A 144179-nucleotide genomic window follows, 5' to 3' on the forward strand; every position below is an offset into this window, starting at 1 on the left:
AGGGCTGGCAGAAAGTTGCTGACAAATCAAACTCGTAGGTAATTTAATAATAATAATAATAATGGATTGGATTTATATAGCGCTTTCCAAGGCACCCAAAGCGCTTTACGATACCACTATTCATTCACTCCCACATTCACACACTGGTGGAGGCAGCTACGGTTGTAGCCAGGCTGCCTTATCGCGCCATCGGCCCCTCTGGCCAACACCAGTAGGCGGTAGGGTAGATCTATCATATGACACTATATTGTCCAATATCATATGGCATTATATTATATTATAATATGTTATATTATATCCCCTTTCACATTAGAGCCACAACAGGACCCACAAGAACATGGGAACAAGTAAAAGTGGAATACAGGAGTATTCTACAGAATGGTAATATTTATCTCTTAGATTGCTTTGCGTCTCTTGGCAAGGTAATACTGGCCTGTAATACTCTGTTAGTTTGTTCATAACAGCAACCAAGAAAAGGGCAGAGGAAAAAAAGACAGGTGGTGGTCCTGCACCCCCTCGTCAACAAGTTGGTTAAGTAAATAATACCCTCACGGGAATATCGATATCTCTCTATGAGCACACTGTCGCGCTGAGCTAAAGGATCCTGTCTGTCCCGTAATATACGCTGAATTCTGAGGACTCTCCTTATCAATCTTGCACCTTCCGCAATGGGTTGGTCGCGTATACGGACAGGACATGGCTGCGACAGGCTTCCCAAATCCACCTTCGCTTTTATAGCCGTGGTCTCTCATCTTGATTACACGAAGTAATTTACAATTACTACTCTGAAATATGAATTACATCTGTAATAATCACATACATGTAATAGAATGTTAATAGTTCATTTCCCTTTTTTAGGAAATGACCTGTATGTATCTGTGTGACATCAATAAAAGGATCAAGTGCTGCATTATCTTTAGTTACATTGATAATATTTATTTATGGTGAAACAGTGGAAAAATATCGCTGTTGCTTTCGTATAAATGAAGCGGACATACCTGCGTGGCCGCGATCTAATCCTGTTTACATAAAGTAAACCTGCTCCCGAGCAGGTTTACGCTTACGGCTCTGTTGCTATGACAGCAAGTCCCGGATGAGCTTCGGGGAACCGACTGATCCAGGATCACGCGAAATCGTCAACAATCTAATCCGGCTAACCTACTTAGCGAGGTACGAAGAACGGGCCCCAGGTGAACTCCAGGAAGCTCTGATAAGTATGCACAATAATAAGGCTCCAGGTCCAGATGGCTTTCCTGCAGAATTCTACAAAGAATTCTGGTCGATTCTAGCACCAGTTTTCTACAGAACGTTGTTGGAAATTAAAGAAAAGGGCAGACTTCTATCAAATATGAATTCTGCAAACATTAATCTCCTGCTAAAACCAGGCAAAGACCCTGTATATCCCTCAAGCTATCGTCCAATATCCCTTATAAATGTAGACCTTAAAATAATCTGCAAAGCTCTCTCAAAGAGACTGGAGAAAATAACCCCCCTCTTAATTCATCCTGACCAAACTGGCTTCATAAAAGGTAGGCACTCATCAACAAATACACGTAGATTACTTAATTTGATAGACTACTCATACAGTAAAAACCTAGAAACTACAATATTCTCTTTAGAGGCAGAAAAAGCATTTGACAGAGTTAACTGGAAATTTCTATTTGCAACTTTACACAAATTTGGTTTTGGATCCTCTTTCATAAACTGGTTAAAAATATTATATAATTCCCCAACAGCTTGTGTTAGAACAAATGACCAGACATCCTCCAGCTTCTGTCTCTTGAGGGGCACCAGGCAGGGATGCCCACTCTCCCCTTCACTATTTGCAATTTTTATTGAACCACTAGCAGCAGCAATTAGACAGAATTCAGTAATTAAGGGCATAAAATGCAAGAACGTGGAACATAAAAATCAGCCTTTATGCGGATGATGTGTTACTCTTTCTCCAAAATTCACAAACCAATATCTCTGGGGTGATTGAATTGATAAACTCTTTTGCAAGAATATCAGATTACTCAATTAACTGGTCAAAATCTACAGTCCTACCGATTAATTGCTCCTTCCATAATTCCTCTTCTACACCACTGCAATCGGGAAATATAAAATATTTAGGTATTAATGTTTCTCCCAAGCTTGCAGATCTAACTAAATTAAACCATATCCCACTTTTAAAGAAGGTAGAAGATGATCTGGCTAGATGGAAATGTCTACCCATATCACTCATGGGAAGGGTTGCCGCTATAAAAATGATGGTCTTACCAAAAATAAATTATGTATTCTCAATGATCCCAACTAAACCGCCACAAGATTGGTTCAGATCTCTAGATTCATGTATGTCCAAATTCCTTTGGAAAAATAAACCCCCACGTATAAGCTTAAAAACACTACAAAAGACCAAGGATAAAGGAGGACTAGAACTGCCTAACTTTCAGCACTACTTCTTAGCCAACAGGCTTCAGTTTATCTCAGGATGGCTAAAACACACCCTCTTAGATGAACCTTGGCTAGATGTAGAACAAGCACTTTGCAATAATCTAGAGATCTCAGACCTACCATTTATCAGCTCAAACATCCAACGACATGAATGCTTTAAAAGCATCAACATCAGCTCTTCTCTGACAGCATGGTGGGAGTTTCTAAAATTGACGGCGTCTTCATTAATCCCATGCAAACGTACACCTATCTGGAACAACCCTGACATATTACAAAACAATAATATGATAAACTTTTCAGATTGGAGTGATAAAGGAATCAAATATTTAGAACATATACTAGAAGGAACAGAATTTATTTCATTTGACGGACTAGTTACACAATATGGGATCAACAAGAAAAGATTTTTAGAATATCAACAAATTAAATCCATAGTAAAAAAGAAATTTAAACCGGGTCAAGTTGAACTACAAACACCACCAAGTGTGGTTCAATTTCTTACTCTTAAACCCCCCAAATTACTATCCAAAATATACAGAATGCTTTCTAAAACAGATGAATCAATATCACTTCCTATTGCAAAATGGGAAGCGGATTTATCAGTTAACTTAGACCTAAACTTCTGGTCTCAGATTTGCTTAAAAACCTTTCATCTAATTAGAAATCCCAGTCTTCAATTAATTCAATACAAAATATTACATAGAGTGCACTATACAGGTCATCGGATGTTCAAGATGGGCTTTACGTCTACCAACAACTGCTCACACTGCCAAACCAATTCACCGGACAATTATATCCACGCTCTTTGGTTCTGTCCACCAGTTCAGAAGTTTTGGCGCGAGATATGTGAAGACTTATCGAAGTGTCTGAAATGTAACATTCCAACTTCCCCCTTAGTGTGTTTGTTGGGCAGCTTAGATAATGTCACTTCAGAAAAGAATATAGCCCATATGGTTTTCACTGCCCTATGCATAGCCAAGAAAACGGTCCTCATGAACTGGAAAAATAAAAATAATCTTAATTCTAACCAATATAGAAATTATCTATTAGATTACATTAGTCTTGATACAGCCTCTGCCACCACATCAGATCAATTGCTCTGGGCTCCTTTGATCAGCTCCATCACCTAGTGGGGGTGGGGGGTCATAGTTTGGTCCCGCCTTCACTGTTGTGATTGGTGTGGGGGTAGGGACAGGCTTAGGGCGTCGGGGGGTTCCCCGGAGGCATCTTCCTTGGGGGGCTCAACCGGGGTAGCGGTCATGTCCGGTTAGGGGCTCTGTTGGCTCTCAGGTGACTGTTTCCTCGCGGCTGCGTGCAGTGGGGCTAGGGGAGGGTCTGTGCTGACGGACGTGGGTTACTGACCTGGTAGCCTGGCTGCCCCTGGGTGGGTCTGGGATGGGCGTGAGGTTCTGGGGGCGCTCCGTCTCTGGGCTGGGACCCGGACCGGGCTTCGGGGGCTTGGGTCCTGGTTGGTGTGTTGCCGGGGTTGTGGGCGGGTGGGTGCATGGGGGCCCAGCCCTGGAGCAGGGTGCCGCCGGTGCGTCGAGCCACCTGGGGGGCTCTTCAACTGGTGGGGGAGATTGTCACATCTTGCAGGAGCTTTCCTCTCCTCAGGAGCTCCCTCTGCAGGAGGGGGAGATACAGGAGAGGTGGAGGAAGATCTCAGCCTGGGTGTTTATTGTCTTATGTAGTCTGGAAGATGAGTGGATGGTGGGGTGGGTGCAGTTTTCTCTGTGGTGGGGTTGGGTGGACTGTCCCGGGCTCTGTGGGGCCGGGCGGCGCTGCTGCACTGGGCCCCGGTCTGGATGGGCCTGGGCCCCCTTTCCCTGGCGGATCGCGGAGTATGGGGGTGCCTACTGGGGTCAGCGGGGGAGCTGGCCCCAGGGAGGGGTCACTTGCCCCTCCCTTCCTTCCCTCCCCATCTCCAGCTGCCTCCCTCTTCCCGCTCCACCACAACCACCCACACATGCAGGGCCTTGGAGTAGGGGTATGTCACCAGGGTGCAGAGGAGGCTACCCCCCCCCCCCCCTCCCCCTGTCCCCTTCTGGCTGCCTCTGCCTCAATTTTATCCCACAACTTAGACATTCACATTACTCACACTCTCATTACACATACATATAGGATCTTGGGGGTGGGCACGATACACGGAGTCCAAAGTACCATCAGGGTGTACACCCCACCCCTGGCATCGTTGCCCACCTCTCAATTTTAAATACACGTAGACATTGAGGGCTAGCAGGAGGGACCATGCGCTTACCTGCTGCTCTCTGGCAGGTAGCTCCAAGCCCTCCTGGGTTTTAAATGCACCTTAGAACACACATGCATCAACACTACAATGAGCGGGTGGAGGGAGGTTTGGAGTCTTCTCTCACCCCCATTCTCTGCGACCTGCTGGAGCAGGGGGGCTAGGACTAGGAGGAGGAGTTGGCCGTCCGACTGCGGTCTGGAGTGTGGAGCCTTCCTGCTGCTGCGGAGTCGGGGCGGTCTGCCTCCCCCCACCGCAGGGAAAAGGGAAACACCACCTGGGTCTGGGTGCAGTTCCCCCCTCCAGGGGCGGGGGCACCTAGACCCGGTTTGTAGAGTACGCTTGAGGAGTGTGATCGTGTGTACAGCGTCTCTTTATGTCTGTCTCCACGTTGGTTGAGTGTGGAGTAAGTGCATATGAGAGCATGAGGGTGGGAATGGATGTTTGTATCTGTGTGTGCCTGTATGTCTGTGTCTATATGTCAGGTTGGGTGTCAGGCGCCACCTCTCTGGGGACATCTCAGGCCCTCCAAGGTTTGGAGGCCTATCTCCCCCTACCACCACTTCCCCTGCCAGTGGCGGACCCCCTCAGACATCGGTGCGTTGGTGGTTCTTTGTGTCCGGGGATGGGCGTCCAGGTACACACCGGCTCACTCCTTGGCGGCCGCTTATCGGGGCCTGGAGCCTGGGGCTCGCTCGGGCCACTTCGGAGGTGGGGTGCCCCCGGCCTCTCTGCCTGGGGCTCGGTCACTCAGGCGCAGCTGGCTGCCGGCGGAGCTCACGGGCGTGTCACTGCAACTCCCCCTGGCTTCTGCTCCGCGGCTGCTGAGTGAGCCCTCATCTGGGACTCTCCTCAGCTCTTTCCGGGACAGTGGCGCAGCTGCCCCTCTGTTGGTCTTCCTTGGTCTCTTGTGTTCTGGGGGCCTCTGGATGTCTGGAGTTTGATCTCCTCCACACCTGCTTCATGCCCTGGAGGACGGGGCTGTGGCCCCCCCACACCCTCTAGCAGATTATTACATGAAGGAACCTTTTAAAAAACAAAAAACAAGCGCGTCCATGCTCACAGGTGTACACACGGGTGATCACACCCACAAACTACACCCTTTTTGGCTCCTACCTCAAAGCACACTGTGTTCTGTTGATCTTATGTGCTGCACAATAATGTTTAACATTTAGTATTTACTGTCATATTCCCATATATCATTGTGATGTTGTTTATTCTATTACTCTTGTTCTCTTCTGCTTGCTTTCTTTTTTCTTTCTCAGCAGGTGATCCAGGTGATTGATATATGCATTTTTTTTTCTCTGCCCGTTCTGTTGGTTTTTGTCTTTTGCCCTTCTCCCCCGTCCCTCTTCTCAGCTGTTTCTCTTTCCCTCTTTCTTTCTCCCCTTCTTTCCCCCAGTCAAGTCTGTCCCGTATTCAGTAAGTGAAAATAAAATAAACAATAAAAGGTGAATCAAATGGACCATTACGGCAAGGCTGGGATGGTCAGTTTGGTAAAGTAAATCCGTTGGGCATCTTTCTTTGCCTTTAGACAACAATTCTGATGGCAAAAGAGCCAAACGGGACAGGCCAAAAAGGAAAAAAAAAAAAAAAAAAAAAAAAAACAAACCTCTCTTTTCCCTTTTTAGGAGGCGCCTGATATCAACGTGAAACGCACTGCAGTACTTCGTGCCCTTCCTGTATGTCTATGTCTGTGTCAATTTTGGGCTCCTGAGAGGGGTTATCATCCACTTCCTGCTCCACAAAGGCTTTGTGTGGATACTGACGCTTCACTGTACCATCCTGTCTGGCAACCTCTGCTTCTTTTCGTATTTGTTTTGCAGAACAGATCCGCATGTTCCCTTCAATAAAACCGAGATGACGTGCAATGAATTTATCTATCCTTATTGGGAGATTTTCATGCTTGAACAGACCATGTTTAATGTTCTTGAACTCTGCTTCAACATTAGCTGAAGTTGCAGTGAGTTTTTCGCTCTGAAATAGGGGAACCATTTCTCCAGTCCAGAGTGGTAGGTATCCTCCCAATCTAATTAGGTGTGGGACGAGCTCAGGTAGATAGTGCATATTGTCTCGATAACCATGATCTTCAGCATGGCACCTGCTCCCCTCACAAATATCTGCCACCCACTGCCTTAAGTCGGTGTTTATTTCTGTGCATGGATCCAATCTAATGTCTTCTTCTTCCTTGTCATCAGAAACAGATATAGTCTCATCTGCAATTTTTCTTTTCAGATTTGATTTGGACACTTCTGACATAATGGGGTTTCCAAAACTGTCACAGCCTTCTGTCTCACTTAATGCCACAATAGCAAGGATTGGGACTTGACAAGTTGTGCCATTGATCGCACGTAGAAATCCCTCACCTGATGAGGCTTTTTTCTCAAACAGTCCCACTGGCAAATCATTTTGAATAAGTGTGTCACATCCACTCTAATGAAACATTCAATTCAATTCAATTTTATTTATATAGCGCCAAATCACAACAAAAGTCGCCTCAAGGCGCTTCATAGATACAGAGAAAAACCCAACAATCATATGACCCCCTATGAGCAAGCACTTTGGCGACAGTGGGAAGGAAAAACTCCCTTTTAACAGGAAGAAACCTCCGGCAGAACCAGGCTCAGGGAGGGGCGGCCATCTGCTGCGACCGGTTGGGGTAAGAGAAGGAAGACAGGATAAAAGACATGCTGTGGAAGAGAGACAGAGGTTAATAACAGATATAATTCAATGCAGAGAGGTGTGTTAATACATAGTGAGTGAGAAAGGGGACTGGAAAGGAAAAACTCAATGCATCATGGGAATCCCCCGGCAGCCTACGTCTATTGCAGCATAACTAAGGGAGGATTCAGGGTCACCTGGTCCAGCCCTAACTATATGCTTTAGCAAAAAGGAAAGTTTTAAGCCTAATCTTGAAAGTAGAGATAGTGTCCGTCTCCTGAATCCAAACTGGAAGCTGGTTCCACAGAAGAGGGGCCTGAAAACTGAAGGCTTTTATTTGATTCCATTACTGTGGGGGGGCTGGTTGACCTTTTGACCTTTACATTTTCATTAATATCTTTAAAACAGATGCAGCACAAACGACAATTTTTGCAGCACAAACACAGCACAGTTGATTGACACCAGTTTTGTTTGATTCCATTACTGTGGGGGGGCTGGTTGACCTTTTGACCTTTACATTTTCATTAATATCTTTAAAACAGATGCAGCACAAACGACAATTTTAGCAGCACAAACACAGCACAGTTGATTGACACCAGTTTTGTTTGATTCCATTACTGTGGGGGGGCTGGTTGACCTTTTGACCTTTACATTTTCATTAATATCTTTAAAACAGAGGCAGCACAAACAACAATTTTAGCAGCACAAACCAGCACAAACGCTTGACATAAATTTTGTTTGATTCCATTAATGTGGGGGGGCTGGTTGACCTTTTGACCTTTACATTTTCATTAATATCTTTAAAACAGAGGCAGCACAAACCAGCACAAACGTAGCACAGTTGATTGACACCAGTTTTGTTTGATTCCATTAATGTGGGGGGGCTGGTTGACCTCTGATGACCTCTAGAAATTTTCTTGAATATCTCTAAAATGATAGCGGCACAAACGTAAATTTTTGCAGCACAAACGTAGCACAAATGTTTGACATCAATTTTGTTCGATTCCATTAATGTGGGGGGGCTGGTTGACCTTTTGACCTTTACATTTTCATTAAGATCTTTAAAACAGAGGCAGCACAAACAACAATTTTAGCAGCACAAACCAGCACAAACGCTTGACATAAATTTTGTTCGATCCCATTAATGTGGGGGGGGGGCTGGTTGACCTTTTGACCTTTACATTTTCATTAATATCTTTAAAACAGATGCAGCACAAACGACAATTTTTGCAGCACAAACCAGCACAAACGTAGCACAGTTGATTGACACCAGTTTTGTTTGATTCCATTAATGTGGGGGGGCTGGTTGACCTCTGATGACCTCTACAAATTTTCTTGAATATCTCTAAAATGATAGCGGCACAAACGTAAATTTTTGCAGCACAAACCAGCACAAACGTAGCACAGTTGATTGACACCAGTTTTGTTTGATTCCATTAATGTGGGGGGGCTGGTTGACCTTTTGACCTTTACATTTTCATTAATATCTTTAAAACAGAGGCAGCACAAACGACAATTTTAGCAGCACAAACCAGCACAAACGCTTGACATAAATTTTGTTCGATCCCATTAATGTGGGGGGGGGGCTGGTTGACCTTTTGACCTTTACATTTTCATTAATATCTTTAAAACAGATGCAGCACAAACGACAATTTTTGCAGCACAAACCAGCACAAACTTAGCACAGTTGATTGACACCAGTTTTGTTTGATTCCATTAATGTGGGGGGGCTGGTTGACCTTTTGACCTTTACATTTTCATTAAGATCTTTAAAACAGAGGCAGCACAAACCAGCACAAACTTAGCACAGTTGATTGACACCAGTTTTGTTTGATTCCATTAATGTGGGGGGGCTGGTTGACCTTTTGACCTTTACATTTTCATTAAGATCTTTAAAACAGAGGCAGCACAAACCAGCACAAACGTAGCACAGTTGATTGACACCAGTTTTGTTTGATTCCATTAATGTGGGGGGGCTGGTTGACCTTTTGACCTTTACATTTTCATTAATATCTTTAAAACAGAGGCAGCACAAACGACAATTTTAGCAGCACAAACCAGCACAAACGTAGCACAGTTGATTGACACCAGTTTTGTTTGATTCCATTAATGTGGGGGGGCTGGTTGACCTTTTGACCATTACATTTTCATTAATATCTTTAAAACAGAGGCAGCACAAATGATAATTTTAGCAGCACAAACGTTTGATACCACTTTTGTTGGATTTGAAGAAGGTGGTGGGGCCAACTTCACTCACATGCTTAATGGCTCAAAACACCTTATGCAATTATAAACTGATACGCACCTACTGGCATGCCCCTTTTAATTTCTTCATAAATGTTATTTAATGTTATTATTACGGCAGCACGGTGGTTAGCACTGTTGCCGCACAGCAAGAAGGTCCTGAGTTCAATTCCACCATCACGCCAGGGTCTTTCTGTGTGGAGTTTGCAGGTTCACTCGCCATGTTTGCGTGGGCTCTCTCCGGGCTCTCTCCAAAGACATGCAGCTTGTGGTGATAGGTTAATTGGTTAATCCGAATTGCCCATAGGTGTGAATGTGAGTGCGAATGGTTGTCTGTCCCTGTGTGTTGGCCCTGTGACAGACTGGCAACCTGTCCAAGATGTACCCTGCCTCTTGCCCTATGACAGCTGGGATAGATTCCAGCACCCCCTGCGACCCTTAAAAGGATAAGCAAATGGATGGATGGATGGATGGATGGAATTTTATTAATATCTTTAAAATAATAGCACCACAAACAAAATTTTTTGCAGCACAAACCTGTGACATCAACTTTTGTTTGATTTGGGTGATGTGGGGGGGCTGGTTGACCTTTTGACGTTTGCATTTTCATTAATATCTTTAAAACAGAGGCAGCACAAATGACAATTTTAGCAGCACAAACCAGCACAAACACAGCACAGTTGATTGACACCAGTTTTGTTCGATTCCATTAATGTGTGTGTGTGTGTGTGTTGGGGGGGGGGGGGGGCTGGTTGACCTTTACATTTTCATTAATATCTTTAAAACAGAAGCCGCACAAACCAGCACAAACGACAATTTTAGCAGCACAAACCAGCACAAACACAGCACAGTTGATTGACACCCATTTTGTTTGATTTAATTAATTTGGGGGGGCTGGTTGACCTCTGATGACCTCTAGAAATTTTGATTAATATCTTTAAAATGATAGCAGCACAAACGACAATTTTTGCAGCACAAACCAGCACAAACGTTTGATACCACTTTTGTTGGATTTGAAGAAGGTGGGGGGGCCAACTTCACTCACATATGTCATGTCTACTGAATTCTCATTTTTCATGCCTGTGGAGTTTATTATATGGACATGGTGACAGTGTAAAGACAGCCTGCTCTTCTGATTTAACTTTTCAAGCATTCACACTAATTAGTGTTTAAACCTCCCATGGTTCTATATCTGGGGATGTGGCTTTGGTTTGCACTGATGAAAGCTTATAGTTGAAATGTGTTTGACAGTAAATGGTCAATAAAGAAGACAGCATTTTGTTTTGTTTTTACACAATGATTTTGTCATGTGCTGTGTGCAGGCAGGAACTGTGGACCCAATGTGCAGACACTTGGAGGTAAAAGTGTGAACTCAAAACAGCTTTAACGCTAAACACAAATATAACAAAAGCAAGAATACCAAAAGAAACTTACACAGGCAGCCAAACAGAACACACAGCATAGGATGAGGGAGATCGCAACAAAGACCAAAGAAAACTCAGGGCTTACATACCCAGAGAGAGCCATCAGGGAATGGGAGACAACAGAGAAACACAGCTGGGACAAATAAGGGTAGCGAGACAAGGGAAGCAAATCCAGATACATTAACATGAGACATGGACTTTCAAAGTAAAACAGGAAACATAACACAGACAACGCGGACTTGACGAGGGGATACAGCACACAGGGGGAGACAGAACAACTATGTAACACAGAGACAGAAACCAGAAGACAGAACTCTAAGAAACCAAAAGACTAGAAATGATAAATAATGGCAAAATCAAAGTTCAATAATAATGTAAAACTCAAAATTTTGGGTCAACGAACCCAGGCACCCTAACAGATTTATTTTTACAGTTAATTTTTTTCTATTTAATTATTTAGTTATAGTCCACCATACCTCTGATCCCCTGTCAAGCCATCCACCCCCTTTTTAATGGTGTATCTGATTCAGGGTCATGAAGGGCTGGAGCAGCTGTCACAGACTGAGCAAGGTACACCCTGTACAGGTCACCAGTCTATGGCAGTGTCCCACTGTGTGTATTTTAAAAAGTACCGCATCTTAAAAACCACGGCTGCAGATAGATGGCCTTGGCAACTCTTCACTACATTATGAGGGGGATTTTATTATAGCAAATGACGAAAAAAATGGACCACTCATGATCTATTCAAAATACAATCTAGAGATGTTTTAGTCCCTTAAAGAGAGCTAATTATGTTTGTTTCCAGCTCCATACTTTAATTTGTGCACTACAGCAAATTTGTGTGATTCATTGCTGAAAATATGCTTATTTATCCTATACTGAGTCTTGGTGCAGTCCTTCAATTTATCTTCCATTTGAAATATGCCAGTTTAGCTGTCCTCTCTTTGAGCCAACCTTTGTCTTATTGGCTGCTCCTCAGAAGTTTTGAATAGCAGGTGGGTGGTACTTCTGTGCTTGGAGAAGGGATTACTTGTACATATACTGACCTCATTATTTGAAACTTGGCCCATGTTCGATATGAGCATTCACCATTTATATATACACAATATCTGTTGGTGTGTGTGTGTGTGTTAGAAAATATGGAAAAGGAATATTAAGTATTGGTCGAGGAGTTTGATTTCCAAACCAAATGCAAATCTTACTTTCATTCAGCACTCCACCTTTTCTCAAAGCTCAGTTAAAGACACTTTTGACAATGTCATCTGGGTTGTAGCTTTGTTCCTGAAGATGTGCATGTCTTCAGGAATTAAAAGAAAGAAAGAAAGAAAGAAAGAAAGAAAGAAAGAAAGAAAGAAAGAAAGAAAGAAAGAAAGAAAGAAAGAAAGAAAGAAAGAAAGAAAGAAAGAAAGAAAGAAGTCCAGGAGATCTGAGTAGTTATTATGTCTGATGAAAAGAACAATCGAAAACAACCAAGGCACTTTGTCTTCAGGTATTTGTATTAGGATCAGCACAGATTTCACTCTCTGGCTTTATTTATAGCATAATAAGACATTTTACTTTTAAAAATCAAGGACACCAACAAGGCAGATAGGGCACATGCACTGGGGCCACAAATGTCCCAGGTTTAGTCCGTAATTCAATTCAATTTTATTTATATAGCGCCAAATCACAACAAAAGTCGCCTCAAGGGGCTTCATAGATACAGAGAAAAACCCAACAATCATATGACCCCCTATGAGCAAGCACTTTGGTGACAGTGGGAAGGAAAAACTCCCTTTTAACAGGAAGAAACCTCCAGCAGAATCAGGCTCAGGGAGGGGAGGGGGCCATCTGCTGCGACCGGTTGGGGTGAGAGAAGGAAGACAGGATAAAAGACATGCTGTGGAAGAGAGCCAGAGGTTAATAACAGATATGATTCAATGCAGAGAGGTCTATTAACACAGCGGTCCCTAAGCGCCACGGACCGGTTCATGCCCGACAATATTTTTACGGACCGGCCTAGTACCGGTACCGTAAAAAAGATTTATTCATAACACACGTGAAAAGACCCAGGAAAACCGAGTTAACGATAAAAACGATAACAAAATAACGATAAAAAAACGATAAAAATCCTGAGAACCATACATTTCACACCTGAGCCTCAACTCTCAACTCTCGTGGCCCGGTACCAAACGACTCACGGACTGGTACCGAGGCCCGGGGGTTGGGGACCGCTGTATTAATACATAGTGAGTGAGAAAGGTGACTGGAAAGGAAAAACTCAATGCATCATGGGAATCCCCGGCAGCCTACGTCTATCGCAGCATAACTACGGGAGGATTCAGGATCAGTGCTCTAAGTGCTCTAATGGGGTGATATGGTACTACAAGGTCATTAAGATAACATGGGGCCTGATTATTCAAGACCTTGTATGTGAGGAGCAGGATTTTGAATTCAATTCTGGGTTTGAAGGGAAGCCAAAACAGGAGAAATATGCTCTCTCTTTCTAGTCCCTGTCAGGACTCTTGCTGCAGCATTTTGGATTAGCTGAAGGCTTTTCAGCGAGTTTTTTGGACATCCTGATAATAATGAATTGCAGTAGTCCAGCCTGGAAGTAATAAAAGCATGAAGTAGTTTTTCAGCGTCACTCTGAGACAGGATATTTCTAACTTTAGAGATGTTGAGCAAATGGAAGAACGCAGTCTTACATATTTGTTTAATACGTGCGTTGAAGGACATATCCTGGTCAAAAATTACTCCAAGGTTCCTCACAGCGTTACTGGAGGCCAAGGTAATGCCATCCAGAGTAAGAATCTGGTTAGATACCATATTTCTAGGCTTTTCAGGGCCGAGTACAATAACCTCAGTTTTATCTGAATTAAGAAGCAGAAAGTTAGCGGCCATCCAGGTCTTTATGTCTTTAAGACATTCCTGCAGTTTAACTAATTGGTGTGTGTTATCTGGCTTCATGGACAGATAGAGCTGGGTGTCATCTGCATGGCAGTGAAATTGTATGCTATGTCCTTTAATGATGCTGCCTAGGGGATGCATGTATAGTGTAAACAGAATTGGTCCTAGCACTGAACCTGTGGAACTCCATAATTAACCTCAGTGTGTGAAGAGGACTCTCCATTTACATGCACAAATTGGAGTCTATTAGATAGATATGATACAAACCACTACAGTGCAGTACCTGTAATACCTACAGCATGTTCTAATCGCTCTAATAGGATATTATGGTCGACAGTATCGAATGCTGCACTAAGGTCTAGCAGGACAAGCACAGAGATGAGTCCACTGTCAGAGGCCATAAGAAGATCATTTGTAACCTTCACTAAAGCTGTTTCTGTGCTGTAGGAGCTCTGAAACCTGACTGAAACTCTTCAAATAAGCCATTCCTCTGCAGATGATCTGTTAGCTGTTTGACAGCTACTCTTTCAAGGATGTTTGATATGAAAGGAACGTTGGAGATTGGCCTATAATTAGCTAAGACTGCTGGGTCTAGAGATGCTTTTAGAGTAAAGGTTTAACTACAGCCAGCTTGAAGGCCTGTGGTACATAGCCGATTATTAGAGATAGGTTGATCATATTTAAGATTGAAGAATTAATTAATGGCAGGACTTCTTTGAGCAGTTTTGTAGGAATGGGGTCTAAAAGACACGTTGATGGTTTGGAGGAAGTAATTATTGAAGTTAACTCAGAAAGATCAATTGGAGAAAAAGAGTCTAATATAACATCAATGGTACTAAGAGTAGCTGTAGATAATATTACATCTGTGGGATGATTATTGGTAATTTTTTCTCTAATGATAAAAATTTTATTTCTGAAGAAGTTCATGAAGTCATTACTAGTTAACGTTAAAGGGATGGTTGGCTCAAAAGAGCTCTGACTTTTTTCTGATCATCGAGGCTAAATGATGATCCTCTAAATTTGTGACACGCCATTTCCTCTCCAGCTTACGAGTCATCTGCTTTAGGCTATGTGTTTGAGAATTATACCACAGAGTCAGGTACTTCTGATTTGAGACCTTAGTTTTCACAGGAGCTACAGTATCCAGAGTTGTATGTAGTGAGGAGGTGAAATTATTAACAAGATAATCGACCTCTGTTGGAGTAGTATTCAGATAGCTGCTCTGCTCTATGTTGGTACAGGGCATTGAAGATGATAATAGTGGTTGGATTATATTCTTAAACTTAATTACAGCACTTTCAGAAAGACATCTACTTTGATAAAGTCTACTTTCCACTGCTGTGTAATCAATTATTTCAACACGTTCTCACTCCCAACTCGTCAAACGTGTGACGCATGGTCAGGCCCCCTCTGCTGCACATATGGACGCGCAGGGTACCCCTCTGGCGTCGGGAATTGACGTGAAGGGTCCTCCGATTGAAGAGATTTTGTCGGTATATTTAGACATTTTCCAAATCACATTGTAACGACCTATACTGAACACAATAAATTATATAATGCAGGCAACTATCTGAGAGAAAAGTACTGCAGATAAAACTAATTACAGGCTGTTATTTGTGTATCGGTTCTTGCATTGACGGAGTGAGCGATGTATGCTGGGTAATGGCACAGCTAGCGATTGGGTGAATTTATTGCACCGGTTTTATAAACTGTTCTACAATCCTTTTGATATTTGGAAATCTGTCGATCATTCTGCTACAGCTGTAAGATATCTTCTCCAACTCCTCTGAATACATGCAGTCATTTTACCGTCTGCTTTGGCTAATCACGCTCTTACGTATTAAATTAAATTAAATGCCTAATAAAAAAGCTGTTCTTTTTTATTAGGCAAAAACATTTTCGGCAAAAAAACATTATGCAAAAACATTTTCGGTGCTGTTAAGGAATTCACAGCGACTCACTTGTTTATTTTTGAGAAAGTTTATTTTTTTATCATATCAGATGAGCGGCAGTGACGTCAACGTACTCGATCGTACCACAGGTAAGTGCGAATCTGAATCTGTAGATTTTTTAAAATTATTTTTCTTATTTAAAACCAAAAAGAAAACCCCGAAACAGTGAGCTCACAAAGCTGCTTTTAGCAGTTCCATGGGTTAAGATTAGCAATTTCGTGGAACAGCGAATGACTTAACATTTAATAGCATATATGTTACCACACCACATGTGCTGTAAGTTAGCTAAATTCATTTCTGTTAGCCAATCAAGTTAAGCTTATCATATATCATCATCCAGGGTACAGTGATAGAGAAGTGTGTGCTGACGTTTGCTGTTGTTGCCACTTTGTAAAGTTTGAGGGTTCTAATAAGGGTCAGTGTTGCCAGATTGGGTTGATGCTGAAATTGAAGATAGACGTTATCTATCAATCTAGCTCTCTCTTTATGGCTCTCTCTCTCATTCTGGCTCTCTCTCTCTCTCTCTCTCTCTCTCTCTCTCTCTCTCTCTCGATTTTAAACTTAATAACAGCATTACATAATCATTAAATAGCAGACCGATCATCTATGCTGCAAATGAAATACAAATGGACACTAAACAGGGTTTATCTAAATCGTTACAATAGGGTTTAATGTATATATTTATTTATAAGGTGCTTCTGAATTCTGAATACTTTTTTTTTTCTAAACAGGTTCTTCATCAATCAGCCTATTATTGATTGATTCCTTCCTACATCTGCTTTTTGAAAAACTCCTAAAGGCACTTTTAAGAGCCACGTCAGTCTGTTTGTATCTGTTCTTACTGCTGTCCTTATTGGTCTGTCTCTCTGTTTCTGCCTCGCTCTGTTGGTCTCTGTCTTGTTTGATTATTCTGTTTGTGTGTGTGTGTGTGTGTGCGTGCGTGCGTGCGTGTTTGTTTGTTTGTGTGTTTGTTTGTTTGTTTGTTTGTTTGTTTGTTTGTTTGTTTGTTTGTTTGTTTGTTTGTTTGTTTGTTCTTCTTTCTGCCATGAGTGACTCCGAAATTCAAGATCCTTTAAGGATCCTAGATAATCTGACTGATCAGCAGGAACAAATTGATGAGCTCCAACACCTCGATGACATGCTTGGTGAGCTGAAGCAAGAGGTAGCTCCTGTACCTGTGAAGCCACCTGAACTAACAGTAAAATGGAAAAAAAGAGACAAAGATGGAAACCAACTCTATGCGAGGCCAAGATCAATCCGGAGTCAATTACATAAGGGTCAGTACTCTTTCATACAAGATAATTTGAAGATATAGATTGTATGGACACAAAACCATAAATTTAACGTATTAATTAATTTAAATATTTGTAAAGACAAACAGGAAAGTAATTTGTTTGTTTTGACACAAAAGGACATTAAATAAACCACAGAATTATCTCTTAAAACTGAATGATCCCCCCCTAGCAAGTATGGCATTCATTACGTTATGTTAGTCCAGTAACAAAATGTGGCTGACAGTTACCTCCTCACAAGGATTTTGGTAAAAGATATTGGTACTTGGCAGCACAGTGGCACATCAAAAAATGTCCTGATTTCAATTCCACTATCAGACCAGGGTCTTTGCGTGTAGAGTTTGCGTGTTCTTCCCTTGTTTCTATGCTCGCAGGTTACCTGGTTTACTCCCACAGTCCTGAGATGTGGAGTTTGGCTAATTGGTGATTCTAAATTGTTTCTGTGTTATAAATGTGGATTTGATTTGTGTTTTTGATATACTGTTGATGTTTTATACAGCTGCCCACAGTCAGAAGACCAATTCTACCACTAATAACAGTCACTGTGAGGTGGCATTTGCCCCAGAGACTGTTGGTATGTACTCCACTGTGTCTTCACTAGATCAAAGCAGTATGTTCATGTGTTTGCAGCAATTGCTAGCATATTTATAGCCATCAAGCTTTACTCTCATAGCTACTCTGTCCATTACACTTTTATAATTTAATCAATTTTAATAGAAAATGTATTTGTTTTTTTTAACAGAGCACTTTCTACAAGAACTCCAGAGCTCACTGAATGATTCTTCAGACGATCACCATGAAGCACCACCACCAAAAGCTCCTCTTTTGGCTTCCTTGAACTGGAGCACAAGAAAAACTCTTTTTTCAGAGAGTTGGAGGGCCAAAAGACCCCATCTGGTGAATACCATGGCAGCTCAAGAAAGTGTGTCGGAACATATATGCCAACAATGTGGGAGCAATCCAGCTGTGCTTCGTTGTCGTGACTGTCTACCACGCCCCCTTTTTTGTGATAAATGTGATGTCATCACGCACACCAGATATGTCCTTCACAATAGACGTGCCATGACTGCCGGATTCTTCCAGCCATTGCCTCCAACAACTTACATTGTAAATAAGACCCTTTGCCATGATGGTAAGTTCTGTGACTAAACTTATTATGTTTACTGTTTATACATTTCCCTTACGCTCTCTCTCTCTATCTCATTTTTTAAAAAAGTTGATGCTTCCTCAGCTCTCAACTACACTGTTAGCTTTGAGCTGTTAAGTTGGTTTTTTTTATTGTTTCAAGTAAGGCTCAGTTGGTCCTACCATATCTTAGTCACATTTCAACGTTTTACTTCATAGTTAATAAACTTATTTAAATCATATGTTACGCATACATGTTGACTTCTTTAGCACGACTTGTACCTGTGGAGAGCCCAGTCACAATCTGCGGCTGTCCACCAGAGTGTTTGAGGGTCAGACCAGGAAAGGTTGTTGCTGTGGTCACAATGAATGGTAAGAAGAACTTCATTTTGTCCTGACTGACAACCATCTGTAAATAATTCACCTAAAACTAAACCCTCACAAGCATTGTTGCAGTATATTCTGAGACAAAAAGAAGACCTAACCCAAAGATAATAAACTTTTACTCTGGAGTCATGAGTTTTTCACTTTTCTAGGACGTTACAATCTCAGCATGCCAGAGCTGAGGTGTGAGACATGTGAAGCTTCTTGGACTGCTGGAGTAGATGACCTAAATCTAAGTGATTACTGGCCCGCTACCCTTCACTTTTCTACTTTGTACGCAACAGATGTCTTCTTCACATTTGAAGAAATGAAGATGGCATCACCCGGACTCTCCTGCAAAGCATTTTTAAAAATGCTTGATCAACGAACTCTCCACTTTGGCCGTGTGAGCATTTTAGTTTATGCATCCTTTACAGTATGGTTCTTCTGTGTTATTCAGGATTTAAAAGTCACTTGTAGCGTAGTTGTTTTCTGTTTATGTCTTTCATTTTAAACCAGACGGGAAAGATCTCTGCAGATGGCTTTAAGAAAAGTTTCTTTGAGTGGGAAGCCGTGAGATATGAATTAGACAAGATTTTAAAGGAGGATCCCTTCACATGTCATGCATGTGCCCCAGACATGCTTGCAATTTCAGTGGATGGAAACCGCAAGCATTACCGTTTCAAGAATGCAGCCAGGTAAGCAAATGCTTCGAGAAGCTGGTCAGGGACTTCATCTGCTCTGCACTACCCGACTCACTGGACCCTCTACAGTTTGCATACCGCCACAACAGGTCCACTGATGATGCCATAGCCCTGACACTACACACTGCCCTGTCACACCTGGAGAAGAGAGACACGTATGTGAGGATGCTGTTTGTAGATTACAGCTCAGCATTCAATACCATCGTTCCCTCGAAGCTGGACAGGAAACTGCAGGATCTAGGACTGAGCAGCTCCCTCTGCAGCTGGATCCTTAGCTTCCTGTCTGACAGACGCCAGGTGGTCAGACTGGGCAGCATCACCTCATCCCCCATCACACTGAACACTGGTGCTCCACAGGGGTGTGTACTGAGCCCTCTCCTGTACTCACTCTACACCTACGACTGCACAGCCACTAACAGCTCCAACATCATTGTGAAGTTTGCGGACGACACTACAGTGGTGGGTCTTATCACCAACGGTGATGAGACGGCTTACAGGGAGGAGGTCAGCGCCCTGACCCACTGGTGTCAAGACAACCATCTCACCCTCAACGTCGCAAAGACAAAGGAGTTGATAGTGGACTTCCGGAGGTGCAGAGAAGTACACACCCCCATCACCATCAACGGCGCTGCTGTGGAGAGAGTGAGCAGCTTCCGGTTCCTTGGAGTACATCTGGCTGAGGATCTTACGTGGTCAGTACACACAAACAAAACAGTGAAGAAGGCGCAGCAGCGCCTCTTCTTTCTCAGGAGACTGAAAAGATTCGGCATGAGCCCCCGCATCCTCAGGACCTTCTATCACTGTGCCATTGAGAGCATCCTCACTGGATGCATCACCACCTGGTATGGCAACAGCACCGCCTACAACCGCAAAGCTCTCCAGCGAGTAGTGCGGTGCTCTGAACGGATAATTGGAGGTGAGCTTCCCTCCCTCCAAGACATCTACAGGAAGCGGTGCCTGAGGAAAGCGGGGAGGATCATCAAGGACTCCAGTCACCCCAGCCATAAACTGTTCAGACTGCTTCCATCAGGAAGGAGGTTCTGCAGCATCCGGTCCCGTACCAGCAGACTGAGAGACAGCTTTTTCCATCAGGCCATCAGACTGCTGAACACGTCATAGACACCTCAGCTTCACTACTGGAACTTCAACATTATGCACTCCACACTGTATATAAATGCCACTTGTTTTGCACATATTCAACTCTGTATATTTTATATATTTTATTATTATTATTATTATTATTATTATTATTATTATTATTATTATTATTATTAATTTTTTTTTGTAATTTTTTTTTTAACTATTTAATTTGTAAAAATGTGCATACACACCACACACACACACACACACGTAGGAAAATATTTAGTATACACATCCAGAAATGCATACACTATTATATATTGTACATATATTTATTAGTTTCAGGTTGGCCATTCTTGTATTTTGCTCGTTTGTGTTGTTGTGTTTGCACATCTCTGTTGCTTGTGGGGCTCGCACACAAGAATTTCACTCGCATGTGCTGTGCCAGTGTGCCTGCACATGTGATGTGACAATAAAAGTGATTTGATTTGATTTGAGGTACAGCAAAATATGTGTAATACCAACGTTTGTTTCAGACAATGTGACTATAAGGTGCACCAATTAACTTTGGACTTACTTTGTATGACACCATAAAGTATACTGTATTGCTATTTTGTTCAGATCTGAGGAACTGGGCATCTTTGAAGACGCCTTCATAGCAAAGGATGAAGATGTGGGAAGATTTGTGGACTACATACACAGCACATCCAGACATGTAAGATTGAACGCTCTAATTACATAGACATAATTATGTTAACCTTTAACACTCTGTTGAAGAGATTGTGAAAAGACATTGTCACCAGCTATTTAATGCATTTTAGGTCTCCGGACGAGGTGTTTGTGGAGGGGAGTGGTCAGCAGCCAGAGAGACCTCCCAAAGATCCAGCAGCAAGGTGGATGAGGAGGGACTGGAGCTTGCAGTGTGTAGGCATGGAGTGCTGCTCCGTGCTCTAAATATGTACAGGGGTGAAATTTTTGCTTATCCCTTGTACCTGCAACAAAAGCTGGCCAATAGACATATCACTTTTTTTTGTATGGATGTTACCTGCAAGTATTGGCCATATCTTGAAAGAGTAACAAAAAGCTGTCCAGAGCTCCAGCACCTTCTTAGCATGAAGCCATTTCTTTCAGTCTTTCATGCTAAAGCCCACGATTTCAAATGTGAGGTATGAAATTCTGACTTTAATGACTTTATCTGAACAATTGCACATCAACATTTTGTGTAATTTGTATTTTATCTGTGTGTGTGTATGTGCATCTGTGTGTGTGTGTGTGTGTGTGTTTTTTTTTTCAGGTGAAATGGAGTGGAGCATATCAAGATGGGGCTGGTTTGACTCTAGGGGAGGAGGTAGAGCAATGTAATGCCTTTTTGTCAAGGATTGCAGTTACCACAAAACATATGTCCAAAGCAGGTGAGAAGGCAAATCCTGCACTAGTTAGATTTTAAGTGTGTAATTATGATGAAAGTGGTAACACTACGTTTTCTGTGTTTGCAGGACGGAGTGACATGCTAACTCTTATGGCCATGCGCTGGAATCAACAAAAGCTAGACCAGTTGGCCACCTCTCTGACCCATCGATATCAGAAGGTAATGATATTGTTACTTTATTTTTAGATGATTACTCCTCTGTGTTCTTATTATTTGGAGTAAACATGTGTTTAGTGTTTTTTGTTTGTTTGTTTGTTTTTTAATCTCAAATTGACAATGTAGGCCACAAAAGCTCTTCTAACCCAGCTTCAGAACCTGGAGTCCTTAAAAGTCCAATTAGCAGTGACTGACAGTCAACTGGATGAATGGGTCAGTGATGTAAAGGATTGGGCAGAAGGTGAGCAAAAACTGATTCAAAAATGTGATGCAATTGTACAATGACTTTATGTAAGTGTAGCTGTGTTATTTCTTCTAAGCAGCAACAACAAGCACAAGTGATATTGATCCCTTGGTGAGCAGAATCGAAGTGCTCGTAGCGAGCATAAAGAGACGATCCCAGCGTCTGTACAAAGACACCGATGGAAATAAAGCCCGTGCCAAGATTCGTCGCAAGATCAGAGAAGAGAAAGGAATCTTGACTTCTGCTGTGGAAAAATACAACAGAATGTTTCCAGACAAAGAAACTCTGTGCTTGGAAGAAATTCTGTCTGGTGACACAAGCTGGCCGTGGCAGCGGGCACACAGCGGTAGTTGTACATATATGTTGTCTACTTTCAGCATATCTGACATATAATGAAACCCTAAGCTTCAGGTGTTGACCTAAAATCATTTATGACTTCAGACGTTCTTTGTGAATTGATTTATAACTTTGTTATAAATGCATTTCAGACTCTGTCAGCCTTACAACAAAGAGAAGGGCATTCGATATCATCATGGCAATAAGAAGACTTGAGGAGGAAAAGAAGATTCTTGTTACAGAGATGGACCATCACTGGAAATCTCTTTCAAAATATGATGATATCCTGAAAGAGCTGTCCGGCCTGTTTTCCAGTGAGATATTTAAAAGTATGTATTTAAGTAATGCATACAAAACACTGACTGTTTCTTAAGGCATTAAAGCAGACTAAATTATATGTTCTATTTTTAAGGTTCGCATTGTGGCCTAAGTGAGGAGGGTTTGAGAGGTCTACAGAGCATCATCCTCAGAAAACGACAGAATGTGAAACAAAACAAGCTGCACGCAAGACAGTGTTACATGCAAGTTTTGTCAGGAGCAAAGAACATTAACCTTGATCATACTTCCGACGATGACTTTTACAGTGACTCTGAATATTCTGATTAAAGTCGGTAATAAATATCTGTAATATATCAGTTTGTCCTCAAAGTTATATCAACTTGCTACCTTGCAGGTTTAATGCTGGGGGCCCCAATTTTTTCAAGTTGGCCATAGACCAGTCATTGACAGTGCATTCCCAAGACTTCATCACATCAATGCATATAGTTTTTTACAAAGACAGCTGGCACATTTTTATTTAATGTCATTCGTAGAGCTAAAAACTACCCTGTTACACTGTTTTTAAACATGCATTTTGGTAATACATAATAGTACACTGTTATGTATCAGAGGGAGATTTTGTACTTTTTACATTTTTGTCATGTTAAGTTACTGTAATATATTTTTGGCTCACAGAATTTACAAGACATATTGAAATGTGATTGATAGAACTTTGTAAGCAAATTTCAAGTATGCTTGTCACAGGTGAGAGTTTTCATTCTTGAGTATTTTGATGTACATGTTAAGGATATTTTCATGGTATGTATCATTCATATCAACAGTATCAATAATGTTTGAGTGCATTACTAGTACTTGTGCTTATTTTTAAAATAATCATACTACAGTACAGTAGGCAGTTCAGCTGATTCTGTCACAACAACCCTGATCCACAAATTAACTTTTGGATATATAACTTTTTTTGTTTAGTTCCAGTTGTACAGCGATGTGCTCAACCATATTTTTTTTTTAATTTAGAGTATTAATTGATCCAGTGGTTACTAAGCCTACAGTGTCTTAGGGTGGACCAACATCATTGTCATTTTACCCCCACCAAATTTCATTAAGTTGTCTGTATCACTGTAGTTTATTTGTTTTTATATTACCAATGACCACAATCAAATAAAGTTGAAAAATAACTGTCAGTTTGATGTTTTCATGCAGTTTCAATGGATCATTTTGTCACCACAGTTAAAATTTAGCAACATTTATATTTCCATGACAAAGACATAAAACACATTTCTGTTTAATATAGTTATGACTGTAGACTTGATATGTAAAAACTGAAAATGACTGTTAGAGTTTGTATTGTTGATTGTCATTTATGCTTAGAAATATTTAACCATAGATGCTTAGAGGTGTATAATCAATTGTGTAGTGATAGGTTGTGTGATCTTTAACAGGCTACAGAGGCTTGGTGTGCATTCCACACTAGAATGCACACCTACATCCTGGGAGCATGGGAAAGTTCGTACCTTGCTTAATTGTTTTATGGTAGGATTAACGTAGCTACGTCTGTTCTAGTCTAAGTGCTTTTGTGTATAAATGAACTGCTGGACTTCCTTACTGTGTTATCTAGGATGAACCATCTAGGGTGAGGGGGAGGCTACCCTCTTCCTGACCAAGGATGTTTGACCCTTTGATCAGCAGTCCACACACATTTTGATCAGCAGTCCACACACACACACACACACACACACACACACACACACACACACACACACACATGTGTGACGTCATATGTTAATGAACCTATGCATATTCATGTAACCTCAATAAAAGGGCAGTGGTACGGGAGAACGGACGAGAGCAACTGGGGTCAAGTGAAGGAACGGCACTCTGTCCGGTCTCTCCCGTGCACGAGTAACATGAAGAACTTTGCCTACTTGTGTCTTGCTTTGCAGTGTAATTATATTGTCTTCAACGTTCCAGCGGATGGGTTCAAGCTACAAACCTATCAATGACTGCCAATCATGTAAGTAATTTGTGAAAAAGAACGTAGAAATCTATTTCACAAACAAAAACAATTTCTTATTATGCAACCCTTTCAATACTATAGCCCACACCAGATCAAATTTAGGTATTTGTGACACATACAGCACATACATTTATTCCACAAAAGGAATAGATGGATGGCCACTATGGAGAAAGGCAGTCCTGAAACTTCATCAGGAGGACAAATCGTTGTGTGCATCAACTTCACAGTGTCTTTTGGTCTTTTATCAAAAGATATTTGCCATTTTTTAGTTTCTTTTAAAGTTCTTGGTTAGGTTTAGGGATTAAAGACCAAATCCAGATTATAATATAAAAATATTGTGACACATCATCAGTAGTGGGCCTTGGATTCATTGGGTGTTTTGGCCCTTACCAGTAGACACCCTCATAAATGGAGGCCCTGCCAGGGTTGATCAGGCCCCGGGGTGTGTCACTGGTTGATGTGAAATTGCTATTTCTCTTCTACTTTTTCCTATTTAGTTTTCTACAATTTATTTTCTTCTATCACTTCACTGCAAAACGATAAGTACTATTTAGGTCTTTAGTGCTTAAAGAGCCTCACTTCTTAAAGAGATAGAAAAGGTGAAAGAGAAAAGAGATAACATAGGAGAGAGGAGAGCCGGAACTGGGGCATGTGATCTGGCATCCCATACCTCCGCGCCCAGATCGGGCTGTACCCTCTACATCTCCACTGCCTCCCACAAACAGGAAAAAGAGCTGAGGGTAGAAGCAAAACGTTTTTTCATTCCTGCCTTATGTTTCACTACCATGAGGTTAACTGCACAGCCCCAGGAGCCCTGAAACAGCTGTATCAGTCAACAAGGCTTCAGGTCTATCACAGTACAAATTATAGTGTTATGTTTTCTACCCTTTTGATGCCCCCTGCTTAGGTAGCTCCACCACAGTTTGATCAATTCTGGGCATGTGTGTTGCGGATAGCTGACTGCCCAAGTGATCTCAGCCCTCTTTAACCACAGCCAGTGATTGGCCCACTCAGCAGTGTTAGCTAATTTTCTTATAACCTGCAGCAGCACCTGTCCTCTGGCTCCAATCTCTTTAAGCAGTTTTGCTATTGTACTGGCCCCTAACCCTAAATAGTAGTTCAGGTCGTATCGCTCTACAGAAACAGCTTAATTCTCTTTCTCCTATGACGGCCAATATTTGTTAGTAATATTCTAAAGCCAAAAACGACATAGTCCCAATATACAGGGTTAAGTGCTGTTAGAGCTCAGAGGGTTGACTTAAACCTCTAATAATCAATGTAGTTAAAATACTCAAAAGAATGTTGTCAGTGGTAATGGGACAAAGCCACATTCAATGTTGATTTTAATTTGAAAATATGTGTACATAATCTAACATGCTTATTATTTGTGGGGACATCACACTTGAAATGATTACTGGTAGTGCAATTTGACATTTTCTGTGTTCTATGTATACATTATATGTGCAAAGCAGAAAAAATAATATTTGCATAGAGAATGAAGTTATATAACAGTGTAGGTGGATCAAGGCCAAGTCAATGTTGAGCATCTAAGAAAATTATGAAAGTTGATACTACTAGTAATGGAAACTTTCAGTCTCAACATCAAACAGTACTACAAGTTCTCATATCTCAATAGAGCTTTGATTTTTTATTTTACTTTTCATTGACAGTACTCAGTACAATTTCACCAGCCTTCATACTTTAAACTAAACAGAACACCTGTTTACAATAACAACTTCATATGAGAAACAAAGGGAAACAGACTGATGGGTTTTATGGATTGAGTTGCTAGCTGTGGGTCATATTCACTGTAACAATTATAACAGCCTACACTCACTTTTTAAAGAATGTAGCAAATATAAATGCTGTACAAAAACATTCAAGTTAAGAACACAGAACTACTATTGTAGTTAACAACATAATATAAAGTCTTTTTTTACGTAACACAATGCATTTTAACAAGTATAAATATTTGTCTAACATTTCTAAACAATCAAACTGCTGAAAATGAACATATCCAGTCTGTGAACAGAGAAGATCAATGTGACATCTGGATGTATGGACCTTTGGTTCCACATATTTCTGAAAGTGTTCCTTGTAGACAGTACACAACTTCAGTTTTCAGACATTATATCTTACTTGTTTGTAACATGGAAAAACAAACATCACAACATCATAAAAAGACTTCCTCAGTGGCTGAAGGAGGTGGCACATCTGGCATGGCAAAGTGGTGTTGAAATTCACTGGCTGGCTCCCACGTGTCATCCCAGATTTTCCCACTGGAAAATATAATTATTGAAAGAAACAACACCAAAAACATTAATATCGTGTTGGGGATTACTTCGTGCTTTTTATGTTTAACACCAGAGGTGGAACATGATAAAGACATTTCCTTAAGTACTGTACCAAAATGCAAATTGTCATTTTTATGGATATTTTCAACTTCTGCTACACTATTTGTAATTTAGATGGATTACAAACAAAACACTACTGTACAGTTACACTCGACACATATGAAAGACTTAGTTATTGTTTTTCAGTTGAACAGTTCATAATATCCTTTCTGTGAAGTGAAAATAAAAATTGTTCAAATGTGATAATTAGTTTCTTTTGGATTATTATAAAGGCTGTTGTTTACTCTTTAATTTGTAGAGATTCATTGCTGTCACACAATTGTAATGCTAGAAATACAGTATGCAAAACAACTGAAAGCTTTCACAGTGTGATATTAGTACTTCTTTGGAAAGTTCAGAATCTGAATACTCCCTCCACTGCTTAGGCGATTTATCCTTTGGCACACATAAATCTGTGTAAGACATGGACAAATTCTCTCCACTTTGTCAAAATCCTGATAGCTTTTATATATTTCTTACAATTAATGTGAGTGCTCTTATGGCCCCAGCACAGTCCAGCTGGAATTATTCTCAGTACTTTTGCATCTAAGTGAGACACTACGTGTGTTTTCTGAACAGTTTCAAATATATTTCTTATTAAATTTGTTATTTTATGATTCGACAAAGATGGCAAAAAACTTTGCAATAATCCTTAATTGATTAAATAATTGAGATAGGATAAGAAAAAAAGCGAGAAGTAAGACGTGACAAAACACCTGGTTTTCCATTTTCATTTGTGCTCCAAAAAGGTAATAGATGGAAACAGAACATTCTCAGAGAATGAAATATCAAGAGCTTCTTACCAAACAGAGCAAGGCAACCAACGCACTTTTACTTCTGTGTTCCCCTAGACAGAAGGAATCAGAGAGGCAATCGTTAAATAACATGGTTAATGGATAGGTGTCTTCATAAAGCTTGTGTGTAATCCAGTGTGCACACCTGAGACACACACAGACCCATGTAAACACACTTTGATAGATGTGTAGGTATGTGTATGTAAGGCATTTCTGTTTATAAAAAAAATAATAATAGGATTTTGAAAAGCATGTATCCAATTGTGGCATTCACAAAAAATTATTTTGATCACAGGTTTAGTTAACTGCGTCTATCTGTTTTTGACTCTGGCTATGTTCTTTTCTTCGGAAAGTTTGACGTACTTGATACATCATACACTGACATAATCAATATCATCCCATTATGAATTGTTTGAATTGTGTCCATTTAAACACTTCAAACTACACATGATTATCTACTATTTATAGTGAGACAGGGCTGGTCAGCATATATCAGGATCTATAAATTGTGCTTTCTATGATCCTGATTCAACAAGAACAACTGAGGATATAGGCTTACACAGAAAAAAATATGATCCTTCCTCATATACAGTCATTTCTATGTTAGCCATGTAGGTTTTTGTAGCAAGATGTAGCAGTATTCAATGTCTGTGATTAATTTTGCAGAATTGTTTAAGAACAAACACATGAAATACAATACAATCTTTTAATGTAATTCCATTAATCATTTCCCTTCACTAATCTCAAAAGTACATTTGAATTTACCCATGTAGCACAGTTCATGGCTGTAGTGCATGGATGAAAACAACTTGAGATAGGCTTACTGTAAAAAGTCTACTGAAAAGCAAATTAAAACATTTTAAGTATTACCTCATTTATCCTGCTCTCAGTGACTTCTTCAAACTGGAACACCTTCTGCCTACTACATCTTCGACAGCCTAAGAAATGAAAAATTACATTTAAAAAAAACATAAGACTCTGTATACACAAGAAATCAAATATGAGTTTTCACTCAACAAGTGAAAATCTGTAATATCCTCCTGATTGCCATACTCCATTTGTCCTCTGGGGTCAAAAAGTGAACCCACCTCAGTTGAGTTTTTTTTTTAAAGTACATACCATAAATTGTGAATCAATTCTGTGTAAAAACTTAGTTTCACTTAGGACCAACAAATTAACAAAAAAATTCACCCTTCATTTTGCAATTGAGTGCCACCAGACCTTGTTTATATAAATGCATACACTATTTGTTGAGAGAAACTAAAATGTTCTCTCAAAGTGCGTTTTAGTTTTCTCAATCCAATCAAGTTGAATTACAAAGTCCTCTTAACTAAAGTAAGGGATTGACCATATTTAATTATAGTCTTTTTATAGTGTACACCAAAATGCAGCTAAATAACTAGTGAATAATACTTTGCAATGGTTTGTTAGTTCTCTAGGACAACATATGTATCATTTTTGGGTAAGAAACTTAAAAATCTCAAGACATAACATGCAAAGCAATACTTACTCTTTCTCTTCTTATTTTCATGTTGGCCACCCTCACTTAAGGACTGGGAGATCGCGTGGCTAGCAGGTGGATGAAGAGACTGCAGAGATGGCTGGTCTGCGGGTTTAAAAGGTGGTGGAGAGGTGGGAGAGGTTGTTTGTGAGGTGCTTCTGTCTCTCTTCTTTTTTTGGAAAGACTGGGAGCATGGAACAGAAGAAGGAGATAAAGGAACAAGATTGAGAACAAAAACAGTCTCTGTCTGCTCGTCTGACAGGCTCTTTGGGTGCTCCTCGAGGAGCCTAGAAGATTGATGTTCCTGGGTGGTCATCTCAGGCTGCTCCTTGGCGAGGCTCTCTGCTTGCTTGTTGATCAGGGTCTCTGCCTGTTCTTCACTGGGGATCTCTGTGTGTTCTTTGATGTGGGTCTGTTTGTCGGCACAATGCTCCTTGGTGGCATTCTTGGACTGCACAAGCTGCTGTTCTGTGGGGGTATTGGGGTGCACTGGTGTGGAGGTTCCTATAAAACATATTTACTTTCATAAAAATATTTTTCAAAAAAGGCCTTATATTTAGCAGGAACTACACTTTGGCTATGTTCACACTGCAGGCGAAAGCGCAGCAAATCCGATTTTTTTGACCCTCTGCGACCCATATCCGATCATGGTCTGACAGTGTGAACGGCACAAATCCGATATTTTCAAATCCAATTTGGGTCACGTTCGTATGTGTTACTGAATCCGATACATAGCTGATATTTTAGAAAGCGACTGCTGTTTGAACGGTCCTGTCACATTAAATCGATCTTCCACGTCACTGACACAAGACAGACGCCAATTATCAGCGCCAGAGAAGCACCACAGAAGACATCATGAACGCTTCCTGGCCATCCAGCTAAACTGTTGGGAAGACAACGTTGGAGAAACGTGAACATTTTATTTGCAGATTCTGACAGAAGTCTGAAACTACCCTTTGAAGCACCGCTCCTCTCTAAAACAGCAATAAGGATCATTATTAGGCCATATGTAAATAACAAAATAACTTAAAGCAAAATTGGGAAACATAAAGTCTCAAACAAGTCTTTATAATAAGGGCCATCAGTCAAAAAATACTGTTTGGTCTGGGTCTAAACAGAGCGCAATGTGTGTGACGTCTTCTTTTGCGCATGCGGCCGCTTTGGGCGTTCACACTAGAGCGCGTTTGCTGTCACATTTTATTTGTAGTGTGAACGAGCAGACAAAAATTCTGAATTGAGCATTAAGACCTGCAGTGTGAACGAAGCCTTTGATAACATATCCTTCAATGGTTATTTAATGACCTTAAAATATGCTTACACAATTTGCTTAAAGATTAATGAAGTATTCTGATTGTGAAAGCAAGTTGAGACGACTTGTTGTGAAAAGTTGCTATATAAATTAGCATTAATTAACTGGACTGAAAGTATGCAACAGACTTCACTCTTACCCTTAGACAGTATAAATTCATAAGCCCTCTGCATCTTCTCCAGGAAATTTCTTGTAGTAGAAGTGGGGTCCAAATGGGTAATAACATCTGCTACCCACTTATGTGAATTCTTGTCTTTTTTACCAATGAATAAAATGGGCTTGTAGCCTATAGACTCAAGTTTCTGCACCTGAAATTAATAAAAAAAATAGTTGGCACAAATTAGTCAAACACAGCCTGTTGTTAAATGGTAAACGAAATGACTCTTATATAGCGTTTTCTCGTGGAGCACTAAAAGTGCTTTATACAACATGCAATATTAACCCATATTCACACCAGCTTCTTAGAAGTTTCCATTTAAGCATTCACACACAGCGATCGTGGCTCAAGAGTTGGCAGTTCGTTTTGTAATCGGAAGGTTGCCGGTTCGAGCCCCGGCTTGGACAGTCTCGGTCGTTGTGTCCTTGGGCAAGACACTTCACCCGTTGCCTACTGGTGGTGGTCAGAGGGCCCGGTGGCGCCAGTGTCTGGCAGCCTCGCCTCTGTCAGTGCGCCCCAGGGTGGCTGTGGCTACAATGTAGCTGCCATCACCAGTGTGTGAATGAGTGGATGACTGAATGTAGTGTAAAGTGCTTTGGGTTCCTTAGGGACTAAGTAAAGCGCTATACAAATACAGGCCATTTACACATTCATACTGATATGAATACATACAGCCACCACTGATGTATTACAGTTAAAGTAATTGTTTGTCTTTAGCAAAATGTAGATAAAATATTGTTGCATGTTCTCAAAAGCACATATGATGAGCTGTGTTAATGTGCCAGCAACATCTTATAACAACTTAATGATAATATATGAAACAAAAAAATTTTTACTTACTGCAATACGGGCAGAATCAATTATCCGGCAAACATTTCTGTTTTTCAAGACAACTTCTGCCCACTGGCTATCCAATGATTCTACTTTTTCTTTTAGCTTCTTTTTGCTGGACAGACTTCCGAAGCAGACATAGCAGGTTCTTCTGCTTGCCTGATTGGGAGTCTGGCAAAATGTACAGGGCCTGAATTTGGGGCGTGTCATGTTGAAACAAAGAATAATTACAGACAGAAAAGGCAGCAGACAGACAAAAGGCAAATTATAGGTTAACCAGCACACTGACAACAAGAAAAAAGCTGAAGAGTTAAAGAGACAGAAATGCGGATAGAAACAGAGAGACAGACCAATAAGGACAGCAGTAAGAACAGATACAAACAGACTGACGTGGCTCTTAAAAGTGCCTTTAGGAGTTTTTCAAAAAGCAGATGTAGGAAGGAATCAATCAATAATAGGCTGATTGATGAAGAACCTGTTTAGAAAAAAAAAAGTATTCAGAATTCAGAAGCACCTTATAAATAAATATATACATTAAACCCTATTGTAACGATTTAGATAAACCCTGTTTAGTGTCCATTTGTATTTCATTTGCAGCATAGATGATCGGTCTGCTATTTAATGATTATGTAATGCTGTTATTAAGTTTAAAATCGAGAGAGAGAGAGAGAGAGAGAGAGAGAGAGAGCCAGAATGAGAGAGAGAGCCATAAAGAGAGAGCTAGATTGATAGATAACGTCTATCTTCAATTTCAGCATCAACCCAATCTGGCAACACTGACCCTTATTAGAACCCTCAAACTTTACAAAGTGGCAACAACAGCAAACGTCAGCACACACTTCTCTATCACTGTACCCTGGATGATGATATATGATAAGCTTAACTTGATTGGCTAACAGAAATGAATTTAGCTAACTTACAGCACATGTGGTGTGGTAACATATATGCTATTAAATGTTAAGTCATTCGCTGTTCCACGAAATTGCTAATCTTAACCCATGGAACTGCTAAAAGCAGCTTTGTGAGCTCACTGTTTCGGGGTTTTCTTTTTGGTTTTAAATAAGAAAAATAATTTTAAAAAATCTACAGATTCAGATTCGCACTTACCTGTGGTACGATCGAGTACGTTGACGTCACTGCCGCTCATCTGATATGATAAAAAAATAAACTTTCTCAAAAATAAACAAGTGAGTCGCTGTGAATTCCTTAACAGCACCGAAAATGTTTTTGCATAATGTTTTTTTGCCGAAAATGTTTTTGCATAATGTTTTTTTGCCGAAAATGTTTTTGCCTAATAAAAAAGAACAGCTTTTTTATTAGGCATTTAATTTAATTTAATACGTAAGAGCGTGATTAGCCAAAGCAGACGGTAAAATGACTGCATGTATTCAGAGGAGTTGGAGAAGATATCTTACAGCTGTAGCAGAATGATCGACAGATTTCCAAATATCAAAAGGATTGTAGAACAGTTTATAAAACCGGTGCAATAAATTCACCCAATCGCTAGCTGTGCCATTACCCAGCATACATCGCTCACTCCGTCAATGCAAGAACCGATACACAAATAACAGCCTGTAATTAGTTTTTATCTGCAGTAACACAGTCCCTGGTGTAATGTTAATGTCCTCATCCAACCCCATGGCCCCGGTGCAATGTGGATGGCCTCAGCCAGCAGCACAGGACCTGGTGTAATGTGGATGGCATAATCTAACAACACTGGCCCTTGTGAAATATGGATGGTATGGTTAGCAACACACACCGTGGTGTAATGTGGATGGCCTTAGCTTACACCACTGTCCCTGGTGTAATGTGCATGATATCGGCCAGCATCACAGGCCCTAATGTGGATGGCATCAACGAGCATCAAAGGCCCTGGTGGGGTAAAGATGGCCTCACAGGAAGCAAAGGCCCTTGGTAAAATGTCGATGGTATTGCCCAGCACCACAGGCCCTGCTGTAATGTAGATGGCATCAGCCAGTAGAACAGGCCCTGCTGTAATGTAGATGGCATCAGCCAGTAGAACAGGCCCTTGAGTATTGTGAATGGCATCAAGCAGCAACACAGGCCCTTGGTTAATATGGACGGCTAGCAGCACAGGCCCTTGTGTAATGTGGATGGTATCAGCCAGCACCACAGGCCCTGGTGTGGTGATGATGGCCTCACAGGAAGCACTGTGTAATTTGGATGGCCTCAGCCAACAACATTGGCCCTAGTGTAATGTGGATGGTTTAGGCTAGCACCAAAGGCCCTGGTGTAATGTGAATGTCCTCAGCCATGACCACAGGCCGTGATGAAATGTAGTTGGCCTCAGACATGACCACAGGCCCTGGTGAAATGTAAATGTCCTCAGCCAGTAGCACAGGCCCTGTTGTAATGTGGATGGCCTCATCTAACAACTCTGTCGCTGGTGAAATATGGATGGGATTGGTCAGCACCACACACCCTGGTGAAATGTGCATGATATCGGTCAGCACCACAGGCCCAGGTGTAATCTGGATGGCATCAACGAGCAGCAGAGGCCCTGGTGTGGTGAAGATGGCCTCACAGGAAGCACTGTCCCTTGTGTAATGTGTATGGCCTTTGCCAAAAACAGTGGCCCTGGTGAAATGTGGATTATATTGGCAAGCACCACAGGCCCTGGTGTAATGTGAATATCCTCAGCCAGTAGTAAAGGCCCTTGTGTTTTGTGGAACGCATCAGCCAGCAACACTGGCCCTGGTGAAATGTGGATGGTATCATCGAGTAGCACAGGCCCTGGTGTAATGTGGATGGCCTCATCCAACAGTACAGTCCCTGGTGTGGTGAAGATCGCCTCACAGGAAGCAGTGTCCCTGGTGTAAAGTGTATGGCCTAAGCCAACAACAGTGGCCCTGGTGAAATATGGATGGTATTGGCCAGCACCAAAGGCCCTGGTGTAATGTGGATGGCATCAACGAGTAGCACAGGCCCTGGTGTAATGTTGATGGCATCATCGAGCACCACAGGCCCTGGTGTGGTGATGATGGCCTTACAGGAAGCACTGTCCCTTGTGTAATGTGTATGGCCTCAGCCAACAACAATGGCCCTGGTGAAATGTGGATGGTATTGGCCTGCACCACAGGCCCTGGTGTAATGTGAATATCCTCAGCCAGTAGTAAAGGCCCTTGTGTTTTGTGGAACGCATCAGCCGGCAACACAATCCCTGGTGAAATGTTTAGTTGATTCCTGTATAGTTTAGTTCTAGCTCCATTTGCCGTTTGTATTTACTTTCATGTTCAATAAACCACATTTACACCTTCACGACTGCCTGCATTTGGATCCTCCTTCATTTCCTCCACACGGCTCACCTCACTCGCCAAGACAGCAACACAATCCCTAGTGAAATGTGGATGGCCTCATCCAGCACCACAGGCCCTGGTTTGGTGATGATTGCCACACAGGAAGAACTGTACCTGGTGTAATGAGGATGGCCTCATCCAACAGTACAGGCCCTGGTGTGGTGAAGATGGCCTCACAGGAAGCACAGGCCATGGTGTAATGTGGATGGCTTCAGACAGCAGCCAGGCCCTGGTGAAATGTAGTCTGCCTCAGCCAAAAGCACAGGCCCTTGTGTGGTGAAGATGGCCTCACAGGAAGCACTGTCCCTTGTGTAATGTGTATGGCCTCAGCCATACACAGCCATACACATTACAGGGACAGGAAGCACTGTCCCTTGTGTAATGTGTATGGCCTCAGTGGCCTTGGTGAAATGTGGACTATATCAGAATCAGAATCAGAAAGGGGTTTATTGCCAAATGTTGAGCAGGTTTACAACATCAGGAAATTGCTGCGGTGCTTCAGTGCAAACATAGTGTCATAAGTTGCGCTTAAATAGACATGAAAAAAATAAAAGTAAGAATAAGAATTAAAAGTGCTATGTAGAAAGATATATGCATGAGATATACATGAGATATATACATGAGAATAAGAATTAAGAGTGCTACGTAGAAAGATATATACATGAGTGCAGGTGGTGATCAGTGCCAAACATGGAATGATGCAGTGACACAGCGTAGGGTCATGTGTTAGTGGCGGGAACAGTCATATGGTTATTGTTCATGTGTCCAACAGCAGAGGGGAAGAAACTGTTCTTATGGCGAGAGGTTCTGGTGCGAATGGACCGGAGCCTCCTGCCTGAGGGGAGCAGGTCAAACAGACTGTGTCCATGGTGAGAAGGGTCAGCTGAGATCCGAGCTGCACGCCGCAATGTCCTGGAGGTGTACAGGTCCTGCAGAGATGGGAGTCTGCAGCCAATCACCTTCTCAGCAGAGCGCACAACACGCTGCAGTCTCTGTTTGACCCTGATAGTGGCTCCAGCGTACCACACGGTGATGGAGGAGGTGAGGATGGACTCGATGATTGCAGTGTAGAACTGCGTCATCGTCCGTGTTGGCAGGTTGAATTTCTTCAGCTGCCTCAGGAAGTACATCCTCTGCTGGGCTTTCTTGATGACGGAGGTGATGGTGGGCTCCCACTTCAGGTCCTGGGTGATGGTGGTACCCAGGAAGCGGAATGAGTCCACAGAGGTGATGGGGGTGTCAGTCAGGATGATGGGGGGGAGTGGGGCTGTGTGCTTCCTGAAGTCCACAATAATCTCCACTGTCTTCTGGGCATTCAGCACCAGGTTGTTGTGGCTGCACCAGGACACCAGACCATATTGGCCAGCACCACAGGCCCTGGTGTAATGTGAATGTCCTCAGCCTGAAGCACAGGCCCTTCTGTATTGTGGATCGCTCAGCCAGCAACACAAGCCCTGGTGAAATGTCGTTGGTATCAACGAGTAGCACAGGCCCTGGTGTAATGTGGATGGCCTCAGCCAGCACCACAGGCCCTGGTTTGGTAATGATGGCATCACAGGAAGCACTGGCATTGGTGTAAGGTGGATGGCCTGAGCCAACAACACTGGCCCTGGTGAAATCTGGATGGCATCAACGAGTAGCACGGGCCCTCGTGTAATGTTGATGGCATCATCCAGCACCACATGCCCTGGTGTGGTGATGATGGCCTGACAGGAAGCACTGTCGCTGGTGTAATGCAGATGGCCTCATCCAACAACACTGGCCCTGGTGTAATGTAGATGGTATTGGCCAGCACCAAAGGACGTTGTGTAATGTGGATGGCCTCAGCCAACACCACTGGCCCTGGTGTAATGTGGATGGCATCAGCCAGTATCACAGGCCCTTCTGTGTTGTGGATGTCATCAGCCAGCAACACAAGCCCTGGTGAAATGTGGATGGTTTAGGACAGCACCAAAGGGCCTGGTGAAATGTGGATGGTATTGGCCAGCACCAAAGGCCCTGGTGTAATGTGGATGGCCTCAGCCAAAAGTAAAGGTCCTGGTGTGGTGAAGATGGCCTCACAGGAAGCACTGTCCGTGATGTAAAGTGTAGGGCCTCAGCCAACAACAGTGGCCCTGGGGAAGTGTGGATGGTATTGGCCAGCACAACAGGCCATGTTGTAATGTGAATGTCCCCAGCCAGTAGAACAGGCCCTTGTGTACTGTGGATGGCATCATCCAGCACCACAGGCCCTGGTGTGCTGATGATGGCCTTACAGGAAGCACTGTACCTGATGTAAAGTGTATGGCCTCAGCGTAATGTGTAATGTGGATGGTATTGGCTAGCACCACAGGCCCTTGTGTAACGTGAATGGCCTAATCCAACAACACTGGCTCTGGTGTACTGTGGATGGTATTGGCCAGAACCACAGGCCCTGGTGTAATGTGAATGTCCTCAGCCAGTAGCACAGGCCCTGGTGTAATCTGGATGGCCTCATCTAACAACTCTTTCGCTGGTGAAATATGGATGGTATATGTCAGCACCACACACCCTGGTGAAATGTGCATGATATCGGTCAGCACCACAGGCCCAGGTGTAATGTGGATGGCATCAACGAGCACCACAGGCCCTGGTGTGGTGAAGATGGCCTCACAGGAAGCACTGTCCCTTGTGTAATGTGTATGGCCTCAGCCAACAACAATGGCCCTGGTGAAATGTGGATGGTATTGGCCTGCACCACAGGCCCTGGTGGAATGTGAATATCCTCAGCCAGTAGTAAAGGCCCTTGTGTTTTGTGGAACGCATCAGCCGGCAACACAATCCAAGGTTAAATGTTTAGTTGATCCCTGTATAGTTTAGTTCTAGCTCCATTTGCCGTTTGTATTTACTTTCATGTTCAATAAACCACCTTTACACCTTCACGACTGCCTGCATTTGGATCTTCCTTCATTTCCTCCACACGGCTCACCTCACTCGCCAAGACAGCAACACAATCCCTGGTGAAATGTGGATGGCCTCAGCCAACACCACTGGCCCTGGTGTAATGTGGATGGCATCAGCCAGTATCACAGGCCCTTCTGTGTTGTGGGTGACATCAGCCAGCAACACAAGCCCTGGTGAAATGTGGATGGTTTAGGACAGCACCAAAGGTTCTGGTGAAATGTGGATGGTATTGGCCAGCACCAAAGGCCCTGGTGTAATGTGGATGGCCTCAGCCAAAAGTAAAGGTCCTGGTGTGGTGAAGATGGCCTCACAGGAAGCACTGTCCGTGATGTAAAGAGTAGGGCCTCAGCCAACAACAGTGGCCCTGGTGAAGTGTGGATGGTATTGGCCAGCACAACAGGCCATGTTGTAATGTGAATGTCCCCAGCCAGTGGCACAGGCCCTTGTGTACTGTGGATCGCCTCAGCCAGCAAAACAAGCCCTGGTGAAATGTGGTTGGTATCAACGAGTAGCACTGGCCCTGGTGTAATGTGGATGGCCTTAGCAAGCACCACAGGCCCTGGTTTGGTGATGATGGCATTACAGGAAGCACTGGCAGTGGTGTAATGTGGATGGCCTCAGCCAACAACACTGGCCCTGTTGAAATGTGGATGGTATTGGCCAGCACCAAAGGCCCTAGTGTAATGTGGATGGCATCAACGAGTAGCACAGGCCCTGGTGTAATGTTGATGGCATCATCCAGCACCACAGGCCCTGGTGTGCTGATGATGGCCTTACAGGAAGCACTGTCCCTAATGTAAAGTGTATGGCCTCAGCGTAATGTGTAATGTGGATGGTATTGGCTAGCACCACAGGCCCTTGTGTAACGTGAATGGCCTCATCCAACAACACTGGCTCTGGTGTAATGTGGATGGTATTGGCCAGCACCACAGGCCCTGGTGTAATGTGAATGTCCTCAGCCAGTAGCACAGGCCCTGGTGTAATGTGGATGGACTCATCTAACAACTCTGTCGCTTGTGAAATATGGATGGTATTGGTCAGCACCACACACCCTGGTGAAATGTGCATGATATCGGTCAGCACCACAGGCCCAGGTGTAATGTGGATCGCATCAACGAGCAGCAGAGGCCCTGGTGTGGTGAAGATGGCCTCACAGGAAGCACTGTCCCTTGTGCTTCTTGAAATGTGGATGGCCTCAGCCAACAACAGTGGCCCTGGTGAAATGTGGATTGTATTGGCCACCACCACAGGCCCTGGTGGAATGTGAATATCCTCAGCCAGTAGTAAAGGCCCTTGTGGTTTGTGGAACGCATCAGCCAGCAACACAATCCCTGGTGAAATGTGGATGGCGTCATCCAGCACCACAGGCCCTGGTTTGGTGATGATTGCCACACAGGAAGAAATGTACCTGGTGTAATGTGGATGGCCTCATCCAACAGTACAGGCCCTGGTGTGGTGAAGATGTCCTCAGAGGAAGCACAGGCCATGGTGTAATGTGGACGGCCTCAGACAGCAGCCAGGCCCTGGTGAAATGTAGATGGCCTCAGCTGGCAACATGCGCTCTGGTGAAAGGTAGTCTGCCTCAGCCAGTGGCACAGGCCCTGTTGTGGTGAAGATGGCCTCACAGGAAGCACTGTCCCTGGTGTAATGTGTATGTCCTCATCTACCAACACTGGCCAAGGTGAAATGTGGATTGTAATGGCAAGCACCACAGACCTATGTGTAATGTGGATGACCTTAGCCAACACCACTGGCCCTGGTGAAATGTGGATGACATCGGCAAGGACCAATTGCCCTGATGTAATGTGGATGTTTCAGGAAAACAACACTGGCCCTGGTGAAATGTCGGTGTTATTGGCCAGCACCACAGGCCCTGGTTTAATGTAGATGGCATCAGCCAGTAGCACAGGCCCTTGAGTATTGTGAATGTTATCAGCCAGCAACACCACTGGCACTTGTGAAATGTGGATGGTTTCGTGCAGCAATACAGGCCCTTGGGTAATGTGGAAGGATAGCAGCACTGACCCCTGTGTAATGCGGATGGTATCAGCCAGCACCACAGGCCCTGGTGTGGTGATAATGGCCTCACAGGAAGCACTGTCCCTGGTGTAATTTGGATGGCCTCATCCAACAACACTGGCCCTGGTGAAATGTGGATGGTATTGGCCAGCACCACAGGCCCTGGTGTAATTTGAATGTCCTCAGCCAACATCACTGGCCCTGGTGTAATGTGGATGGTATTGGCCAGCACCACAGGCCCTGGTGTAATGTGAATGGCCTCATCCAACAACACTGGCCCTGGTGAAATGTGGATCGTATTGGCCAGCACCACAGGCCCTGGTGTAATGTGCATGTCCTCATCCATGACCACAGGCCCTGATGAAATGTAGTTGTCCTCAGCCATGACCACAGGCCCTGGTGAAATGTAAATGTCCTCAGCCAGTAGCACAGGCCCTGTTGTAATGTGGATGGCCTCATCTAACAACTCTGTCCCTGGTGAAATATGGATGGTATTGGTCAGCACCACACACCCTGGTGTAATGTGAATGGCCTTAGCCAACACCACTGGCCCTGGTGAAATGTGCATGATATCGGTCAGCACCAGAGGCCCAGGTGTAATGTGGATGGCATTAACGAGCAGCAGAGGCCCTGGTGGGGTGAAGATGGCCACACGGCAATCACTGCCCCTGGTGTAATGTGGATGGTAGAAGACGGGATCACAGGCTGTGATGTAATGTGGATCGCCTCAGCCAAAATCACAGACCCTTGTGTGGTGAAGATGGCCTCACAGGAAGCACTGTCCCTTGTGTAATGTGTATGGCCTGAGCCAACAACACTGGCCCTGGTGAAATGTGGATGGTATTGGCCAGCACCACAGGCCCTGGTGTAATGTGCATGTCCTCATCCATGACCACAGGCCCTGATGAAATGTAGTTGTCCTCAGCCATGACCACAGGCCCTGGTGAAATGTAAATGTCCTCAGCCAGTAGCACAGGCCCTGTTGTAATGTGGATGGCCTCATCTAACAACTCTGTCCCTGGTGAAATATGGATGGTATTGGTCAGCACCACACACCCTGGTGTAATGTGAATGGCCTTAGCCAACACCACTGGCCCTGGTGAAATGTGCATGATATCGGTCAGCACCAGAGGCCCAGGTGTAATGTGGATGGCATTAACGAGCAGCAGAGGCCCTGGTGGGGTGAAGATGGCCACACGGCAATCACTGCCCCTGGTGTAATGTGGATGGTAGAAGACGGGATCACAGGCCGTGATGTAATGTGGATCGCCTCAGCCAAAATCACAGACCCTTGTGTGGTGAAGATGGCCTCACAGGAAGCACTGTCCCTTGTGTAATGTGTATGGCCTGAGCCAACAACACTGGCCCTGGTGAAATGTGGATGGTATTGGCCAGCACCAAAGGACGTTGTGTAATGTGGAGCCAACACCACTGGCCCTGGTGTAATGTCAATGGCATCAGCCAGTATCACAGGCCCTTCTGTGTTGTGGATGTCATCAGCCAGCAACACAAGCCCTGGTGAAATGTGGATGGTTTAGGACAGCACCAAAGGGCCTGGTGAAATGTGGATGGTATTGGCCACCACCAAAGGCCCTGGTGTAATGTGGATGGTATTGGCCATCAGCCGGTAACATGCGCTCTGGTGAAAGGTAGTCTGCCTCAGCCAGTGGCACAGGCCCTGTTGTGGTGAAGCCAGTAGTAAAAGCCCTTGTGTTTTCTGGAACGCATCAGCCGGCAACACAATCCCTGGTGAAATGTGGATGGTATCATCGAGTAGCACAGTCCCTGGTGTGGTGAAGATCGCCTCACAGGAAGCAGTGTCCCTGGTGTAAAGTGTATGGCCTAAGCCAACAACAGTGGCCCTAGTGAAATGTGGATGGTATTGGCCAGCACCACAGGCCCTGGTGTAATGTGAATGTCCTCAGCCAGAAGCACAGGCTCTTGTGTATTGTGGATCGCATCAGACAGCAAAACAAGCCCTGGTGAAATGTGGTTGGTATCAACGAGTAGCACAGGCCCTGCTGTAATGTGGATGGTATTGGCAAGCACCACAGGCCCTGGTTTGGTGATGATGGTATCACAGGAAGCACTGGCAGTGGTGTAATGTGGATGGCCTGAGCCAACAACACTGGCCCTGTTGAAATGTGGATTGTATTGGCCAGCACCAAAGGCATTGGTGTAATGTGGATGGCATCAACGAGTAGCACAGGCCCTGGTGTAACGTTGATGGCATCATCCAGCACCACAGGCCCTGGTGTGCTGATGATGGCCTTACAGGAAGCACTGTCCCTGTGTATGGCCTCAGCGTAATGTGTAATGTGGATGGTATTGGCTAGCACCACAGGCCCTTGTGTAACGTGAATGGCCTCATCCAACAACACTGGCTCTGGTGTAATGTGGATGGTATTGGCCAGCACCACAGGCCCGTTGATGCCATCCACATTAAACCATGGCCTGTGGTGCAGGCCCAAACCATCCACATTTCACCAGGGCTTGTCTTGCTGGCTGATGCGATCCACAATACACAAGGGCCTTTGCTACTGGCTGATGCCATCCCCATTACACCAGGGCCAGTGGTGTTTGCTGAGGACATACACATTACGCCAATGCCTGTGGTGTTGGCCAATAACATCCACATTTAAAGAGGGCCAGTGTTGTTGGCTGAGGAAATACACATTACACCAGGGACAGTGCTTCCTGTGAGGCCATCTTCACCACAACAGGGCCTGTGCTACTGGCTGAGGCAGACTACCTTTCACCAGAGCGCATGTTGCCGGCTGAGGCCATCTACATTTCACCAGGGCCTGGCTGCTGTCTGAGGCCATTCACATTACACCAAGGCCTGTGCTTCCTGTGAGGCCATCTTCACCACACCAGGGCCTGTACTGTTGGATGAGGCCAATCACATTACACCAGGTACAGTTCTTCCTGTGTGGCAATCATCACCAAACCAGGGCCTGTTGTGCTGGATGAGGCCATCCACATTTCACCAGGGAATGTGTTGCTGGCTGATGCGTTCCACAAAACACAAGGGCCTTGAATACGTGCTGAGGATATTCACATTACACCAGGGCCTGTGGTGCTGGCCAATATAATCCACATTTCACCAGGGCCACTTTTTTTGGCAAAGGCCATACACATTACACAAGGGACAGTGCTTCCTGTCAGGCCATCTTCACCACACCAGGGCCTCTGCTGCTCGTTGATGCCATCCAGATTACACCTGGGCCTGTGGTGCTGACCGATATCATGCACATTTCACCAGGGTGTGTGGTGCTGACCAATCCCATCCATATTTCACCAGCGACAGAGTTGTTAGATGAGGCCATCCACATTATAACAGGGCCTGTGCTACTGGCTCAGGACATTTACATTTCACCATGGCCTGTGGTCATGGCTGAGGCCAACTACATTTCATCACGGCCTGTGGTCATGGCTGAGGACATTCACATTACACAAGGGCCTGTGGTGCTAGCCAATACCATCCACATCACACAAGGGCCTGTGCTGCTTGCCTTCCATATTACCCAAGGGCCTGTGTTGCTGGCTGATGCCATTCACAATACTCAAGGGCCTGTTCTACTGGCTGATGCCATCTACATTACAGCAGGGCCTGTGGTGCTGGCAAATACCATCGACATTTTTCCAAGGCCAGTGTTGTTTGCTGACGCCATCCACATTACACCAGGGACAGTGCTTCCTGTGAGGCCATCTTCACCACACGAGGGCCTGTGCTGGTGGCCTAAGCCATTCAAATTACACCAGGGCCTCTGGTGCTGGCCACCACCATCCACATTTCACCAGGGCCACTGTTGTTGGCTTAGGCCATCAATATTACACCAGAGACTGTGATGCCGGCTTCTACCATCCACATTACACCAGGGCCTGTGCTTCCTGTGAGGCCATCTTTACCCCACCAGGGCCTTTGATGCTCGTTGATGCCATCCACATTAGGGCCTGTGATGCTGGCCGATATCATGCACATTACACCAGGGCCAGTGGTGTAAGCTAAGGCCATCCACATTACACCAGGGTGTGTGGTGCTTTACCAATACCATCCATATTTCACAAGGGCCAGTGTTGTTAGATTATGCCATCCACATTACACCAGGTCCTGTGCTGCTGTCTGAGCCCATCCACATTGCACCGGGGCTATGGGGTTGGATGAGGACATTAACATTTCACCAGGGACTGTGTTACTGGCTGAGGCCATTCACATTGCAGTAGGGCCTGTGCTGCTGGCTGAGGCCACCTATATTTCACTAGGGCCTGTGTTGATGGCTGATGCCATCCACAATACACCAGGGCCAGTGATTTCTGTGAGGCTATCTTCACTAGACCAGGGTCTGTGCTGCTTTCTGATGCCATCGAAAATACACCAGGGCCTGTGCTGCTAGCCATCCAAATTACCCAAGGGCCTGTGTTGTTGGCCGAAAACAACCACATTTCACCAGGGTTTGTGTTAGTGGATGATTCGATCCACATTTCACCAGGGCCAGTGTTGTTGGCTGAGGTCATCCACATTGCAACAGGGCCAATGCTCCCTGTGAGGCCATATTCACCACACCAGGGCCTGTGCTGCTGGCTGATACCATCCACATTTTACCAGGGCCTGTGCTTTTGGCTGATGCCATTCACATTACACCAGGGCCAGTGGTGTTGGTTGAGGACATTCACATTACACCTGGGCCTGTGGTGCTGAACCATTTCATGCACATTTCACCAGATCAAGTAGTGTTGGCTATGGCCATTCACATTACACCAGGGTGTGTGGTGCTGTCCAATACCATCCATATTTCACCAGGGACAGTGTTGTTAGATGAGGCCATCCACATTACAACAGGGCCTCTGCTACTGCCTGAGGACATTTACATTTCACCAGGGCCTGTTGTCATGGCTGAGGCCAACTACATTTCACCAGGGCCTGTGTCGGTGGCTGATCCCATCCACAACATACAAAGGCCTGTGCTACTGGCTGATGCCATCCACATTACACCAGGGCCAGTGCTCCCTGTGAAGCCATCTTCACCACACCACTGCCTGTGTTGCTGGCAGACGCCATCCACATTGCACCAGGGACAGTGCTCCCTGTGAGGCCATATTCACCACACCAGGGCCTGTACTGTTGGCTGAGGCCATCCACATTACACCAGGGCCTTTGGTGCTGGCCAATACCATCCACATTTCACCAGGGCAACTGTTGTTGGCTTCTACCATCCATATTAGTATTAGTATTTAATATTTATTTATTTATTGTCATTGTCAGAGAACAATGAAATTGCATTTGGGGCTTCCGTACAACCCGTAAATAAAATAATGAAGAAAATAATAAATACCCCTTAAAACCCAAGTGTAAAAATTTAACCCAGTGTGACTCCAGTGCAATAAGACAATCCTTAGCAACAACATGAGAACATGACAAGTAAACATGAGAACCTGACAAGTAATTTCAGTGCTATTAACCCTTTAGAGCCGATCGGAGCGGGAACGCTCTGTTATGCGTAACTATTTTTAAATCCCGGTAGCACTGCAACCACGTAAGCTAGCGCAAAAAGTTTTTTTGCATATGAAACCGGAGGAGTTGTACTTACATATTGTGCCATCAGCTTGTCCTAGGTCACGGTTTCCTTCCACATAAAGCTTTGCAAAAACTGCATAAAAAGCGCTTGCAGGAACAAAAACATAATATTCCAGAAACACGCTTTGCCGGTCCGATCAGCTGTTCAAAACACTTCCTACGTTGGAATAGACGTCAGCGCGAACTTTTGCATTTCTGCCATTACCTGGCCGAAACCGGAAGTGACGTCATTTTCGCGGAAATGTAGTCTTTTTTGCGATCAGGGCCTCAGGGCCTATACTGCTCTTTTTAAAAGTTATCTTTGACTTTATGACTTTCTGTGTCGTTTCTGGGATGCTTAGCACTCATATTGCACTGCTGGAAATAGTTTATTTTGATGCATATGCTGCTTTTTTGCAAATTTGCAGTATAATATTTATTTTCGTTTTTCCTTCAGTGTATAAAAATTGGTGTATTTCAAAAATAAAACTATGAAGACACTCAAAATAAATTTCCTGTGGTGGGAAAGTATTTTGTGCAACTTTTTTGTATTTACAGTTTTGAGGGATAAGCCTCTTAAATTTCTCTAACTACAAATATATGTTAAAAAATCAAAAACGATTTTCAATGTTTTTTGTAGTTTATTGCACTTTTTTGCAATTTATGTAATTACTATGCACTTAATGCATACATATTATTAAAATCTGGGCTATAATGGTTGTATTGATGTATAGCAACTTGAAATGCTCCCAAAAATGGCTCCACAGCATGTAAAAATATAATATAAGCTCTGGCGGACTTGGTTCTATGGTAGGTCTTAAAGGGTTAAGAAGTTGGATATGGTTATTGTCCGTGAGAGGGGGGCAGAGAGTTCAGGAGCCTCACAGCCTGTGGATACAGGCTGTTGGCCAGTCTGGATGTTCTGGCCTGTATAGACCTGTACCTTCTCCCTGAGGGCAGCAGGTGGAAAAGGTGGCGCGCAGGGTGATGTTGGTCCCGCAGAATACTGTGCACCCGTCTCAGACAGCGAGTGGGGAAGATATTACTAATCTCTGGCAGACTTATTCCAATAATTCTGCCAGCTTCTTTCACCACCCGCTGGAGTGCTTGCTGATCGGCCTTGGTGCAGCTGGGGAACCACACTAGAAATCCATACGTCAGAACGCTGCTGATGGCACAGTTGTAGAAGTTCAACATCAGAGATCTGGGAATGTGTGCGCTCCGCAGTCTCCTCAGGTAGTAGAGGCGCTGTTGGGCTTTCCGTGCAACTGAGGTGATATGGTTGCCCCAGGACAGGTCCTCGGTCACAGTTACCCCCAAGAATTTAAAACTGCTCACCCTCTCCACCGCCTCACTGCCGATGAAGAGAGGCAGATGGTTGTTATGACCCTTCCTCCGGAAATCTACAATGATCTCCTTGGTCTTTTTGGTGTTTAAGACTAAGTTATTGTCGTGGCACCATGACTCTAGTTGTTGCACCTCTGTCCTGTAGTTTGTCTCATCGTTGTTGGATATAAGTCCGAGCACTGTGGTGTCATCGGCAAACTTGACAATGGGATTGGACGCGCAGGAGGAAATACAGTCATGGGTGAAGAGAGTGTATAGCAGAGGGCTCAGGACACACCCCTGAGGGGCACCGGTGTTGACCACAAGGGTGGAAGAGGTGTTCTTACCCACTCTGACACTCTGTCTGCGATTAGTGAGGAAGTCCACAATCCAGTTGCACAGAGAGGAGTTAAGTCCCAGTTGGTGGAGTTTGGGACGGAGTTTATATGGCCGGATGGTATTAAAAGCCGAGCTGTAGTCTACAAAGAGGAGCCGTGCATAGGTGTTCCTGTGTTCCAGGTGCTCCAGTAATATTACACCACGGACAGTGTTTCCTGTGAGGCCATCTTCACCCGACCAGGGCCTCTGTTGCTCGTTGATGCCATCCACATTACACCAGGGTGTGTGGTGCTGACCAATACCATCCACATTTCACCAGGGCCACTGTTGTTGGCTTCTACCATCCACATTACACCAGGGACAGTGCTTCCTGTGAGGCCATCTTCACCACACCACTGCCTGTGTTACTGTCAGGGGCCATCCACATTACACGCCGGCCTGTGGTGTTGTCCGAAACCATCCACATTTCACCAGGGCTTGTGTTTCTGCCTGATGACATCCACAAAACACAGGGGCCTGTGGTGCTGGATTAGGCCATCCACATTACACCAGGGCCTGTGGTGCTGGCCAATACCATCCACATTTCACCAGGGCCACTGTTGTTGGGTTAGGCCATACACTTTACACCAGGGACAGTGCTTCCTGTGAGGCCATCTTCACCACACCACTGCCTGTGTTACTGTCAGGGGCCATCCACATTACACGCCGGCCTGTGGTGTTGTCCGAAACCATCCACATTTCACCAGGGCTTGTGTTTCTGCCTGATGACATCCACAAAACACAGGGGCCTGTGGTGCTGGATTAGGCCATCCACATTACACCAGGGCCTGTGGTGCTGGCCAATACCATCCACATTTCACCAGGGCCACTGTTGTTGGGTTAGGCCATACACTTTACACCAGGCACAGTGCTTCCTGTGAGGCCATCTTCACCACACCAGGGCCTGTACTGTTGGATGAGGACATCCACATTACACCAGTGACAGTTCTTCTTGTGCGGCCATCATCACCACACCAGGGCCTGTGCTACTTGCTGATGCCATCCACAATACACCTGGGCCTGTGGTGCTGACCAATATCATGCACAATTCACCAGGGCCAGTGGTGTTGGCTAAGGCTATTCACATTACACCAGGGTGTGTGGTGCTGACCAATACCATCCACATTTCACCAGGGCCAGTGTTGTTGGCTGGGGCCATCCACATTACACCAGGGACAGTGCTTCCTGTGATTCCATCATCACCACACCAGGGCCTGTGGTGCTGGCCAATACCATCCACATTTCACCAGGGCCACTGTTTTTAGCTGAGGCCTGTGACAAAGTGGCTAGGACAGAATTCATTTGCCATTTGTCACTTGCGTATATTGTTATTCTGTGTTCTGTTATTTTACAGTCAGCCATAATGCTTTAATTTAGACATTGCTGGTGTAACTTCTCTTAACACACAATATCCCGGGTTTTGTTTGTGGTAGCAGTAGTTACATTCTTTACATCCATGCATGTGTTTTAAAGCAAACACTACTAACCATCAGATCATCTGAATTCTCTTCTGTTTACAGGCACATGTCTAGTAAATTATGTTTCTTTAGAAAATCTGTGGCGGGAGTTGAAAGTCCGTGTTGCTCGGCGACAGCCCCAAAACATCACTCTTATAAACAGTACATTTGCATAATGTCTGTGAAGGTGCATAATGACTGAAACCAGCCCACTGAAGGAACAATGAGCTGGGAGGTCAGTTCCTTAATCTTAATTATGCAAATTCTCATGGCCATTGATCAACAACCACTGTCAAAGACCACTGACCTCCCAGCTCATTGTTCCCTCAGTGGGCTGGTTTCAGTCATTATACAAATGTACTGTTTATAAGATTGGGGAAACCTGCAGTCAGCTGAGACTGAAGAAGTCACTTGGATGAGTGACGAAACGTCTCTCCCACAAAACGCTACATCCAGATGAACAGAATCAACTTTTTGGAGATTTACTTTCCTGGATGATTGAGAATGCATCAAGACTTTTCTGAATCCTTTATCATCTGCAACTGAAAATAGTTGTGGATGATTACTATACCTTTCTAATGTGACGCTGTTGTCCCTGGCTTTCATTCTCTGGCTCTCCCTCCTGCTCTGTTCCTGTGCTACTGCGAGTGTAACTACCGTCCCTCCACACAAGGCTCACATGTGGAGTGAAGCGGAAAAAAGTGCGAGAGAGAGGGTGAGAGAAAGAAAAATAAAAAACCCACGGCTCGCGTCGTTCATGTCAAAGATCCGTCTCTAAGAGCCGTTTCGTTTGCGACCGACACATCACTATAGTACACTGTCATGGCATTTGGGATGTGTAATGCACCTGCAATGTTCCAGAGGTTGGTGAATCTCCTCCGTAGTCCAGCCGTTAACCAACCTACTGAGTCCTAAGGTTGATTTCCTAGTGCCTGGTGAATGCCTTTGAAAGTGCAAAAGCCCTCCTATGCCACACTCCTGTGTTAACTGCACACGACTTGACGCGTCCATTCAAGTTAGAGGTTGATGCCAGTGCTGTTGGGGCTGGGGCAGTATTATTGCAAGAAGACTTGCAGGGATTGGACCATCCCATTTGTTACTTCTCCCGCAAGTTTAACAAGCATTAGGTAAATTACTCTGTCATTGAAAAGGAGACATTGGCCTTGTTGCTAGTTCTTCAGCACTTCCATGTGTACTTGGGGTCTGGCACATTACCTGTTGTAGTGTACACTGATCATAATCCACTTGTATTTCTTGCCCGAATGTTTAACCACAATCAACGACTCATGCGATGGGCCTTGCTGCTGCAAGAGTACAACTTGGAGATTCGGCATATAAAAGGATCAGAAAATGTACGAGCTGATGGTCTCTCCCGGTTGTGAGTATGACTTGTTTTGTTGTCTGTCACGAATATTGAAATCTGTGTATACAAAACGTAGTCTTTTATTTTAAGGGGAGGGGTGTTACGGCCCTGGGCCTTGGAGGAAGTGAGACCACCCTTTTGTTTATGCAAATCCAAGTGTGCTAGGACTCGTGGATGACTGGCTGCTGGGAGTCCTGTGCCATCCTTCTTTTATGAAGATCAAAGTGTGCCAGACCATGCGGACGATTGCCTGCCTGGAGATCCCATGACACTCCAAGACCAACTGACTGGCTGATTGTCTACACCTGTGAGTATAAAAAGGCTGAAGATTCTTCACACTGCGGGGAACTGCTGCTCTGAAGTGAACATGCAGTGTCTCCCTCGTCTGCCTAGCATTTGAACTGTGTTTGTAAACCCTGATATACAGCTGACCTTAGTTTTATTAGAGTCTTGTGTTTGCTGGCTCACCTTAGTTAACCCTTAGCTTTTATTCTTGCCTGTTCTTTTCTTTGTGTATTAATTGTTTGCCCGGTGGTCTGTTGAACAGCCCCATCAGTTTTCAGTTTAACGTTTGCAATAAAACCCCTTATTTTCTCTGATTTCGTGAGAGGGCTTGTGTATGTTTCTCCCCACCTGTCGCCTAGCAGAGGGGGTTGTAACAATGGGTTCAAATTGCTTTTAATAATACTAAAAGAAAGAGTGATATTAAAAGCAAATATTTAAGTACACTTTAAATAATAATCAGTTTTCTAAAATTCAGCACATGGATTGCCCCCATAAATTACAACTCTTACTGTTTTCTGCCACTACTTGTGGCCAAAGAGAAAGAAAAAACCCACAGTGCCACAGTAACCTGATCAGTGAGAAATACAACAGGTTGAAATAAATCAGAAACATTTTATTGTTAGGGTTCATGTCTAAAAGAAACCAGATCACAGAGCTATGATCTGGTTTCTTGGCCAATATTTTAGGTTGATGAGAGATGAGGGGAAATAGCAGTGTGTGTGTGTGAGAGAGAGAGTGTGTGTATGAGTGGGTGGTTGGGGAGGGGTGTTTTAAATTGAATGCAAACCTTTCTAAATCAATGCCTTTTAAACTAAGCTGCCTTTTTCTACCCTGTAAGGTATCTGAAGGTTGCCCTGCAGATGAGTTCTTATTTTCCACTCTCTCCCTGTGGCAAATTTTTTGAATGCCTTATTCTATCATTACTCTGGAACAAAGACTTATTCTTGAGATGCCTTTTTTTTTCTTTCATCTCTGACAAGCTGGAGTAACATCAGACTTTCTTGGATTAACTGTTGAATGCTTCTTGTTGATGTCACTCACCTTGAATCCATTCCCTCATCTGTCTGGATCAGACCAGCAGTGGCTGGTTTCCTGCTCGTGACGGCGTCTTTATGGGGCAGCTGGCAACGTTTACTGCAGTGTGAAAGACTGATGAGGAGTTGGGGCCAGTAGTTGAGGACTGAGCTGCAACCTTAAGGCAAAACTCAGACGGAAATTCTCAGATTGTTTGGTGATGTTTGAAGAACTGTTAAAAAGCTAAAACAAACACCAACAAAATAAATCTGTATTTCACTTTGTTTAATTCCACCATGAACCAAATGCAAATGCTTGAAAGTGGTCAGAAAAATAGCACTATTCTAACTGGAACAAATCCTCTATAAGACACAGCCACACACACACACACACACACCGTTTTTTTTACATGCAGGCATTGCTTTCAATATGCCACTTTCTTTCGTCTTTCAGTGTCTCCTAATGGGTAGCTCAGAGTATGAAATTTTTATATTTCCCCTATAATGACTTTAAAGGTGCACTGTGGAGGAATTCTGGCCCCCTATTCTTTTCAGGACTGTTTTAACTGAAACACATTGCAGGGTTTTTGAGCAAGGTCATGCCAAATGATCCTATTGTCCTTTTGAAAAACCCAAGCGTGCTTGAGTTTCAGGGCATGAACTGACAGTTGATCTTTCTCTTTCAGGATGTTCTGGCAAGGAGCAGAATTCATGGTTACATCAATTACAAAGGAGCCCTAGCATGCTATAATCACCATGTCTGACTGTTGGTATGATGATCTTTTAATGAAACGCTGTGTTAGCTTCAAGTCAGATCTAACAGGACTCAAATCTTTCAAAAAATTTCACCTTTTGTGTCATTAGTGCATTTAGCATCTTATCTTTGTCTACTCTCAGAATTTGTTTATGCTACTAGCTTAACCAGTAGCACTTATCACTTGCCCTAAGAACAACTTTGAGAATATGTAAGCAAATTTATCGTGGATCCATAATGGTACCGTAGCGGCATCTACTGACCTAACAAGGGATTACTTCATTACAGTGTGTGCATGGGTTGTGTGTTTAAAGACACAAGCCACATTATGCTTTGACTAATTTAATCACAAAGGAAAAACATGGGGAGAAAATCCTAAATCATTCTTGTCTGTTTAGTTAAATAAAAAGAAAGCTACACATCTAAATTGATCCCACTTTAGGGCAACTAAGCTCCCCTGCCTTGATTGAATTACGCCACAGTGATGACGACATTATTAGGGTTCTTCTTGTTCCATTGCACTTTTCTAAGAAAGAATGGTGTGCCAACAGAGTATCACACAATATTTTCAGACTAACCTTGTTATCACCTCCTCCTGGCTTGGTAGTGGTTCCACAATAAAAGCTACCCTGAGGTTTGTCACCTTTTTTTTTTTTAAATGTGAAGTCTCAGCACAAGCTAATGTCTGCAATACATTAACAGTAAATACATCTATGTTATGCTGATACATATTTAAGCTAAAATTCAAAGCATTATCTTAGAATCCTATAAATCCTGTAAATCCTGTAGTCTGTGTGAAGGCAATTTTTATTCAGTGTAAGATCACTACGTAAAAGGATAGTCATGAAATACAGTGAATGACTGTTGAAGGAATATGACAATAAAGACAGGGTTTAGTTTCATGAAAATACAAGGGATGCTAACTTTGTTACTTTAGTCTAACTCTGAAAAATACAATGGAATTTAAAGCTTTAAGTGAGACTAATCAACTGTTTAAAGAAATGATGATTGCCATGAAGAAAGCTTGAAGTACACAGTTACTGTAGCAGCACTGCATGTGTTGGGTTTTACTGCTCTAAAACTAAAACTCTTCCTTTGGGGAAATACTGGAAACAGTGTCGAAGCTGGCGGTCGGGGTGGTGTCTCTGTCCACCACCATCAACCTCATACTGAGTCGTACAAGAGTTAGGCTGAGTTAAGTGCTGTGGGAGTGTTGCTGTGGTAACGGTTCTGTGGAGTGTTTGTGAGTGTTTCAAGCTCCTACGGGATTCAGGGGGCGGGCAAGTAAGAAACTGTGTGTGTGTGTGTGTGTGTGTGTGTGTGTGTGTGTGTGTGTGTGTGTGTGTGTGTGTGTGTGTGGTTATGTATGTATGTGTGTAAATGAGTGCTGGCTGGAAATGCCTGGGTGACCTAATGCACATCTGTGTTGTTGGAATGATAGACAGAGAGCGTTTAAAAGTCTAAAAGTCTCCTCCGTGCAGAGGAGCAGAACAGCAACTTTAATCGAGGCATTAAAAAAGTCTAATTTAGGACAAAACATCAAGCAAACAAACAAGCAGTGTGTTATCGGGCCCCAATGCTCTGACACTGGGGATGTGACTAAGGTTATCGTGCCCCCTCCACCAGCAGCTCATGTTCTAAGCTGCCATATCTTATTAATAAACCTGCAGAATAGTAACCAGATCCAACCAACTCATTAGTTCTTCAGCCTCATTCTCAAGCTGTTCTACAGTTTCTCAATGCCAGAAAGAGCTTTATCTCTGAGTTGAAGTTTTACTTATTTCATCTCACTTATCTAGTGTGTTTATTATTCTTATCCAGCTCTTTCCTATTATCATACTATTCATTTTACTTTCAGAAATGTAATTAAAAAGCACCAAGTCCCATTATAGGAAAAAGTAGTTCAGTATTCTTACACCTTAATCCTTCCAGGTCTTGCATTATTTTTAAATCTGTTGCTTTGAAGTTTTGAAATGGTAGTCCACAACCATTTGTTTGTTTGTTTTTACACACAGCAGGTCTATCAGTCTCACAGTCCAAAACCACCCAACCAAAGGGTCTAGGTCAGGGACACAATTTTTGACTTTGTTTTGTATCAGGATGCATTTTACCTCAAGTTGGTAAAAATAGATCTGTAGCTGGAATAGGTTCCATCTGCCCCGAGACGCTGAAACATATAAGAAGAAGAGGATGGATGGATGGCTTATTATGAATCAGTTTCATAATCTACAGACTTCCACTACAGCAAATGTGGTGGCAGAATTATGATGTCCACTAAAAGACATACATTTGTTAAAAAAAAAAAAAAAATTGTGAAAAGCCACATTAGTTATTTCAAATTCGAATGGTGATTCAGATTGCCTTATTCATGTGCTTCAAATTTAAGCAATTGACAGACCAATCTCTAAACTTTCTCTAGTTAAAAAAAATCTTGAAAGAGTAGTTTGCCATCGCCAGTGTGTGAATGTGTGTGTGAATGGGTGAATAACTGAATGTAGTGTGAAGCGCTTTGGGGTCCTTAGGGATTAGAAAAGCGCTATACAAATGCAGGCCATTTACCATTTAGTTGTAAAACAGCAAAGTGGCTGTCTGCAGAGGAATGGTTTCTTTGCAGAATTTCAGTCAGGATTAAAAATTCATTACAGAAACAGCGCTTATGACAGTTACTAATGACCTACTAATGTTTGCTGACAGTGAACTCATCTCTGTGATTATTCTCATAGACCAGCGTTTTATACTATTGACCACAATGTTTCATTACAGAGATTAGAACACATTGTACATATTATTTGTATTGGGCTGTAGAGCTTTGAATCATTTCTATCTAATAGGGTCCAATTTGTTCATGTAAATGGGGATTCTTATTCATACACTAAGGTTGATTATGGAGTCTACAGGGATCTGTGCTAGGTCTAATTCTAATTCAATTTATATTATGCATGCTTCCCCTGTGCAGTATCACTCAGTGGCTTTTAGTATAGTATACATTTTCATTGCTGCCCAAATGATACACAGCTGTATCTTTCCATGAAGCCAGATGACACATGCCAGTTCGTTAAACTGCTGAAATGTCTTGATTACATAAAGACCTGGATGACCTCTAATTTCCTGCTTGTGAATTCAGATAAAACTGAGGTTCTTGTACCCAAAAATCTTAGAAACATAGTGTCTAATCAAATATTTATCCTGGTTATCTTGACCTGCAGTAACACTGTAAGGAATTGAGTTATTTTTGACCAGGACATGTTCTTCAGTGCCCATATTAAACAAACAAACAAAAATATTGGTAAAATTGTCCTGTCTCAGAATGATACTGAAAAACTAGTTCATACATTTATTACTTCTATGCTTAACTATTGTAATTTATTATTTTATTTTCAGGTTGTTCTAAAGGTCACTGAAAAGCCTTCAGCTAGAGCAAGAGTATTGACAGAGTCTAGAAACAGAGAGCATAGTCCGCCAATACTGGCCTCTCCCTGTTAAATCTGAATTGGATTTAAAATCCTTCCCATCACATACAAGCTCATGAATAATCAGGCCCCACATTATCTTAAAGACCTCATATTCCCATTTCATTCAAATAGTATATGTTTCACTTCACTCTCAGACTGGTTTACTTGGCTCCAAGGGTATATAAAAGTACAATTGGAGGCAGAGTTGGGATTTCCAGTTAGGATTCCAGAGACAGACACCTTCTCTACTTTTAAGATTTGGCCTAAAACTTTCCTTCTTGACAAACTATATAGTTAGTTCTGGATCAGGGGATCTTGATTCCTCCCTTAGTTAAGCTACAATAGGTTTAAGGCTGCTGGAGACTTCCCATGATACATTAAGTGTTTCTTCTTCACTCAGATTTTTATCACTATGTGTTTACACACCACTTTGCACTTAGTTACTATTAATCTCTGGCTCTCTTCCACAGCATATCTGTTGTTCTGTCTCCCTCACTCCCTTATTGTATGAACTACCTATACTATAAAGTGCCTTTAGGTGACTGTTGTTGTAATTTCGGAACTAAACTGAACTGAATAGAAAATCACTGTCCAGATAAATCCTTAGCTGTCGAGTGGTAAGGGTTGCTTTGAGAAAACTCAGTGAAAGCCAAGCAGTGACGTTGATGTGTTGCTTTGATTTACAACAGCTGGTTTTGTAATGGCCCTCCTAATCATCCATTAAACATGAACATTTTCAGTATGCACTTATGCTTCTTTTTGTTACAAGTCAGGGAAGGTTTTTGTTTTGCTTTTTTATTTTTTTATTTTATTTTTTTTTGAGACTTTGACCTTTGAACTAAGATTACTTTGACAGCCCTACCCTCCTGTCTATGCTTTCTACCAATGAGAGATTAGACATGACAGCCAGCAGTGCCAGTGGTGCAAAAACATCATTATAGTCCCTAGCAAATTCTTAACTCACATATATTTTTATATACTGCATTTAAACTGAGAACTTAAAATGTAATTGATAAATAAAACAACAATTCAATCTTATCAAATCCAAAATATACACAAACTTCCTTAAAACTGACAAGTTCCGAGCTCTGACTGAGCTACTCTCACTGGTGTTAAGCAGTTCCAGGCAGGACTGTGAGCACTAAAGATCACAGAGACATTTCCAGTTGTTTTTGCTGTGCTACATGAAAGAGAACAGAAAAGTGACAGCTCATCAATTACCAAAAGTCAACATGACCTTTAACCTTTAGAGCACATGCTGAAGGAATCTGTTAAAAAGTGTGATACCAGTGCTTTTTAGTCTGTTTCACTTGCAGTGGCTGACATAAATGACTTAGCAGCTCAGGCTCTGTGGATTTTGAATGAGAGATATTGACTGGTAACGAGTGTTTGAATATTCTCAGGTAATGTAAAGAAAATGTACTTTTTCATTAGAAAACAACATAGGAAGTATAAATTTGTGCATTATTAACAGTCTGAAGTGTTACTAAATGAATATAAGTAATAATTAAATGAAAGAAAACACAGAGTTACATGCATATAGTATTGTTACCAGTTCAGTGTTATGATATCATCTCACTTTCCCCCTTGGGAAAGTCACATGACATTTGTTAGGGCAAGAGGAGGTGGAGGGGGTTAAAGTGCCTCAATGAAAACCACATGGGGGGAGGAGAGACCTGAGACCAGAAAGAGAGGGGAGGGGGGAGACCGAAATAGAGAGAGGCCCACTTGAGCTAGTAAGATAAAAGAAAAAAGCTGTAAAGAAGGTCTAAGAGTACACCAAACTCAGAAGCAGGACTGAATCCAGGACCACGACCAGGAGCGGCCCAGTTCACCATGTCAGACTCCATCAGAAGAAGAAGCTCCAGCAGGCAGCTTCTGCAGAACCTCATCAGGTCAGTGGGAAATGTTTTTTGGTCACAGATTCTTCACCTGCACAATAAAATGAGTAGATACATAATGACACATCAGCCAAAACAGTAGAAGAATGCAAATGCATATTTAAATGCTAGCGATAAACTTAAGATAAGTGCATATCTAGCAGATATTAAAAACCTATGAGTACAGCTAAAATTTCGATCAGCCATACTTTGAAGCAAGATACATTTTTGAACGTGCAATATTTGTAATACATCTTATATTATGATCATATGACCATATTGTTTGTAGCCAAGCGTCATCTATATTGGCTGTAATGTACAAATTGAAAAACTGTAAAAATGAAGAGATGAACTGATTACAGCAGAAAAGCAGCATGGCTTTTTTATGTTTCGATTTCAACTTAGTCCTTTCTACTTTATCTTTAATATGCAATTGTATGCATGCAGGTCTCATGGTTTAAATTATGTCCTTGAAGATGGGTGATGTGGGTTTTTTGAAAATCAAGACATTTCATCCTCATGACTTCAGCATTACAATGGAGTACTTGGCAAATAACATGAAGCTGTGACTGTTTTTTCAAATGATGTGAGTGAAAAGCTTATAACAAAGCAGTCCAGTATCTCTGTTTTGTACTTACATGTCACCTCACCCCTGTTTAGGTTTATTGCAACCAGTTTGCACCACATTTATCTGAATCGTATTTCACATCCTACTGAAATTGTGTATACTTCTAAACCAGAAATGTGGTAACGGAGAAATTTAAATGTATAGTTTAGTAGTTTTAGTGTTAAACAAAATAAGACAAAAAATAAGTATTTTTCTAAAGAAAACGTAAAGAAGTGTCTTCTGCTGACTAGTTGTTAACCACTGTTTTGGAGCATGACCTGACAAGTTACCAAGAATTAAATAGAAGTTTGTAAAATGAGTTCTAAACAGTTTCTGCAGCTCCTCCTTTAAAACAATGGAGGTAATTGCTCAATTTAAGTTACTTTTATCATCACAATGATTTTTAATTCAACCAGCCATTTGTTGCTTTCTGTTCTCTATTTGCCTAATTTGGCCATTTACAGCAATCTGCTCTAATTTTTCACCTCTAATAGGCACAGGACCCTGAATCAGTGATACAATCATTGTCTCTGTATTTCTTGTATTTCTTGTTTCCTCCATGAGTGCTGGAGCATTGCTATGTGACTATACTCAAAATGACATTAGGCTGAGTTCAGTGGCTTCCTTTATAGCTGAAACTTTCTTAATGTCTATGACATCATCTGGCTGACTCCTGAACCCCCTCCTGCTCTACTACGTACACACATACAGGCACACACACACACAAAGAAAATCCTGTTCTGCAGGCCTGCATTGCCTCATTGTGTAAATGGTGGAAAAAATTATGCTAATCAGACAGACATCCTCTGTAATTTTATGGTTATTAACATTGTGTTAAATACCCCAGCAGACCCCAAGGATACCGTGTAGTTCAGACCACTCTGCAGAGACAATACATTGTCTGAGCATGTGAAGAAAATGCAACAATACAAAACTGTGCTTTTTGGCAGATCACACAAACAGTTTCACACTGCCAGACTGATTTGTTATTGCATCTAAAAGCAGTCGTGTAGAATGCAACAAGTCAGCAGACAAGCCAGCTGTTGGTCAGTTCTTTGTCCACTGTTTTGTGTGCATAGATTAAGTGCTGCTGATGTTATACCACACGTTGCATGGATTGATTGTGTAGGTCATCCACCAGTCAAAACATTGGTGAATCCATCCCTGACTCCGCCAGTATCCTCCAACAACAGTTGCCCCAACAGTTACCCCAGTGGACCATATGGGACTATGTGTGTGCGTGAATGTTATAAAGCACCGTATGAATGTGTGTGATTGGTGAATGAGATTTCTAGTAAGAAAATACTTTGAGTGCTCAAATAAGTACAAAGGCATGACATTTGCCAGTATTAACATTTGACAGAAACCATAAAGTTCAACTCACCTTAAACAAAGTGATGTGACTCTATAAACCTCACCACACAAATATGCAGTTTATACAGCCGCAATACTGCCTAATCAACTTCCAGAGAGGTACATAATTATTATTTACTCAAAGGAAGCAATTACTTAAGGACATAGTGTCAGTGGGATGTCATCTAATTTTAGATCACATCACAAACCATAAAAATGAAAGACTATGTGAGAGTACTATATTTACAGTTTGGCCAACATATGTAAAATTGCAATTATTTCATGCGTTAATTTAAATTTTAACAGGAATTGATAAGACTACATTTGCCTTTGCACAGAAATAATAATTCAGCAAGCATGATCAACTAATTCTGAAATTTAACCTGACACAGTTTTTTATACCACTTCCTAAACATAGCTTTTAGATAAGCAAACAGTGTGTGTGTTAGGAAGCAGGTAGGCTGTCCTTGAGGCAACAAATTATGCTAAATAGATAACAGGCTATCATTTTCCAAAAGGCTCCAAAACATTTGCATAGCCCACTCAAAAAGTTGACTCTGTTCTTCTGGATGTTGCGTTTCCAGTGTGAGAAACATTAGGTCACTTCATTTAGTGACTTCTTCTGGAGAAGAGTTCTAGACTCCTACATGTTTAATCTGTTCAGGTTAGCAGTTCAGCTGCCATTTTTGTTTTTGGAGCCAGAAGTTTATGTAACAAATCTGGATGAGAGGTTAACAGTTGTCAGAAAATGCTAGTTAGCTTGTTGCCATCGTGTATTCAAAAACCGCATAGGTGCTAATTAGTTATAAGCAACATCCAATCAAAAATACTTTAGTTTCTGAGTGCATTGTACCTCACAATAGGTCATATTATTTGTCAGATAATTTCATTCAAAATGCTCCAAAAGACACCAACAGAAACATCAAACATCAGCGAGCAAATAGCCAACACATATGGACATATAAAGATTTCATGCTTCTTCCCCTTGTTACATTTCATGCAGTAGTGATGAGGTCCAGACAATCAAACCTGATCTCCAATTGACCCATCACCACCCACTCTCTCTCTCCCCATAGCCTGACTGCGAAGCCAAAACAGCCCTGTCACACATCAAATCAGATTACAGCAAACTTAAGACAGACTTGACAACATGACTCCTACTACATCTCTAGTGAGTACAATCTTATGTAGGTCACTTTCCCACATAACAACCACAGCATGTTTGACTTAGAACTTATGGTCAGCGTCCTCACTAAAAGTCTTAAGCAATGAGATTTTCTTCAGTTGCTTATTAAAAACTTTCACAAAGATTTTATCCACAGATGAGCTGATTTATATTTAAGCCTTTTGCATTGCATTGCACTGGCAAATTTTCTGCATGTTTTATGTATTCCTTCAGTTAGAACCAACAAGATCACACTTTTGCCTTTCTTTTTTCCTGCTGTTCTTGTACAGTTTTATGAAACGTCAGAAAAAAATATTTCAAAATGAGACACTAAAAATAAAGTAATGTATTTTGAAGCTTTTTGACTGCTGGCATGGGCCAGCAGTGATTATATGTGGACAAGAGTCAAGAATGATAAGTTAGCAGCTAATGCTAGCTTTAATAGCAAACTAAATCCATAAACTAGATAATATCCCTTTTTAAAAAAAATAATAATAAAAATCTGACAAACAAACGAAACCAATTATTTGCACCAGGATGTAAATGTGATATTTAATGTTATGTAGTCATATTTTAACATAGCGTTGAATCGACTACCTCACTATTAAACTTACACCCATCATTTATTTTGATGCTTTTTTCCTTTGGTGCAGTTTTCTACCAATGCATACGGTTCAAACAGATTGATCACAGACTAACAATTTCCAAAACAAGTTAGTGTGGAATAAATTCGATGTGATATATAGGTGATATGTATCATTCATCAAGCTAATCATGTAATGATGTGTATACTATACTACAACATGGACATTAGCATTACCATCCCATTCCAGAGAAAGAAATCAAAGCTGAATAGTTGAATGTTTACACACAGTGCTAAAACTTAATCATTTATTGTCTTTTTTTTTTTTTTTAATGCTTCCAGGGTGTTTATTTTAAGCCCAACGTCTCTTGTTGCATGCCAGAAATAAAGAATATGCAACAATGTTGTTATGTTTCCAAACAGAAGCAATTAAAGTGATGAATTCACTGCCATTGTGGCTGTTAAAACTGTATCCAAATTGTAATGAGCTGACATTTTCCTTCAAAACAATGACATCACACTCCAAAGACCCTTTCTGTACACAATAGAAAGTCCAGAGATTTAGGTGATGTCAAACTCCCAGCCAATCAGATGAATAAATATTTCTGAGGTTTTGCTCATTCCAATTTCCAGACAAGACTTTATCCAGACCTCGAGTTGTATGACAAGATGGAGCATTAAGGTCTCTCTCTGTCCTTCTCCTCCATATCTTGACCTCCTCCTCCACCTCCTCACTCTCCTTCTCTCTGTTTTTCTCTCGAGATTGAAATTAAGTGAAAAAGCATGGCAGCTGGCTCAAACTCCACCAGATGTTCTTGGACAATAAAAGGAGTTATTGTTATCAGGTCACACCCACTGGAAGCTAAAACCAATCGGGCAAATGAACTAATGCGCTTTTGATGGGAAAGAACTCGTTCTTTCCAGTGAATTTTAAATTATGTGTGAAAAACTCATCATGCATAGACTTTTCCATAGGTTCATTTCAACATTGTACCAGATAAATAGCAAATGTGCATAACATAGATCTGGGTGCCAGCGTGGCTGCTCGATGCTAATAAGGTCAGTTCAGTTTTTCATTTCTTACAACTTTCAATCCTCACTATATCATCCTGGGTTTGGCCTCTTAGACTAAATTAAAGGAAATTTTAGTTCAGTGACATCTTTGTAGCACCCTGTGTACAAAGCAAGTTCCCAAAAGATTTTTTTCCCCGAGTTCTAAGAGCATCCACAGAGCCCCAACCTCATTTCAATTCAACAGCTTTGGGATGAGTTGGAGCAATGCAGGCATTATTGCTCAACATCAGCGCTCTCATGGAAATACTGAATCAAAACACTGGCTTTCAGAGCAGCATATTTCCTGGCAGAGTAACCTTCTAAATAATCACATGTTGTTCTAATATTCACAGTAGGTGTCCACAAACTCAGAACAATGTAGCAAATCTGGAAGGTTGGGGAGCCTTGGGCAGTTACATGGGCACACACTGAGGGGAAGCCAACTTTACCATCTCTTCAACAGCTTAAAAGTCCACCAACAGTAATTACATGAAAACTATGAGAAGAATTTTACAACTACTTATGGCTTTTTTTTTTTCAAATACACTTTTTTGGAAATGTATGTATGTATGTATGTAAAAATTAATGAAGAATTGATTTCCATTTAGAGTTAATATATCCATCCATCCATGTCCTTGCGCTTATCCAGTAAGGGCTGGATAAGCTACATATAGCCTCTTAAAAGGTCTTTTCTAAAATGTATAACATTGCATTTGCAGTATACACTGTGTGTCCTGTAAGTGTAATGATATTTGTGCGAACTGCAGGGTGACAGCACAGCGGAGCCAGGAGGATGCTGAAGAGATTGAGCGGGAGAGAAGGAGAAGGGCCAGGGAAAAGCAGAGAGGAGAGAAGAGCCCGTCCTGGCTCGAGCCCACCCAACAGAACCACTACACACAAAACACAGAGTAAGTAATGTTGTAGCACACATTGTTTGTCAGGCCTTCCAGCTTCTTATTCAGCTTCTTACAGCTTTTGCTACGTAAATATCAACAAGTCTGTCTAGAAACAGAAAATATAAAAGTATGTAATTTTTCTCGTCACATAACAAATAACCTTTTATCTTAGGCTTAAGCTGAGTTTTTTATAGTCTTCCACCCAAAGAAATGTTACAGAGCTGTAAAAGGATATGTATCCATCCATCCACTTACATCACTTTTAAAAAATATGTTTTATTGCTTAGAGAGGCTGTACTTTCATTAAACACAAGGACAGCTTGTGCTCTGTGAATACTTCACAGTAATAAATTGATAAACTTAAAACAACAAGAATTCACATCACAAACTTTGCAAAATGTCCAAGTTAAAGACTCTTCTAATGAGTTGCATGCATGTTTAGTCTTTATGCAGCAGTTTATAAAACTTAGGAATGTTAATCAAGTGAAGCTGGGATTAGTACACCAATAAGACAACCAAGAAGAATATTTAATTTGCTTGGATTGCTTTCTAGCAAGACTTCTCAGCTGATACTATCTGTTCCAACAAGGCTTGGTTTCTCTCAGTAACCCAACCATTGCATTTACAGCAAACACTGAAGACGGGCTGCTCTTCATGTTTACAGCTCAGCCTGTCTGTGCTGATTGTTGTGGAAAAGCGTGTGTTGGTGTCATCAGTACATTCAGCCCAGTTACCTAGCCCAGTGATGCTGCAGGTAAAGGAGCTGAAAAAGCTGCTGCACCATCAGCTTCCGGTTGTATGGGCAGATGTCAGAAAGGGAATCTCTGGAGGAAATATTCCCATCGCTTGAGTTTATGATACTCAGCAAAAACTGCACAACTCACTCATCCTCTTATCAGAAAATGTCTGTATTAACAACTGTAAGTTCTTTTCCTGACCCATTGCCTTAACTACCACCCAGTCACATATAATTAGTTTGTGAGACACCTGTTATTATAGATTGCTAAAAGGACAAGATTTGAATTAGATGAATCTAAATAGAATTCCAGTTGCTAAAATCTGAAATGCTGAATATAATATGAACCTTTATAGAGAAATCTAGGGTACTCTGGAATTTCCAGTGGTGTAATGGTTAACACATATGCTTGGCAAGTATGAGGGTGACAGTTTGATTCCAGTGAGAGACACAAATCCCCTCTGAGTTTGCATCAGGAAGAAGATCCAGTGTAAGACATTCTGCCAAAGGACATCCAGTGCCTCCTGCTCTAGCAAGGGACAATCTGAAAATGGCTTTTTTTAAGAGAAACATTTGTGTAAAAACAAATTCTACTTGGAGTTATTTAGAGACATCAGTAGCTTTTAATCTGTTGCTGCTTATAAGGTTGGTTTGCTGACTTGAGGTTTTCTGAAACTGGAGGCAGCAGTGCCTCTGTTTGGTGTTTCCACAGTTATTGTCTCTGTTTCCATGGAGCTTGAAACCTAAGATCCCATATGCCACCTGCCAGCCATCTTTCAACAGTTTTGCCCCCATGAATATATTTTCTTTGTTTGCTCCGAAGCAAGCTCACTTGCTGCCTAACAAATTTAACTAAACAGAATCTAAACTTGACTATCAAGTTCTGAAAATGTGAATAGCAGAATTAACTGAAAATAAGAAAACTGACTGGCTTTCCTTTTATATTTTCCTACCTTATGTGGTCAGTTTGGAAAAAAAAATCAGTTCAGCATGGTTGGTACATACAGGTCATCAGATGTTGTGCATAAGACTTCAAGTCGTGGAGGGGGTGTAATCATAAGAGGGAATCATTTAAACTTGTGTAAGGGTGTTCCCAATGTGAGAGAAAACCGTATTAATTATTGATAACTATTCTTCTCTTGACTGGGATGGGCTCACTCAGGATAGTAGATTAAAAGCTCTACCTTTCTACACCTCAGACAGGTGAGCTCTCACACACAGAGTCAGAAAATTTCAAATGATCAGATTGGGTCCTGAACTCCATGTCTGCTGTCAAGATTTTATTTTATTAAAGTTAGTAAGATTCTGACCATTTTTGCCAGATTTACTGATTAGTTATTTTCCATCTTCTGCCTAACTTCACATTGACCTTTTGCACCACTGATAGTGATTATTGTAGTGATATTATAAACCTGGATGTCTGCCATATGGACTATGAATGTCATTAAGATTAGCAATAATGAAAACATGGTTAAATTACAATACATAAATTAAGTATTAAAGCTATTTTCTGACAATTATTTACACATTGTTTTTGGTTATACTATGTTGTGAGACTTTCAGGCTTTCCCATAAAGGCATGTGATACTTCTCCTTCCTCTGTTTAAAGGACCAATTACTTATGAGTACTGTGAAAATGTCCAAATCTCCCTAACACAGTCAAAGACTACATGTCAAAGACTACATGACTAAAAACACTGCACCCAAGGCCAAGGCTTCGGTTTCTGAGATCAGGTAAGTGATACATTTTCTGTGCTCTATTCTTAGGTCAGATGAGGAGCTGAAGCCCAGTTGCTCCGTGGGCCTGGATGAAGATGAAGGTTTCAGTGACTGGAGCCACAGGCTAGAAACCCGTAATGAGCAAGAGATGCAGAATGGCTGCAGGGCAAAGGAGCAGAGACCTTCAGCATCACCACCAAACCCTCAGAGTGACCAACATCAGGTGGATGAAGAGGGACAGGAGGAGGCAGGAGGACTAGAACCAAGGAGTAGGACCCAGGACACTTCAACAGAAGCTCCAGTGAAGGTCAAATAGATTTGTACCTTCAATGGCATACTAACATAGTGTTAAACCTACATCTTCAGTGCAGATTTACCTCACTATAGTGATCTGAGGTTCATTCAGACACAAGAGTTCTGGTTTACAGTTGTAGTAAGATGTTTACATACACTCATCATGGGCATGATTGCCATGTCATTTTGTTATTTTTTTCAGAGTGGAATGATTATACAGCGTACGCCTTTAATGACTTTAAAAACAAGAATTGCGTGCATAGTGTTGAAGCATTCATATAGGCTCAAATTGTCATGTCTGCAGTGGCAGACGGTGAAGAGTGTAGAGAGAGAGTAGACCCAAATTCAGACTACCAAGACACAATTTAATATTAACAAAAAGTGAGCCTTTATTTCTGGCTGCATGAAATGCAAACAAAGCAAAGGGAGACTAATATTCAACTAACTAAACACTAAGTACATGGATCGAAATTACCTGGAACAAGAAAAACATGGGACTAGGAAACAAAGGGCAGACAGTCCAACAACAGGCAAAGGAAGACAGAGGGCTAAATACACAAAGGATAATGAGGGGATGAGAATCAGGAGGGAAACATAGCTGGAACTCATCTGACACAATGAGACAGGGAGGAAGCAAAACAGAACACTTTGAACACATCTCAAGGGACTATCAAAATAAAACAGGAAACATGAGCCACACACTTTGACACAGGGACTGGGGAAGAATCAGACATGGGAACATAACTGACACAAAACAGACACAGGCGATAAACAAACATGAAGACAAGGGAGACTAGACATGAAACGTGTAATACAGGGGAGGCACAGTGACAAAACCTAAAGACTTGAAACGAATAGTTATGTCTATAACTTCTGTTCCCTGAAGGAGAGGAACGAGGTACAACACATAAGTAAGGGATATCACGCCCTCGCATGTCCTGGCTGAAGAAACCTTTATTCACGTCTTTAAGGCAGATGAGGGCTGTATCCCAATTCAGGACTGCAGCCTTAAAGGCCGCATTTTAAGGCCGATTACGTCACAGCGACGCGACGAAGGCTGTCCCAATTCGAAGGATGCTCGAAATGCGGCCCTCAAATGCGTCCTTCATTTCCCTGAATTTTAAGGACGTGGCGGTGTAGACTTCGTGGCCCAACATATCCCAGAATGCATAGCGCGGCGGTGGGTGTGGATAATTTTGCCGAAAAAAAACTGCGGATGAGGGGCGCCCGAAGAGTAAACTTTAAGTAAGTACTGAATATTATGTCACTTATTTATGTGCAAATGTTTAATAACGAAGAACATTAAAACATTACTGTTGGCCACATGTCGGCAAAGTTATGTGACATTAGTGACGTTTGTACTAACTTGGTTTTAAAGCCTGTACTTTAAAATATACGCCGTTCAATAGCTGACCTTAATCTTACAGAGAATGATCAAAGCTCATGTAGAAACAAAAAAAACAAATGAACAAAAGATTTTCTCCTTCAATTCTGTCAAACAATGCTGTATGAAACGTTTCCAGCTGTTAGTATTATGGTTGCTAGGCAACCTGGGCAGCGCAACGGAGGCTGGACCGTCCCATTTCACAAGCCTCGCACTTCCGGCCTTAGCGGTCTTTAAGTACGTGGCCCTTGAGGATTGTTGAGGCCGCGTACTTTAAGGCTGCAGATCCTGAATTGGGATACAGCCCACCTGCACATATAACCGCTGTCATCACAGTCATCCCTCAGTTCAATAGCCGCTCTTCACCGAGCCAAAATGCTCAGTGGGTCCACCTCGCCACCGATTGTGCAAGTTCCCCCACTTAAAATGATGACAGAGGTCAGTAATTTGCACCAGAGGTACACTTCAACTGTGAGAGACAGAATGTGAAAAAAAAATCCATGAATTCACATGGTAGGATTTGTAAAGAATTTATTGGTAAATCAGGGTGGAAAATAAGTATTTGATCACCTCAAACAAGGAAAATCTCTGGCTCTCACAGACCTGTAACGTCTTCTGTAAGAAGCTTTTCTGTCCCCCACTCGTTACCTGTATGAATGGCACCTGTTTGAACTCATCATCTGTATAAAAGACACCTGTCCACAGCCTCAAACAGTCAGACTCCAAACTCCGCCATGGCCAAGACCAAAGAGCTTTCGAAGGACACCAGGAAAAGTATTGTAGACCTGCACCAGACTGGGAAGAGTGAATCTACAATAGGCAAGCAGCTTGGTGTGAAAAAATCAACTGTGGGAGCAATCATCAGAAAATGGAAGACATACAAGACCACTGATAATCTCCCTCGATCTGGGGCTCCACGCAAGATCTCATCCCGTGGGGTCAAAATGATCATGAGAACGGTGAGCAAAGATCCCAGAACCACACGGGGGGACCTGGTGAATGACCTGCAGAGAGCTAGGACCAAAGTAACAAAGGTCACCATCAGTAACACACTACAACGGCAGGGAATCAAATCCCGCAGTGCCAGACATGTTCCGCTGCTGAAGCCAGTGCATGTCCAGGCCCGTCTGAAGTTTGCCAGAGAGCACATGGATGATACAGCAGAGGATTGGGAGAATGTCATGTGGTCAGATGAAACCAAAGTAGAACTTTTTGGTATAAACTCAACTCGTCGTGTTTGGAGGAAGAAGAATACTGAGTTGCATCCCAAGAACACCATACCTACTGTGAAGCATGGGGGTGGAAACATCATGCTATGGGGCTGTTTTTCTGCCAAGGGGACAGGACGACTGATCCGTGTTAAGGACAGAATGAATGGGGCCATGTATCGTGAGATTTTGAGCCAAAACCTCCTTCCATCAGTGAGAACTTTGAAGATGAAACGAGGCTGGGTCTTCCAACATGACAATGATCCAAAACACACGGCCCGGGCAACAAAGGAGTGGCTCCGTAAGAAGCATTTGAAAGTCCTGGAGTGGCCTAGCCAGTCTCCAGACCTCAACCCCATAGAAAATCTGTGGCGGGAGTTGAAAGTCCGTGTTGCTCGGCGACAGCTCCAAAACATCACTGCTCTCGAGAAGATCTGCATGGAGGAATGGGACAAAATACCAGCTACTGTGTGTGCAAACCTGGTAAAGACCTATAGTAAACGTTTGACCTCTGTTATTGCCAACAAAGGTTATGTTACAAAGTATTGAGTTGTATTTTTGTTATTGACCAAATACTTATTTTCCACCCTGATTTACGAATAAATTCTTTACAAATCCTACCATGTGGATTCATGGATTTTTTTTCACATTCTGTCTCTCACAGTTGAAGTGTACCTCTGGTGCAAATTACTGACCTCTGTCATCATTTTAGGTGGGGGAACTTGCACAATCGGTGGCTAACTAAATACTTTTTTGCCCCACTTACAGTGGGGCAAAGCAAGGCCTTTGGTGCTGTACACCAGTGAGATAGCTTCTATAATCCTGTGGGACAGCCTCTGTTTAGACAGAGCTCTACCTTTAGTTGGATTAGCGAAGCAGAAAAACAGCTGGTCACACAAATGCACATTCTAAGCGCGCTCAATGTAGGTGTGTAGCACACGCACTGGACAAAGAGAATGCATCTTCCTCTGCTCCTCAGATGCCAAAGGAGGGGAGCAAAAGCTCAGCACCTCAAACTCCATTGAGCTATAAAATGCAGGCATGATCTTGGGAAAATAGGCAGCATTTGGACGCATTATGACTTTGTGGCCATCAGGAGAGAACTATGTGCAGGAGGGATGCACAGACAGCACATGAGGACACCCACCCGCTTTGCCGAAGCCAAAGCAAGAAGGAATGGAGTCTTATTTGAAAGAAATTTCATATCCACAGATTCAATGGGTTTAAACAGCACCAAAGACAAGTCCCAAGCAGGGACACTGGACTTAAGCATGGCTCTCAGCCAGCGAACCCCTTTCAGAAAATGTATAGCAAGGGGATGTGCACCTGGTGTCAGCCTGTCAAAGCCAACATGACAAGCAGATATAGGTGCTAAATAAACCGTAATTGTTGAAAATGAAAGGCCCTTATTGAGCAGCTCCTGCAGGAATGTCAAAACATCCACAATAGCCCTTCGGTTATTTTTATTCATTTACTCAACCTTCTTTAGCTCTGAACAATGTCTCAAAGTAGTGTTTAACATGAATAAATAGAATTAGACATAAAATAACTGCATTGAAAATACAAATACGCACTGGAAATGTATTACAAAATACAGAAGCAAAATACAGAAGCCGTGTGTGTGTGTGTGTGTGTGTGTGTGTGTGTGTGTGTGTGTGTGTGTGTGTGTGTGTGTGTGTGTGTTTTTTTCCTGGTTTGTTGGAATGTACACCTTGAAGAAACAGCAACCTCTGAGAGGTACCAGGTGCTCATCAACTGTCACCTCAGGGCCTGCATTGTACATAGCTGGTATGTCTGTGAAGGTTCTCAGTCATAACATAACTGGTAGGCGCTCCACCCACCTGTTCAGTGGCCAATTCAGTGGGTCATTCAATGGGTGTCGTTCAGCAGCCCATTCAATGGGTCGTTTAGAGACCCATTCTGTGGTGTTGTTCAGTGGGTGTCGTTCAGTGGCCCACTCAATGGGTCGTTCAGTGGACTATTCAGTGGGATTCCCATTCATTTCCTATGGCGATCACCTTTGACCGGGAACACCACAGATGTAATCAAACACTCAAAATTCAACAAAAGAGGCGATAATCACTGTGAAATGTTCTAGTGCATGGTGTGGAGGATGCATAAGGCCTTGAGGCAATCGGATGTAAAACACAATATTTATGAGTGCTTTAAGTTGTAAATCGGTCAAATTTGACCTGAACACAACAGAGCACTGAAATGGGAGAGTGTGGCGGTCCTGGCACCATTGCTCGAAGGCTCGCCATTTGTAAGCATACAAGCCTCTAGTAGATGGGGCCCTAGCGCTCTGAATCGTTGCTACTAGGTGGCAGAACCTTAGCAATCAAGTTTGACCTCTCAGGAGGTAAGCATGAAGGTGCACAGATCACGCCACAGGCGTGGATGAACCACTTCTCCTCCTGCCTGAGCGAGGAGGTCCCTGCGGATTGGAATCTGCCAAGGACTCGCTGCTGCTAGCAGGCTGGTTATCTCTTCATACCATGACCTTGTGGACACCAAGGGGCCACTAGAATCAGAGAGAGAGACTGCCGACACACTGTCTCTAGAACTGGAGATATCATTTCCACTGGGGGGAAATGCATACAGGAGCATGTCTGGCCATTGGTACAACAATGAAAAACAGCGGCGACACTTAATGTGGTCACCTGAACATTTAACACACCTGAACAGGGAGTTACAACCTGAGGCATTTTGTGTGCAGGGGGTTTGTGCTTGGAGAGAACTTAAGTGGCACCTTTTGGGCGGCAACAGAGGGGTTAAAGTAGCGTCTTCCTGCTGCTGGACCCCTTCTCCACTCGGAACCACAGCTAGGAGGGCTGAGGCTTCTTCCTTCTGGGCGTTGGGTTCCACCGGGGGCTCCAGACCGATTGGCGTGGAGCTCGGACTGGAGGATGTGCTCCTGCTGGCAGCACACCCACTGCGGCAGTAGGTGCTGGTCTCTTGCCAGTCGGCAAAGGAGTGGCGGGCCTGTGAGGGGTAGCTGCAGGCTTGGGCCTCGCCTGACGTCAGGGGATGATGTCGCGCAGAGCTTAAATGTCCGAATAACCCAGCCGCAGACACAGATATAAAACCCTGTCCATATCCAGGACGTCAGAGAGGGTCAGCCACACCTCTGTGCCACTACTGTTGAAGCCCAGGGAGAGCGCTGCACAGCAGGATGCACGGAGGATGTAATCCGTGGCGACTCTGACCTTGTTAAGAAAAGGTGCCAGCGGGCTGTCATCAGGAACCAGAGATCCGAGCTCCGCCAGGCACATCGCCTGGCATGTCTGGAGCATAGTGACGGAGCTCATGGCACAGTGCCGGCCTGAGGGATTTTGGCCATTGCGGGCTCCGTTCGGAGGAAAAATCGGTCTGCAGCTTCTCAGCAGCACGGTGAAAAAGGGAAAAAAGAGAGGCGTCATCGTGGCCAACCGGTGCAGCAGTAGCGGCACACTGGGCAGACAATGAGCTCTCCTGCTCATCCTCCGACAAACCATGGATGTCCAGGCCGATGTCCAGCATGTCATCATCTTCCTGGGAAGCGCTGGAGGGCTTCAACCCAAGCTGAAGTCCATTAGCGCTCCTCCATGGTTCCGGCTCATCATCGGCTAACCCAGACCTTCCCAAAGTGTCCGGTTATCCACCACTGAGGAAGCATTGCAAATCAAAAGGGAGGAGTAATCAGTATCATGATCCAAAGGAGCCGTTTTACGGACAGTGGACCCCTGCATGCCAGAAAGCATTTGAGGCTATCATTGACAAGCTAACATCGCCTCCAGTCCTGGCCTTTGCTGACCCAAAGCTGCCTTACATCCTTCATACTGATGCGAGCACTAGGGGCCTTGGAGCAGCCTTATACCAGGAGCAGGAGGGACAGCTGCGGGTTATCGCCTACGCGAGTTGAGGTTCATCGTGTAGTGAGTCCCGCTATCCAGCACATAAGCTCGAGTTTTTGACTTTAAAGTGGGCTGTAACAGAGAAGCTGAGTGACTACCTCTATGGCAATCAGTTCACCGTTGTCACAGTTTCAAACCCTCTGACCTACATCCTCACCTCAGCAAAACTCGATGCAACCAGCTACAGGTGGTTGGCGGCCCTCTCTACATTCAATTTCAGACTCCAGTATCGTTCTGGAAAACAAAATGGAGATGCCGATGGACTCTCGCGTCGTCCTCATGGCAAGCTACCTGATGACCTTACATCTCAAAAAGAGAGTTCGCAAAATAACATCTGTCAGATCCAGACAATATTGACTCAGTCCATCAGGATGTTGTTCATGCTATCTGTGAGAAACAGTTTGTTTATCATTCAACCACCTCTGAAGCTTTGGGTGATGATGCAGGTATATCCCTTGTCAAAAGTCTTGCCATTTCTGAAGATGCTGTACCTGACAGTTTTGAGCACGAAGAGACGTTGGGAGGCCTATAAGTCATTCCCAAACTCTCACAGGCAGATCTCAGAGACAGCCAGAGATCTGATCGGTGCATCAGACATATTATCACCCAGATGGAGAGTGGGAAGAAACCCCCTCCCACATTGAGGAAAGAACTTCCAGACGTAGTCCTATTGCTGAGAGAGTTGAACAGGTTCGAGCTGTGCAATGACATTCTCTACAGAACACGCCATGAAGGTGGTAGTAAACATTATCAGTTGGTCTTACCTGAAGACCTGCGAGAGTCTGTGTTGACAAGCCTACATGACAACATGGGTCATATGGGAATAGAGTGCACACTCGATCTGGTCAGAGCAAGGTTCTATTGGCCGAGAATGTCCTCAGATGTGGAGAAAAAGATAAAGACCTACCACAGGTGTGTGCGCAGGAAAACGTTACCTGAGAAGGCTGCACCTTTGGTGAATATCAAGACCCCTTGAGTTAGTCTGCATGGATTTCCTATCCATTGAACCAGACAGCAGTAATGTGAAAGATGTTCTTGTCATCACAGATCATTTTACTAAATATGCAGTCGCTATCCCAACATCGAACCAAAAAGCTCAGACTGTCGCAAAGTGTCTGTGGGACCATTTCATAGTACACTATGGCATTCCTGAAAAATTATACAGCGATCAAGGGCCTGATTTTGAGTCTCAGCTGATCAAGGGGCTGTGTGAAGTAATAGGCGTACAGGCGTACCACCCCAGGGGCAACCCGGTGGAGCGTTTTAACCGAACACTCTTAAGTATGCTTGGAACTCTGGAGAACAAAGACAAGTCACGTTGGAAGGATTTTGTAAAGCCTTTAGTTCATGCATACCAAGAACGAGGTGACTGGATTCACACCGTATGAGCTGATGTTTGGGCGTCAGCCACGGTTGCCTGTCGACTTAGCATTTGGTTTACCTGTGAGAGAACAATGAAAAAAGTCACACTTCCAATATGTTAAGGACCTCAAATTCCATCTCGAGGAGAGCTATAAAATAGCTACACGGAGTGCTGCAAAGGTAGCCGAAATGAACAAAACCAGATTTGACAAACATGTGACCACATCTACCTTGGAAATTGGGGACCGAGTGCTGGTCAGGAATCATAGCTGGACTGGCCATCGGGCATACCGGGCATTTGCCCAGTGGGCCGCTGGCGATTTTTTGTTTTTATGGGCCGATGGATTTTTTGTTTTTTTTCAGGGTATATATAATGAAAGGTGTTGGATTGGCCAATTGGTCATGATCGACTCTGGGCTGGACCAATTACAGCCGAGGAGGCCGGATGCACCCGCCCCCTTGTTTAGCAATCACGTGATTTTCGCACATTGCATGCCAGGAACTCGTGGCAAAACAATCCAAGTACCGCATCAAATGCAAGCATTTGCAGCACCGCAAAACATTCATTCTCCGGTTTCAATACCTTCTTGTTTTTCTTGGAGTGAGTGCATACACTCATGAAGTTTAGTAACTTCAGGTCACTGCAACAAGCCCAGGTACAGTTTACCGACGGATGGGTGCAGGACCTTGAAATGCACCGTGTAGAACGAAAGACCATCGTACGAACAAAGGTAAGTTTACCAGTCTCACAAATCGTCGTCATAAATACACATTCGTTAACCGTTTATTAATATAACCTTTGAGCTCAACCGTAATTAATTAGCAGTGGAAATAATTTCTGGTAGCATTACAGAAATGTAGCAGTGACAATAATATTGTATGCTGTAATCGTACTGGACAATTAGTGATACAAAACAACTGTTTTATCCTGTGAATAAAAGTATATGTTTTTGTCAATGTACCATGGTAACAACAGAAGCGAAACGCAATATTGTGTCAGGACAATTCACTATTTATGCACAATAAATAAAGGAGCATAGCGCGACAATTTCTGTTCAGCGCCAGACTTGCTTGTAACCTATATCACCAATTATGTTAAGAAAAATGACGTATTAACTACTACAAAACTCTGACCTTTGTGGGAATGCTTGGAGCAGACTAACATGTGAGCTGGAGTGTTCTGAGACATTATATTTGGCATATCCAGACCATCCGTCGGCTCTTACTTCGGAAACATGGCTTAAAAAAATTTCTCTTCAAGGACGTAATCCGATAAAAAAAAAAAAACGATCTCTTTACCCGTCGGCTTCCCGTGGCTGTCATGCGACCGGCTATTGCAGTTAATAATACAACAGCTTCTTGCCATTTTTTGGGTTTCTTATTATCGCTGTGTAACTGAGCTCAATTGAAAGCCTGCGTGCGCTAGTACCTCTTGCCACAAGTTCCCAGAATCCTTTGCGGTTTTACCCCTGAATGACGTCACATTTTCAATCTTTATCCTGGTGGGCCGGTCTCTAGTCAAAATGCCCGGGCCGATTTTTTGTCCCAGTCCAGCCTTGTCAGGAACATATGCATTCGAGGGAAGCACAAACTCGCCGATAAATGGGAGCAGACCGTCTACGTGGTGGTGAAACGAGCTGGAGACCTCCCCGTCTACACCGTTATACCAGAGGGCGGGGATGGCCCCTTACGCACCCTACACAGAGACCTCTTACTCCCTTGTGGGTTCCTCTCTGCAGCCAAGGAAGTGAAACCTGAAGAACCAAAACCAAAGAAAAGGCCCAGAACGCAACAGACCACTCACAAAGACAATGAAAGAGCAGATCACCCCTCGGACGAGGATGATACTGTTTCAATCCACTGGTTTGCAGATAGATCAGTGCCAAATGACTCGGCGTACATTGTCAAGCGAGATGTTCTGCTGACTCATAAATCAAGTCTTGGTCAAGATAATGTGACTGCAGATCAAGACAAGTTGGCTGGTAATACTCCAGCTTGTGCAGACACCATATCCGATGTTGTTCCAGCCAGTCATGCTGACCACAACCAACCTTATGACAATCAGATCACAAGTTATAGAGAAGCCTCATATGAAGAAGACTTACCTGAAACGGAAAGAGACTTACCTGGAAATGATGAATCTGAAAAGGAAAAAGACTTACCTTCTACGGATTGCCCTGACATGAGGGATGAACAAATCCTACTTCCCCCAGACATGTTAGGGAGTGATGAGGAAGGAGGGGACTTGATATTTGACAGAGAAACAGTAAACAAGGAGAGAGATGAACAAACAAGCAAAGAAATTCCTGTCCGACGATCTGAAAGAAGTTGCCAGCCACCAAAAAGGCTAGACTACCCTGAATTGGGAAATCCCCTTGTCACTGTGGTCAAATCATTATTTCAGGGCTTAACCACAGCTTTCATTGAATCTTTAAATGCTAAAGTGGAATTATTGTTCTTAGATGATGCAGTTCGCAGTAGGCATGCAAAGGGACTTGCATGAATTCAAGAGGGGAGGGTGTAACCCAGGGGAGGGTGTAACCCAGTTCCTAAAGGCTACTCAAGTATTGAGAAACCGCTGAACGATCTAACGTCCGGTGTAAACGTCCGGTGGCAGTGTAAACGCTGGAGAGAGCTCTTACATGGTATTTTACACCGGGCTTCCCTTCAACTTCATGGCAAAAGATCAGTTAAGGCATCAATGGAGTTACCACTTCGGTACTCAACGATCAGATTTTTGAAAAATTCGGAGTTTGGAGTCTACAACTGGGACGGCTCTAAAGGTACCATACTGCTTCAAAAAGTCAAGAACCTCTTCATCATCCGATGAATTGAGTATACCACTAACAATTACTGCATTGGGGACTTTGATACCTGAGCTCAATACAAAATCCATCTTGTGGCAATAGCAAAAGATGTTTAAATGAAAATACACACTTTAAGGAGGTTTCACTGCTGATATTCATGCACCAAAGAGCTCCTGGCTGGCTCGCCACTTTTGTAGCACGTGGAGTTATATAAAGTACCAATGGATAATTACCAAGGTAATAAGTAATTTGGGTTAGCATCAGAAGATTAAGAACGACTCTTAGAGCTCTGGTACACGAATGGCAGAGAAACCAGACAAACACAGTTGTGTGGCTTCAAAAGTACTTTAGTGATGTTAAGCCTTGTAAAATAAATTTGTAAACAACACAGTATTTCAACAGGTTTTAACAGAATGTCAAGTATAAAATTTCCCCCAAAGTAGCAAAAAAAATAGAATAAAATAAAATTGTGCACAAGTAAAAGAATTAGTCTTTTTTTAAGTCCAAATGGTACCGGTGGGGCCCATGACAAACGGGTGTATTCCAATAGAATTCGTCCGACAAGGAGTGTGTGTGTGATTGTCTGTCCTACCGTAGTACTTGTACAGTAGAGGATTGTAGTCCATCAATGTGCAAATGAGTGTGCATGTATATGTATATCGTCTCCTAGGATCTTGGGTTGGCTCGCCATTCAGTGAACAGTGGAACACTCTGGGTTCTGGAATCGCTGACCTGGTCTTTGGATTCGTCCCATATAAAAACCTGATCGCCGTCGAGTGGATGCTCAGCGTTTACGTGAAGCCACAGCTCAGTAAACCTTCCGGTTTCGCTCTGCCCGATAACAAAGTTTTAGTCCGCCTGCTCTGTTCGGCTTTACGATCAAGAGAGTGAAAACTTGGGAGCTGGTACTAAGGAGGGACAAGAGCTGCCTAGAGCTTCACCGATTGGCTGACATGCGAGGAGTGGAGTAAAACAATAGGCTCTCATCAGAGCTCATCAACCCTCTGAGAAAACTTAACCCTTGTTTGACCAGAGCATATCATATATAATCTGCGTCCCATCTACACTCAACAAAAATATAAACGCAACACCTTTGTTACTGCTCCCATTCCCCATGGGATGGACGTAGAGACCTAAAATTCATTCCAGATACACAATATAACCATCCCTCCCAAACAGTGGTCACAAATCAGTCCAAATGTGTGGTAGTGGGCACATCTGCTATATTGAGATAATCCATCCCACCTCACAGGTGTGCCACATCAGGATGTTGATCTGACATCATGAGTAGTGCACAGGTGTACCTCAGACTGCCCACAACAAAAGGCCACCCTGGAATGTGCAGTTTTGTCTCACAGCAAAATGCCACAGATGCCACAAGCAATGAGGGAGCGTGCAATTGGCATGCTGACAGCAGGAATGTCAACCAGATCTGTCGCCCGTGCATTGAATGTTCATTTCTCAACCATAAGCCGTCTCCACAGGCGTTTCAGAGAATATGGCAGCACATCCAACCGGCCTAACAACCGCAGACCTCGTGTAACCACACCAGCCCAGGACCTCCACATCCAGCAGGTTCACCTCCAAGATCGTCTGAGACCAGCCACCCAGACAGCTGCTGGAACAATTGGTTTGCACAACCAAACAATTTCTGCACAAACTGTCAGAAACCGTCTCAGGGACGCTCAACTGCATGCACGTCGTCCTCATCGGGGTCTTGACCTGACTCCAGCTCGTCGCCGTAACAGACTTGTGTGGGCAAATGCTCACATTCGATGGCGTCTGGCACGTTGGAGAGGTGTGCGCTTCACGGATGAATCATGGTTCACATTGTTCAGGGCAGATGGCAGCTGAGAATGTCCCAGTTCTTGCATGGCCAGCATACTCACCGGACATGTCACCCATTGAGCATGTTCGGGATGTGCTTGACCGGCGTATACGACAGCGTGTACCAGTTCCCACGAATATCCAACAACCTCGCACAGCCATTGAAGTGGAGTGGACCAACATTCCACAGGCCACAATTGACAATCTGATAGACTCCATGCGACGATGTGTTGCACTGCATGAGGCAAATGGTGGTCACACCAGATACTGACTGGTTCTGGGTCCCCAGACCCCCAATAGCGCAAAAAACTGCACATTCCAGGGTGGCCTTTTGTTGTGGGCAGTCTGAGGTACACCTGTGCACTACTCATGATGTCAGATCAGCATTCTGATGTGGCACACCTGTGAGGTGGGATGGATTATCTCAATATAGCAGAGGTGCCCACTACCACACATTTGGACTGATTTGTGACCACTGTTTGGGAGGGATGGTTATATTGTGTATCTGGAATGAATTTTAGGTCTCTACGTCCATCCCATGGGGAATGGGAGCAGTAACAAAGGTGTTGCGTTTATATTTTTGTTGAGTGTATGTTTAAATAAATATTTTGATCTCGTTTCACTTTCATTAAACAAGGACAGTAAGAACAGAAACAATGAACATTAAATGTTTTGCTTTTTCTTCTCTTTTGTTTGAGATGATTTTAGGAACTGGGTTACATTAAGCTGCTGAAATTGCCCACTCAAAGCTCTGAGCTCAACCGTATTGAAAGTTTGTTTTAAAAGCCAGATCAGTGCCAAGAAATCAACAATTTTAAATGAGCTCTACCAGTTCTGCCAGGCCCTGGTAGAGTTTAAATATTGAGACAAATATATAGCAAGAAGTATGACAACCACTTGGATCTAATGACTTCTAAAACCACCCCGGCAAGATGTGAGTTATTGAGGGAGATTTAACCAAAAAATAGTGGGGGTATATAATTATTTGATCTCGTCTGTATACCTTTGACCCTTTGTAGAACTTGTGCACCAATTCTTGTTTAGTGAAGTCATTAAATGCTTAAATGCTTTGCAAAGTGGAAAAAGTTCAAGGAAATCATTAAAAGCTCAAATTACCATGACATTCATATCTACACTCTGTTATGGTTCCCAAATCTGCACTTTGGTTGCCCAATCATTTACACTAATAATGCTCTACATAATGATTGTTAGGGAAATTGCTCTGCAAGCACAGGAGGAATTTAAGTATGTTTATTATTACCTGTAGTGATTTTTAATCATAACTTGTAACCTAGGGGTTTATGTGGGGAAACAGTAAATAATTCTAATAAATAATTATTGCAATGCTAAGAAAAAATGCATGGTCTGATGTAAACATCTTTTGCACACTCTTGGTATATAGCATTAATTTATTAAAGATGTTGTGTTCCCTTCTCTGCATTTGACTTCTTATAGACCTCGAATGACAAAAAGGAAGTCAGGACATCTTACAGCTCATCGGTCTTCTTGGCACACGACACAAGGTTGCAGCACACAACCTGCCGGCCAGCAGATATGACATCGTATTTGGCAGCAGGAACAATGAAGCCACGATATGCTCCCTACTCACTGTTAGTTTTTTTTTCCTTGTTCTTTTTTTTTAATGTCTTGCTGTGCCCAATCTAGGTAATAGACACACAGCATTACTCATCTTCTCTAATTCTTAAACACAAAAAGCTACAAATAAAATATAACATAGCATGTTGCTATATTGTATTTGGGTTGACAAAATAATTAAATAATAATAATGAAAAAAGAATTAGAAGTGAGCTTGCTTAACAAAAGGAATGAAATAAAACTTTATTTGATGAAAATATAGGAAAATAAATAAGTCACAGTCATGAAAATTGTGGGTTATCTTGTTGCAATAATACAAAATTATATTTTGGTGGTGATATTTTGCAAATGCCTGCTTTAAAAAAGTGTTGCGTAGTTTCTGTAGGAAGCCAGGCAGATGTTTTAGGAAAAGTAATATGTTTTTTTTACTTTTCTTCAACATTTTCTTTTCTTTTTTCCTGCAGTTGTAAAATGTAACATAATTGCTATATTTTTAAGAAAACGTTAGGGAAAGATGATATCATGTGAGGTGAAATCATACAGTATGACTGTCAGCCTCTACTACACCCTGCTCATTTTGCTCAAGTACAGTACTTAAGTGATTTTACATTTTGAAATGCAGTCATTTGTGTAGGTTATGTAGAGTTTTTTTCTTTGTTGTTTTCCCCAAGGTTTTTACTTGTGGTAATGTGTCTGGATCACAACATTTTGGTCAGTTCAATGTAATTATCTTTTCCACAGTGAAGAAGCCTGCAGGGTGAAGGGGGAGGTGGAGGTGCAAAAGGAAAAGGAGGAGAAGAATGAGAATAACAAGCATGAGCAGGAGAGAGAAGAAGAAGAGGTGCAGCCAACTCTGCAGAAAGAGAGGAGGCCGACAGAAAGCAGACAGACTCCAAGAGATGATGAACAGGAGGAAGAGGTGGACTTCACACATGAAGTGAAGGAAGACCTCCACCACATAAGGGTGTGGCGACACAGGGATGACAAGAATGAGGCGAGGGAGGACAATGAAGAAGAAAGAACACTGCAAAACAAGGTTTGCTTTGTACAGATTGTAAGGAAATCTATGGATTTACACACACACACACACACACACACACACACACACATGTATATATATTATATATAGAGAGAATTAATTAAAAATATATTTATTATATATTACATATAAAATATATTTAAAATATATATATTTAAATTTACTTAGGTAACTGTCCTTTTTGCACAATAAGATCAATGTAGAGCAATCTTGAGAATAAGATCATACTTTCATGTAAGATTTGCAAAATGCTACCTCAGAAAATGTCAGGAGGTTTGTGAGTCTATCAATAAAGGCAGACTGAAGATCCATTTTCAATAAAACACTGTTGACATAGATGTCATGCAGCAAGCACACAGGTTCCAAATCAACTAGAATTACACTCTTCTGGAAACAATTTTGAAATTTTATATTTGGCTATGTCATTTATAATCCATCGTGTGCACATAAAAACAATGAATCTCATGAAATCTTCATGAGATAATAACATCAAGGACAAACTAACTTCAGTTTTGCCTCCATGATTCAATCTCTCACACAATTTGTCAAATGTGTCCAACAGTTTCACATGTTAAGAAGTTGGGATTTAGGCATTTCATTTTGTTATTCAGACATCTACAAAGCAGCTATGTCAGTAAAGTACTGACATAGCTCCAGAAAAATGTCCTGTTTCCCCTAGTGTTTCATAAAAAGTGTTTCATGAAGTACACGCAAGCTTTTTAAACAACTCCAATTTCATAGAATTTGGCTCCAGATCTGAAGCAATAAAGTGAAAGAATGCTGCTTTGGCTTAGAGGGTGTCAAAATGAAGCACCAATGATGTAAGGCGCTGTGGAAATTCCAGTTTTTATCACCAGCAGTGGGCTAGGTATTCATTAGGCTTTTGCCACCAACTAATGCAGTTTGAGCGAACAGTGAAAACAAGTTTTAAAAGTTTCACACTTTAAAATTGGGCGATATTGGGGAAAAGTGTCAAAATTATGCATCAACACCCAGCCCCGCCAACATTTGAAAGGGGTGCACTCTAAAAGTACCAAACGCCAGCTACACTTTCAGAGAGGTATATTGTTGTACCATTAATCCTACGACAGCTTATGTCTGGAGTGTTATTGTTTAAGATGCTGTCATTGTGTCTTTGATGGGGGGTAGTTATTTGTTACAATTGTGGTTTGTGCTTTATGGAAACAAACCTTGATCCTCTTAGGAAAATTTTCTGCCATAATGTACAAAGGCTGCGATACCAAAACTAGCAACATCTGGTTTTATTTTACTTTTCCCCACCCAAGGGTGAAGTGGATACTAATGTGCCTTAAAGAAATAAGAAAGCTTATTAATTTAAATCATCTTAAACTCGAAAAGAAACAATGCAAATATGTGCTTTATACTGCTTTGAGGCATATATTTACCTTGCCTTCAGTGTACACAAATTAAGGACAGAAAGTACTTTTACTGCACATCTGTCTATCAAATACAAATGTTCTGTTTTTCTTTTTTTTTTCCTAGCGACTGACAGACAGCAGAGACCAGTGGAGCGAGCTGGAAAACAGAAGCTCTGCCATTTCTCTCTGCAACAGCAGTGAAGGCGAAGAGTCATTAAACTGCTACGGTCCCATGAGTCCAACATTCAAGGTAACTTGTAAAACCGAGGGTGATCTGTAGGACTTCTTTTGGTATTTACTGGGTCTCCATAATCATATGGTGTCTAGTGTAAACCTCCTTACAGAAAAGGTAACATCTACTATGCTCCGGTACAAAATTTGATGTATTGTACTCAATGTTCCCTCTAAGCTGCGCACGTGCGCAATTGCGCACTGCTGGCATGGTCTCTGCGCACAAAAAAAAAAATCTAACCTGAAGTGAAATTAAAATTAAAACTTTAACAATTCTGTTTTGCAGTGCTAGTCAGTAATGTTGTGTTGGGCTCTTTTAATAAAACTCCTCGTTTAGGCAATAATGTGGAACCCCACCATGTTTATTCCAGCTCACTCTATATCCATCACATAGCATCCTTCCTGTCTAGAAGGGTAAGTACTGCCGCCTAGTGGCGCATGATATTCACCAATATAGATTACACCACATCCCCCTTACTGAAGTCAGACTGGTACATTCTTTTGTTCTTCAAACAAAACATAACTGCATATAGTTTTTTTCAATACAGGCATACCCCAACATTTCAGGAAACATAAAGTCAGTATTGTCATAAACACTTTCTATTATCCTCCTGTAACAGAATAATCACTTTCTCTTTTCTTTTCCACCCGTAACAGAATAAACACTTTTTTTCTTTTCAACCTGTAACAGAATAAACACATTTTTTTCTTTTCAACATGCTACCCTCAAAACCACAACTCAGCATTTGAAACACACTTTTCCGTTTTCAAACAATCAGCTTCACAGATCAAGTCTTTTGGGTTTAATCACCTCCCTACCAGACCGGGTTCTAACCACACCTGGTGTATGGGGTGCGCTTGGCTCAGAAACTTTCTCTGTAGGAGTAGCTTGGATCTGTGTGGCTTCGGTTTGAGCCTCTGTTTGCGGGATCGGCACAAGATGACTGCGGTTTCTTCTAATTGTCCCTTGGGGCCCACTGATGACGTACGATCGTGGAGTCGGGTGGACTGCTGTCACTGTGCCCTGTGCTCTTGCATCCGTGATCCAGACTGGTTGTCCTGGCACCAATTTATCCAGTTCTCTCGTTCTATGTCTCTTGTTAAAACTTTCGGTTTGTCTCAGCCGTTTCTCTCTCTCCGAACAACTAACCTGCTGAAAATCAGGCAGACAGGACTGTAAGGTTTCAGGAAGCATTGGCAAGGTAGTACGAAGCCTGCGCCCCATGAGAAGTTGAGCCGGGCTGTAGCCATTTGCCAGTGCTGTTGTTCTGTATGCCAGCAACGCCTTGTATGGATCGCTAGCCTTTTTGAGGAGATTCTTGACGGTCTGGACGCCTCTCTCCGCTTCGCCGTTGCTCTGCGGGTATCTGGGACTACTGGTGACATGCTCAAAACAGTAGTCCTTTGCAAAGTCTCTCATTTCTTGACATGCAAATTGTGGCCCATTATCGGTGAGCAATACTTCAGGGATTCCATGGCGTGCAAATATTGACTTTAAATGCACAATCACATTGGCTGAACGAGTTGGACTGAGTTGAGCAATCTTGACATATCTCGAGAAGTAATCCACTACTAACAGATAGTTTTTGTCTTTTAGTGTGAACAGATCAGCTCCTAAGTTCTGCCATGGCCTCTCAGGTAAACGTGTGGGCATAAGAGGTTCCCTCACATTAACTCTCTCCTGAATGCACAGCCTGCACTTAAGGACAAGTTCACCGATCTGGTTACTCAGGCCTGGCCACCACACTGCTTGTCACGCACGTTCTCTACACTTGACTACTCCTTGGTGTCCCTCGTGTATTTTGTCCAGAACTGCGTTTCGCATGTTTGCAGGTATGACCAACCTTGTACCTCTCAGTAGTAGTCCATTGTGTACACTCAAAACTGCTCTTTCAGACCAGTAGTGCTTCACCACTCCCTGCAGCTGGTTCCTGTCCGGCCAGCCCTCTGCACAGTACTTCATGACTTGCGAACAGACGCTGTCAGACTGCAGCTGCTCACGGAGATCTGAAAGGTATTTGCTGCTAGTAGGAAGGCCCTCCAGCACTGTGTCAACGTAGATATCAGTGTCCTCCATAAGGTCATTGTCTCTGGGAATCACGTTGCCTGCCAACGGCAACCGTGACAGCGTGTCGGCTGTGGTGAGGCTTTTGCCTGGAATGTGCCTTATAGTGTAAGAATACCTCATCAGGCGCATGCGGAATCTCTGTATCCGTGGTGGAAGCAAATCCAGGGCTTGTCCTCCGAGTAGGCTCACTAGTGGCTTATGGTCGGTCTCAAGCTCAAAGTGTAGCCCTAGAATAAAGTCACTGAATCTTTCGCTGGCCCAGGTGAGCGCTAGCGCTTCTTTTTCCAGCTGAGCGTAGCGCTGCTCTGTGGCTGTCAATGATCGCGAGGCATACGCGACAGGTGACCACACATCATTGTCTTTCTGTAGTAAGACTGCCCCCAACCCGTATGAAGAGGCATCTGCTGAGATCTTCTGGGGTTTGTTTGAGTTGTAGAGCTGTAGCACTGGTGCAGATGACAGTTCTTGTTTTAAACTGTTAAAGGCGTTTTGTTGCTCATGCCCCCAGTACCACATGTTTTTAGTTGAAAGCAAGTCTCTCAGTGGTTTGTCTTTCTCAGAAAGGTTTGGGATGAATTTCCCCAGCTGGTTCACCATTCCTAAGAAGCTCCTAAGCTCACTCACAGTGCTTGGCTCTTTCATCTTCTGCACCGCGCTAGTTTTGTCAGGGTCGGGACTCATGCCTTCAGATGACACAATGAATCCTAAGAATTTCACCGCTCATCTGCCAAACTCACATTTTGACATGTTCAGGGTGACGCCTGCCTTCTCTGCACGGTCGAGGACAGCGTGGAGTCTCATGTCGTGCTCCTCTCTCGTAGATCCCCAGACCAGGATGTCGTCCATGTGGCATACGACTCCCGCGAGGCCGGCTGCCACTTCTGTCACCATCATGTTTTGGAAATGCTCTGGTGCACTGGAAATACCAAATGGCAGACGGTTGAAATGGTACCTACCAAATGGCGTAATAAACATGGTGAGGAGAGCAGATTCTTTGGATAGCGGCATTTGCCAAAAGCCCATGTTAGCATCGAGCTTGGAGAAATACTGCGCCCCTGTGAGCATGTCTAGTGTTTGGTCGACAAGAGGGAAGGATATATCTTTCGTGGCACACCGACCCATTTAAAGGTGTCATGTCCACGCAGATGCGGACTGTCTCTTTGTCCTTTTTAGGGGCTACGACCATGCCGCAACACCAGTCTGTGGGCCCCTCCAACTGTTCCATCCTCTGTAGCTCTGCTTTGACTTTGCCCAGTAGTGGGAGCGGAACACGCCTGGGCACTTTCAGTGAATAAGGTTTAGCGTCGGGCTTCAGCTTAATCGTGTACGGTTTTTGAACAAGCCCGAGCCCATCCCATAGCTTCGGGTACGCTTTCTTCACTGTCTCAAGGTCAACATTGTCCATTCGGGCAATTAATTTCAGTCTCACAGAAGCTGTCCTGCTTAAGAGAGCTACACGCAGATTTCTGACTACATAGATTGTCTCTGCAGTGCTCCTGTCACTGTAGGAAATGTCCTCCTTTGTGGACCCAAGCATGGTCAGTGCTGCACCTCCTGGTCCATACAGTGGCTTTTCAGCTTTTTGCAGATGCTCATTTGGCTGCTTAATGTCTTTGAATGTCTCTTCTGAGATAGCTGTGACATCTGCCCCCGAGTCTAATTTGAAGGTCATGCTTTTGCCTCTCACGCAGATGTTAGCAAGCCACGGGTCTTCTCCTGAATCCAGTTCACCTAGGAGGAGTCCATCTGCACAGTCTGCCACCACATGCACAGCTGTAGACCTACAAACTCTCCCGTAGTGTCCACGTTTCCCGCAGTTGTGGCATTCTGCATTTTTAGCTGGGCACTGTGCTGCCGGGTGCATCTGTGTTTTTCCACATTTAAAACACGTTTTATTCTCTTGTTTTGTTATTTGTGGTTTTCGTGGCTTGAACTGCGTTTGCTCTCTGCTTCTGAATTTATTGGGCTGTGACTTTCTGACATGCACGGCATCCATGGCTGTTTTGCCTGTGCTGCTGTCGCCTCTGAGGTCAGTTTGCTGTCTTTTTATTTCCTCAGATTGTCTCGCCATTGTGATAGCTTTGGTTAGCGTCAAATCTTTGTTGAGCTGCATTCTCTCCGACAGTGATGAATCTTTAAGACCCACAACGAGCCTATCCCTCAAAAGTTCATCGTGGAGTTCACCATATTCACAGTTTTCGGCGAGAGCATATAGAGCTGTTATGAAGGAGTCAACTGTTTCCGCTGGCTGTTGTACTCGCTTATTAAACTTTGCTCTTTCATAAATCACATTCTTTCTGGGGACAAAATGTCTGTCAAATGCGTTTCTGACCGCATCGTACTGCTGGCGCTGCCCGTCTGTTAGGTCTAGTCCCCTTAGCACGTCGTCAGCCTCGTCTCCCATGCAGTATACTAATGTGTTCACTTGGTTAGCATCAGTTGAACCATTCAGATTACTTGCCATTCTGAAACGCTCTAAACGTCTGATCCACTTCTCCCATTCTTGGGGCTTTGCGAAGTCGAACGGTTCCGGTGGCTTGATGGTGAAAGTAGCCGCTCGTGGAGCTGCCGTAACCGGGCCAGGAGTCGCCGGTAACGCTGCTGCTTGCGCCGTCATTTTCGTCACTAGCCGTTCGCCAAGCTGACGGTTATTTTTTCCACTGTCTCTCTTCGCCGCCTAGAGCGAGTGCACTTCTGACACCATGTTGTGTTGGGCTCTTTTAATAAAACTCCTCGTTTAGGCGATAACGTGGAATCCCACCATGTTTATTCCAGCTCACTCTATATCCATCACATAGCATCCTTCCTGTCTAGAAGGGTAAGTACTGCCGCCTAGTGGCGCATGATATTCACCAATATAGATTACACCACAAGTAAGTGACTGGCTGCTCCCGTATGGGATTAGAACGATGCCACCTTATCCCATAGTCCAGCCAATAATGGGATTCACATTCGTATATACGCAGCTAATCCACGTCGTCGGCAGGCTATGACAGCGTCCTTATGTGCCGACACCGGTGTTTTAGTTAGCAAAGCGGCGTGGCTGATGTGGAGTGAAGCCACGTTAATGACAACGTGTACAACCATTGGAGATGTGAGCAGGACAGACGGAACAATTGACGGAAAAAGTGTGGACTTTATACCAGTTTTTAAATTGTGTTGATAGGCCACATTAAACCAGAGTTATGATTAAAAAATATGTGCAATGTTTGGTTTTCTTCCTGAATACTATCGTTGTTTATATTTACTGCGGGAAGAAACGTTCTATAAGAAAAAACGCTCGAAAGCACTCTCCGCCTGTGAGCAAAAACAAAACCAAAAACACCCCCACCCTTTCCTATTGGTCGAAAAAAGTACCATGTCGACCAATCAAAAAATGATATGGCAAGTTGTTAAGAAACTTTACTTTACTCGTTACTTGAAAAAAGTAATCAGATTACATATACGTATATGTCTCGCTTTAAAAAAATAATAATCTGAATCTTACAATCTTACAATCTTACAACAAACGTTTTCATCTAATGTAAAATGTATAGAAATCCATTATGGTACATAGTAATTTTTTTTAGGGTCCCATCATAATTTCTTCAGAAGTAGCCAAGTGATGATGCCAAGTGATATGATGCCAGTATTTACCCACATTTTCTAGATACTGTACCAGTACTGTGTGTAAAATGCCATCAAAAAGTCAATTAAGTTTTATTCTTTCTCACCTGTCTTTCTATCTCCTATCGCTTTTTAAAGGTTGCCATGTTAGAAAAAATGTTTTGCCCTGCCATGCTGTTTATTGATGTGGCAAATGAATGGTTTATGAAAATATATCTAAATCTGTCATCAGTAATCAGTAATGATCATGTCTCCCCTCTAGTCTTCTCAGTCTTAATTTCAGGTTTTCACCATGGGTTGTAGATAGTTCAGGAGGTTAACTCGACCAAGCAGTCTACTTTCGGGTACTGTTTAGAATACCGGAATAGGGAGGATGATGTATTAGACTGATACATATATACCAACAAGACAGTGTACATCACTGTGACAACAGCATTTGTTTTCATTCAAAGGCTTTATGGTTTTTCCTCTGGTGGGCCGGTCTCTAGTCAAAATGCCCGGGCCGATTTTTTGTCCCAGTCCAGCCCTGGTGTTCACTCAGACACATGGAAAATTAGAGGGAACATTGATTGTACTGTTCCTGCATTGACATATTGTTCAATCAGAATACAGAAAACAACTAAAGCTAAAGTTCAATGCAAAGTTTTCATGTGATATGTTATGTGCAAGTGAATTTTGATTACTTTACAGATTTTATAAGTGTTTCCTTCAAAAATTAAATTTCTTGTAAAATTCCCTTGGTTCTGTTTGAGGATGTTGCAACTCATCTGAGATGGACTAGTTCCTTCTTCATTTTTTAACAATGAAGCAGGTGTGTACCACGTGGATCGGTCTGGGTCAGCTTCAGTTGCACCCAGCACTTTTTACCTATGATGATGTTAAATTGCTCAGATATAATGTAATGAACTTCTGATGATAAAGTCTTATTGTATGAGGTGCCGTAAGGGACATTATTACTGAAACGCTCTCACACACACTACTGAAATTTTACCTCTCACACACACTACTGAAACGCTCTCACACACACTACTGAAATTTTACCTCACACACACTACTGAAACGCTCTCTCACACACACTACTGAAACGCTCTCACACACACTACTGAAATTTTACCTCTCACACACTACTGAAACGCTCTCGCACACACTATTGAAATTTTTAGCTCTCACACACACAACTGAAATGCTCTCACACACACTACTGAAACGCTCTCACACACACTACTGAAAGGTACTCACACACTCCACTGAAACCAGAGGCATTTCCGCTGAACAGGAAGTTGTTTCCTGACAAGGAAACTGATGGAAAAAGCGATATATTTCAAAACACTACAAGGATGTCTACTCAGCGTCCTGCTAATACAGCGGTCCCCAACCTTTTTTGCGCCACGTATCATTTATGGCCGACAATAATTTCACGGACCGGCCTTTAAGTTGTCTTGGATAAATACAATAAAATAAAACCAGTACCGCTACCAAAAAAAGAAGATTTATTCATAACACACGGGAAAAGACCCAGGGAAACCGAGTTAACAATATAAACGATATAAAAAATTAAAAAAAAAACTATAAATACCCTGAAAACCATAAATTTCAAACTCAAGCCTCAACTCTTGCGACCTGGTACCAAACGACTCACAGACCGGTACTGGTCCAGGACCTGGGGGTTGGGGATGGCTGTGCTTGTAGCCTAAGTGAAGCAGCCGCATTACTTAACAATATTTTAGCTTCCTTGAATCCAGGAATGGATTCAAGGTGCAACAGGGAATTCGGCAAGTATGTCCTATTTCCCCTAAGCTTTTTATATTGGTATATATACAGTTGTTAACACTATTAATCAAAAATTCTAAAGACATACAAGGAATATCAATTTTTAATAAAGACTTCAAAATAAGTCACTTCGCAGATGATACATCTATTTTTTTGAAAGATAAATACGTGGTAGAGAAAACTAAATTTTTTCTAAAGCATCTCGTTTATCTCTCAGTATCAAAAAATGTGAACTACTACCGATTCATACAAGCTCTGACTCCTCAATAGCTTTGGTTAGAGTTGAATCTAAAGTTAAATATATAGTGCTGATAATTATGGAAGCGTAGAGCTGCCACCCAGGCAAAAGAAAAATACAAGTGTATCACGTTATAACGTGAAAAGTTTATTGTTCTAACAAGATACTTTTCCTGTTTGTACAATATATTTTTCACGTTTGAACAACATAATATCACGTTATTACAATATACATAATTATCACGTTCGTACAATATAATTATCACATTCGTACAATATAAATATCATATTGTACGAATGTGATCATATATTGTACAAACGTTAAAAAAAATACCATTACAATAACATTTTTTATTGTAAGAACGTAAAACGTGTTGCATTCGGAAACCCAAATCCATGGTAGTTGTGGAGAGCTCACGCTCTTCAGAACTGGCACTTAACTTTGAATGCCCTGCTTTCAACATGGACACAAACACTGATAGCCCACTTCTGAGATTTCTTTGGAATCGTGGTGTACCTGAGGACTGTCTCTTACGAATGCTACAAGAACACGTAAGTGCTCTCTTGAGGGGGAAACTTGTAAAACTCGCTTTTTACGAAGTTACAGCGTCTAAAAATGTGACATATTGCTTAGTTAACAACCACAGCGGTTTTCGCTTCTCTCGCTTTGACTGCGTAAGGACGTAACGGTAGGCTGCATTGGTGTGGATCTTTAATATGGAATGGAGAATGTAAAACAAATTAACCCGCTGTATAAAACTGGGTCGTTGTATGACCACATGTTACTACTTAACCCGTATGCAGATTCCAGGTTTCTTAAATATATCGCTATATTATGTGATGCACAATGTTTCCTTGTTTATCTAAAAACAAATGAATTAAACTGTGTTTATATTGATATTTGGCTTCAATTTAAAAAAAAACACTGAGTTCAACCCTTTGTGCTCTGTGCAACTGAAAGATACGTGAATACTAATTTACTTTTTCAAAGGTGGGCGTTGTATATACTGTAATATTTCTATTAATAACATGTTAGAGAATCTCATTAATGTTGCTGGCATAGAGAGAGGAAAAGAATAAATGCTAAATATTGATGGCTGCCACTAAAATAATAACAGACAATTATCAAAACACATGTGAAATGTACATACATTTTTTTAGTGAGGTACCTCATGTGGTGTGGCAGCAGGCATACCTTGTACTTCTGTATAGTAATAAATATCTCTGTTATTACAGATTGATGCCACAGTGATAGATTTCATGGATGACAAGACCCTGTCTTGTTACATCCCAACATATGGTGACCGGATAGCTGCCAGACGGTTCTGCTTGGAAAACAGTGGTGCAAGTACTAAGGAATCAAGAAAAAACTCATTGCTCGAAAAATTGAAGGAAAAGATGGGAATCAATGAAAATGAGAAGAAATCTGATCATGAGGAGGCATTTGTTTCTAAGAGAAAAAGAACATATGCAAAAAACAACAAATGAGCTGAGAAAAAGACTCGAAAAATTGAGTTAGGGTGGATCCATGAAGGTAAGCAAGTGAGAAAGCACAGAGGAGGAGGAACAAGGACCTTTGATGTGCCCAAAGACTCCAAAAAAGCTGACATATTACAGTATGCAAAAGATCTTTTCTTTCCAAGTGGAAAAAGCAAATTTGGAAGATGGGAGGTGTTCAGTCATGACATATTAGACTATCAGGAAGAGGCCGTATTTGATGAAGATGTCACAGTTGGAGAACTCTATTCAGCACTTAAAATGGGAATGTTGAAATTTTACTTGTGCACAAGAAGATTTTCCAATGATGAAGATGATGAAGAAGTTTATGATAGAGGGAAAACACATGTAAACAATGTTACACAACTGACTGACTCACATCAAGGAGATGAAGAAGCTTCTCACACTGTTGTGATCTCATCATCAGAATCTAGGAATGCTGATGAAGATGTATTATTAGACACATCTGAGGTAATGATTGGACCCTACCTTGGAGAGCCTCTGCCTTGTCAACTTGATGACACTGTAATAGATGAACCATTCCTGCAGTTTGAGGAAGATGATCTGGTCATCACATCCATTACACTTCCTCCAACAAACACAGCAGTCAGTAGTCCAGATACATCTATAAGCAATGAAGCAATAAGCTCTGCAGGATCATATGATGTTGTCTGTGTTACCATCAAACTTCACAGGATTACTATTCTGGAGGAGATGATCAGCCAGTTCAAAGATCCAGCACTCCTCATACACCCTCTAAAATACACCTACATTGATGAAAAAGGAGCTGATGCAGATGGCATATCAAGAGATGTGTATGCTGCATTTTGGTCAGAGTTTGTGGACAACACAGCTGAAGGAGAGGAGTTCAGAGTGCCATCACTGTCTCCGAAATGGCAGGAAGAAGAGTGGAAATCCATGGGTAGAATTTTACTGAAGGGATTTCAAGACCATGGATATTTCCCTTGTCGCCTTGCTCCTGTTTTCACAGTGGCACTCATCTTCGGTGAGAATCAAGTATCAGATGATCTGCTGTTTGAAAGTCTTCTCTTTTACCTAAGTCAATCAGATAGGGATCTGATAACAAGGGCACTAAAAGAAGATCTTACAGATGAAGACAGGGATGAAGTGCTGGATCTCATGGATCGCCTGGATGTATCAGTGCTTCCAACCAAAGAGAACTTAAAAGGCCTTCTTCTGAAAGTCGCACACAAACAATTAATCCAAAAACCAGCATATGCCGCAGAGAAAATGTCCTTAGTTGCAAGCTACTTCCTAAAAGAAGCTTTTCAAAGCCCACAAGATGCCCTACAAATGTATGAGGATAAAAAGCCAACAACGAGAAAGCTTTTGAAGTTGCTTACTGTCTCTCCCACCACTCAAGCAGAGAAGCAGAGCTTCAGATTTCTGCACCAGTACATCAGAGGACTTGACGATACAGGGCTCAGAAGGATGTTCAGGTTTCTTACTGGGTCAGATGTCATCTGTGTTGACAAGGTTGAGGTACTGTTCACGCCTGTGGATGGACTGGCACGACGACCTGTGGCACACACATGTGGCCCTCTTCTGGAACTACCATGGACATACACGTCCTACCCAGAACTACCAAATGAACTGGACAATGTTTTGGCTGCTAAAAGCTCTTATGAGTTCAGCATAGCTTGATTAAAGTCCATCATGTTTAAACCAAAGAATGAAAGGTTTGCACTAACAATGACTGGCTATGAAGCTCTAAAGTTTGTTAAACCCACAAACAGGGAACACATCATTGTATAAAAAAAGAAAGAGCTTAAATTTCAGGGAAGTGTTTTATTTCATATTTGAATTTATTTTCAAAAATTGTGGACAACATCAATTTGTTTCCACCATGAAAAATTTAAATTTCAGTTTAAGTTTTCATACTTAAAAGTTTTACTAGTTTAAATGTTAACTAATTATGTTTAATAAGTTCATATGGTTAGCAGCAAGAGGTGAACTATGCTTATTATTAGTTCTTATCATGTGTCAAGGTACTTTTCCACAGGTCTGTGGTGCAGTTTTGTAGGATACAAAATGTCTGCTATAGAGGGGATGTTTTGTTTAGTAATAATTCAAAAGACTTAATATTAATTATTTTCAAGTATATTTTTTTTACCTTTCCACCAGTCATTTGTTTAGAACATAGGCAATAGGAAGGCAATGTGTTTGATGCAATAGTTGACTGGAATAAAAGACAGAAAATTGGCACATAAGTTAAGTTTTGTAGTGTTTATCAAGAGTCCGTGTTTTCTTCTCCTTGAACACAAATAAAAGGGAGGTTAACATCTAACACTGTTTGTTAATTATTACATAATGCAGAATTTGTACATTTACCAGTTTACAAGAAACTGTTCGTGGATGAATAGCAGTTGCACAATGTGTTCAGTAAAATTGAAAACAATATTTCATGAATAATAATGTATAGGATCAGCAGTTTAAAAAATGTTTTTTCGACAGTCTTAAAACAGAAATCAGATATAATAGAAATTCAGTTAAAAAATAATTGGAAATGCCAAAAGGTTGGAGTACGCAGATTTGGTTAAATATATTTAGACATGCTTGCTTGCTACTATCTTGAACCGAAAATCCAAACAAAATAATAATGAATGTCTTTTCTATTGTTTATTGCACAAATAAAACATTGTACCCAAAAATATATGCGTAAAAACTCCCAAAGCCCAATTATATTTAGGTTTATAAGTCCTTCAGTATATAGGCTCTCAGGAAGAAATACAGTTCAATGGATTCATCTGCTGTGCTTGGTGGAAGTAAGAAGTTCTCTGACATTATAAGGCAACACAAGCTGAAAACGGTTTCATCACAGGTATAAGGTCCTCCTCTCTGTTGACATTCTTTCTTACAAGCATCCACTGCCTCCCGAGAAACCTCTTTCAGATGATCCTGTCCTCCAAAGAGATGAGGGATGGTGTACATGAGAATCGGACGTCCACTTGGAGCAACTGCATTTCTGCTTCTGCGTATTATGTGGGTGTTCCACATATGTGCAACTTGCTGCAGCTCTTCCTATTAAATATTAAAAATTTAAAAATCTCATATCAGTAAAAGAACACGCTGGCACGGCTGGCAGCCTTAACCCAATTTCCCTTGGATGAATAAAGTACGATCAATCAATCAATCAATCAAAAGCAGTCGGAAAAACAGAGTTTATCAAAAATACTCAACAACAAGAATAACAGTGGTAGACACGTGATACTGTGGAAAATTTTAAGTAATTATTAAACGTGAATTGTTTTAGACAGTGCGATTTTATGTTTCTGGCCAGTGAAATATGCATTTTTTTCATATCCTGAACGGAGTGATAATAGGGATGGTGCGTGGGTGTTAAAGCAAACTTTTTATTCTCTCTCCGTGTCTCTCTTTCTCTCTAACACACGCACACACACACACACACACACACACATACACACACACACACACACACACACACACAATGACTCATTAAAAGAATATAAACATGGTTACATACCTCGATGACATTCAGGCACGTAAACAATATGAGCTGCTTGTCCAAAAAACATCCAGAAAAGCAGTCATGGTCTTTTAGTTCCTGGAGACGATTTATCCAGTGCTGAGCATGATGTCGTCTCAGAAAGGCCCACCAGCCTTCAATACGCTGATTGTGATTGCTGGATCCAGTAATAAAACAGTTTCTGACGTTCGGATCCATAGTTCAGCGCAAGAATCGTTGCATCTCAGCCATTATGACATTTTCTGTTCCCAAATCAGAGCGAATCCTAGCAGGTGTTCCCATCCTCTTTTCAACTTCTGCTATGAAATATCCAGCAATGACTTTGGGATCATTGTTTGTTGAATAGGCATAAAGCCAAATCATAACTCTCGAAAAGCCATCAATAGCTCCGTTTATACAGATTCCAAAAGGCTTCAGTTTGTCATAGGAGTCAACATGCCACATAAAATTTGGTCCAGGATTTACATGCGTGCGTCGCATTAGGCGATTTCTGCGTCGTTGCTCAACACCGTAAGGGTCAAGATATTTCAGTAAATGTCTCACAGTACTCTGCGTGACAACATAACCTGCCTGAATGCAGTTCAGGTGGTGTAGTTTGTATCCATGGAGCCTCCCATGTCCCTCCAGTTGATCAATAAGAAATCGTGCCACCTCAATCGGATCGGACTCATTCTTTCTCCTGTACAGTCCCATGTGTTTTAGGTTTCTTCTAAGTGTCCGCATGCTTATCACAATACTGTCCAAACTGCTCAATAACAGCAAAATCTCCCCATGCCTCAATCCAAGCATAAAATAGAACTTAATTAATTCCAATAAACGAGCCATTTTCTCGCACTCTGATCTGCACTGTCACCCACTTCACTATGTTTTACACTTCCGTATCTTTACGGCAATATATCATGCTCGACCAATAAAATATATGTTATAACGTGAAAACGTTATTGTTCAAACAATATAATTATCACGTTCGTACAATATGATATTTATATTGTACGAACGTGATAATTATGTATATTGTAATAACGTGATATTATGTTGTTCAAACGTGAAAAGTATATTGTACAAACAGGAAAAGTATCTTGTTAGAACAATAAACTTGTCACGTTATAACGTGATACACTTGTATTTTTCTTTTGCCTGGGTGGCAGCTCTACGCTTCCGTAGATAATATCTAAAAAAAAAAAAAAAAAAAACAATTAGCAGAGAAGACACTAATATTTCTAACTGTATCATGGAGATGAAGAAATCACTTAGCCATTGGTTAACCAGAGACCTCACTATTTTTGGCAGAAACATCCTATCTAAAGCTGAAGGCATCTCCAAATTGATTTATCCTTGTCATTCTCTATATATCTCCTCTAAAAGCATTAATAAGGCTAATACAGTTATTTTCGAATTTTTGTGGAGGAATAAAACCCTTTACATTGAAAATCTCAGCTTGTGAAGGAATACAATAAAGGTGGTATCAAAACTCCAGAATTAGAATTTATGGTTGGCACCCTTAGAATTAAATGGTTAAAATCTGAGATAATGAGTTATACCCACAACTTCTCCCCATAATTAAACCTTATGAAATCATAGGGTAATAACACTTAATCAAAAATCAATTTTCGAGAGCGACTGGTTTAAACAAGCTTATATTCATAACAGATTTGTTGGATGATAACGGTGTCATTCTAAGTTACACAGACTTTTCAGAAAAATATTGTCTAAACTGTTCTCAAAGAGAATATAACAAATTGTGTGAACTGGTCCCACTGCCTCTGCTTCATTTGATTAAAAATGTTATAATATACAATAATTTCTCATCAGTGCTCCCAAATTTATTGCTAGGGCAATGTCAGCTGTTTGATAAAAATGCAATAATAAATTTATTAGTAGTTTCTTCAAAGACAAAATATTTCATAGTTACAACAGAATGGTTACATTGCATGGTTCTAATTTAGTTATTTCATATACACTGGATAAAGCCTACTAAAAATGTATGAAATAGCCTATACCTAAAGTTAAAGAAACACACTTTAAAGTAATAAACAAAATTAATCCTGTGGCAGAATTTCTAAAAAAAAGAGATTTGGCTTTGAGGTGGATCAGTGTTCTTTTTGTACTGATGAAAATGAAACCCTAGAACATCTTTTTTTTCTATGCCCTATCACACAATGCATTTGGTGCAACTTAAAAAATTGGATTTCCCTAAATATTAATGACGTGCCACTATTTGAATTACATCATAAATTTTTTACATGGATCATCTAGCATTGGGTGTCTCAGACATCATTAACATCATCATACTTTTGAGTAAATATCATATCCATTGTGCTAAATGGAGGAACACTAAGCCTTCTCTCCCTGGTTTTATTAATAATTTTAAGATATTTTTTTCTTTGCTAAAAAAGACAAAAAGCACATATGCCAAAAAAAATTAACCAGGATAATGCGTGTCTGCTATTCAAAATTTTGACTTATGCTGAGGCTTATATATTAAGTAATGCAGCTGCTTCTCTTAGGCTACTAGCAGGTTGCTGAGTAGACATCTGTGTAGTGGTTTGTTTGAAATCTACCACTTTTTTCAGTTTCCTTGTCAAGAAACAACTTCCTGTTTAACTGAAACGCCTTCCTGTTTAACTGAAATGACTTCTTGTTCAACTTAAATGCCTTCCTTTTTAACTGAAATGCCTTCCTGTTTAACTGAAACACCTTCCTGTTCAAGTGAAATGCCTTGGTTTTTCAGTAGTGTGTGTGAGAGCGTTTCAGTTGTGTGTGAGAGAGCGTTTCAGTAATAATGTTCCTTATGGCACCTCATATTATTATGTTACATTGTATTAATCATGTCTAAACCCATTGTCTCTTTAATGCCTCCTGATGTCCCAAAAGAAACTCCTCATACAGTTTTACCCAGTAAGTAACCTGCATGTGTCAGCTGACCTATTGTGCAGCAATGGAAGAGAGTCATTTGTCAAACTTAAGGTTTGATTGCACTGATTAAAGAGCAGCCATGAACTGCATGACACAGTTTTATTGGTAGGATTTTTAAATGGTGAGAAAACCTGTTATTGTTGGTTAAAAAAACCTCTTTGAAATTTGAAGTTTATACCACCCTAACATTAACCCTCAGTGGTTTGGTGACCTGATGGATGTTAAAAAGTTCAGAACAGGGAAAGGGTAAAATGAACTCTGAACCACAGAGATATATATTTTTTTATTTTGCAGTGTCTTTTGGTGCAGTGTCACTGACTTCTATAGGAATTTGTGTCTCAGCTTACTCTGTCTCTTTACAGGATGAAGTGAGCAGCCGCATCACAGCAGATGGTAAATTCAAGGTGAGTCAGGATGAAAAACAGCAGACCTACTCTCAAGCAAACTCAAGCAAACACACCCTGATACACCCCGAATCTGGCAGCACTGCTATTAGAAAGACTGCAAAACTACTGATAATTTGACCTGCTACAAGAGGAAAAACCTACAGCTGCAAAGTGAAATCTGTCTCGGTAATAAAAGTATTAGGTAACTTAACCCCCTGAAGTCATGACATATGACTAACCCGATATTTTGAAGAATGTCAAAAGAGACGTTTTTCTAAACAAATGTAAATAGGAGTCATGCGTGTCAATTAGAATAATCCTTGTTCCCTGATAGTCAAGACTTGGAAAAACAATTCAATAAAAACAAAAATGACATATAAGGCTAGGGCTAGGGTTAAAGTTAGGGTTGGGTTTGGGAGTTGTTAAAGATGACTTTGGCCTCAGAAAGTTAAGGATTTCTATCAGAGGGTAAAAACAAGGCATAAAACACCTTTGTTTTCTGATAACAAATTGCCTGCAGTGTTTTGCAAAAGGTCTAACAGGTCAAGTATTGAACAACTCTTATTAGAAACATTATAGGATCAAGGTTTATCCTGTTAAACTGAACCTGGTTGAAGAGGGAACATTTACTATCTTTGTTGTATGGACCTGAGATGAGGACTTGAGAAGGAAGACAGAGAATTTATCAGAGTAATGTTTTGGACTGTCATGAAGACAGGAATTATGTAATTGTTAGTAGAATATTATTTGACAGCTGATTTCCTTTGTGAAAGAACATTGAAGTTTTTGTGTCTCCTTTTTGTTTGGTTTTTTACTCCTGTTTAAATTGTTGATCTGCGAAATGCAAATTAATAAACAGAAAATTTCCATTCCTCAGATCACAGAGCGAACAGAGTCTCTGAGGAGAAGGTAGGCCTACCAATAAAAAGCACACACAAGAATGATCAAAATCTAACACGTGCAGGAAGCTTTCTTTCAGTGTGATATGATGTCCATCACCATTTACACGTAGAAACACCAAACTTTCCTCTGGAAGGACATAAAGAGTTTGTACCACATGCTAAAATCAGACAGAATTACACTTTTGCCATGACTGATTCACTTGTTTATGCATTCTTCTAAAGCACCAGCAACATAAAGAAGACACTGCCACCTCTTCCTGTTTCCAAGATCGACAAGAGACTGGAACAATATACACACGCCCTGGAGGTAAAACTGCAGAGTGTTTTTCTTCTCAACCAGTAAGAGGATATTCGTGGGATAATTTTTTGTAATCATTAACAGATTCCGCAGACTAATCACTTGAAATCTCAGAGGATACTTTAGACCAGCGGTTCCCAACCCCCGGGCCTCGGACCGGTACCGGTCCGTGAGTCGTTTGGTACCGGGCCGCGAGAGTTGAGCCTCAGGTGTGAAATGTATGGTTTTCAGGGTTTTTATCGGTTTTCAGGTTATTTTGTTATCGCTTTTATCGTTAACTCAGTTTTCCTGGGTCTTTTCAGGTGTGTTATGAATAAATCTTCTTTTTTCGGTACCGGTACTAGATTTATTTTGATGTATTTATCCGCGACATCTTAAAGGCCGGTCCGTGAAAATATTGTCGGGCATAAACTGGTCCGCGGCGCAAAAAAGGTTGGGGACCGCTGCTTTAGACTGCTATAATTTTTTTTTTAGTAGCAGCGGTTGGTTGATCCTCCCTGAGGATCCCTCCCTCCCTCCCTGATCCTCCTTCCTTCTGCTGGAGGTTTCTTCCTGTAAAAATGCAGTTCTTCCTTGTTCTTCTTTTTAACATTGTGAGGTCTTTGTTAAAATAAACATATTTTAACCTGAGTGTGAAAAAGATGGTGTGGTCTTGGCTCGTTTGAAAATACGGCTATCATTGATCACAGGGAAAAAGTGTTTCTGGGTATTTATCCAAATAAAAAGAATTCTAAAATTAACGAAAAGGTGATGGTGTTTAATAAAACATAAAGAAAGTGGAGAAAAAACAGTTACATCTATTCAATTTGCCTGTGACTGGCAACAATTATTGCATTAAAAACATTTTTTAAATAAACTGGTTTACATTGTCTTGTGAATCACACATCATTATTGCTATATATATAAAAAAAAAAAAAAAAAAAAAAAAACACCCAGCACGCCCCTGCGGGCGGTTTATCCTTCAAGCTCGGGTCCTCTACCAGAGGCCTGGGAGCTTGAGGGTCCTGCGCAGTATCTTAGCTGTTCCCAGGACTGCGCTCTTCTGGACAGAGATCTCCGATGTTGTTCCCGGGATCTGCTGGAGCCACTCGCCTATCTTGGGAGTCACCGCACCTAGTGCTCCGATTACCACGGGGACCACCGTTACCTTCACCCTCCACATCCTCTCCAGCTCTTCTCTGAGCCCTTGGTATTTCTCCAGCTTCTCGTGTTCCTTCTTCCTGATATTGCTGTCATTCGGAACCGCTACATCGATCACTACGGCCGTCTTCTTCTGTTTGTCTACCACCACTATGTCCGGTTGGTTAGCCACCACCATTTTGTCCGTCTGTATCTGGAAGTCCCACAGGATCTTAGCTCGGAGCAGCTGGATAGCGTAGGAGCAGCTGGATAGCGTAGTGGTTAGACTACACGCCTTTGGAACAGAGGATCGCAAGTTCGATTCCTGCCTGGGGCGTCTGTATCCAGTAAGGGTCCTAAGGCTAGACCCCCTATGCTAAGCGAGCCTACCGCAGACATGAGCGAGACAAATAAATATGAAGGCATGCCGGCTCGGACGTCTCCCGGATCAACAAGGTCCGCGTCAGGTGTTGAGGAACCAGGGCACCCTGACGAAAAGTGGGCTACTGGAACAAGAAGGCATCGGTGGGCAAGAGACGAAAACAGGGCGTTGTTGGAATGCTACTACGCAACCCCGGCGGAAGGGGCTACATGAATAGGATGAGGGACCTATGGATATATATATATATATATATATATAGCAATAATAGGTAAAGTATTAAAGTGAAGGATGTAAAATCAAGAATTCAAATTTTATTTGTCATGTACACAGTCATACACAGTACAATATGTAGTGAAATGCTTGGACAACTGCTCGTGACCTAAAGAAAACAAAAAAGGAAAAGGCTATGAATAAGATAGGAAATAAATATGAAAAATTAAAAAGGGTAAATTTAACTAGGAAGGAATAAAATATAAATTAAGGTTAAAAATGAAATAACTGTACAACACAAATTAGAATGAAGGGTAAATTTAACTGGGAAAGAATAAGATAAAATATATAAAATAACTGTATAAAATAACTGTACAACAAAATACACAATATAGAACTATATAAGAATGTATGAAGAAATATAAATAAATATATACACAATAACAGCAGCTGTACAAGTGATTTAAGTGATGAAGTGAAAACAATGTCCAGAATGTCCAGTGTGTGTGTAAGAACTATATGTGTGGGTCAGTACTGTGTGGTGGTGTGATTGAGAGACCGTATCGCCTGCGGGAAGAAGCTCCTCCTCAGTCTCTCTGTGTTGGTCTTCAGGGAGCGGAATCGCTTTCCTGACCTCAACAGAGAGAACAGTCTGTTGTTGGGATGGCTGAGGTCCTTCACAATCTTCCTGGCCTTGGTCCAGCACCGCCTGCTGTAGATTGAGTCAGGGAGCTCGGAGCGGATGGTGCGCTCAGCTGACCGCACAACCCTCTGTAGAGCTCGTCTGTCCTGCATGGTGCTGTTCCCGAACCAGGTTAAGATGTTTCTCGTCAGGATGCTCTCTATGGTGCACGAGTAAAAGTTCCTGAGCACCTTGGAGGGCAGTTGGAAGTCTCTCAAGCGTCTGAGGTGGTAGAGATGCTGTCGGGCCTTTTTCACCACGGTGTTGATGTGACAGGACCATGACAGGTCCTGCGTGATGTGAACTCCGAGGTATTTGAAGCTGTCCACTCTCTCCACTGGGCACTCGTTGATGACGGGGGTCTGGTAGTTCCTCTCCTGCTTAGTGCTGAAGTCCACTATCAGCTCCTTTGTCTTACTGACGTTTAGAAGGAGGTTGTTCCTCTGGCACCAGTTCTCCAGATTCCTAATCTCCTTCAGGTAGGCTGTCTCGTTGTTATCAGAGATCAGGCCCACCACGACGGTGTCGTCAGCAAACTTGATGATGGTGGTGGAGCTGGTAGTGGCCACACAGTCATGTGTACAAAGAGTACAGCAGGGGGCTCAGAACACACCCCTGGGGGGCTCCAGTGCTGAGAGTGGTGGAGGCTGAGCCCATCCTTACTACCTGTGGTCTGCCAGTTAGGAAGTTGGAGATCCACTGACACATAGATGAGCTGAGTCCCAGATGCTCCAGCTTGGTGGTGAGTGTGGAGGGAATTATGGTGTTAAATGCAGAGCTGTAGTCTATGAAGAGCATTTTAACATAATTACCCCTTCTAGTGTCCAAGTGAGTGAGTGATGTTTGGAGGAGATGAGAGATGGCATCGTCTGTGGAACGATTTGGACGGTAAGCGAACTGTAGTGGGTCCAGTGTGTCTGGTAGTGAAGAAATGATGAAGTCTCTGACCAGGCGTTCAAAGCACTTCATCACTACTGAGGTGAGGGCTACAGGGCGATAGTCATTGAGAGGAGCAGGGTGGGGTTTCTTCGGGACAGGAACAATGATGGACTCTTTGAAGCATGTGGGGATCGCCGACTGAGATAAAGAGATGTTGAATATCTCAGTGAACACAGGAGCTAGCTGGTATGCGCAGTCTCTTAGGATACGATCTGGGATGCCGTCTGGTCCTGCTGCTTTCCTGGTGTTTCACTCTTTTGAAGGCTCTCCTTACTTCATGCTTGGAGATGACGAGCACGTTTCCGGTGCTGGCAGTATCTTCCTGTCTGCAGCCGTTAGCGCCGCTAGCACTAGCATTGTTGGAGTCCTTAGCTGCAGCCTCGAAGCGAGCATAGAAAGTGTTCAGCTCGTCTGCCAGAGTCACGGCCGCGTTCGTCATACCGGTTGTTGGTGCTTTATAGTCGGTTATTGTCCTTAGTCCCCACCACAGGCTCCTAGAGTCACTCTGTTGGAGTTGTGACTCTAGTTTCCTCCCGTAGCGCTGCTTCGCCTCTTTCACCGCCCTCCGCACGCTTTGTACGGGTCCATGTCCCCCGTCGTGAGTCCCGTGTTGTAGAAGAAATTGGTCTGTTGTGCAAATGAGTTTTCATTTTTGTGTATGTGTAGAGTATCATCGTTTCACAATGAAGGCAAAAAAAATTCCACTAATATTTGGTTGCTTTACAAACTAGCACTCCTTTACTCGCTCACACAGTGACTCTCTCACTAGATTCTCAGAACTGACCTAAACCTTTCTACTTTTCTTTCTGTCATCTTATTTTTCTCAGCTCTCCTCAAAGGAAGGCAGATCAGGCTGCCAGACAGTGACTGATCTCACTGCTCCCACTGAACCAGTTGCATCCAAGAAGAACCTGTTTGAGGCCGGAGACGCCTGGAACCAAAATGCCACCTCGATCACAGCATCTAAGGTTTATGGAAACATAACTTGTGTGTGTGTGGGGGGGGGGTGTTGTTCCTTTATGTTTCCAATAATTTCCAAAATAATATATTTTAAACAGAAAACAGGAGGGAAGATTTCCTAGGGGAATGATTTTGATATTACTGTAATACATGATGTTTCTCACTTTCCTCTCAGGACGCAGATGCTCTAAAAGTGGGTGTTGCTGATCTCATCAACCAGTGGGTGAAAGGAAGTGAAGACGGAAGCAGATCTAGCTCCCCCTCCAAACCAGCCGTAAGTCATATCATTATTATTATTATTATTTCTACATGAATTACATTAAATTGATTACATCAGTTTTTAAACAGGTATTTTGCCCAGTCTTTATGTCTTTTTCCAACCAAAAATGGAAAGGCAACAACTACTTTAAAAATATACAAAACCAAAAGTTTAATTTATGATTTTAATGCATGCTGTTCATACGGTCGGTTTGGGTGGCTCAAAAGTCAACATTTACCAGGATGTCAGGATGATGTCCTCTGCTTCCATGTTTATTAATCCTCCCAGGAAGATTTCTATGGTTCTAAGAGCATGTTTTTGTTCAGATTTTGTCACAGTTAAAAAAAAACAAAAAACCCACACACACAGCAAAAAGAAAAACTTCTTATTCAACAAGCTAGTGGTTAGTGCTTTTTACACAAAACTACTTCTTCTGCTTTAATGGATGTTTCTCTGAACATGAATATTTTCTTGCTTATAACACACTCTTTAAGTATCACACTGTTCACGGTGTCAGCTGCTATCAGCTTTTGTTTAAAGGGTACCCCATTGCTCATATTTTTTCATATTTCATATTTTTTGTCATTGTATATACTGCTATAGCAGTGGATGCTCAACTTAAACATACCCAAAGTATCATGAGGTCAGTGTAGTTTGTATAAATAAAACCAAAAGCTCAGACTTCAGACCTCTCTAAATCAGTAAATAAATAAGATTCATATAATGTGAATCCTTAAAGTGAATACAAAATAAAGTACAAAATAGTGAACCTTAAAAGAAGAAAAGTTTGATTTCAGAAGCAATGTTGAATTCTGCCATCTGCAAGGGAATGATGTCATGAGTATTTGGTAAAAGAGCAAATCAAACTTTGCCCCGCTCTTCATGTGTGTGTCATCTGCTTTCACTGCCAGGCTTTGCTATGCACATTGTTGTTTTTTCTACATTGATAGTGCTTGACATTAAGAGTGCTCAGCTATTCCCACATGGCAGTCTTTCATGCCAATATAATTTAAAAAGCCCATTTTTAAGATTTTTCGTCATCCTGTGACCTTAAAATGTCTTTTTTGTTGTTGTTCTTATTTATTTATTGTCAGATTCACAAAAATCTCTAAAATTAGCTATGATTCCGTTCCTATCATTATTTATTTTTATTTTTATTATTATTGTCAGTTTCATACAGTTTCAGCTTTTCCTCTATTCTCTAAATTTCTTACTATTTCTTATTCTTTAAAGTCTTTCAGTCCACATCATTCTCTGTTCTTTTCTACTTGAAGTTTTCGCTTCCCACTTTCTCTTCTGTCTGGTGTAAATCAGCCTCAGGTTTGCAGGCTAGGAAGTGAAAGTCTGCCCCCTCATGGCAACATCAGCAGCTTTTACATGTTGCTCTTTCAGACAGAGATACCAAAGTGTGGTTTGTTTACTGTTCCTGTTTTCAGGAAATCAACCCTGGTGGTGTTTTAAACAAGAAAAATTTATGGGAGAGCCTTGGAGACACGTTATCGTCTGGGAAAGAAGGAAAGGTACACGCTCACACGGAGGATAGCGGAACAGAAACTTTTAAACGTTTGTCTTGATCAATATTCTTTTATCGACTGAATTGCAGGAGAGCTCCACTGGCAAAAGATATAAATTTGTGGTGACAGGTCACGGCAAGTATGAGAAGGTTTCTGTTGACAGCGGATGCAGTGAGGACATAAACTGCCAGTCAGGTGAGAGAATCCTTTAACTAGTAATGCTAACATTAGATACGATGCACTATTGTAATGGAAAATGTTGGACACTTGTCATGTCGTAGCAGCCAGAATGTCAAAAATGACCCAGCTCAGTACAATTTTATGAAACAGCAAATAGCTTGGAAAAGTTAAAAATAAAAATAAATAAAAATAAAACAAGCAAAAAGGAGAAAGAAAAGGAGCTCAATAAAATACAAAATAGAAAATGATGAAGAGCTCGATAAAACACACAATAATCGAGAGATAGCTGATCAGGGAAAAAGTGATTAAATATTCTTATAGAGTCATAATAGAGCTGGGCGATATATCGAGTTTTTAAAACATATCGATATATTTTTATACGAGATATAAGATGTGACAATATCCTTTATATCGATATAGTCTATGTTACGTTATAATTATAGTTGTGGAGCCGCAAGTTTGCCTCTCTTTCGTCCACTTTTGTCTCTACGCAACGTTACTCCGCCTCGCCTTCACTGAAGACAACTCCCCCTCCTCCCCCATCGCTTCACGTGCAGGCAGCGACAAGACGGACACGGCAAATCTCCGTTAACGAGTTACTGCGCATCGCCCCATGCGTGGGGCTGGACGGCGTCAACGTGTTAACGAGCTAAACATGCTAATGAGCTAACCGCGCTAACGAGCTAACCACGCTAACCCTAAAATCCTTTCATTCTCTCAAAAGTTGATAGCGCGCCTTATGTATGAATTCTGGTTGTGCTTGATGGCTGCGAACCGATTTTATGTGGTACACGGCGCTCAGCAATCTGTCAAAAATGTTTGAGTACGACTTTGGTAAGCTGCACCGCTTGATAGATTGTCGGCGCATTACGGCTACCGAGGAGCTTCGCGGAGTGATACGTACTGTGCATCAACGTAATATTACCGTATTGTGTGTGTATAAGGACCATAAATGGCACCTGTAAGAGACGTGGTTATGAAGCGGATTTCAAACTCGAGGCTATCAGTCACACAGTAAAACTTGGGAACAGAGCAGCTGTGAAATCTGTCTGTCTTTGTTATTACGCTCAGCGTCTTTTAGTTTACATTTTGACTGCACAATTGTGAGCTCTTTGTTTAGCACAAAAACAACCTTGTTTTCTTTTATTTATGGAGCATTATTATTTAATGAATGCTCATAATTTAATTTTGAGTAATTTTTCATGTACATCTGTGCTGTATGTTAATAAAAGTGCCTGTGTGACATCTGGGAAACAGCTTTGACTAAGAACTCTCTTTTTGTTCTTACTTTATGGCTTAAAAAAAAATATCGAGATATATATCTTATATCGCCATCCAGCTAAAATATATCGAGATATGAATTTTGGGTCATATCGCCCAGCCCTAAGTCATAACATTGTGGGCGGGGCTCAAATGAGACAATCTATGTGTGGAATATTGATGGAAAATAATCTAGCTTAATTTTTGAGCAATGGGAGGAAGTACTTTTACAGTTAGTTTAACCATGGCTTTTCCACATACCAAAGCCTTACTTTTACTTTAAAATGTGAAATACTGGCTAAAGGTTTTACTGTATGAATCTTAAATGTAAGTTAGAATTAAAATTGGTTCAGTCTTGAACAATATTTACACTCAAATTTGGAAATTAAATTACTTAAACCCAATTGTCTGAGTAACAAATAAAAGATTTGTTGCTTTTGCTCAAATGCACACTGAAACTTTTTTTTAGCCCATTTCCAGAATTAATCACTTGACCATCAAATGTGAACTAATGTGTTATATTAGTCTGTCACATTTTCTCTATTTTTACCTGTTTGCATTTTTTTTCATCAAAACTGTCATCATCAGGAAACTGCCATCAGAAAAAAAAAAGATCTTTCCCTGTTTTTGACCAAACGGGGAAGTCAAATGTTAAGACTTTGGAGGGGCTGAAAATAATAAGTATAACAGTGGAACATTCTAATGAGCTATCCTCTCTGATGTGCCGCCACTTGGAACTTTCACAGTATTTCCTCAGAGAAGGAAAAAAAAAAGAAAAATCCAACAGTTTCACAAAACTTTATATATTTTTAAAAATCACACAAAGATATATTAAGCATCAGCATAATAAATGGGTCTGTTTTTAGATTACGTGATTTAAGTCCCTTCAATGAAGAAATTCCACATCACAATGGTGATCTCAGAAAAAAACCCAAACTAAACAGATGTTGAATCCCAGTAATGTAAGAGAAAGATTTAAACAAAACAGCATCCCGTCCAGCACAATCCTATAGACAGACACGTGAAATATCACAAATCTACTCTTCACTCATTTTCCTTCAGTTTGTCTTCCTACATCAGCCATATTTACTGTCATCATCATTTACCAGTGGTTATATATATACATCCTTCTTGCAATTTAGTCAGAAGCCCTTAACAATTTGTAACAATGCAGAAAACTAATCCTCACCAATAAAACAGTTCATGTTGTTTTAACTATCACACTAGATGAAGATAGTTTATCATATCATCATTGTTTGGTGGAAACTATCATTCTCCAACATGCTCATACAGGAAAATATCTACTTTCATAGGTATCATTTTGTATTGTTGTATTATTGTAGGGTTTTTTTTACCTTACAATAGAAAGCACATTGAGGCAACTGTTGGTGTAACTGACTTTGCTGACGGAGGAGCTAATCTTTACCATTATGAATTAAGAGTGATGGAAAAGGGATTTGATTCTGGGATGCCCCCAGCCTGAGCAATATATGATTAAGATATTAAAAAGAAAAAAGTTTTGAGCCATGCTAGCAGCTCTCTCAGACTGCACTGAGGCACAACAGTGTTTACGCTTTGATAACATTGTGACAAAGCTAGCACAAGTTTACCAGGCATAACACTTAACAGCCATAATCATTTTAGTCTAGTGTGTTCGCATGCTAGCATGCTATTGTTAATTAATAAGCCATTATGTATGGTACTTTGGTATCTGAGAACTGGACAAACTAAAGTTTGGACCTAATGAAGTCCCAGACTTGACCATGACTATTTGTGGCAGATAAAAACAACGATAATTTGGTTGTGTTCTAACAGGGGCATTGATATCAGTACAAAATATATTGCTTCTTTACGTAGAAGGTGAAGATATTAGGTCAAGAACACCCAACAGACCACCGTACCATTGGAAGAATGGTCTATCCACGTCCTAAAGTTGCTAGCATGGCTAAAACCATAAACATTGCTCCTGTAGTTAACACAATATTTTTTCATTAATGCCCACCTCTGCAGTATGCCAACCTATACACTGATTGTTGTTTCCTGCCTTGCTTGAAAACCAACACTTTTTTCTCATCAATATCTGACTTACAGAAACCTACATTTATTCTGACCACACGTTGAATCTTCATTTGTCTCAGGAAGTGTGCCTTCTTTCAAAATCCATCTGCCCTGTTGTTGCAGGAATGTCAAAGCCCTTTTTATTACACAGATAAACTGCCTGCCAGCAATGAATACTAGAAGCTTTAAATTGTTTAGAAAAATAGAAAAAGGTCAAGCATTACAAATAAAACAAACAAATCTACAGTCTACAATAAAAGCATTTAAAACTCCCAACTAGCCCACGATCAAATGAAAAAAGAAAAATTTAAGCAAGTAGATTTAGACTTTATAATGTGTTTCTTTAATATTTTTCCTCCTTTTTGCGTTATGTTTTATTTTGTCAAGTTTACTTTTTTGGTCAAGTAAACCTGCACTTCTTCACCACTAAGAGTACTTGAAAACATCTATTGTGTAGCAGGGATTTCTTTTCTTTTTTTCTTTACTTTTTCATTACTTTCTTTACCTTTATACTTTAAACTACACCACGGCAATGACAAAGTTCCAGCCTTGGGTCAAACACTTGTTGCAGCGTTGCTGTCATTTTGCAGCCTTCATCACCTTTCCAAGAATAGTCAGCCAATGTTTTGTTTTTGTTTGTTTTTTTCAAATCACTTTCAGTGTTCTGTCTATTGAGTTATGAATTAGCGATTTGATATATAATTTTCAAATCATTATCATTTCCATCATTACATATCTGCAGCTTTTGTTGAACCAAATCCTTTGGCTGTTCTGTTGAAGTCCTTCCGTTCTTCCTCCTGAGATTTCCGTTTTATCAGCCCCCTTTCAAACACTGCTGCTATTTTTGTGAGTGGCTTCTCCACTGCTTCTTTCAGCTTCCTGGCGTCAAATCGAGGGCTGTACAGTAAAATTGGGAGACGATTGACAAATGAAGGAACCTCTGCCTGATTATCTTTAGCAGACTTTTTCTTGTCTGAATCAGTCTTGTTGGCGTTGATCTGGTGCATAATTCGCTCTTTAGTGGAGAACATCTGAAAGAGGAGTGCATCCCACATCTTCAGTGCTTTAGGACCTTCTTTGTTCGTAGCTACCTCCTGATCATGTTGGTCTGCTGTCAACTTGTTATCAATTTGTTCTATTTTCTTATTGCTGCCACTGGAATTAACCTGAGGTTTAGCCTCTGGCTCTGGAAACTGGGGTTCCTCTGGCTCAACGACCATGTGCTTCTTCAGTCGTGTCCAACCACTAAGCTTACTCTTAAGGCCTTTTGGCTTCTGGGCTGCTTTCTGCTCACTGGATGAAGGAGATTTTTCTGCTGCAACAGGCTTCTTGTCAGCAATTGAAGATGCAGTTGATGTCACTGACTTCGTGGAGGCTTCGACTATCGGGGTTCCTGTTGGTGCAGCTGGTTTGGACTTGAGAACATCCTTGCCTTTGAGTCCAGTTTTTTGCTGAGATAGCGGTGACGTTCCTCTGTTTGGGGATGGAGCTTTTACTGAGATTGAGGCCTGAGGCAGAGAGGCAGGAGTGGCAGAATCAATCACATCGGCTTTAATCATGGGTGGTTTCATGACAGTATCTGTTGCTGGATTTGTGGGGGAAATGCTCTCTACAAGTTGCTCTGTCATAGAATGAACACTAATAGTTGGTGAGCTAACCTGAGCCACATACTGGGGACACTTTGAGGATTCTATTTGTACATCTGATGACTGTCTTGGAGACCCAAGACCGACCTGCTTAATGGGAGGTTTTGCTTCTGCTCTAGGTCCACTAAGCAGCGAAGAATAGCTGTGATGGGTGAGAATACTAGCGTCAGTGCTTAGTTGGGGGAGTTTTACATCTTGAGCTGAAATTTTATTGTGTTGAATTGGGGAGTTTATTTTTACCTCAGTGGCTGAAGTATCATTAGTTCTAAGGGGTTTTATTTCTGTTTTTGAGGTATTCTCTAAGATAGCAAATGGCTCGGTGGTTCTAGTAGGTGTATTATTTTGAAAAGCTGTAATTGGAGGGTTTATCTGATCGTTCATTATGGTAGTAGAGGGGTTTATTTCTGTCACATGGTTTAACGTCACAGAGCTTTGAGGGGACAGGGGTATGGTAGGAGTACATGATTGTTTAGGTGTATTACACACTCTTCTCTCTGGTAGAGGGGAAGGTTTAGTTGCTGTATTGGGGCTATGCGGGACTTTTAAATTACTGGTGGCTTCATTGAACCATTGAAAATTTGTAGCAGGCTGTTTATTTGAAGCACCATAAGAGATTATAGGAGAATTTACAACACACATGTTAGTTTCTATTGATTTGTTTGTTTCAGTGGCAGAACTAAGTTGTTTCAGTAGAGTCTGAGAGCCCACTGAATTCACAGTCTGAGCATTATTTCCAATAATTTGACTAGATCTTGCCAGTTGTGTAGTTTGCTGCTCCATAGATGCGCAATATGGTGCAGTATGAACAGTACAAAGGGAAGTTGTTGTATCCATAGATATTTCAGAGTTTTTCAGTTTTCTAGGTGGAGTTGCTGAAGATTTATTGCTTATAACTGGCTCGCTGGAAGAGACTTGTTTATTCACATGGTTTCTAGTAGCAATTTGTTGTTCAGGTGTGTCAGATGATTTGCCAAACTGGTTACCATCAACAGAGCCACAAAGAGAAGTATTCATGACTGGCTTTATTGAAGATAGACTCTCAGATCTGTCATTTTTCATCTGAGGGCCTTTTGGTATCATATGCCTCATTGTAGGGCTAGGAGGCAATGTTTGCTTACCAGCTTGTGAAGCATTAAATATTGGATTACCACTCACTGCTGCATCTGCCGTTATTGGCAGGGCAGTTTCCATGTTAAGCCTGTTGGGGACTTTGGTTTCAGCAGGAGGAATAAACTGAGTATTGCTGTTCTGGAAATTGTTTGACTGTGTCTTTTCCAGTTGAATTGCCTCCAGATTTCTTAATAATCTTGGTGGAACTGCATCTGTGAAAGAGTTTGCATTTGGTTTGCTGGCTAGTTTGTTTTCATTTAAGGGTATGCTAACCGCTGTGGTCCCTTTTGAAAGACTAGGAGCAGCTTGTTTTGTTTCAAACTCACAATTTTCTTGCATGTTTTCTGTTTTGGAAATTGTAGTGGAAAGACATTCTATTGCCATATTATCAGTTAATAAACCTTCTCTCTCAGTGATGGCCTGTGGATGTACTTTGTCAACTGCTGAGTTTTTGTCTCTGTTAGCATCAGTATTAATATAATTTGTCAGTTTGGGTTCTGTATTTGCTTGGCTTGATATTACTCCATCTTTAGTATTAAGAACGATTTCAGTTGCTTGTTGAGCAATTACTCTGCTAGAGTTTGTGTAAAAACGTATCCCTTGAACAACATTACTTTGATTACTGGATTCTATAGTCTGTGTGTTTATATTTTTGCTAATATTTGTAAGCTTTTGAGGCTCTTTTGCTGGCACATTGAATGAGTCTGATTTTAAAGGGTTTTTGTTTGAAATCTTGGGTGACTGAATTATGGCGGTATGTAGGGCAGGAGGGTTTGGTTCTGTATTTACAGACATATTTGATAACATGGGCAGACAGCTCTTATTTTCAACTGGTTGATTATGTGTATAAACCTGCATTTCTGCTTTGGGTGGTTGTATAAATTTGGGTCTTTGGTCAGCTACAGGTTGTGTGTAGATACTATACTCGGCAGAACATACAGATGCTGTGACAGGCCCATAGGATACCACAGATCTTGGGGCTGTGATAACTGTCTTCTTAGGGTGCATATTTAAAAAAGTGGGCTCACTGATTGATATATCAGGGATGCATTCGGCCATTAAAGGCATAATGTTCCCAATGTTTGTCTTAGTGGACACTTTAGTTTGCTTTTTGACATCTTCCCTTTGTTTGTGTAGTGTGGCTTCGGCAGGTATTTTAATCAACATTTTGTTGGACTGCTGCATTCCTGAGTTGAACTCATCATTAATTATGTCGCTTTCTGAGAATTTGGACTCTGTCTGTGTGGGAGGAGATTGAACTAATGGGTTTTCACAGTCGGACAGGTTTTTCTCGGGCTTGGCATTGATTTGGACATTTGGCAAACTGACTCCACCAGCAGTTTCGTAAGTTTGGACTGGGCCTAGCTCTGTTTTTCCTGACTGGTCTCTTTTATTAGTCTGTGAAACTGGAGGTGTTTTATTGGGCTTGTAACCATTTTCTATAAAATGTACCAGTTTTGCTTCAGGGTGTGTTTCTGCATTTAGATGTATTTTAGTTAAGGCTGAGGAAGAACTTGACAAACCATTGTTATCAGTGAGGCATTTTAGTGCTGCCTCTACAGAAAACTGTGCCACACTTTGTGTGAGTACCTCACCTGCTTTAGGTATTGGTATTGGAGCCTCAGAGTATGAGGCTTTTGGTGTGGATACATCACTTGGGGATTGTTGTATTGTTTTCTGTGCCAAGCCAAGGGGAATCTCAGGTTTTACTGTGTCCACGTTAGATGTTTTAAGTGATTGCATTCCATTACTGTGAGCTTCAGACCAATTTTCCTCAAAGACATCTTTCCTACAAGATATAATCTGTTCAGCTGCATGTTCAGAATTGTTTGATGATGACACAGGTTGTAAACTGTGAACTGAAGAGGGCAGAACCTCATGTCCATTGAGCTGTTTTTCTGGCTTTGAGATATCTGAGCCATCTATGCATACATCTGAGTGTAGTTTATCGGCAAAGCTTTCATTATTCCTCGGGGATACATGGCTGTGATGTGATGTGATAGTCCTAATTCCACCATAGGCAGCATATTCAGCTGGAGTCAGCCCATAATATGTAGATCGTGATTTGGGCTTTGAATTTGCTAATGACATTTGACTCTCCAGCAGTGATGTCAAAGACTTGCGTGCCTCGATGACAGGAGGGCGATAGGTGGTGGACACTGGGCTGGAACACGGTGGTATTTGGACTGATGTCACTGGTGTAGGGTTAGGAGTCTTTGGCACGTAAAGAAATGATGGAATCTTTGGCAAAGACAAAGCTTCATTTCCAGAAAAGTGTCCTGCATTTTGTTTTGGAGTGACAAGTCCTGTTGGTGTTGGTTTGACCATGGGGATGTTAGGTACAGTCATTTTCTCTCTATGGCACAGCTCTGAACTGCCAACACTTAAATTTATAGAACTCCTCTGGGTATGAATGTCTACCTCTTTGTAATTGCTGGCTTGCTTGAAAGCAGACATGTTATTATTATGAGTCTGCCTTTGTTCTTCTGTGGCAGCTGGGGGTTTACTTATAGCACTAGTGTGAATCACTGAATTGTGTCTTGGAGCCTCCTTGGGGAGAGCAGGTACTTGCATATCTTCAGAAGAGCTGAATGCAGGACTTGCGGCAAATAAAAGCGGGTTAGGTTTTGATATTTCAAAAATGGGTGTGGATACTCGATTTGGCATGCAAGAGGGAGTCTTGGGTCTTCCATGCTGTGTCCTAGAAAATGATGTGTTCTCCTCTGTTTTCACCACTGACACAGCTGTTTTCTCCTTGAATGTGGCAGATAATTGTGCACCATGGTAAGCTGAATGTATTGCTGTGAGGTCTTGGATGGAGGAAGGTTTAGAAATTTCATAAAATGTTGCCTTTGATGTATAAATCCTAGTTTGTGTGACTTCAGGCTTTGGCTCTTTCACTGCTTCAACAAGTGATATTTTTGAGGCGGTTACTTCAGGAGACATGTGGCTTGGAACAAAGTGGCTATTACTGGTAGGTCTGGCGGTCCAAGACGATATCTGGCTCTGAGGGTTGTCCTTTGAACCAGTATCGTTCTCCCTCTGGCTCGAAATAAAAGGTTGTGTGTGACTGTTGTAAATTGATCTCAGCACTGGAACAGAAGGTTGTTCTGCAGCTTGAGGAGGTGCCAGGTCTGGGCCATAGTGGGTGGCAGCTGGGGAGAGGGTCAAGCCATGAGTTGATATTTTAGGGCTGGACTGCAACATAGTGACTGGAGGGACTGTTGTGGCTGACCCATGGGAATTTTGTGTCATGTTTACATTGACAGTAGAAGAAAGAAGTGACGTTTTAGGCTTATCGGGTGGCAAGAGGGCTGGTGGACTCAAAGGTGGCATTGTAAAAGGAGTAGCATCGTCAAATAAGAAAGAGGAGCACTCATACAGCGGAGCTACCTGCTCGTCTACTGTCCTGATCTGAGCTGCAAGGGGCTGAGGAGGGAAGCCACCAGTTTGGCCATACGAGATACTCTGAGAATGAGGGAATGCAGATGGAGAGTAACTATAAAGGGAACCAAAGGGAAAACCAAAAACAGATGAATCAGCAATGTAGACTGAATCTGGTGTCTTTGGTGGGCTAGACTGGTCGCTGTGTTCGAGGTCTGTGCTTGCTTCGTTGACAGGCGACAAACAGGAGCGAAAGGGGATTGGCGTCTGTGTGAGGCTGCCTTTTTTCTTGGCTCTCTTCTTCTTGAGTTTCTGAAGTCTTGCGTTGTCTTTTCCCGGCTTTGGCAATAAGGGCGGAGGATATGGCTGGGAAAGGTCAGACTCCAGCCCGTTGCTGTAGTTGATTTCCATCAGCATTTCACACTACAAAACAGGTGACATACGTCAGTGAGAGATGATGGATTAGTCTAAATAATGCAAAAGAAGAGTTCTGACTAAGACTAGTTTGCTTAGTCAATATTTGTAATTAGACAAAGACAACATTTCCTCAAAAAAGAAATTAACTCTATAAAAACATCAAACAAATACTTTTGTGATGATGTTAGACATCACCATTGCTAAACACACTGATGATGAAAAAGGTTTTGGAATTCCCTTTTAAGGCTTAAGAAATAGACTATTAAGTCTTCAGAGCAGCTTTTTTTGTTTTTTTTTATGAGATGTTGCAATGCATGATAATCTCAGTCGCTGCACAGCTGCAAATGTTGTTTTTGTTCCACAACAAAGTTGACACAAAATGTACACATGAAGTGCCAGAAATATTATGAGCAACCTATCTTCATTAATTAGAGATAATAGGTGTTTGATAAAGGTAATTCATTCTACAAGTGTAAATGCTAATAATGTTTGTTTGTTTTTTCCTTCACAGTTGGCCACTTCTATGAAGATTTGTAAAACGCATGTTGGATTTTGAAAGTACAATGCCACTATCACTTGACAATTCTCTGTATTTCTGCCTTTAGGTTGGGGAAAGTACTTAAATTTTCTGTTTCTTGTGGCACTTTGTTGTAATATTGCAAAATGTAGTGAAGCAAAAAGTAGGTCCTATCTCTGTTTATACTATATTTTTCTGTGAATGATATCTGATGGAACTTAATACATCTTTGACTACAGATAAATAAATTCAGTTACACTGAGTGCTGATGATTGATTATGGTATTTTATCTGTTTATAATTTTCTTCTTTTGCATTCATTGATTTGCTGCTTAGGTGCACTTAAAATCTTTTGCTGTGTGCCCAGAATTCATCTGCATGCTAGATTTACTGATTTAACCTCTGCGGATGGGCTCCAGGCCAAGTTTTCAGCTAGGTTTGGGAAACTATGAGCTCATATGACAGCAGGCTCATTAGCAGGTTTCATAACTTTTAATTGGGTCCTGAAGATGCTGCACAGTTACAAGAAGTGTCACTATTTGAAATAGAAAGGCATGTAAAGTCCTTCCTTAAGGCAAGACTGCTTTGAAAGGATGACAAACTGCTACTAAAAATAGTGTCTCAAGAAGACTGCAGGATTTAAAAATGGCCTCTGTACCAAATAAAAGTAAACCCAAGGAAGCTCACTGACACATACAGGAGGGTGACCAGATTCATGTTGAGGAGAGGGGTGGTAGCTTTGAGTCCATGACCAAAGTTTTAAAAAGTGAGAGGGAGTAAACTCGGCTGAAAATGATCAACCACTGATGGCACAAATGGTAAAGTGTCCTCACCTACATAACAACTTTTTAGCATTTGTGCTTGTATAGAGTGTTTTACAATGTGTTTGTTCATACAGTCATTCACACAACAATGGCAACAGGAGCCATCAGGGGCAACTTTAGGTTCAGCATAGGAAACTTTGGCACAAAGAGAACAACTGAGGATAGATCTACAAATACAGCATTTCACGGATTATCTACTATACTGTCTAAGCCACACCTTACCAAACAGAATTAGAGGTCAAAGCCTAAAACCATGATTATCAGACATACCTATAAAAGAAGCAAATTTAAGACGCAAATGAAAGAGAATTACTCTACAAAGTTGAACTCCGGCTTGAAACCGGCTTAGTTTCAGTTGGATATAATGTTGTTTTGTTGTGGACTCAAGCAGTCTGTGCTGCTGAGTATGAGCTGAATCGTTCCCTTTCCTCCTGAACTCTGGAGTATCTTTGGGTGGCTGCAGAAAATGTCTGCACTCTAATTTTAGTCTTAGGGAAATAAGAGCAAACATCCTGACACCGAGCACCTGCTGCCTGCTGTCCTGCACTCACTGAAACAGCCTCAGTCTGCTGGAAATTAATCCCAGGGCCAAATCCTCTGAGTTGCTCCCAGTGTGAGCTTAGCCTCATGTTTCGAAGTGATGATTTTTCTTAAATTTTTATTGTCCTGCTTGCACCAGTTTGGTCCGAAGAAAGCATCAGACGTTTAGCCCTTACATGAGCTTGATTTCCTTTAAATACATTAATTGTAGCAAATCTTCTGTGAAATCTTCTGCCCCACCTTCAAATTTTAACACCCTTGGATATTTGGAAGGTCTTCTGCAAATGTTTATCATGAACCCCTGTTGTCAAAGTGACTCCTGCTGTCACAGTGACAAGAAGGCCAGCTGACACTCAAGAAGACCCCCTTTTAAGGCTCTGGGGTTGGACGTGGGAGGTCTCCAGAGCAGCAACTCAAAAGAGGAAAGTATAAGATTAGCTGCTTGCATTCAAACTGTGTCATGACCTCAATCTTTAAAGAGCTCAATTAGGCAAAATGGAGGCCGAGCATGACAATTGTTATCAGAGTGCTGCACATATTCGAAACACTTACCTGAAGTGTTAAGTGTTAGGTAGATGTTGTTTGTGTTTTATTGGTCAAACTGCAAAGCAAACAACATTTTTGTGTAAGAAAATAATTGAAGAATTAATTTAGACAAGAATAAATCTGTTGTTGCACAGTTTTGATTGAAAACTGGTTCGTGCTTTGATTTTTGCTGTCATAGCACAAAACTGCTGAAAAGTTCATTTTAAACTTTGCATTGCAAGCTTTCCTTCTCACGGATATTATGTCTGATATGCATCATGCGTTTAAGATTTCACATCGTGCACTTGTTGCTATCAAATCCCAGGAATATGTTAAAGAACCACCAGCTTGTCAATCAAACAGACACTGAGTTTGACTGGTTTACCTTCAGTGAGTGGCTGTCAGGACCAACTGCTCTCTGCTTGTTAATCCCAGCTCAGGGTGCCACAGGGCCGTCCCGTCCTGAAGTGAATTTGAGCCTTGGGGAGCAAGCTACAGTGGCCGTGGCTACTCCAAAAATAAAAATGTTTCCTGCAGTGTGTGTTGCAATGGCAGATGGGGGGGTTTCCATGCCACCTGAGATGGCGGAGGTGCCGCCCCTACAGGCAGCTGAAGGCCACCTCTACCTGAAGAAAGGTGGTAACTTTTATTTACAGCAACTTAGTCATCCGGGTGGACATCAGCTGGACTGGGGTCACTGGTTTGTAACCCACATTTAATTGTTGTTTACATCACAGCCATGCAATACAGAAAAAACATGCATGGTTACCTGGCTAATTAGTTGTCCACTATGATGATATGGTTAGCGACTCAATCATAAAGTTGTGATTAATAAATTAGTATGACAATCTTTTTTGCCTCTGAAAGTATAGATATAGAATTTACCACCAGAGGCAGTATTGTGCCGCACAGTGTAGCAACTATGAGATAGTATTGTCAATATACTTATTTATGTGAAACTGTGCTGGGATGCTGGTTGTTGAATACTGAGCTCTGATACCTGAAATTAATAACTAACTATCACTCAGTTTTAAAAGATGGGGTGGGGATATTCGGCAATTCACTGCATTGCAAATATTACAAGACCCAAGCAGCCACAGGAAACAAATCCGTTCTTTATAATGTGATTTATTTACAAAGTGAAAAAAAAGAGGAACAACAAAACGGGAGTGTCAACACTTCAGGGTGAGCCAAGGCCAAAATAATAAACAAAAACAAATCTACACAAATCTTGCACCCCTGACCTTACCAAAACAAAGTCAAAAATAAAGACAGAGTCTAACCTCCTTAACTAATTCAAAACAGGAGAAAATGGGTGATCAAAAGAAACGGCAGCTCACCCCTACCCACTCCACTTCCACGCTATTGTAATAACATGGTTCTGATCACTCCAGTCTAATTTCAGTTGTTGGGCGAAATTTTATTTGTGGTTTTTCTAAATTTAATCTTGAACGCATTTTTGCAGTTTTGTCTTTCTAGTCTGACCTAACTGACTCTTTTACTGCTACATCAATAACTGCGCTGTGCCCTGGAGCGGCTTAATTTTTTTTTGAAATCGCAATGGCACACTACCCAGACGACTCTGACTCAGACATGGAACTTACCTCGTTACCTATGTGCCAGATAGTTGAAAATGTGACTCCTAGCCTTAGCCAACAAGTGGTGGAGTTAAGAACTGAAGTGAATAAGCTTAGTGATTGTTCACGTGACTCACTGAACATACAGCAGAGTTTACTAAAGCAGTGGGACCAACTCACAACGGGGAATTCTCCCCCTCCTGCTGTCCCACAGTCTCCTGTTTTCCCAATGGCCACATCGATACCTCATGTTCCTGCGAGGGACAAAACTGAACCCACCAACAGTACCAATCCGTTCCTGGCCAGCAACCCATTTCAACCTACAAATCCTTTCCTCCCATCTCACTCACTTGAGCTCAGCAGCACTTCCAGAGTAATTGCGGCAGCTTTACATCACGTCAAACTGGAGCCTCCTGTGTATGCTGGGGACGGCAAAGTGCAACCTGAGGACTGGTTAAATGCAGTTGGCACATACAAAGCCTCATTGAACCTAACCGATGGGCAATTGCTAAACGAACTGCCACACTTTCTTGCAAAAGAGCCCGGGAAATGGTTCAAGGCATTGAGCTCCCACATCACATCATGGGCTCAATTCTGTCAACTGTTTAAGACAGTTTTTCTGCCCTCCGACAACCAAGAACGCATCCTGAGAGGAATTTTGGATCATGTTCAGGCTCAGGACGAACCGCTCCCAACCTTTGTTGCTCACATGTTGAGTGAGTTTGACAAACTGAAGAGTCCTCCACCTGAAAAAGACAGAATCGACCTAATTAGTAAACATGCTCTTGAAAAATACAGAGTTGCCCTGTATGGTGCTAATGTCACTTCTGTAATGGACCTGCTGCTACGTGTTCATGAGCTTCACTCAGTGACCACAAAGACCACAGCCTGCTTTATGTGGCAAAGACAACTATAAGCCTGAACCTTACTGCTTCAAATGCTCTCAGCCAGGGTTCACTACACGCACCTGCCCAAACTGTAACACCCAACCTCATTTGCCACAACGAGCCTCAAACACCGCTAGGCATGGCCCAGTCCAGCCATTGCTGGTACCTGGCCCATCTGACCCTGGCCATGAAAAGGTGGAATTAAGCAGCACCACATTCCAGCCACAATACAGGCAGTCAGGAAACTACAGGAGGGGAGGACATTTCACAGAGGCCAACCTTCCCCCAGTTACTAACGGAGCCTCACACGCCCGATTCACTACAGGGTGGACACAGTCTTGGATACTTGGAAGACAATTTTTCACAAGTCCACTGGAATACCCCACTAAGAACGAAAGTGAACTTCAATGCTTCATCTGTGGATGCTACCCTCGACACGGGTGCTTCCCTCTCGGCTGTACGAACAGATCTCATTCAAGTAAATGACTCTTACCCTAGAAAAACAAGTGAGTGGAATTGTCCTGCAGTTAACCTCGCCAATAATGCGCCCTGTATCCCTGACGGTGCTATTTGGCTCAATATTGGATTCATGAACAAAAACCTTTACCAGCGTTTTGCAATAATACCAGATTTGTCCTCTCCTTTCATTCTGGGAATGGATTTTATGGCAAGAGCTTCTGTTTCTATTCACATTCCCACTAGAACAGTCTACATTGAGGACATCCCCTGCCCACTCGCAGACAATGAAGAGGACCTTCAAAATGATTACTCACATTCACCTGGAACACTGATGTCTTTGGACTTGATTCGCTCAGACTTAACAGCCAAACTGTCTGAAGCAAGTCTCTCAGAGAACAACAAGGATGCTTTACTCAATCTGCTCAGCAAGTTTAGCTCCTTGTTTGATGGTCAACTTGGTCGAACGGCTCTCACTGAGCACGCCATAGAGACTGGCAATGCAACACCTGTCAATCTCCCACCCTACCGCACATCACCTGCTAAGAAACGTGTGATTGACAAACAAGTGCAACAAATGTTGAAGGACAACATCATTGAACCTTCCACATGCCCTTGGGCAGCTCCTGTAGTCATTGTAAATAGAGCTGCCGCGGAACCAAGGTTTTGTGTGGACTTTCGAGGGCTCAACCAAGTTACCTGAAAAGACTCTTATCCCCTGCCTCGTGTAGATGAGTCTTTGGACTTTCTGGCACGGGGAAAGTTTGTCTCGACATTGGACTTAGCGCAAGGCTATTGGCAGGTTGCGGTAGCAGAGGACTCGAAGCCTAAAACTGCCTTCATCTCTCACTGGGGTCTCTTTCAGTTTCGGGTGCTGCCTTTTGTGCTCTGCAACGCACCTGCAACTTTTCAGAGACTCATGAACTCTGTGCTTGCTGGCCTCATTTACAAAACATGCGCAGTCTACCTGGATGACATTGTTATCGCCTCACCTACCTTTGAACAGCACTTGGTGGATCTTGAGGAGGTGCTGGGCAGACTCTAGGCTGCTGGCTTGTCATTAAAGCTCAAAAAGTGCCAATTCTGCCTCAATGAATTCACCTTTCTCGGGTACCGCATCACATCATCAGGTGTTAAGCTCGATCCAGACAAAGTAAAGGCGGTTAAGGAGTTTGTAACCCCAACCTCGGTGAAACACGTCGGTCAGTTCCTTGGCTTGACTGGCTATTATCGGCGCTTCATTCAGAATTATGCCTGCCATGCTGAACCTCTTCACGCCATCACCAGAAAGGACAATGCTTTCCACTGGGATGACAGCTGTCGAAGGGCCATGGACACTTTGAAGGACCATGTCACATCAGCCCCGATCCTGTCATTCCCAGACCTCAACCCCCCCTTTTCCATTCACGCCGATGCATGTGACATGGGTCTTGGGGCAGTGTTGATGCAAAAGAATGCAAGGGTCGTGAGTATGTTGTGGCTTTTGCTAGTCGCTCCCTTCACAAAGCTGAACTACCCTACTGCACTTCAGAGAAGGAGTGCCTTGCTGTGATATGGGCCCTGGAACACTTCCGCCCATATGTTGAAGGTGTTCATGTTACTATCTTCACTGACCACAACAGTCTCAGGTGGCTCATGTCTCGTCAAAACCCAACGGGCCGACTCGCCCGCTGGTCATTTCGCTTGCAGGACTTTGATTTCACAATAGTGCACAAACCGGGTGCACAAAACAAAGTTTCCGACGCACTGTCACGCAACCCTTTGCCTCTGACCTGTGACAGGCCGACTGATCTTTTACCAGATCATGCTGTTATGGGCAGCCTGGACATTCGTACTCTGCCCCCCGTCATTCTGGCTGACCGTTCACAATTGAGACAGCTGCAGTTAGACGATCATGTCACAGGTCCACTCCTCAGAGACATTGAAGCAGACTCTCTGAACAGCTCGGACAGTGCCACCTTGTTACAGTATGTTGTGTATGACTCTCTTTTGTATTACAGAGAACCCAAGTCCACATGTCCTTTGCACCCTTTGAAAGAGCTGAAACTATTTGCCCCTACTTCCATGAGAGGCACCTTGCTGGACTATTACCGCGACCACTCCACAGCAGGTCACTTGGGTGTGACATTGGCTAGACTGCGTTTTAGGTTTTTCTGGCCCAAAATGGCAGCTGATGTGAAACGCTATGTGATTTCATGCTCAGTGTGCCAACTCACCAAGCCAAGTCAGAAAAAAGCAGCTGGTCTTATGGTTCCCATTGTCCCCCAGAAACCCTGGGAGTATGTGGGTGTGTATTTTGTTGGGCCACTTCCCCGCACCCCCACTGGTAATGCTTATTTGATCGTGTTTGTTGACTAAATGGGTTGAAGCCAGCACTGTCAAAGAAGCTACATCTCAGGTAGCAGCTGGTAAATTCGTCACTGACATTTTTGCTAGACATGGTACACCCACTTACGTGATTTCTGACAGAGGGTCTCCTTTTGTGAGTGAGCTTTTTGAACATGTTGTTTCTGCCTTAGGCTCGGTGCACAGACTCACTACGGCATATCACCCTCAGACAAATGCTACTGAACAGGTCAACCGGACTCTGAAAACTGCAATCCGCGCTTATGTAGGTGATAAGCACACATCATGGGACAAGTTTCTCCCTCAGATTTGCTTTGCTCTGCGTACCGCCCCCCATGACAGGACAGGTATGACTCCTGCCATGATGCTTTATGGTCGTGAGTTAGACACCCCGCTTGACCTTATCACTCAGCCTTCTACAGCAGGTGTTGATGAACTGGGTGTGCCTTACCCTGAGACTCTGAGAGCCTCCCTGCAGGAAGCTCATGACCACGCCAAAGCAGCTCTGGACTATAGCCATGACAGACAAAAACATTACTATGACTTGAGACATCGACATGCCACGTTTCGTGTTGGTGACCTTTTGAGAGTTAAGACGCACCCCAGGTCAGACGCTCAGTCTAACTTTACTGCTAAAGTTGCACCACTGTTTCAGGGACCATTGTGTGTATCTCAGAGACTCAGTGATGTTAATTACAAGCTCACTTGGGTGGACTCCGGTGTGGATGCAGGTGTTTATCATGTTGTGAACATGCAACCGTTCCATACCTGGGACTCTCTCACTTCCAAAGAACATTTTGTTTCATCACCTGCTGGGAGAGAGACCGCAGGGGATCTGAACTCTGACTCTCAGACCCACCCTGGCCGCCCTGCAGACACTGACATTGACTCTGAGCCATTCCCCTTTGATTTACCGGACATTGACTCTTCTTCTGGTGTGGGAGCTGTTTCAGACAGTCTTTCACCCAGATCTGTCCAGCACCCAGCTGCTGGTGGACATTATAATTTCACGGCCAGACGTTGCCCCAGAGTTACGTCTGGCTGGAGCAACAAAAGATGGACTAATGATTTTCACACAACCAGGCTTGATCTGAAGTGAAATGTTTTGGTTAAACCTGTTTGATGCTGTCTTGTTGCATTGCTATTTTGAGTCAAGATGTTTCTGTTTGCTCTACTTAATCCAGTTTTATGGCTCTTTAGTGTGTTAAGATTCATTCTTGGCATTTACTTAAAAAAAAAAAAGTGAAAAATCTAAGGAAACTGATTTTCCACTGTACATATTCGTCTTATTTTCACCAATTTCATTTTTAAATGGTCTTTTGCCCTGTGTGTGTGCACCAATCTTAGCTGTAACCTCTATGTATAGGGTACTGTTAGGTGCGGTGTGTGCTTTTTCAGCTGTGTACGGCTGAGGACAGCCTTTTTCTCACCAGGGGGACTATGTAATAGTTGCTATTGTAATGCAGTGTATCACCACATGGTGGCGCCTCCTGTCTCATGACTGGTGTGTCATCCCCTTTTTGTTCTTCTTCGCACTCCTCCTGTAATGGATGCTCCCGTGTGTGCTCTCGTGTAATGTGTGGTAGAGGTAGCACTTTTATTTTTGATATTGTAAATAAATGAGTACTTTTGGAAAGTCAAAAGCTGTTGCTCATTCGCTATCCACCTGCACACCTCTGCGATAGATTAAGGCCACACTGTTTAAGTACACTTTTTTCATATTGCTTGGTCTTGTAATTTTCCAATAAAAACAGTTCATGCTTTGTGCAGAGAAAGTCCTTTAATAAATGTCCGGCATCTGGCTGTAGGCGGCTGGCTTCATCTCCACCGCACGTTACAATATGTTTAACACTTCAGTTTTAAGTTTTATTTGTCATATGCAAGTTAGCACTGGGTCAACATTGCAATGAAATGTATTTGATGAGCAGAAGACAGTCACTCAGCAGAATGGTAAAGTAGAACAAAATAGTAAAGAGCAAAATATTAATAAAATAGTCAAAGAAAAACAGATTTACAGTTCACAGACTAAATATATATATATATATATATATATATATATATATATATATATATATATATATATATATATACATAAAAACACCCAGCACGCCCCTGCGGGCGGTTTATCCTTCAAGCTCGGGTCCTCTACCAGAGGCCTGGGAGCTTGAGGGTCCTGCGCAGTATCTTAGCTGTTCCCAGGACTGCGCTCTTCTGGACAGAGATCTCCGATGTTGTTCCCGGGATCTGCTGGAGCCACTCGCCTAGCTTGGGAGTCACCGCACCTAGTGCTCCGATTACCACAGGGACCACCGTTACCTTCACCCTCCACATCCTCTCGAGCTCTTCTCTGAGCCCTTGGTATTTCTCCAGCTTCTCGTGTTCCTTCTTCCTGATATTGCTGTCATTCGGAACCGCTACATCGATCACTACGGCCGTCTTCTTCTGTTTGTCTACCACCACTATGGTTGGTTAGCCACCACCATTTTGTCCGTCTGTATCTGGAAGTCAACAAGGTCCGCGTCAGGTGTTGAGGAACCAGGGCACCCTGACGAAAAGTGGGCTACTGGAACAAGAAGGCATCGGTGGGCAAGAGACGAAAACAGAGCGTTGTTGGAATGCTACTACGCAAGTAACCCCGGCGGAAGGGGCTACATGAATAGGATGAGGGACCTATGGATTCTTCGATACCCAACATCCACAATGACAGCGAAACAACTAGTAGCTCAGTGTTCCAACATTCGAAAGAAGGGACTGCTCTCACAGCTAGAGATTGACGAGGTACAACACAAATGCTACGGCAAGGAGGAGTCAGGACGCCAGGTCAGGGGGGCGATATCATCACCCCCACCCGAGATTGGGTACATAGCCCCAAGTGCGATAGGAGAAGGATTGTTGAGTGCGAGAGGAACTGACCTGAAAAATAGGATCATGGCCAAGCTTGAAACCTGGATCCCCCGTAGCCAGTTACCAAGATTACGTGAAGTACCCTCAGAAGGTCTGCTAGATGATGTTAATGCAGCACTACGGGAAATACATATATATATATATATATATATATATATTAGGGGTGCAACGATATTCGTATCGATATTGAACCGTTCGATACAGTGCTTTCGGTTTGGTACGCATATGTATCGAACAATACAACATTTGTAATTTATTTTATCAACTTTCCTTCTGACGATGCTGTCTGTGTTGAGCGCTCAGTGAATCTGCGTTCGACTACTCCGCCTAGGCTGCACTGTCCAGCGCAGATCCACTGAGCGCTCAACACAGACAGCATAGTCAGAAGGAAGAGCGTAGGGCAAGCTAGCAAGACAGAAGTTAAGCTCTCCTTGCAACATGGACCTCCCCCATTCAGATCTGGCGTTTGGAATTATTTTGGTTTTCATGTGACGTATGACCCTGAAGGTAAGCGAGTCATGGACTAAAGTAAAACAGTATGTTGGATGTGCCGTGCAATGCTCAATTACATGGGTGGGAGCTAGTGTGTTAGCGCAGTTAGCTCGTTAACGTGTTGGCCGTCTAGCCCCATGCACGGGGCGATCGGCGGTAGCTCGTTAACGGAGATTTGCCGTGTTGTGGCGTTAAGGTCATTTCAACAAGATTAACCTGAAATCACTAGTGGGAACACAACGAATATGACTGCACATTTACGCCGACATCATCCTAGTGCAAAGACAAAAACAACAAGCATGCTACTAACTTTAGCCGAGTCATTTAGACAGCTGTTAGCACATGATTCTCCTTATGCTGCTGAGAATATAGCCCAGAAGAAGCGGATAGTATAGCTTTTATTTTGGAAAGACACATTTCTCTGTAATAAACTCTCTTTTCCAAAGATGAGTGATTCCTCAATCAGATACAGGGCTTGCAAAATCGCTAGCCCGACGTCCTGGGGCTAGCGATTTTTTTCAGTCGGGCTACCAAAATCTATCTCTTCCCTGCCCGTCGGGCTATTGTAGGAAGGAAAAATATATGTCAATGCTTTTGCATTCTTTCAGAAATGTAGCTGGGTAATTATGTCATTGGCATCGGTGAGCCACTGTCAATATGTGACATATTGAAATCGCATTTGAATTTGCGCTTGTTTTTTTGCTTTCACTTTGCAATCGCGCGAACTGTGTATAGAGAGCGACAGCACTGATCTGTGAGTGATGATAATTTGTGCACCAATTCCTCTGACATCGTCTTATTAATCGTTAGCTTACTATGCAAACATGACAAGTGAAATCTCCCGCAGCAAGCTTAAACACGTGAGAGGTTGATCGCGCAGAGAATCGTTGAGCTTATGTGAGTGTGTGTGTAAAAGCAGGAGGATATATATTTCATTTCTTCTGAGCCAAATAAGATAGGTCAGGGTGAAGAAGTGACAGCCAAAGAAAAGCTTACCACAAAACGGAGAAGTTATGACAAATCAGACTATAAGGCAAAAAGAAAGTGCAGCTTTATGGTTTCATGGACAAAATAATTTCTGTGGCTGCAATATGACGAGCTAAATAACCAGGGCTGCACATAAGTGGTCCGCAGGTGCGCATTCGCTGTCAAAATAAAAAACACGCACAAGGGTTAGGGTTAAATTTAAAAACTGTACTTTTGAGTTAAAATATATATTTATAATAAAAGGCATGAACATTTTTTTTGTATGGAAAAAATATCAAACCGTGACACCAAAGTATCGAACCGAACCGAACCGTGAATTTTGTGTATCGTTGCACCCCTAATATATATATATATATATATATTAGGGGTGCAACGATACACAAAATTCACGGTTCGGTTCGGTGACACCAAAGTATCGAACCAGTTCGGTTCGATACTTTGGTGTCACGGTTCGATATTTTTTCGATACAAAAAAAATGTTCATGCCTTTTTAATTTGTCTTTTATTAAAATTATAAATATATATGTTAACTCAAAAGTACAGTTTTTAAATTTAATGTTGCTGAAACAAAACTAATTAAAATATATATATATATATATCTCAGGGCTCTCAAAATTTCAAAATCCCTGGTAGCCCTTCGGGCAGGGACTCTTCAGTTTTTGGTAGCCCAAAATAAATGTAATTAGCCCGAATAAAAAAGAGAGCAATTTTTTGATTGAAGTTTTGTTTCCTTTACAATATTATACATTAAAGTATAATATTGTAAAGGAAACAAAACATTAATTAAAAAATTGTTGAAAAACAAATTACAACATTGTATAAAAATTACAATCATCAACTCAAATACTTGGTTCTAATTGAACAGAAATTTCTATGAACTTGTAAGAACTGTGTAGGACATGAATCAGTCTGTGTCAGATCCTGAATTTGAAATTTCCACTGAAGTCACGGGTAAGAGACAAGTGGAACCAAGATCTAGGCCATTTGCTTTTTGAAGTTTGCAAAGACTGCTAAATTTTGCCACTATTTGCAACATAGTATGCTGTTCTAAACAGATTTTTCAGGTTTATTTTTAGTATGTTATTTGCAATTGGTGTTTGTTCTGGGAAAGATATTGCACACTGAGCAATAATGCATTTCTTGCATTTCTCATGGGTTCTAATGGGGGCCTTTCTTAAAATGACTGGTCCCAGTAACAAAGGCGCTTGTCGACTCAGAAATCGAGAGAAAACCAACAACACACCCGGCAGAACATTATGTTATTTACACGGGTGCACATAAGTGGTCCGCATGTGCGCATTCGCTGTCAAAATAAAAGACGCGCACCAGATAAGAAGTTGCAACGCGCATTTGCGTCCATATAAAAAGCACTGTTTTTGTCTGCTAGAGCGGGATTTTCACGGCACATTCTGCACCACATCTCTGTGCGTTCATCATTTGTTTGAAGCCAGCTCACCTCCTGCAACCACTTTTCCGAGAATACGTGCTTCTTTTGTGGTTCGGACTCCTTCTGACATTTGTTTGGAGGTGGAGGAACACCAAAGTAATTGCTTAAAGGAGCTTGCTTCTTCGACATCTTTAAGAGTTCTAAACAAATGTCTGTCCTCCTCCAGAAAATCGTATGTATGCAAACACGCGTTGCAACTTCATATCTTGTGCGCGTTTTTTTTTATTTTGACAGCGAATGCGCACCTGCGGACCACTTATGTGCAGCCCCGGTTATATAGCTCGTCATATTGCAGCCACAGAAATTCTTTTGTCCATGAAAGCATAAAGCTGCACTTTCTTTTTGCCTTATAGTCTGATTTGTCATAACTTCTCCGTTTTGTGGTAAGCTTTTCTTTGGCTGTCACTTCTTCACCCTGACCTGTCTCATTTGGCTCAGCAGAACTAAAATATATATCCTGCTGCTTTTACACACACACACATAACGGTCAGCGATTCTCTGCGCGATCAATCTCTCATATGTTTAAGCTTGCTGCGGGAGATTTCACTTGTCATGTTTGCATAGTAAGCTAACGATTGATAAGACGATGTCAGAGGAAATGGTGCGCAAATTATCATCACTCACCAATCAGTACTGTCGCTCTCTATACACAGTTCGCGCGATTGCAAAGTGAAAGCAAAAAACAAGCGTAAATTCAAACGCGATTTCAATATGTCACATATTGACAGTGGCTCACCGATGCCAATGACATACTGTAATTACCCAGCTACATTTCCGAAAGAATACAAAAGCATTGACATATATTTTTCCTTCCTACAATAGCCCGACGGGCAGGGCAAAGATAGATTTTGATAGCCCAACTGGAAAAATCGCTAGCCCCGGGACGTCGGGCTAGCGATTTTGCGAGCCCTGTATCTGATTGAGGAATCACTCATCTTTGGAAAAGAGAGTTTATTACAGAGAAATGGCTCTTTCCAAAATAAAAGAAATACTATACGCTTCTTCTGGGCTATATTCTAAGCAGCATATTGTAGCGGTTCAGGGCTTTTTGGGGTTCTGTTTGTACAGTTATGTTTTGTTTATGTTGCCATAGTGACGGGTGACGCCCTCTCGCTGCGACGGTGTGTCCTTCCGGGGTCAGAGGGCGCCCTGTGTGTTGTTGTTGTTGTTGTTGCTGCTGTGCGGTTGCGGCGCTGAGCAGTTAGCTAGCGGCAGTGTTCTTCTGCAGATGTTAATAAACGGCTGTGCTCCCTGGCTAGCTCACGGGAAGCAAGACCAAACGACACCTCCGTCTCCTCCTTGTCTGAGCTTGCCACAATATTAAACATATCAGGTCCCCATAAGGAGAATCATGTGCTAACGGCTGTCTAAACGACTCGGGTAAAGTCTGTAGCATGCATGCTTGTTGTTTTTGTCTGCTTCCACTTGTCTTTGCACTAGGATGATGTCGGCGTAAATGTGCAGTCATATTCGTTGTGTTCCCACTAGTGCTGTCAGCGTTAATCTCATTGAAATGACGTTAACGCCACAACACGGCAAATCTCCGTTAACGAGCTACCCCTGATCGCCCCGTGCATGGGGCTAGACGGCCAACACGTTAACGAGCTAACTGCGCTAACACACTAGTTCCCACCCATGTAATTGAACATACTGTTTTACTTTAGTCCATGACACGCTTACCTTCAGGGTCATACGTCACATGAAAACCAAAATAATTGGGGGGGAGGTCCATGTTGCAAGGAGAGCTTAACTTCTGTCTCGCTAGCTTGCCCTGCGCTCTTCCTTCTGACAATGCTGTCTGTGTTGAACGCTCAGTGGATCTGCCCTTGACAGTGCAGCCTAGGCGGAGTAGTCGAACGCAGATTCACTGAGCGCTCAACACAGACAGCATCGTCAGAAGGAAAGTTGATCAAATAAATTACAAATTTTATATTGTTCGATACATATGCGTACCGAACCGAAAGCACTGTATCGAACGGTTCAATATCGATACGAGTATCGTTGCACCCCTAATAATAATAATAATAATAATGGATTGGATTTATATAGCGCTTTTCAAGGCACCGAAAGCGCTTTACAATGCCACTATTCATTCACTCTCACATTCACACACTGGTGGAGGCAGCTATATATGTATATATAAATATATGTACACACTAGTGATTAAATAAAGAAAATCTTAAATAGGAATGTGGGGGGTGGGGGGGCACATGGAATATTGCACAGTGGCAGGAATGAGCAGCAGTACAGACTGAACAGTACAATTTTCTTTAGTGGCAGTTAGTACAGTATTGCACATTTTTTTCCTAATATAAATACCAATAAAGTGAAGTGACCAGTGCAGATTTTACAGTTTACTTGTAAAGCTGCAGGGTAGCGTCTGAGTGCATTCTGTGGAGTGTGTTGTGTGTGTTTAAGTGTTGTGGTTGAGGTGTTGTATGGCTTGATGGTAGAAACTGTTTTTAAGTCTTGTAGTCCAAGCAGACAGACTCTTGTAACGTCTGCCAGATGGTAACAAGGAGAAGAGCTTATATGCTGAGTGGCTGTGGTCCTTGATGATGCTGTGTGCTTTGCGGAGGCATCATTGAAGATAAATGTCCTGAATGGCAGGAAGTCTCGTGCCAGTGATGTGCTCTGCTGCCTTCACCACCCCTGTAGTGATTTACGGCTGCTAGCAGAGCAGCTTCCATACCAAACTGTAATGCAGCTCATCAGCAAGCTCTCAACTGCACACCTGTAGAAATTTGAGGCGATGTTAGTGTTGCCAAACTTCCTCAACCGTGTGGTGTTCCTGTGTTTAGGATGAGTGATGAGGAGGTGTGCTTACCAACTCTCACCACCTGGGGCCTGTTTGTGAGGAAGTTTAGAATCCATCTGCAGATTGGTGTGTTCCTAGCCCAAGGTCGACGAGCTTCATGGCAAGTTTTGAGGGGATTATAGTGTTAAATGCCGAGCTGTAGTCGATGAAGAGCATTCTTGCATATGTATTCCCTTTTTCCAGGTGAGTGAGGGTGCTGTGCATTGCCAGCTCTCATTTCTAGAAATATGGACAAATTTATTAAACCCCCCAAAATATGACTATCCCGAGTTGGGACCAGGAAGCAGAGTTGCAGTCTTACACGCCTCTCTGCAGTTTCTCTCCTCCTGCTACCCCCCCAAAAACCCATCTCTATGGAGATGGGTTTTTGGGGGGGTAGCAGGAGCTCCCAAAAAGACGAAAAACAAACTAAAAACCAGCAATAAGTAAGTAAGTAAGTAAAATTTTATTTATATAGCACATTTCTAGATAAAGGATCACAAAGTGCTTCACAAGGTATAAAAAAAAAACAGTCAAAAGTTAACAAAACGCAATTTTAAAAAGATGTGTTTTTAGCTGTTTTTTAAAAGTAATCACTGAGTCTGCAGATCTTAAGTTCTGAGGAAGAGAATTCCACAGTCTGGCGGCCACAGTAGCAAAAGCTCTATCACCCTTGGTTTAATAAACAACTTAAACATAAACGATCACAAAGAAAGAACAATACAGTATCCACATCTGAACCAAAGAGTAAAACAGTGAAATGTGGATTATTAAATATTAGTTCTCTCTCCTCCAAGTCTCTGTTAGTACATGACTTAATAATTGATCAACAAATCGATTTACTCTGCCTTACAGAAACCTGGTTGCAGCAGGATGATTATGTTCGTTTAAATGAATCAACACCCCGAGTCATTCTAACTACCAGAAATCTCGACGCACAGGCCGAGGGGGCGGTGTGGCAGCAATTTTTCACACCAGCCTATTAATTAACGAAAGACCAAGACAGACTTTTAATTCATTTGAAAGCCTGATGCTTAACATTGTCCACCCCAGCTGTAAAACTCAGAAACCAGTCTTACTTGTTATCATCTATCACCTGGGCCTTACACAGAGTTTCTGTCTGATTTCTCAGACTTTATATCTAATTTAGTGCTCAGCTCAGATAAAATAATTATTGTGGGTGATTTTAACATCCATGTAGATGCTAAAAATGACAGCCTCAACATAGCATTTAATCTGTTATTAGACTCAATTGGCTTCTCTCAAAATGTAAAAGAACCCACCCACCACTTTAATCACACTCTAGATCTTGTTTTAACATATGGCATAGAAACTGAACATTTAACAGTGTTTTCTGAAAACCCTCTCCTGTCTGATCATTTCCTGATAACATTTACATTTACAATAATTGATTACACAGCAGTGGAGAGTAGACTTTATCAAAGTAGATGTCTTTCTGAAAGTGCTGTAACTAAGTTTAGGAATATAATCCACCCACTGTTATCATCTTCAATGACCTGTACCAACATAGAGCAGAGCAGCTCTGAACGCTACCCCAACAGAGGTCGATTATCTTGTTAATAATTTTACCTCCTCACTACGTACAACTCTGGATACTGTAGCTCCTGTGAAAACTAAGGTCTCAAATCAGAAGTACCTGACTCCGTGGTATAATTCTCAAACACGTAGCCTAAAGCAGATGACTCATAAGCTGGAGAGGAAATGGCGTGTCACAAATTTAGAGGATCATCATTTAGCCTGGAGAAATAGTTTGCTGCTTTATAAGAAAGCCCTCCGCAAAGCCAAACATCTTACTATTCGTCACTGATTGAAGAAAATAAGAACAACCTCAGGTTTCTCTTCAGCACTGTAGCCAGGCTGACAAACAGTCAGAGCTCTATCGAGCCAACCATCCCTTTAACGTTAACTAGTAATGACTTCATGAACTTCTTCACAAATAAAATTTTTATCATTAGAGAAAAAATTACCAATAATCATCCTACAGATGTAATATTATCTACAGCTACTCTTAGTACCATTGATGTTAAGTTAGACTCTTTTTCTCCAATTGATCTTTCTGAGTTAACTTCAATAATTACTTCCTCCAAACCATCAATGTGTCTTTAAGACCCCATTCCTACAAAACTGCTCAAAGAAGTCCTGCCATTAATTAATTCTTCGATCTTAAATATGATCAACCTATCTCTAATAATCGGCTATGTACCACAGGCCTTCAAGCTGGCTGTAGTTAAGCCTTTACTCAAAAAGCCATCTCTAGACCCAGCAGTCTTAGCTAATTATAGGCCAATCTCCAACCTTCCTTTCATATCAAAAATCCTTGAAAGAGTAGTTGTCAAACAGCTAACAGGTCATCTGCAGAGGAATGGCTTATTTGAAGAGTTTCAGTCGGTTTCAGAGCTCATCACAGCACAGAAACAGCTTTAATAAAGGTTACAAATGATCTTCTTATGGCTTCTGACAGTGGACTCATCTCTGTGCTTGTCCTGCTAGACCTCAGTGCAGCGCTTGATACTGTCGACCATAATATCCTATTAGAGCGATTAGAACATGCTGTAGGTATTACAGGTACTGCACTGCAGTGGTTTGTATCATATCTATCTAATAGACTCCAGTTTGTTCATGTAAATGGAGAGTCCTCTTCACACACTGAGGTTAATTATGGAGTTCCACAGGGTTCAGTGCTAGGACCAATTCTGTTTACACTATACATGCTTCCCCTAGGCAGCATCATTAGAAGACATAGCATAAATGTTCACTGCAATGCAGATGACACCCAGCTCTATCTGTCCATGAAGCCAGATAACACACACCAATTAGTTAAATTGCAGGAATGTCTTAAAGACATAAAGACTTGGATGGCCGCTAACTGTCTGCTTCTTAATTCAGATAAAACTGAGGTTATTGTACTCGGCCCTGAAAAGCCTAGAAATATGGTATCTAAGCAGATTTTTACTCTGGATGGTATTACCTTGGCCTCCAGTAACACTGTGAGGAACCTTGGAGTCATTTTTGACCAGGATATGTCCTTCAACGCACATATTAAACAAATATGTAAGACTGCTTTCTTCCATTTGTGCAACATCTCTAAAGTTAGAAGTATCCTGTCTCAGAGTGACGCTGAAAAACTAGCTCATGCATTTATTACTTCCAGGCTGGACTACTGTAATTCATTATTATCAGGATGTCCAAAAAACTCACTGAAAAGCCTTCAGCTAATCCAAAATGCTGCAGCAAGAGTCCTGACAGAGACTAGAAAGAGAGAGCAGATTTCTCCTGTTTTGGCTTCCCTTCATTGGCTTCCTGTTAAATCCAGAATTGAATTCAAAATCCTGCTCCTCACATACAAGGTCTTAAATAATCAGGCCCCATCTTATCTTAATGACCTTGTAGTACCATATCACCCTATTAGAGCACTTCGCTCTCGCACTGCAGGCCTACTTGTTGTTCCTAGAAGCAGAGCCTTCAGTTTTCAGGCCCCTCTTCTGTGGAACCAGCTTCCAGTTTGGATTCGGGAGACAGACACTATCTCTACTTTTAAGATTAGGTTTCAAACTTTCCTTTTGCTAAAGCATATAGTTAGGGCTGGACCAGGTGACCCTGAATCCACCCTAAGTTATGCTGCAATAGACGTAGGCTGCCAGGGATTCCCATGATGCGTTGAGTTTTTCCTTTCCAGTCACCTTTCTCACTCACTATGTGTGTTAACAGACCTCTCTGCATTGAATCATATCTGTTATTAACCTCTGTCTCTCTTCCACAGCATGTCTTTATCCTGTCTTCCTTCTCTCACCCCAACCGGTCACAGCAGATGGTTTCTTCCTGTTAAAAGGGAGTTTTTCCTTCCCACTGTCGCCAAAGTGCTTGCTCATAGGGGGTCATATGATTGTTGGGTTTTTCTCTGTATCTATGAAGCGCCATGATGCGACCTTTGTTGTGATTTGGCGCTATATAAATAAAATTGAATTGAATTGAATTGTGTCGGGGAGGGAGGAGCAGATGTGACCTTTGACTAGCCGCTCGAGGCACTTCATGATGACGGATGTCAGTGCAACAAGATTGTAGTCATTCAGACAGGAGACCACTTATTTCTTAGGAATGGGAATGATGGTGGATGTTTTGAGGGACGTGACTGCCTCAGGGAGAGGTTAAAGACTTATATCTCCTGCAACGGTATTTGCTCAAGCAAAGCACTGAAGTCTGCTGAATTATCAGCATTTGTCATCATTTAGCCATGCTTAATAATCAATAGCATGTTCATGGGTACTTCTGACTTTCAGCTGACCAGTTAAATCCAGTCATTTATTCACTAATGCAGCTCGACCATAATGATTCAGAAGAGCTTAGCTCATGGTTTTACTCTGAACTTTTTACATTTTAATGAGCAAAAAACAGAAGTGATGGTTTTTGGTGGATTTGGTTCCTTGGCACATTATGTTAAACTGGTCACTGCTAATCTGGGAGTTAAAATAGATGCAGATCCTAAACTTGAAAGCCAGGTCAGAACTGTTGTAAGAACTAGCTTTTTTCATTTGAGGCAGTTAGCCAAAATAACTTTTTGAGACGGTAATCCATGCCTTTGTTACATCTCAGCTGGATTAATCTAACACACTTTATTGTGTGAGTTTGAAACTCTTCTTAAAACATATTTATTTGCTGAGGTCTTTGGCACTTTTTAAGAGATTATTTCTATTTTTTATAATCCCCTGTTTTTAACATATTTGATGTTATTTTCTGTTTATATATGTACAGCACTTTGTGAACCCTGGTTTTATTTTAAAGTGCTTTATAAATAAAGGTGGTATGGTATGGTATGGTGAGACTTCTCTTCATTACTCTGCTGGTACTCATGTATTTATATTTGTCAGTGTGGATTAGGGCTTTCTTCCTTGGAGGCCTTAATGAATCCTAACAGAATTTATTAATATCTTGAGAAGCAGCTAATCGGGCAGCACACTGTGTACAGGATAAGTGGTAAGATAAATTCATGAGTCCATTTAAACCATGTTTTTTTTCTTTCCTATTTCTATTTTTATAAAGTAGTTTTTCAGGCTTTTTGAATTTCTTTCAAAGTTTTCTTTGGACATCAGCTGGTTGTTTATTCATTTTCAGTCCACTCCTTGATTTGTTTGTTTGTTTCATAAACCGCTTAAGCACTTTATGAAACAAACATTTGTGCTTGAATGATCCTATGAATCATTCAAGCATAAATAATGCCCCTACTGCTTTTTAGTTACTCCACAATGTACCTGTTTATCACTCTCATGGTCAATTAGTGATGATTAGCTAAGGGTATCCGGCATTCTACTAGGATGGTTCCTAGGTGATATGTTTTGAGCTTGTTCAACTGGTCCGGAAAGACCCAGGACATGCTGACATTATGAGCATATCTGGCTTTGGAATGTCCCCACACAAGAGCCTGAGGAGGTGGTCTGGGAGTGTCTGTGTCAGACTGGATCTAGAGTCGAAAATAGACATTAACAGTTTTGGGGATACCAACTGAAAAAAAATCATGTCCATATTTTTCAGTGAAACAAGCATACTGGCAAAGTACAGTACAGATGACTGATAGAGTAAAAGTAAAATTCAAATAGTCAAAATTAAGTACATTTTGTGTAATTTATTCAGCCTGAGTGGCAAATAAAGTTCTTACACACATAGTCCAGCTTGGAAAAAATAATTACAATATGAAGAGTAGAAAGCCAGAGAGAGGAGAGGCACAGTAGTGATGCAGGATAGCACTGTCACCTCAAAGGGGCCCGGGTTTGAATCCACCAGCCGCCTGAGACTTTTCTGTGTGGGGTTTGCAAATGCTCTCCCCGTGTCTGCATGAATTCTCTCTGAGTACTCTGGCTTCCTCCCACAGTCCAAAGGTGGTATAGGCTCCACCCCCCCTGTGACCCTGAATTGGACAAGTTTAAGAACATGGATGGATGAAAATAAAAGACTTAGAGTTAATAGTTGTTGGGGTTTTTCTTTACTGTTATAGCACCATTGAGCTGTTGGAAACATTGGCTGCAAAGCACAGTGCAATGGCACACTATCCAGTTCTCTTTATACATCCATGGTTCACCACGCCCCCACAGAAAACCACCCTTATGCAATGGTATGTATTTGTTTATACAACTGGAGTAACAACACTACCATGACTATCAAAAACAGGCAACAAAGCCTTAAATCTTGTCTGTTGAATCTATTTGATGAACTGTTTTTCAAAGGTTTATTCGTTTTATTAAAGGCTTGTTCTGCAGGACATAGTATTGTCTTTTTTATTGTTCCTTAAATCACAGAAAACTGACAGATTGTCAGCGGGCATTCAGTGTGCAGCCCGCTTCTATTATTGTTCTTTCACTCTGACTGACTGTTTTACTGACTGGCTGATGAAGCGGCTGACGCATACACTCACATACACACACACTTTCTCTCCATTGTCTGGATGCCAAGCTTATGTGTAAGCCCCACACTCAGCCTTCTATCACTGTAAATTTAGCAACAGAAGCTTCTCAGCTGCTCCTTTCCAAAACCTGAGCCCTCCTCTTCCATCCATAGTATTTCACCCATCTCCTTCTCCAGGGTCATAGCTGCAGGCCCCCCACACCCTCCCCACCTTCTCCACACATAAACATATATGCTACACACACACCTCGTTCTCATCCCACAGCCAATAAGGGCCTGATGGGCTCAAGTATCACATACTATAACACAAGGACTTATTCTCTGAGCGGAGCCTGCAGTTCCTTGCAGACCTTCATCTCCATCGTCTGAGGAGTTTCTCTTCATCTCTGAGGTAAGATGACAAGAGACACTCGAGAGCCTGGATTCACATTTGAAGATGGTTTCTGATTCACATTTGAAGATGGTTTCTGAGATTTTGTTTGCTCTTTTATATCTGCTTTGGAGGTTTTGGTTTTGTTACATTTGCGGAGAAGGAAGTCTCAGGGTCATAAACACCAGATAACAGTTTGTCCTCAAACACTGCAAAGTAGCATTTGGACATAGACATGTTCACTGCATGTGTACTTTATGTGTTGGATGGTTTATAGTCCATATCAAGAGCTGGAGTCCAATTTCTTGGGCTAATTTGATTGGGAAGTTCACTTAAAAAATTTTCTATGTAAGATGAAAGCTGGAAACAAAATGTATGTGCTTTCTAAAGCTGATCATCATTTGCAATGAAGGAGAAATGCATTCAAGCAATCTGACAGCTGTACTTAGTACGTTTAAGCAGCTTGTTGTACAAGAAACTGCATACTGTGAAGACGCGAAGGGACTTGATACTCCAACTTTAAGTATCTAATCTATGTTACATTTACAGTCATTCCCAAATAACATACCTGCTGCAATCGAGATGAAGCATGGCTTCAGATGTGAAGTTAGTCCTTCTGAAATGTCTGATATGAATGTAACTCCAGGATAATACTGTGATGGTGGTTTGGAGAGGCTTTCAAATGAGCAATGGACATAAGCCTAGAGCTTATCAGGGGGTCTAACCACAAAGATATGCAGATTCTCTGAGCCTCATAACATCAAGCAGGTATTTATTTTTATTTTCATTGATTCCACTTACAAATTCACACAAATATGTACACATTAAGATTTTTGAAGAGATGCTCACATGTACACCAGTTTAGCATTGTGTTTCAGGTTGTAGATGAGAAGATGCTTATTGTTAGATTTCTGCATTTAATCAAGCATTTTGCCTTGGTAGCTCTTTAATCTTAGATCATTGTCATTATGCCATATCCTTTGTACTCTTAGAAGCACTGCAAACAGGTGTTTCATCTTGGAGACACAGAGGTTTGATCTTCTACCTACCTATCTTCTCTCACCCAGACTGATGTGATGTGTCTATATATTCCTATCAAGTTGGTATTTCAATCTAAATCTGAGTATGATTGGCTCAGGATGCGACTTTCCTCCGCCGTCTCACCTGTTATGTCAGTCTTTCAGTTTCAGCGCCAAGTTTTAGTTTCAGAAAGACTCAGAAAGACTTCTCAGCATTCAGTGTTCTCATACTGAAGAAATGAAGTCGCCATCCACTAAATATACAGAGCGCTGAAATGTAGGTATGTGCTGTATGAATGCTGGACACACAGAGGTGAGACTGCTGTCAGCTGTAAGTCGATCAAAGAGCTCATTTGTCGGAGGTGGCTGGAGATTGGCTGTTTAACTGGAAAGGATCCTCCCGCTGGACGGAGTCGAGGGATTAAAGAAGCTATTTGGACACTGTTCCTCAGCTGATGGGTAGAAATAGGATCCAGAGCTAATCCTCTGGGTCCTCTGCAGCTGTGCCCACACTAAGTGTGAAAGAGTCATCCAAAGACACTTTTTATATATCAAATATGATATAGTTGAATATAGACTATGTAGAGAGGTAGCAGTCCTCCAACAGAGCTTATCCTTGTACGTTTAACCATGGGGAAGTTGTTTGGAACTCAGCATTGCAAAAGGGACTAAAAGAAGGTTTTCACAGTGGGGTTCATTAGATTTTGTTTGTCATGCTTTTCGAACTCTTAAAGCACATAAACATATTTGTTGAAGACATTTGCTTGAAGTTGTTTAGCCCATTTTTTTAGCATCTGATTTGACTGATTTGTCATACTTTTCATTTTCACTATGATGCACTCACTTTTATTCAATTTGTCCAGCTGCTAAAGGATTTCTGCCTCTGCTCTATCTCTGCAGAGGAGGTGAAGTTAATTTTTTTATGTCCTCACAGATCAGGAGAATAAAATAAATATCTAGCCTGTGGATTTAAGTGGATTGGTTTAAGATGCACATACACCCTTTGCCATTTTAGAGTTTCAGATTGTTATAATGTAAAATCAACTAAGTCGGGTTACTGCTTGTTTTAAAAACAATCCAAAAATGGGGCTTCAAAAGTGAAGTGAAACAGTGATGATTTACTGCTCTCTTTTTAGTGAGCTAATGTGTAGTGTCTAGTATATTGCAGTAGGCTCATGAGGGAGCTGAAGCCTATCCCAGCTGTCATAGGGTGAGAGGTGTCGTACATCCTAGACAGGTCAAAACAAGCCTTTAATGATCTTTAAGCTAAAGATGGCTCATATTACAAGCATCTTCTTCCTCTTTTGGCTACTTCTTTTAGGGGTCGGTACAGTACTGCCTACTTTTCATCCTCTTCTGTCACACCGACACTCTGCATGTGGTCTTAAACTGCATCCATAAATTTTATCTGAGGCGTTCCTCTTTTTGTCCTGCCTTGCAGGAGATTAGAGATCTACAAACCATCAACTTGAGTTGTACCTCTGATGTACTGATTTCTAATCTTGACCCCAGGTATCATCTACCTTCATTATCTCTGCTCCTTGCATTTTCACCTTTCTGCCCATCTCGCTCTCTCTCATTCACACACATGTATTCTATCTTGTATCTTTCATTTCTCTTCTCTCCAGACTCTCTTAAACCTGGTCCCAAAAAGGGGCTGAGACCAGAGCTCTGGTGTCACTCCTACCACAAACCTCACTACTCTGTCTCGATCCTCATACATGTCCTGCACAGATACCACTTATTTCAACTCATTTCAAATTCCTCTTTCTCTTTTAATTAATTGACATCCAATGTGTGGTGTATACGCACATTTATATTCCATGTCATGCCTTCGATTTTCACCTTCAAATTTGTGATCTTGTCTGATGCTTTTCTACGGTGGCACAAACTCCAAAACGCTTACAAATTCCAAAACACTTAAAAATTCCAAAGCACGTACAATTTCCAAAGCACGTACAAACTCCAAAACACCTACAAAACTCCAAAACACTTACAAACTCCAAAACACATGCGAACTCCAAAATACTTACAAATTCCAAAGCACGTACAAATTCTAAAGCATGTACAAACTCAAAAACACGTGCAAATTCCGAAAACTCCAAAACATAACGGAAGTGCTCCAGGACACTAGAGGCAGTGTTGAGTTTTTCTTACCTAGTGGCTACGCAAGCCAGGAAGTACCAACGACCGGATTTGGTGTGTGGTAGTAACAGGTAAATGAACTTTTTTTTTTTTTTTTAAATTATTTGAATATATATGAGTGTGGTTGTTCTATCCTTGCAGGTGTTTTCCGCTGGTATCCAACTCCATGTGTTTGCAACAAACTTGCCATTTATTTTGCAAATCGAGCTCAGCACTGCCCCTAGCGTCCAAGAGCAGTTCCGTTGTGTTTTGGAGTTTGCATGTGTTTTGGAGTTTGCACGTGCTTCGGAATTTGTACGTGCTTTGCAGTTTGTATGTGCTTCGGAGTTTGCATGTGTTTTGGACTTTGTACGTGCTTTATTTCTAGGGGCCACCGTACTTTTCCTCTCTGCAATGCTTAAACTCGTCTTCTGCTTCATTTCACTTCCTATTTAAACCATAGCAGAAGAGCCCTTTGATTGCTCTTGCCCTTACTTCCCTTCCTTGCACACACAATATATCTAGCTTACTTCTCACCATCATATCAGGCACCTCTCTCCCTTTACCAGCCATAGTCTACGTTTGAAGTCCCTCTCACCTTGCCGCTCCTGCTTTTTCTTCTCTCTTGATGCTTCCAAGCATAACTCCTCCATTTCCTCTTCTTTTGTCTTCAGCCAACAGTAGCAAACTTTCCACTGGCACCCTGTTTCCCAATAGCACCACAGGCGGTCATTGTTTACCTGGAAACCAATTCCAGCATGGAGATCTCATTTTTCATGATCCATGGATTTGATTTGGCCAACATTTTAGGCTGGATACCCTTCCAGATGCAACCCTCTGGCAGCAATTTATCCAGACTTGGGACAGACACTAGGAATACACTGGCTTGGAGTTCCAACACCCTACCCCATGGCTTGGTTGGCTTATATGATAAGTGCTGATGACAATCTTCTGTGTTTGCGGACTGAATTCTCACACATCAACACAAACTTGCAAAGAGGATAACACCTTCCAAACAGCTGAGTAAACAGCCCTGGATTAGGTGTGGAAATGCTACAGTAAGGACAGATACACTATGTGACTGCTTTCTCACCTTATAAGCAGGCACAGGAACAACTGTCACAGATTAGATAGAAGAATTCCAAAAATAGTGAATAACCTCAGTTATTCTCAAACTGAGGCTACGTCCTAATGTATTTCTGTTTGAAAACGCATCCTTTTCTCTCCATTTTGGCCTCCCATCCACACTGAGACGGCGTTTTCACTCATGGAAAACACAACGTTTTGAAAAGGCTCTCAAAAACACATACATTTGAAAACGGTGCTTTCGCGTCGCAGTGTGGACAGTGAAAACGGAGACTTTATAAAACGATGATGCATGTTAGTCATATGATGCCGTCATGTGACCAATTAAACTAAGATAGCGGAGGGAATTATACAGCAGTTGTTTTGTTTGCTCTCAAATTTGACAGCCCTATTGAAGATTAATATCAGTCTGTACATGCTCCAGATAGCTTTTCTTCAAATTCTTTAACTTTCACTCGCTTTTGCAACTTTGTACTTGCAACTTTGTACAAGGTGGAGCAACAACTCCACCTTGTTGTTAGTCCATTTAACAAACTCGCTGCAACGTTTCAAAGAGCCGGAAAGTAAATAAGCAGCAGACAGAAATAAGGCAGGTCGAATCTTCTTGCGTTTCATGCATGCACAGTACTAGAACCCAAGCATTTTCGGCTGTTTCAATGACGACGCACAACTCTGTGAAAACGACTGAAGACGCTAGTGTGGACGCGGAGCGTTTTCAGATGAAAACGCCGTTTTCAAATCTATCCAGGCTAGTGTGGACAAAGCCTCTATGTCACTGCAAATGCAGAGATGTTTTTCCATAGTTCCTGAATACGAACAAAATTTACCTGGAAAGTAAAATATACATTTT

General features: G+C 42.1%; 5 protein-coding genes and 1 pseudogene across 10 annotated transcripts in view; 4 read left to right on the plus strand and 2 right to left on the minus strand.

The window, feature by feature from the left end:
- The first annotated feature begins 21036 nt into the window (after positions 1 to 21036).
- On the plus strand, positions 21037 to 23183 carry LOC146719146 (uncharacterized). 2 transcript variants are annotated; one of them, XM_085460834.1, is made up of 8 exons: positions 21037 to 21127; positions 21234 to 21578; positions 21707 to 21824; positions 21909 to 22000; positions 22124 to 22238; positions 22318 to 22587; positions 22730 to 22906; positions 22990 to 23183. In XM_085460834.1, the coding sequence occupies exons 2-8, from the start codon at positions 21369 to 21371 to the stop codon at positions 23181 to 23183; spliced, it is 1176 nt and encodes a 391-aa protein (XP_085316960.1). In that variant the 5' UTR covers positions 21037 to 21127; positions 21234 to 21368. The 2 variants fall into 2 exon arrangements, with proteins under 2 accessions (XP_085316960.1, XP_085316957.1); XM_085460831.1 differs by lacking the exon at positions 21037 to 21127 and having other exon boundaries at positions 21307 to 21578; positions 22321 to 22587.
- A 3331-nt stretch (positions 23184 to 26514) lies between these two features.
- Positions 26515 to 32846, minus strand: LOC146719147 (uncharacterized). Its single transcript, XM_085460843.1, has 6 exons — positions 31865 to 32846; positions 31007 to 31175; positions 29568 to 30062; positions 28928 to 28995; positions 28067 to 28110; positions 26515 to 27149 (listed from the first exon to the last, which is right to left on the minus strand). The coding sequence occupies exons 1-6, from the start codon at positions 32063 to 32065 to the stop codon at positions 27044 to 27046; spliced, it is 1083 nt and encodes a 360-aa protein (XP_085316969.1). The 5' UTR covers positions 32066 to 32846; the 3' UTR covers positions 26515 to 27043.
- Positions 32847 to 57457: 24611 nt separating this feature from the next.
- On the plus strand, positions 57458 to 116797 carry lsp1b (lymphocyte specific protein 1 b). Its single transcript, XM_085460870.1, has 15 exons — positions 57458 to 57593; positions 63107 to 63247; positions 65739 to 65997; positions 79921 to 80075; positions 80803 to 81097; positions 82604 to 82729; positions 98271 to 98294; positions 98675 to 98716; positions 99576 to 99607; positions 99823 to 99907; positions 104058 to 104198; positions 104366 to 104464; positions 105886 to 105969; positions 106053 to 106158; positions 116530 to 116797. Exons 1-15 carry the CDS (start codon positions 57535 to 57537, stop codon positions 116553 to 116555), a joined length of 1674 nt encoding a protein of 557 aa, XP_085316996.1. The 5' UTR covers positions 57458 to 57534; the 3' UTR covers positions 116556 to 116797.
- On the plus strand, positions 90707 to 93925 carry LOC146719149 (uncharacterized; annotated as a pseudogene).
- LOC146719150 (uncharacterized) lies at positions 108186 to 118929 on the minus strand. Of its 2 annotated transcripts, XM_085460858.1 has the most exons (3): positions 118809 to 118929; positions 118451 to 118499; positions 108186 to 116024 (listed from the first exon to the last, which is right to left on the minus strand). In XM_085460858.1, exon 3 carries the CDS (start codon positions 116016 to 116018, stop codon positions 110190 to 110192), a length of 5829 nt encoding a protein of 1942 aa, XP_085316984.1. In that variant the 5' UTR covers positions 116019 to 116024; positions 118451 to 118499; positions 118809 to 118929; the 3' UTR covers positions 108186 to 110189. The 2 variants fall into 2 exon arrangements, with proteins under 2 accessions (XP_085316984.1, XP_085316988.1); XM_085460862.1 differs by lacking the exon at positions 118451 to 118499.
- A 20070-nt stretch (positions 118930 to 138999) lies between these two features.
- tnnt3b (troponin T type 3b (skeletal, fast)) overlaps positions 139000 to 144179 on the plus strand; it is a 17560-nt gene continuing 12380 nt past the window's right edge. For 2 of the 4 annotated variants that reach the window (XM_085460883.1, XM_085460882.1), the window contains exon 1: positions 139000 to 139121. The gene's annotated coding sequence lies outside the window, so the exon portion shown is untranslated. The remainder of the gene's footprint in view (positions 139122 to 144179) is intronic. The other 2 variants (XM_085460875.1, XM_085460890.1) reach the window with 1 other exon arrangement.

Source organism: Copadichromis virginalis, linkage group LG1, assembly GCF_057382275.1.
Source record: "Copadichromis virginalis isolate Kocher_CV1m ecotype Utaka linkage group LG1, C_Virginalis_male_GT1.1, whole genome shotgun sequence".
NCBI classification, from domain to species: Eukaryota; Metazoa; Chordata; class Actinopteri; order Cichliformes; family Cichlidae; genus Copadichromis; species Copadichromis virginalis.

Bases quoted from the DNA above. Each gene is read 5' to 3' on its own strand.
- LOC146719146 (XM_085460834.1), top strand. From the start codon at position 21,369: ATGTACAGGGGTGAAATTTTTGCTTATCCCTTGTACCTGCAACAAAAG. The intron at 22,588-22,729 runs GTAGTTGTACAT...AATGCATTTCAG, and splicing joins GTGGCAGCGGGCACACAGCG to ACTCTGTCAGCCTTACAACA. The intron at 22,907-22,989 runs GTATGTATTTAA...TCTATTTTTAAG, and splicing joins TTCCAGTGAGATATTTAAAA to GTTCGCATTGTGGCCTAAGT.
- LOC146719147 (XM_085460843.1), bottom strand. From the start codon at position 32,065: ATGACACGCCCCAAATTCAGGCCCTGTACATTTTGCCAGACTCCCAAT. The intron at 31,176-31,864 runs GTAAGTAAAAAT...TATTAATTTCAG, and splicing joins TTGATTCTGCCCGTATTGCA to GTGCAGAAACTTGAGTCTAT. The intron at 27,150-28,066 runs GTAAGAAGCTCT...TATATTTTCCAG, and splicing joins TGGTTGCCTTGCTCTGTTTG to TGGGAAAATCTGGGATGACA.
- lsp1b (XM_085460870.1), top strand. From the start codon at position 57,535: ATGTCAGACTCCATCAGAAGAAGAAGCTCCAGCAGGCAGCTTCTGCAG. The intron at 65,998-79,920 runs GTCAAATAGATT...GACTTCTTATAG, and splicing joins CAACAGAAGCTCCAGTGAAG to ACCTCGAATGACAAAAAGGA. The intron at 104,465-105,885 runs GTAAGTCATATC...TCCTGTTTTCAG, and splicing joins GCTCCCCCTCCAAACCAGCC to GAAATCAACCCTGGTGGTGT.
- LOC146719150 (XM_085460862.1), bottom strand. From the start codon at position 116,018: ATGCTGATGGAAATCAACTACAGCAACGGGCTGGAGTCTGACCTTTCC.